The sequence below is a fragment of the Prionailurus bengalensis genome, chromosome A1 (assembly GCF_016509475.1).
Source record: "Prionailurus bengalensis isolate Pbe53 chromosome A1, Fcat_Pben_1.1_paternal_pri, whole genome shotgun sequence".
Lineage (NCBI taxonomy): Eukaryota > Metazoa > Chordata > Mammalia > Carnivora > Felidae > Prionailurus > Prionailurus bengalensis.
Window position 1 is genome coordinate 175,029,629 of NC_057343.1, and position 144,179 is coordinate 175,173,807.

Genomic DNA, 144,179 nt, shown 5'->3' on the forward strand with positions numbered 1-144,179 from the left:
ATAGTACCTGGTGCTATTGCTCCAGGACGTTTGATTTGTAGTTATTCGTAACCATTCATTTATTGTCTGTTTCCTCATGTTAGTTTGCTAGGGTTGCCATAAAAAGGACCATACACCGGGTGGTTTAAACAACAGAAATTTATTTTCTCACAGTTTTGGAGGCTAGAAGTCTAAGATCAAGATGGTGGCAGGCTTGGTGTCTTTTGAGTCCTCTCTCCTTGGCTTGCAGTTAATTGCCTTCTTACTGTATCGTCACATGGCCTTTCCTCTACGTGTGTGCAACCCTGGGGTTTCTTCTACTTACAAGGACACCAGCCTTATTTTAACTAAGTTATCCTTTAAAGACTTTACCTCCAAATACTGTTCTGAGTCACTGAGGTTTGGGACCTCAACATGTGACTTTTGGGAGGACACAATTCAGCCCATAACAGTCGGACTGTGTCCTCCTCCCCAGTGTATCCCAAGCACTGAGCATCATATCTGACATTAAGTAAGACACAAGAACACATTTTCTACTTAATTAACTGCCCCAGACTGTGTGACATTGGCCTGGTTCCTTCTGTTTCCTGTACCTTAGTTGCACCACCTGTAATATCAGGCTGGACAAACTGGTTTCTAATGGGAGTCTGACTGTTGACCCAACATCCTTTAATTAATCTCTTCAGTGAAATCTTTCCCCGCCACCACTAGAGGGAGATGCTACTTCTAGTTTTTTTTTCTCTGTAGTGCCTTTAACTCTCTTGCCCCAGGGATATTAAAAGTGGAGGAGCTGAGGCCAAGGACAACCTGCAGCCAAACTATCAGCGGGCATTCAAGCCTTGGGCTTGAATTTCAACTCTACCATTTCCTGGCCGGCTGAGGTATCTTTGGCAAGGTCCCCTTGAGAGCGTTCATTTTCTCTGCTGCTGAGTGAGCAATGGAAATGCCTCATCTATGATGATACGTGGGGCGGGCTTCCAGATAGAGCTCCCAGTCTAGAAACCCCAGAAATGCAAATGCTCCACCTGCTCCCATCTGAGTAAACAAGCTCCTGTCTGCTGATGGGTGGTTGAGAATGTCGGCAAGTCTAAGGAGGAAGGCAGGTAAGCAGAATTTGGTCCTGCGCCCTGCCTCCTCCCCCATGAAGTAGGAATGTAGGATGCTTTGGGGCATCCAGGGTAGATGCAAGAGAGGTCCTGGTCAATTGTAATTTTCGAAGGTCCAAATTTGTTAAAGTATGAAATGCCCAAGGAGGTGCAGAAAGGCAATTCAGAGACAAAAGCACTTATTTATTTATTTATTTATTTATTTATTTATTTATTTATAACATTTATTTTAGAGTGTGTATGTGTGCATGTGTGTGTATGTGCTCTTGCACAAGCAGGAGAGGGGCAGAGAGAGGATCCCAGGGCTCAATATCATGAGATCATGACCTGAGCTGAAATCAAGGGTCGGATGCTTAACCAACTGAGCCACTCAGGTGCCCCCAGAGACAAAAGCATTTAGGAAATTAGTTTCATAGTAAGTGTATGTTGTAAACATACATAAAAAGGCAACCAGTTTCCCTGGTCAGTCACATACAGGGACCCCTGACTGTTGTCTGCCCCCAGACAAGAACCATACAGTCAGACCTCAAAGACAAACTTCTCAATGATGCTGCCACTCTTGGGGAAATAAAGTGGCTGTGTATATAACTGGGAGCAAGCTTGGTTATGAACCAAAACCAGAGTCAGAAAAAAAGCACAAAGGAGGGGATGAAAGGGAACTTCTATTGCTACAAGAAATCCACGCCAGGAGCTGCAAAAGAAGGCCTGAGCTGAAACAGCTTAAAAGGCCCTTCTTGGGCCTGATGGATTCAGTTTTGACTGACTGACTCCTCCTTAGCAATGCAACCATACCCTTTAGAAAAGTAGTTTACTTGCAACTAAGGCTGCTAAGAGACACCAGGCTTTGAAATAATTATATTTTATTTCCCCATGAAGTAGGAATGTAGGATGTTTTGGGGCATCCAGTGTGGATGCAAGAGAGGTCCTGGTCAATTCTAATTTTCGAAGCTCCAAATTTGTTAAAGTATGAAATGCCCAAGGAGGTGCAAAAAGGCAATTCAGAGACAAAAGCACTTATTTATTTAATTTATTTATAACATTTATTTTAGAGAGAGTGTGTGTGTGTGTGTGCACATGTGTGCATGTGCTCTTGCACCAGGAGGAGAGGGGCAGAGAGAGAGGTATAAAAAAATACAACACCCATTTAAAGGGGAAAACTCCTTAAGATCGTAAAGGTGGAAAGTTTACAGTCTGGTTTTTTGTGGGAAACAGCAATTTTCTTACACGATATCAACATAATGCCATAGTTTCAGAAATTTGTACCATTAAAGGTCAGGGATAAAGTTGTATTAGAACATCAGGAAAGACTCTAGTTTTAATTTATTTGATGATAAGAACAAACCGATCATTATCACTTATAGAAGGGTGCAAAGTCCTGTTTCTCCCATTTTGACTGAAATGTTCTGTGCGGCCTATCCTCTTAACGGAGGAGGGCAACGTGTCAGCTTTGCTTCTGCAGAATGAAAAAGATTACAGCATATTTTAAAAGTTCCAAATTAACAAATTAACACTTTTAACACACAAACCACACTGCAAGGTAATTGTGCTATTCATAAGCTAATTATAGAATTTATAAAAGACCTGAATTCATTCACAGGTTTGGTAATGGCACTCAGGTTTAAAGTCGCGGGAGCAAAGCCTCTCAGGCCTACTAGTAGGCCCAGCAAACGTCAAATGCAGAAATCTAAATGTGAGACCCACCCCCAACCCTCAGAGCCCTCCTGAGAAGAGCCTTGTTGGCAAGCTTTGGACGTGGGGTAGAAACGGAGGTAGATTTTTTCCCCCATCTTCTTTTACTTCCTCAACTTTGTTGTTCTGTCAGATTTGTAAACACTATTAGGGGAAAAAAAAGGTCTTCCTTCAGGATGTGAAATTTGAGCTGGCACCTCTCCAAGTGTCACTTTCCTTAGTGTAAAAGGGACATGATATTAGGACCGTCTTATGGAGGGGAGAGCAGGTGCGGATAGCTCTTCTCGGTTGTGCTGTTAGTATGAACCCTGCATAACCTATCTATTCCTGGAAGAGGGTTCCGGCTCAGGCTCACTTCCTTAAGTGACTTCTCATCTCTCTGGGCCTCAAAATCACCTCCCTGAAACGGGTTTCAGGGTTTCACTTTGCAATGGCACCTCCATCTTTCTCAGCCTGTCATAGACCAAAGCACAGAATGGTGGTAAAGGGTGGCTTTTCCTCTGGGAACTGGCTAGTTTCACACCTGAAACTGCGGCCCCGCCCCTAACTCGCGGTGCGGCTGAAGTTGTGCGGCCTTCTGGACCGTGGACTACAGTTCCCAGCATGCCCCGAGGGCCTCTCGGGCCAAGTCTCGCGTGATGTGACGAGACCTCGGAAGGCTTTACAGGAAGGCTGCCGGTCGCTGCCGGCCAGTGCTCCTTGGTTGGTGCCTGAGGCCTTCGGTGTCTCTACAGGCACGACGCTGCTCGCACCATGGCTTGGGTCCCGAATGCACCACAGCGTCTCGTGAGACAGGGGTCCTCGGAGCCTCTTTAGTGCCGGAGCTCTGGCCGCAGGCAGCCCCGCGGCGGCGGAAGAACAGGTAACCAGACGGCCCAGGCCTGGCCCTCCTTGGGGCTGTGTCCTGCGGGCATACGGAGGGGCGTGCCTGTGGCCCCTCCACCGAGGCGCTGGCAGAGGGCCTCCTCCGTGGCTCGCCCTTGTCCCCTACCCAGGGTCAGAGCTTGGCCCCACAGCCCCTAGCTTCTCTTGCCCCGCCTTCTGGGAGGTTGTCTAGTGGGACGTCTGTCTGATGATCCCCCTGCATCCCCGCACCAGGCCTGGTCTCTGCTTCCTCAGACTGGGCTAGCCCGGGAACCCCACTCCTAGCCCTCACCCCATGCCTCTGCCTTGCCCTGCCCTCGGGGAACCTTCGGCTTGTGCCAGGCCGCGGCCTTAATCTCCTTTTTCTTAGACTCGCGGGGGGGGGGGGAGGGGGGTTGGGTCAGACCTGGCCTTTCAAATCCTTGTGGCTTTGTTCTGTATCCTGTGCAGGAGCAGCGTGAACTCTGCGGGGGAGTGCGAATGGGGAAAGGGAAGGGGAAGTGGAAGGGGCTGTATGTGGGTCGGAATGCTTCCTGGACCCGGAAGATGCTGAACTTTGGTTTCTGCGATGTTTTTTAATGAAGAACTAACTAGTTTGTCCTCTGAGCTTTCAGGATAGAGGGTCAGTGCAGCAAGTTGAAAAGCAAATAACTTGGCTTTTTGAGGGCTTTTTAAAAAATATATATTTTTTAATGTTTATTTTAGAGAGAGAGAGAGAGAGGGAGACACAGAGCCTGAAGCAAGCGTCAGGCTCTGAGCTGTCAGCACAGAACCCCAGGAGGGCCTGGAACTCAAGAGCTGTGAGATCATGAACTGAGCTGAAGTCATATGCTTAACCAACTGAGCCACTCAGGTGCCCCCAAGGGCTTTAATTCCCCTGTAAAATGGGGGTGAAACTATCAGCCTTGCAGATGGGCCACTTATCTGTGACAGTGGACAAATCACATATATACATCTCCTGAGTTTTAGTTTCCTTCTTTTAAAATTATAGGGGATAGAAAGTGCCCGCTTTGCAGAGTAGAAAATGCTTATGAATAGAATGTTAATGCTGGCAACGAAGAATGAGTTTAACCATTATGGTAAATAGCTCCTTGCTGTGGGTTGTTGTATGGACCCTGGGTCCTAACTTACTTAAAAATGAAATGTTTATAATCACTGTTGCGAGGTTGTGGGGAATACATGAATGTATAGGAAGGTGTTTGGCAGACTCTGAAGGGCTCTACCAATGCTGGTTGTTTGTTATTCGTAGAACCTCTGAAATGGATGGACTCTTCCCAAGCAGCTTTGCTAATTCACAGCAGCTGGACAATGTTCCTCATTAATACCTGTCTGTCAGCATAATCGTCACATCATTTCACTCTGGTAAGGTGACCTTTTCACCACGTGTTAGTGTCTTTGTCATATCACAGGTGTTAAGATCAGCCATGAGTGTGGTGAGACCTTTGACTTTATCCTTTTTTTTTTTTTTTAAGTCATCTGTGGCATGTTTGTATGTTTGTCACCCACCCATTGGCTCTTCAACCAAGGTTGAAGTGTGCTTCAACCTTGTGAACAAGCTGTAAAACTGTGTGCCTGTCAGAAGAACAGGATTGGAGCTATTCTTTCGTGTTCACTGTAAGAAAATGCCCTTTGTTATTTTTATTAGGTGGCAGGCACTCAGCTCCGAATTCTATATAGAAAAAGCACCTGGATCCCAGTCTTTCAATGGCTTCGAGACAACCAGAAGTGCCTGGTAAACTTAATTCTTTTTGATAAAGTTTTGTTTTGCCCTTAATGTTTTAAGCTAGATAGAAACCAATTTTTTTCTCAACCATATATTAATGGTTACTTTCTGCCTCCAGGCAGGTATGTAAACTTAATAGATTGGCATCATTTAAATATTATCTTGCTAACTACCCAGCCAGGGTACAAACCCAAACCCTCACTCATAAGCGTACAGTCATTTCACTTAAGCATATACCAAATTTGTCACTTTCCTACAGATATCAAATAAGAATTCAGAATAAGTTGTGTAGTTCTAATAGTATGTACCAAAAATGACTGTACCTATCCCCCTTTTTTGAGGGGATGGGGGTGGGCAGAATGGAGGTCTGGGCAAAAAGGCACCAGCCTGATTTAAAGGCAGATTAAATTTGGGCAGTCGTGAAAACCCTCACAGCAACATCTAATGAGTCCTGGGCCTGTGTAGGGCAGTACCTTCTGGGTTACTAAAGTCATTGATCCCTCCTAGGACTGTTTTAGTGGGAAGGACCAGTGGTTTTTAATCAGATCTGAATCCCTCAAATTTTGATTCTCAGTAAAGAGATACTGCCTGTCTTTCAAGGTTGCTGTGAAGATTAAATATAACATATGTGAAAATGTGAGTTAAAAAATTAGTGATGAATATACATGTACTGCTCAATTTTTTGGTCTCTATCTGTAGGAATATATTTCCTAATAAATTTTAGCTGACTTAGTATTATTTTTAGAAGGGCTGTTGGGATGGCTGCTAAGAGGGGTCTTTAAGATACTTTGAAATTGCTCCCAAATTAGGTGGATTATTAGGAGTCTCCCCCATGTCTCTCGATGTGGATCTGTCTCTGGTCTCTAACATCATCAGTTTGCATTATAGTTTGTCTTTCATCATTGTTGTGATCACATAAAGTCCCTGTAACCATCTGGGCTATAGGGTTGCACTCATTAGGTTAAAGTTTGAGTGTAGGGAGGATGGAGTGTTGCACATAGAGTGTGAGCACTGGCTTAGATCTATGATGCAGTCCCCACCTTGCTACCTGGGTGTCACTTAAGTGCAATGCCTCAGTTTCCTGAGCTGGAAAATGGGAAGAATATCTGCTTAATGAGCATTAGGTAAGATGAGGGATGTAACTGCTCAGCAAGGAACGGTATTTGGTAATTATTATTTGCTTGTGTGTTTGTTTTAATTGAGTTAATTCACATGCCGTAAAATTCCCATTCAAAGTGAACAGTTTAGTGGTGATTAGTATATTCCCATGGTTGTGCAACCATCCCCACCATTTAATTCCCGAGCGTTTCACCACCCCAAAAAGAAAACCTTGTACCCATTAGCAATCACTTCTCATCTGTTTCATCCCAGTCCCTGGCAACCATTGATTCTTTATTTCTGTGGATTTGTTAGTAATTATTATTAATGTTAATAATAATGGTAGCTGCTTGTTCCCCTTGCTGTTTAAATGAAGTGTCTTTGCTGGTTTGGGACTTCCTGCCATTGAAGTTGATGTCTTAGAGAGTTATGATATAATTTTAAGCAGGAAAATGTCATGCTGAAGGTAGGATCTGGACATCAGTTCTGCAGTGAAAGGATTAGCAAACAAACAAAATGAACTTTGCTCCCTGGTCTGGCAGAACTGAGAGTGCCCTTGAAGTAGGGTGCCTGTGTCACAGTGGGACATTCCTTCCGCCAGTGAGTTCAGTGGACAGGAATGGCAGGATCAGCCGGCAGTGCTTTATGAGAGTGGTTGTCAACAATTTCTGTGATGGAAATTGGCTCTGCTGTTTAAATCACACAGACTGCTCAAAACTAGAGGTGACTCTGGACAGGAAATGCTTTAATTATATCTTTTTAAAAAATATTATACTTTAAAAAAAAAAAAAATATTATACTTTAATGTTTTATTTATTTATTTATTTACTTTGCGGGGCAGGGGGCGGGAGACCGGAGCCAGAGAGCAAGGGGGACAGAGGATCCGAAGTGGTTCTGCTCTGACAGCAGTGAGCCCGACATGGGGCGCGAACTCATGAAACGTGAGATCGTGACCTGAGCTGAAGTCAGATGCTTAACCAACTGAGTCACCCAGGTGCCCCTAATTATTTCTTATCATGGCACTCTTGTTTTCTTTGGTAGAGTAGGTAAAGAAGGCAGAAGATTTGCAGTTGTGCCCCAGCTGGCTACTTTCTGTATGAGCTTTGCCAGATCACTTTACCTGTAGGCCTTAGTTTCGTTATCTATAAAATGGGAACAAGAACTGCATATCTTTAGTCCTACATGAGTTGAGAGCCTTAGCTTTGCCGTTGGGTGGCTTCTGTGGCATAAAGAACATAGCTTCGAAATCAGGCTTGGGTTTTGATTTGATTCCAAACTGTACTTTGAAGGTGTATGACCTTACTCAGGTAATTTTAAATTGAAGTTTGTTTTTCTGCTCCATAAAAATGGATTAGAGCTTCTGGATGGGTAAAGTGGAGAATTCAAAGCATCAGGCATAAAGGAAGGATTTAGTACTATTACCTTTCCTTGAATGGATTAGTTATTCCAGAACAAGCTATTGCTCTGTCCCAGAAGGAGAGTGTTTCAGAGCTTTCCTGCCTAAAGATTAATTTAAAGATACTAGTATGTTCAGCTGCTGAACTCATCCTGACAGGTATCTCTGTTCTTAGCTCTAGAGCCTAGTGGGCCTCTAGGCAAGATGTCCCTGCCCATCGGGATGTACCGCCGGGCATTCAGCTATGATGATGCCCTCGAGGACCCTACACCCATGACTCCTCCTCCATCGGACATGGGCAGCATCCCCTGGAAGCCAGTGATTCCAGAGCGCAAGTATCAGCACCTCGCCAAGGTATCTGACTCCGCTGACTGCTTCTGGCAAGCCCAACCTTTTCGTTTTCCTTCGTCTGCTCCAGAAGCCTTCAGTGGCTCTTGGCACCCTTTGAATTGGGTAGCCCCCTGTATGTTCTCAGTGCCTCAGCTGGAGTTGGTGGGCCTTCTTTTTTTTATGAATTCAAACTAGAATGGCTGTGTCTTCTCTTACCTGAGACTCTGCTGTGTCATCTCCCCGCCCCGTGATCCGACCATGCAAATTATTTAAGATTTCTTGCACTTGATGAGTATCTTATGCCTCTAAGTCTTTGCATCACACTGCTGGGATGTTTACAGTCCCTGTCCCGTTTACAGCCCCCGTCCTGTTCTCCCACCCCTCCTCCTACTTCAGCTGCACGATACATCTTAGCTCAGACATCTCTTCTGGGAGGGTTTTCCTCCATCCTGCTGCCCTTTGAGCTCTCTGCTGTGCCCCTGTCATAAACTTTACGTGATTTTTATCACCTTCCATGAGGTTCTTGAGGGCAGGGGCCATGTCCAGTTTTATACTCCCATCTGCAGTATTTAGCAGAGGACCTGGCGTGAAGTAGATTTCCAAAAAAAGTTTTCATTGAGTGCTTAGGAGAAAAAATGGCTCTTTCCTGAACACATGCTGTGCTTTTCCTCATGCGGTTCCTCCTGCCTCAGATGCCTCTTCCCATCGCTATCCTCCGTAAAGGCGCCTCCTTCCTAAGGCCCACCTGTCTCTCTCTCTCTCTCTCTCTCTCTCTCTCACACACACACACACACACACACACACACACACATGCACACATAACCCCACACACACCTCGTTGCACCTTGATCTGCTCTCCAGCCCTTTTGTGTAGTTTGGCTTCATAGGTTCTCACATGCTTGTTATAGACCTGTTTCCTGACTGCAGGGGCTGCGTCTCCCTCGCTTCTGACTCTCCAGCCATCAAGAACCCAAGAAAGGTGGTACTGTTGCCCGAATAAACTAGGCCTGCCAAGTTCACATGAGGCCATTTAACCTGCAGCTAGTTTCACTGAACTTTGAGCTGTGTGACAGCTCAGGGCCTGGCAGGAAGTGCACAGTATGCATCTGCTTAAGCAGACCTGGGTGTGAATCCCATAAAGGTCTATGTACTAGCAATGACCTTGGGAACACAGCTTCATCCACGAGTCACAGTGTCTTCATCTGAGAGATGAGAATACTTTATGTCATGGAGGTGTTGTGGGGGATCAAATCAAAGAAGATTAAGAGGCTTGACACGTTAGGTGTGTATCTGCCACTGTGACTCCTGGCTTAACTTTCACTGGGTAGAGCTGTATTTGATCGTTCCTTTCCGATGAGGCCCCCAGCCCACCCCCTCCCACAGGAAGCTCTCAAAATAGGGAGCTCCGGTCTACAAAAGCATCCCCTGCAGCTCTGAGGGGAACTCCCTGGATCAGTTATCTACTGAAATCTGACCCAGTCATTTGTGAAGGAGAAAACATTTAGTCTAGAAAGCACAAGAGCGCCAGGGGGAAAGGGCCTGGCAGCCTGGCCTCAAGGCCAGAGCAGCACACTCGGGGGACAAGGGCAGAAAATGGGTCTGGCTTCTGATGGTGCTTTGAAGGGCCACACCCTTTCCATCCTAAAGGCTGCTGCTTACTCCACTGGGCAAGGGATGGGCTCCCAGTTTTGTATCCTGCCCCAGCTGGAAAAGTTGACAGTTTGGAACAACTGTTCTCTCAAAAGAAAGCTTGATTTGACTCATTACATGCATTCTCTCATTTGTCCTGACTCCCCGTGTCCAAACAGTCAACCACGCTCCAAGTGAGGAAGTAGAGGTCCCTTTTAGTCAAATAGGGTTACAGCTAAAAGCTAGAAATCCCATTTTGTAACAGGGATGCAGCATTTCAGTACTTTCTTCTGCTCTCCTCCTTTTGGACCATCTTTCTCCTCCATTCTTTTGGAGGAGCAGAGAACAAAGAATAAACCCAGTTCTCTTCTTCCTGGTAGTCCTGAGCATGGTGTCTAGATTACAGAAGGTGGCATGCCTCAGCTTTCTCATGTTAAAGGTTAGGAGCTAGCTATTTATTTATTTATTTATTTACTTACTTACTTACTTACTTACTTACTTTATTGTCAAGTTAGCTAACATACAGCATATACAGTGTACTCTTGGCTTTGGGAGTAGATTCCCATGATTCATCGCTTACATACAGCACTCAGTGCTCATTCCAACAAGTGCCCTCCTCAGTGCCCATCACCCATTTTCCCCAGCTCCCCCATCCCCATTTTTGATTTATTTTAAAGACCGTTACTTGAACCTTTAGAGCAGTGGGCATCAAACTGTGGTCCTGGGCGCTAGCGGCATTAGCATCACCTGGGAATTTGTTAGAAACATGATTTTTTTTTTTAATGCTTATTTACTTTTTGAGAGAGAGACCCACACAGACAGAGACAGAGTGCAAGCAGGAGACAGGCAGAGAGAGAGAGAGGGAGACCCAGAATCCGAAGCAGGCTCTAGGCTCTGAGCTGTCAGCACTGGTGCAGGGCTCGAACTCATGAACCGTGAGATCATGACCTGAGCTGAAATCAAGACTTGGATGTTTAACCCGACTGAGCCACCCAGGCGCTCCAGAAACATGAATTCTTGAGAGCCCCCCCATGCCTCTCCCCGGACTCATTGAATCAGCTCTGGGGTGGGCCCAGCAATCTTTATTTAACAAGTCCTCCATGGGATTTTGATGCTCAGCAAAGTTTGAGAACCACCTAGCAAATGTAGTGATTAAACAAAAGCCAGCATAGTGACTGGGACATGGTCAGGGCTTAGTAATGTTTCTCCTGCATTCTTAGGGACACAATCGTATAGTATATTATACAGAGGCTGGGAAGGTAGAAGGCCTCAAATCTTCAAATTCTGGCTTTCTCACTTTTATTTATTTTTTTAAAAGTTTATTTATTGAGAGAAAGCATGAGCATGCACAAGCAGGGGAGGGGCAGAGAGGGAGGGAGAGAGAGAATCCCGGTGGGCTCTGCACGGTCAGTGCAAAGCCTGATGCATGGCTTGAACTCAGGAACCGTGAGATTGTGACCCGAGCCAAAGTCAAGAGATGCTTAACTGACTGAGCCACCCAGGCGCCCCCAGCTTTCCCACTTTTATAAATTCAGACTATTCATATAATGTCTTTGTGTGTTTTCACAGTGGATAATACATACGTAATTGGGTGGAGATAACCAACCCCCTTTCAGATATTTCCTTACCTGTCAGGTGAAAGGTATTTGGGTAACTTCTTCCCCAAAGGAGTAAGTTTAGGTGTGTGACTCCCCTGCCCTGCTCAAGCTCCTCCTTACCTTTCTTGAACAGGCGGAGGAAGGGGAGGCCAGTGTCTCCTCCCCTGCCATGACCATGTCATCGGCCACTGACAGTGTGGACAAGGCCCCTGTGGTGAAGGCTAAAGCTACTCATGTCATCATGAATTCTCTGATCACAAGTAAGCACTTTTCATCCTCGGAATAGAATGAAGTAGGGGCGGGGAGAGTTTGGGCGTCCTACAAGCTAGCTGTGGGGGATACTGCAAACTCCCATGCCTTAGCATGGCATGTCCTGACCGTGCCTGGCCCTCGTCAGCTTGGCTGCTGAGGCGTCGGTACTGATGATCATTTAAATGGAAGGTTTGCCAAATATTGAGCATCTCAGTTGATTTGGGTGCATCCCTGCTGATCTGCTGATGCAATCTGATTTTCCCATATCCATTAGTGTGGCGTCGGGCCAGTTAGTTAACTCTCGAGACTGTTTCCCTCTCCGTGAAATGAGGCAGCTGGTTGGTGGGCTGAGGGGAGGTGTAGCTGGCTCCAGTGCTCAGTGGCTGGGAGCTGCTGCTGCTGTGGCTGTCTCAGGCCGTCCTGGAGATGGTGACACGCTGAGGCATCTCCCACCTGCCCTGCGCTACTACTGCTTCTTGTTTTTAATTGAGAGGCTCAAAGTTGTTTCTCTTCCTGGACCTGAGGCAAGTTTGGTGCCTCAGACATCTTTATCGTCTTAGGAATGTGTGGTTTGTGGGTCTAATGAGACCAGAAATGAGAGCTAGCTTTTTTTTTTTTCTTTCCCTTTTAAAACCTTGTAACAAATTAACTAAACTTTTGGTTCTGAGGGCCCTTCTAGTTGCTGTGGGAAGTTAATTAACATCTCTTAGATCCACAGCTCTGCTGGTCAGCAGCGGCTCTGCCGACCACCCAGAGCTCCTTGGTTGGCTCCGCTTTGAAGTTGGGAGCTTTTGTTTACCTGCTCCAGGAGGGCATCCGCTTGTCTCGGGCAGTTCTTGGAGAATTCACCTAAGAACCCAAAGTCCAAACTCCTCCTTGGACTTTTTTTTTTTATTCCTACATAAAGGCACTGTTTGAATCAGCAACTACCACTTGTATTTTGCCAGCTTGAGAAGGTATCGTGGCAGGCGTTAGAAAAGCTTAGGCATTGTCTTAGCACAGTATTAACTTCTTTATTGATGATCCCACTTCTCACCAGTGCAGAATGTTGTTAACAGCCCAGTGTGCTCCTGTCACTCAGATACTTGTTTGGTTTAGTCACTTCCACTTTTGAGCAAGTTTTTATGTAATCACAGGTATAGACATACCATTCTGTTTTGCCCAACTAATAATGCCATGAACTTTGCTGTTGTTCTAGTCTTAAATTTAAAAAAAGCAACAAAAAACCCTCTGCATTTAAAATCCTGGTGTTAGTGAACTGTAATTCATTAAATCCTTTCCTGCTTTTAAAATTTTCAGGTGGCCACCTGGCAAAATTGGAAAACATTTTTATGCATTTGTTTTCCTTTTGCTTCTATTTCTGATAATAAAATAGTTCCTTAGAAGGGGAATGGCTAACTCATAAAGGACATCTGGTGTCTACGCTTTTGGTCCCCAGCTGCCACATTCCTGTATGAAGGGGTGTGTTTTGTAGTGTGTGTACAGATGAAGCAAAAATGCAGCTGTCAGTCATACCGCAGATTAACTGACTTACTGATGAGATAAACGGGTCAGACTGACCTAACACTGAGTCTGCCTGTGTCTTCTGCCGGGCACCGTGATGGCTGATCTCACACTTGAGACACGTGGGATCAGCAGACCTTGGCTAGGTCAAAGCATGTTCTCTGTGGTTTGGATCTACTTGGGACCTTGCTGCCACCCGGCCTAAATGCGGCCCGTTTCTCTTTGGTAGAGGTCTCTGGGAGTAACGAGGGTGGGGAGTCGGGGAAGCTCCACGCTTGGAGAACTTGCACCACTTCTGAATGTCACCTGCCTTCTCCATGTTGCATTTCTAAACACAAAAAAAACCCCGTCAGTGCACAAATAAAGGAAGGTAAGGAGTGTTTCCCTGCAGGTGATCCGGAGTAACCTATTTTAGTTTGGTGTGAGGGAAGGCTTCCTTCTGGTTAGAGAACTTTTGTATGAGGTTCAGCATTGCTGCCGTGATGCCCGTCTGGGGGACCCCTCCTCCTCAGATGGTCAGTGTGGTCTCTTGCTTCTGGGGAGAACAGCGGACATCTGTGTAGATCTCCCCCAGTTTGTGGTGGGAGAGGGGGATGGGCATGACCATCATCTCCTCTGTTCCCAGAACAGACCCAGGAGAGCATTCAGCGTTTTGAGCAACAGGCAGGGCTGAGAGATGCTGGCTACACACCCCACAAGGGCCTTACCACCGAGGAGACCAAGTACCTGCGAGTGGCAGAAGCACTCCACGTAAGCTCGTCTCTTAGGAACGTTAAGAAAGCCCTCCTCACTCATAGCTCGAGATGTGGCTGTGTGGCTTACAAGTTACCAGCGCAGCCAGCCGGGGGTTGTGGAGAGCAGTGGACAGAACTGGGTGAACGTGTCAGAACTGGTTTAGTCCCACCCGTGGTGGCACTTTCTGGTTGAGAGCTCCAGAACTCTCAGCCTCTGGTTTCTGCTTATCCATCTGTAAAGTGGGGGTATCTGCCTTGTTGCCTTCTGGTCAGGGGGATCAGATGAGACTCTGAGCTTACACACATGATGTGTGTGAGCACGTTATGAACAATGGAGCGGGTACTTTGTGTACCAGAGTGACACTTTGAGGGAGAGAAGAGAATCGGACAGTCTCAACAGGTTAGCGGGAAAGGAACGTTATGCTCTATGTTTAATTTATTTTTAAAATTTTATTTATTTTGAGAGAGACAGTGAGTATGAGCGAGAGGCAGAGAGAAAGAATCCCAATTAGGCTCTGCACTGTCAGCACGGAGCCCGATGTGGGGCTCAAACCCACAAACTGAAATCATGACCTGAGCTGAAATCAAGAGTCAGACACTTAACCGACTGAGTCATCCAGGCTCCCCTAGTTTTTAAAATAGTAAAATCACAGGTAGAATTGAAATGTTTTTGCCCTTTCATGTCTAAAATTGGGATGAATGAAGAATAATTTTTGATGAGGTTAATGACTAATTGTATGAATGACATAGTTTCAAGGGATTTTCTGCCGGGGACTACTAGGTGGCACTTAATAGTGCTTTGTGATCTATGAAGCACTTGGATTCACTTAGTCTTTGTATTAATCCTTGGAGGTAGATACTGTTCTCCATATTTTATAAATGAAGAGACTGAGGCCCAAGGTCATATATGTAACCAGTCACAGTACTAGAGCTCAAAATCTCCTGATTCCCTATTTCCCGGTGTTTTTCCCCCCATATTCCAAAGTTGTCTGGGAATCTGTTTCCTTAAGGGGTCATAAGAGGATCATGATGCACAGTATATGGTACTGGTGGCTTGTGGGTAAGGATATAGAACATTGTGGACTGTTTGCGTTTTGCAGTGAACATCCCAGATGATTCTTTGCACCCTGAGTTTAGAAACCACTGCTGTAGGGCATCAGGGTTGGGTTGGTGGCTCATTTAATCTCTCAGACAAGGCAGATAATTCTGGAGAGGGGCACTGTCCGTCTTTGAGAACTTTCCAGGATAGGTGTCAGTCAGAATTCCAGTTGAGCATTTTTTCCAGTTGGCTGGCCCATTTTCTGCATCTTGGCCACAGGAGTAGAACGTGAGGATGGCTGACATGCCAGCTTACATAAATTGACATGTTGAGTGTGGGAGAACATTTAGACATGCCATTTGTTTGGAATGTAGCTTGGGCTTCCTAGATAATGGCGCACAGAGACCGTGGTGGTGGAGCGGGCCTTGATCTAGAAGAACTGAAAAGTAGACTTGTCTCTCCCCTCCGAGACGGCTAGTTCTGCATGTTAGGAACCCAGAGTGACTTTCCCCAGTGAAGGGAAAGGGGCAGGCTCCACATAAAAGCATTTAGCTGGAGAGGAGTAGCATGCCTGAGTCTTGGCTTTGAGACACCGGGAATGGCAGGGCTTGTACCTGGTAGGAGAAGCAGCATGAGTGTTCAAGGGCCTCCTTAAAAGGCCGAAAAGGCCTATAGCTTGTGTTCTGGTTTTTCACTTGCTGGCAAGTGGGAAAATTATTTCTCTGAAAGCAAAAGCTCTATTGCGGTATTTAATACAGAACTATTTGAGATATGTTGTAGAATGAATACATTCTCCTAAAGATGGAATTCTGTCTAGTACGGCAAAATCAAATATCTGTTCTATAATCAAAATTATTCTACCTATTAATGTTTTTCCTTTTGCCTGAGGTTAAAGTGTGAACCAAGTTATTTATACCCAAACTATCTGTTTTGTATTTGCTGTCATTTAAAAAAAGTCCCTTCTCACCCATCTGAACAGAAATTAAAGCTACAGAGTGGAGAGATAACAAGAGAAGAGAAGCAGCCGGCCTCAGCCCAATCCACCCCCAGCAGCACCCCGCACTCCTCCCCTAAGCAGAAGTCCAGGTGAGCCCTTGCTGGGAGCCTTTCGTGCTGCATCGTGCTTCCAGGAAGCTAGTGCTGCATGTGAAATCGGAGCTTAAGCCTGTGGTTTCAGAGGGAGCCGGGGGAGCTGACAGTTCTAGTCTTTTGGCATGAGGCGCTTCTAGAGGTGTCAGAAGGGGATATAAGGATATGCTTTATTCTTTCTCTTCCAGAGGCTGGTTCACTTCTGGTTCTTCCACAGCCTTACCTGGCCCAAATCCTGGCCCCATGGATTCTGCAAGTGGGGACAAGGACAGAAACTTGGCAGATAAATGGAGCCTCTTTGGACCAAGATCCCTCCAGAAGTCTGAGTCAGGTAAGGCAGCTCCTTCAAAAAAAACCAAAAACCAAAAACAAACAAACAAAAAAACCATGTGGATGGCATTTTACCATGTATATTGGGAGCTGCTACTAATTTTGAAATAATTTACTTTTTGGTTTACTTCCATAGGAGGTTTTGCCACCCAGGCTTACAGAGGAGCCCAGAAACCTTCTCCGATGGAACTGATCCGTGCCCAGGCCACCCGCATGGCTGAAGATCCAGCAACCTTCAAGCCACCCAAGATGGACATCCCAGTGGTGGAAGGGAAGAAACAACCGCCACGGACCCACAATCTCAAACCCCGTGACTTAAATGTGCTCACACCCACTGGCTTCTAGAGCTCTTTGTATTCCAGGGACTCTGGATAGAGGATATCTTGTATCCAATTCTCTTTTTACCTTGGCTTTGACATACATAGGAAAGGTTTCTTTTTTTTTTTTTTTTTAACCTCTTAAACCAAGGCTAGAGCTGGAGATATAATTGGGTTTTGAGGAATGTTAGTGCAAAGCTTATCCTTGTGTGGAAGAAGCCATTTTGTATGGTTTAAAGTTAAATCCCAGCAGTGATGTATGGGGGACCTCATTACCCATTTTTGTATCATTTACCTTAGACAAGAACTTTGATCACTGCTTACTAGGTAAATAATGTTTGTGTTGGTCCAGAACTGAGGCTTCTTGATGTCCTTACCACTATCAACACGTGTGCATGGAGAAACCATGAAATAGATGTGTTCACGAGCTAGTTTAGACTTTGGCCCTCTTGACTAGTGTACTTCTGTGTGTTCCAGCCTTGTCCGTGGGGCACCTGAGATCTATTTGAGCCAGACTCGGCAGGGACCCCTCTCCCTATGCTGAAACCGGAGCGTCCTTGCCTTTCGGTAGGCCTTACGGATCATGTCATCTTGCAGCCACTCATCGCCGGAGCGCCTCTTTGGCCAGTGCTGTTGGAGGGATGCTTCTCTTATGTGTCACAGAGCAAACACTAGTCTTGCATATCCTTTTTTGCGCTTTGAAAATGAGAGTAACTCACAATTCGGTTGAAAACTTCCTAAGGGAGGAAATTTAGTGTACTGGTTTGGTATAGATAAATGGATGTTAAACTTTTTTAGTATGGAAGGTGGTACCTACATTTAGATTATAGTCATTGAGGTTCATGTGAAACCAGTGTCACCCTATTTTGAATTTTTTTTTTTTCCATTTTGATTTTCTTGTTCAGGCGAAGCATAAAACTTTTTTTTTTTTTTCTGGGAGGTAGAAGAATTTAAAAATTTTCTATATGAAATCATTGTCCCCCACAAAGAGCTGCATACTTTTATAAATATGTAAGTTACTGAGGAACATTTATTTTTCCTCTCACCATGTATATGTTCAGTCATTGTTCTAAACACAGTCTCAAATTCCCACTGTTTTGTTTTATTTTGGATAGTGTCCTGTCTACATAAGGACCTGGGCTGACCTTTCCATAGAGAAGCCCTGGAGTCTAAAATCAGAATAATTAATTTATTTGTGTCTTCTGTTCTGTATGCTTGTATTTCTTATTTGTTTTGACAATAAAAATCCTTAGTGCTTTCTCAAACGTGGATAGCTTTTTTTTGTTTGTTTTTTTTTTGGGTTTTTTTGGTCCTTTTGAGAGTTGTTATTACATTCTGCCTACTCGCAGTCATAGAACCTAAGCATGGTAAACTTGGTATTTTGAAAAACCAGTGCCTTTTTATTGTATCCTTTTAACATCAAATTATTTGTAACACATTCAATCCTTTTGTTTCTGCCTCCCCCCCCCCCCCCCCCAATACATTAGATCTTAACAGACTGGCCACAAAGTCAAATTCATAGGCAACATAACAGCTCTAAAATAGGATGTTTGTGTTCCATCAGGGAGAAATGAGTAGATCTTTCTCTTTCGAAACAGGTTATCAGTACCTTGAATGACATACGTTGATGTCCAGAATTTGTTCAGCAGAGGGATTCTTTTTTCACATATTGAGTGGAAATGGTAAACACATAGTGCATATAGTATTACCTGTTTCAAAAAAGGTATAAATAATTTATTAAAAAATATATACACCTTGTATATTTAAGCCATATTTGACAACAGGCTAGGATAGAATATCAAAAAAAGATATTTACTAAAGAGTTAGAAAGTCATTATAACCTACAGATAAATAGATAGGTTTGGTCCTCTAAGATTTTTAACTACTTCAGATACTTTTAGAACTTCCAAGTAGTTGGAGATAGAGTTCGGGAGGTATTCTTGGTGTTCAGTGCTTAGAAGGACCTCAGGGGCTGCTCCAGTTCTTTGGAGGAGGCTCTGCATCGGGGTTCAAGTCGGCGGCATAGAAGAGCAGGAGCTTCAACAAGTGCACCTTGTCTTGGAGCTGCGGCACGAGCGGCTCCCCCAGCATCTGGACCAGGCGGCTGCGGAAGGCCTCGATCTGCTTCTCCACGTCCACCACCGTGATGTCATCCCCCTGCTGGGGCTTGGGCTTAATCCTTTTGATGATTAAGTCTTTTCGATCAATCACTGAACTCCGTAAGTGCTCTGCAAGAGGGAAAAAGTCCACTGAACTGTTCTGAACTGCTTTTAACTCCCCTTTATGGTTTAAGATGAAGTGCAAATTTAGCAGGTAGGGTCTGGGCAGAGACTGGTTACTGGGGTATGACTCAAAGGCTATTTGAGGAACTGTGGTAACTCCATTTTTTTTAAAGTTGCTTATTTTTAATTATTTATTTTTGAAAGAGAGAGAGACAGAGTGTGAGTGATGGAGGGGCAGAGAGTGAGAGAGACACAGAATCCGAAGAAAACTTCAGGCTCTGAGCTGTCAGCACAGAGCCCGATGTGGGGCTTGAACCCGTGGGGCTGGAACCCATGGACCATGAGATCATGACCTGAGTTGAAGTCAGATGCTTAATCGACTGAGCCATTCAGGGACCCCTTTTTAAGTCTGAGAGAGAGCGAGCCAGCACGGGGAGGGGCGCAGAGAGAATCTTAAGCAGACTCCACATTCAGCACAGATCCTGATATGGGGTCTCGATCCCACAACCCTGTGGATCATGACCTGAGCCAAAACCAAGAGACGGATGCTCAACCGACTGCACCACCCAGGCGCCCCTACATGAAGAATTATGATGGTGCAATTTACTCTCAACTCAAGTATTTAGGTGGATCCACAGATAAACCAAATGTGGCAAAATGTTAATAGCTACTAAATCAACATAAAAGGTAAATGGGTGTTCACTGAACCTCTCTTTCAACCCTTCTGTAGGTCCAAAAATAAAAACAGGGAAAAGTAAAAGAGGTTATAAAGGTGGGTCATCCCAATGCACAGATCAGCCCCAACAGGATTCTGGAAGCCCGTGGAGCTCAGGCAAAGCAGCACAGGTCAGGGTAAGGCAAATGGATCAAAGAGAGCTCCGAGGACTTGTGGACTCCCAGATGCACCAGTGTGCACTAACTAGAGCATCATTTTCTCGATCTCATTTGTGAAAAGGGGATAATGGCACCTCTGCCAGCAGGGTTATTAGGACCGAACTACCTTACACCCAGAAGTTTGGGAAACACAGAATAAACTTATTTTTAAGCAACGTATTAGGTTACATTTTCAAATAATATGCTCAATATGTTTCTCCTCAACCTTCAGATAACTTTCCAGGTAAAGTCCCTCTAAACTTACGGCACTAGGCCTAACTGTAATATGAAAAGAAAGTACAACAAATGCACTACGGGAGTGTTCAAAATGGTAACACAGGAAGCAAAACTGCCTTGAGGTGTCATTTCAGGGCCCTTTCAGCATTCAATCAACAATTCCAGCAAGCACCTACTATGCATCTCGGACTGGGCTAGTTTCCAGGGATACAGTGGAATTAGACTTGGGCCCAGGCCCACGGGCTGGCATTCTACTTGCAGAGAGCCTGACAGTAAACCAGCCGTCAAGAACAACTATCGTTTTGGTGAGTACAATCAGAGAAATAAATCAGATGCTGTGACAGTGGCACTGGGGGAACGAGGGAAGCAGCCCACTCTAGTCAGGGAGGGCCTCTTAGCTGAGTCCTGAAGGGTGAGAAGGAGGCAACTGCAAAGGCCTAGGGGAAAAGCAATTCAGGTAATGAGAACAGGAGCTGTAAATGCCCCGAGGCAGGACAAAGCTTGTTCTGAGAACTAGAGGTAAAATCTGGGTAGCAAGGGAGAGCGGTAAAAGATGAGACTGGAAGGTAGTCTGGACCACAGAACAATGTGGAGTTTGGCCTTGAAGAGCAAATGAAGTATCTGGAGGGTTGTAAGCCAGGGAATGTCCTCCATTTTATTCTGCTACTGGTGGAGAATGGTTGTAGGGGGGCAAAAGCCTTTTAGTAAAATGCGGTTTTCTTAAGGCGTATGCTACTCTGAAAAATACGAAAGTGATTTGGAAAATATGGAAAGAACTGGCTGAACAGAGGGGGGGAGAGGGAAGACTTGGGGTGGGAAGAAGAGTTTGGAGTTCATTAAGGTAATACAGCACATTCAAAGAAGCAAAGGTTAGCTGTTTCCATCCAAACACTGTCCAAGGGGGAGGAGCTCTCAGCCAGTGGACTTCGGCCATTCTGGTCCAGTTGGCAAAGGCCTTGGATTTTATGCTTCAGTAAGCATGCTTTAGTAAGTCTTACATCAGAGGCTGCTGGGATTACTGTGTGAGGTGATTTATGTAATGGGTTCAGCACAATACCTTACTCAAGATTATTATTTGTTCCTGGATCAGGTTACTAGGGTTAACTATTATTATTTTATCATCCTCCTCCTCCTCACCCTCATTATCGCCATCACTACAGGAATCTCCAACCTAACAGTCACACTGAGCTTTTTATCTTCTTTACAGATCTTTCTCCATTTATCTCCATGTCAGTAATGGCAGAACCCTGGAGTCAGCCTTCAGACTCAGTCACCCAAGCCCTGTCAAACGGATCTTCAAAGTGCTTCTGTTCCATCCACTGCCTTCCCTGCTGTACCACCCACGTCCTCGCCACCATGACCCCTTCCGGGACCTGCCTGGTCCTCCACCAAACTACTTGCCACACATCAGGCGGAACAATCTTATGCAAAACCACTTTGATGGCTTCTCTTCACTCTTGGAATCAGCTGACATTCCTTAGCATGGCCCAGAAGGCCCTTTGTGCCCTCTCTACCACCCTAGTCTCATCTCGTGCTATTCTCCCCTGGCTCTCTACATTCCAGTCTTTTTTTTTTTTTTTTTTTAACGTTTATTTTTCAGACAGAGAGAGACAGAGCATGAACGGGGGAGGGTCAGAGAGAGAGAGGGAGACACAGAATCTGAAACAGGCTCCAGGCTCCGAGCTGGCAGCACAGAGCCCGATGCGGGGCTTGAACTCACCAACCGCGAGATCATGACCCGAGCCGAAGTCAGACGCTTAACCGACTGAGCCACCCAGGCGCCCCTCTACATTCCAGTCTTACTAGTGTGTTCTGTGTTCCTTGGACTCACTAAGCAACCTCTTGCCTCAGGGCCCTTAGATGTGCTATTTTTTTTTTTCTGGAAAACTTTGCCTTATTTGCCTGCTAACACCAGTACTTCTTATCTCAGCTGAAGTATCACTTCTTCAGGGAAGCCTTTGTGGGTCCCTCCAAAAATAGATTACGTCCTCCTATTTTATGTACTTCTCTTTTCCTTCAGAGCACTTATGTTAATTGTAATTATGTTACTTGTGTGAATATTTGCGTAGGATCAAATCTTTTCACTAGACAGTAAGCTCTGTGAGGGCAAAGGCCATGTCGGTCTTATTCACTGAAGTATTCCCAATGAGCCAGGCACACAGGAGGCATTTCGTAAATATCTGTTGCCTGCATGAATATATGAATTGAACTGATCTTGCCTGCATCTGCTTTTCTCCCCTCTTTGGACAGGGCTCCTTGTGGGAAGGCTGTATGTGTCTCTCTCCTCAGAATGAACTGGGATCTGACTTCTGCGGGCCATCCTGCTAACCTGTCCAGCCAAGTGGAATTCAGAAAAGCATGTGTTTTTCTTCCTTTAAATACTGTATGTTTAAATTCCTAGCATTCCTAGCTTCAAAATAAGAGGTATAAACTATTCACAAGTGTCAGGAAAACTCATGGCATAAAGCAAGTTGTAATTGTGCTGAGGCTCAAACTTGAGCTGCATGGCTATGGAAGTGGGGGTGTGGTGGGACTGGTTCTCTTAGCCAGACAATGTGAGCTCATCTGGCAGACCAGCATCTCAGTGGGGCTGCTCTGCCTTGAAATATTTACAAAGTGTGGGGCTTCAGGATATACTTCTCCCCAAGGTCAAGGGTTTGTACAAAAGTAATTTAACTATGTACAGACAGTTGAGAAAATGGGGGCTGGAAATTCCTTAGAATCTCACCTTCTAATCTCACCCAGTGATTTCATAGAATAATAATTCCTTCCAGTGTGTTTTCACTGCACACAGACTGGGCGACAGACCTTTGAATCCTGGCTCTGCACCTTAATTTTCTCTCAGCCTTTGTTTCCCCATCTATAAAAAGGGGATGATACTCTTCTTTACCAGGTTATTGGATTATATAAGCCAGTCTGTGTGAATTTACTAGTCTTCCTTCTTTTCTTCTCCCATGCTAAGATGTTCCCCTAAACAAGGGGCAAGCTCCCCAACCTCTTCCCTTCTTCTCCTATCCGTGGAGCTGGACAGCTCAGGCTGACCCAAAATGCCCTCAACATCGTCCTCCGACACTTGCAGAGGGCAGAGATGATTAAGGAGCCCTCACAGGAAAAAGCCTCCCGACAATGATACCGAACATTTCAGGGTACCATTTAGCTGTCTTCTTTGGAGAACATTGTTTCTAAACTATTGGTTCTAAATATTTTTTTCTCCTTAACTCTTGGTCTCCAAAGAAAGTGGAAAGAATGTTAAGGATAAAATAGCCCTGGAATACTCCATTTATTTTTGGCCAATATACACTGGTCTAAGGCTTTCCTCTCCTTTCTTAGAAGCAGAAGAATATTCTGTAATGAAAATAGATTCCTTGGATGGGAGATGGGCTAGAGGGGTGATGGGTACTAAGGAGGGCACTTGTGATGAGCACTGGGTGTTGTATGTAAGTGATGCAGCACTGAATTCTACTCCTGAAACCAAAATTGCACTGTATGTAAACTAACTAAAATTAAAACAAAAAAACAAAAAAACAAAAAAAAACAAACCTAACAAAATGGATCCCATGTCCATCTTAAGTCACTATTGCCCAAGGCCTAGCTGTGTTCCCTGAGAAGCAGAACAGAAGTGAACAAGCATGTTAAAGGTGAACTTGAAATCAACCCAAGCTGCTTTAATATTAAACTTTCTGCTTGATCTCCAAAAGAACAATTATGTAAACCTTGATGAGGCTAAGTACACATGGAATTTGCCTTTGGGGCTTTGTCCTGAGAAGGACATGCACCTTTCTTTGAGGTGCTCAATAATGCACAAACTACACAAGTACAAATGTCAAGGCCTTAACAATGCACTTTTAAGTTTCAGTTACAAGAGCCTGAAACACAAAAGACCTTGCAGCCTGCTCCTGGCTGGGCAAACAGGCTGAGAGTCAACGAACATTGACTGTGGGCTTAGTATTTTTTCTCACACCTATTAACAATCAGTGTTGAAAAGTTATATATTACCATCCCCATTCCATAGAAGGAAGAAAATGAGGTCTAGAGACATAAAGTTAGCAGAGTAAGTAGCGGAGTTGGGATTCAAATCCAGACCTTCTGTCTTAAATTCAGTGCCGTTTTTTTTATTTCTCTACAACAGTTTCCTCAGTTCCAGGCCCGAGAGGGTATAAGGACTAATTGTACCTTCCCAAGTGCCATTACTGAGCTAAGATCAATCTCAACATGATCATGGCAAGTAAATATAAAATTTGTATTACATGTAAATTTATATATTTGTGTATATTTACATATGAATATATACTTTCCCTCCTGTTTGAGAATAAGTTGAACATTATGCATTTCTACCCTTCAGTACTTCAGTCTGGATTTCCTAAGACCTAGGACATTTACTTTCATAAGCCAGGATCATTATCAAAAATAGGAAGTTTAATATTAATATAATGTTATTACATAATCTATTTACATTTCACCAATTGTCCCAATAATGTACTTTATAGCTTCTTTTTTCCTTGTTGAGGATCCAATCCAGGATCATGCTTTGCATTTAGTATTAATCTGGATTAGTTTCTAATCTGGAAGTTTCTTGGTCTTTGTTTTTAAGACATTGGCACTTTATTTATTTATTTAATTTTTTAATTTTAGAGAGAGAGAGAAAGTATGAGTCGGGGAGAGATGGAGAGGGGCAGACAGAGAGAGAGAGAGCAAGAGAATCTTAAGCAGGCTCCATGCTCAGCACAGAGGGGCTCAATCCTATGACCCTGGGATCATGACATTAGCTGAAATCAAGAGTTGGATGCTCAACCTGCTGAACTACCCAGGTGCCCCAAGACATTGGCATTTTTAAGGAGTATAAGCCAATTATTTTATAAAAGGTCCCTCAGTGTGAGTTTGTCTGGTGCTTCCATGTGATTAGACTCAGGTCATGGATTTTTGGCAAGAACACTTCATAAGTGATGAGGTGTTCTTCTCAGGGCATCATATTAAGAAATGTGTTTTCTTGGGGTGCCTGGGTGGCTCAGTCGGTTGAGCGTCCGACTTCGGCTCAGGTCACGATCTCGCCGTCTGTGAGTTTGAGCCCCGCGTCGGGCTCTGTGCTGACAGCTTGGAGCCTGGAGCCTGCTTCGGATTCTGTGTCTCCCTCTGTCTCTGTCCCTCCCCTGTTCATGCTCTGTCTCTCTGTCTCTCTCTCTCTCTGTCAAAAATAAATAAACATTAAAAAAAATTTTAAAAAAATGTGCTTTCTCCTCTAAAAAGTTACTATCTTTCCTTTTGGAATTAATGATATCAGTTTTCCCAAGGGCCTTATTAGTCTTTGGCCAATAAAATCATTCTCATTCGAAGGAGCTATTAATTATTTTCCTTGTTGATATTTGCCTCTTGAGCGTTAATTAGTCTGACTCTCCTGGATCCTCATTGATCACTGGCTTTGCCAGGGCCTTGAGCAAACCTATGTTCGCAGACTTTAGAGTGTCTTAACAATTTCTGCAAGATGTATGCTTTTAGCTTGCCACTGATTTGCTCTGGATTTGCATCATACTGACAGATGCTTTCAATGTCCGCAGTCAAGGAGCAAATGACTCAACAAAGACTTTGCAGTGACAGGCTAGGGTAAGATGCCAGGGCTAATCAGATCATTCCGAAACATTTCTCATGTTATAATGACATCTGCTTACCTATACAACCTAACAACTGCAATGGCCACTGGATTATCTGCCATTACAAAAATATGTGAATTCTTTTGACTCACAGCGGTGATTCCAACGATGTCATTCCTTCTTCCTTATAGTTACAACCAAGGCACAATGCTTTACTTAGGCTAACAAATTAGAGTCACCTATTAACTTCAATTCATAATAATGACCATTGTGAGGCTCCTACACCATCTTATTTGTGAACAAGTGCTCCTTACCTCTTAAAACATGTTGATAACTGGATAACAGAAACTGCAGATGCTCAACCAGTTCATCCCACGTCTGCCACTGGGTTTTATCCGACTGCAGAGAAGTAAAAGCAGGTGGTAGGAGATGCCTTCCTCAATTAGAAGCTCAAGGGTTGGGGGGAAGGTGTTCTAGGCCTGACCAAAGCAGGGAAGCACGTACCTGGCACTTGAGCAGTGATGTGGAATTGTTCAGAAAGTAGAGGGCCTGGGCCAGAGACAAGGGCAGGCGGGTGGGAGTCTCGCAGCTGTGAAGGAATATGATTTCTAACACTTTGCAGCGCAGAAGGTGGCTCTCCATCGTAGTGAAGAACATCTCTCTGTGTGGAGAACAGAAAGGTTAACCATCACAACTATCACTTCAAGGAACACATACCACAATTCCCCCTGAAAGTGCTAATGTTTGTCCTGAAGCAGAGACGGCTAAGAAGGAATACGACAGGGGCCTACAAAATCACAAAGCTTGTGGACAGGGCAGAGGGGGATTTGTTCATGAATTAACCACTGCCAGAAAGAGGGAAAAGTCTTTGACATTTGGAAAAGATAAGTTGAGGACAAATGAAAAAGGGTAACTTCATACTGTAAGAGAATTCATATGAGATAAATATTTCCGAGTGTCCACAGTGTGCCAGGTACTGTTTGGCCCAGCAAAGAACATCAAGGTAAATAAAAGAAGGTATTTCTCTCCAAAAGCTGACTGTTGAACAAGGGTGGACGGTACGCGACGGGAACTCAAATATAGCGCGGGGCAAGTGCATGTGTACGTGAGCTGCCTGCGGTGCTCCAGACACACAAACAGGAGAGAGTACGTTTGGTCAGGGGACTCCGAGTGGCCTTCTAATGGAGGAGGAGGCATGGGACAGTGGTCCAGGAAGAGCAAAGAAGACTCAAGGCAGGAGGACTTTCTCCAGAGAGGAGAAACCTGGACAAAACGAATAAAGTAAAAAATACACAGCTGTGGGCAGTGTAGCCTCTTAAATTTCAAGTCCAGGACTTGAGAGTCCCAGAGGGCTCTTGCCCTTGACTCTGTCACTCTACCCAGTGCAGGGCTCGACCAGCAAGGGTGGGCTCCAGAATATTCAAAGTCTCAGAGAGGGAGGGCTACAAAATGACAAAACTTCCTGTGCTTCAGGAAGGTGAATCAAGCTCATTGTTCTGAAAGCAATGTCAGCTTCTAGAAGAATGGTATAAATCTCAGATGCATCTGCTCCAAGGTGTTTTCCTAAAGGTTTGTCAGTCCTTGTCAGGTCTGCCGGTCACAGCAGTTCCGGGGAGCAGACAGCTCATGAGCACATAAGGAGGTGCAGCTGTAAGGAACACGGGTAGCCCTGATCCAAGAGCTCTTTCTCCTGTAACATCTTGCCCTTTGTAGTTTTGCAACATCTGGAAAAGTAGGGGGTTCTTCGTGCCACTGCCATTTATAAAAAGGATAAAGCACAAAGAGTTTATTATTTTAATCTTCTTTTTTCCCTTTCCCTTTGCTTTTGCGTCAGGCACATATATTACTTGTATGAAAGCAAAATGAATATTTTTAACCTTTGCTTCTTACTATTCAAAAGTTTAAAAAGTCAACAATAATTTGTGACTATCCATTTTATCTCTTTAATGATTTGAAAATCATTGTGTATTTTCTCTGACACATTTTCTTGATATAAGGAACTCCAAATGATTACATATGCAAGATAGTTCCCAAATTCTTTTTAAAGTCCAATCTGTACTGTGTATTTGCCCTATTTCTTTCACAAGACAGTTTTCCTATTCAATAACCTTTTACTTCAAACTGTATTTTCTCTTCTAACTTTGTTTCCAGGGCTCGCGGTTGTCCTGGTTTTATAATCCACAGGTGGCAAACTCAGAGATACACAAAGGACAAAAAGATCATTTTCATGCATTGGCCAGAGTAGGAAATGGAGGTACAATGATCTATAGCAATTCAAATTTGAATTTCAAAAACAAGATGTACCTAATGAGTGACTAGGTAGGTGGGGACTACTAGCAAAGAGAAATGGAAACCATAAAAATGAATCAAATGGAAACACCAGATCTGAAAAATATAATATCTGAAATGGAAAAAAAGACACCACTGCTTAGGCTTAACAGCAAATTGGGCACTGTGAAAGAAATGATTGGGAATCTTGGAGCCTATCCAAACTGAAATAGAAAAAAAGAGTCAAGACACAACAAGGCAAAACAACACCAACAGAAAACACCAGAATCTCAGTGATCTGTGAAACTGTGTCAAGCAATCCATATATGCACTTGAATCCCCAGAATAAGTTGAGGGTTTGGGGCAAAAAAATCCTGGCCAAAATGTTACAGAATTTGATGAAAAACATCAACTCACAGATTTAAGAAGCTCACTGAACCCCAAGCAGGATAAATGTAAAGGAAACCACACCTAGGTATCATAATCAAATCGCTGGAAAAAAAAAATAAAGCAGTCAGAGAAAAAGACACATGACATATAGGGGAACTGCAGTAAGATGTTCTAAGAACTTCTCATTAGCCAACCAAGAGAAAATGGAACAACTTTAAAATAAATGAAGAAAAATTACCTATCAACCTAGAATTTACATCAAGTAAAAACACCACTCATAAATGAAGGTGACATAAAAACATTTCCAGATAAAAGCTGAGAGAATTTATTATAAGTAGACCTGCACTACAAGAATACTTTAAAAAGTAAATTCTTTTGGTAGATAAGAAATGACACCAAATGGAACTTGGATCTTCAAGAAAGAATACCAGAAATGGTAACGATGTGGGTCTGATGTATATATTTTTTCTGACACTACAAGCAGTTAACTCAATTCTGGCGTGAAGATAGCATCAGATCCCACAGGTTATGGATCCTATGAGACTCCCTCCACCCTTACTTCAGATGCCACCCTCACATCCAGTTTGTCATCTGTGCTTCTGGATGACTGGCTGTGGATGAGAAGTTCCTAGGTCTCCTTCCTCAGGTTCAATCAATTTGCTAGAATGGCTCACAAAACTCAGAAAAAGATTTTACTTACTAGTTTACCAGTTTCTTATAAAGGGATGTAACTCAGGAACAGCCAGATGGAAGATATGCACAGGGCAAGGTATGGGGAGAGGTGAAAAGCTTCCAAGCTCTCTGAGGCTGTTATTCTCCTGGTATCTCCCTGTGTTCACTATCCTGTAAGCTTTCTGAGCCCTGTCCTTTTGGTTTTTTTATAGAGGCTTCATTAGATAGACAGGACGGATTAAATCATTGACTATTTGTGATTAAACTCCATCCCCAGCCCCTCTCCCCATCCCGTAGGAAGGTGGAGGTAGGGGGTTGGGGGTTGGGACACAGTTGGTTCTCCTAACAACCAGCTCCCATACCTCCCCTAGGGATATTCCAAAAGTGACTTCATTAACATAATAAAAGGCACCTTTAGCTCTCCTCACTTAGGAAATTCCAAGGGTTTTAGCTCTGTGCCAAAAATGGGATGAAGACCAATTATATATATTTCTTATTATAAATCACAATATCATGGAGGGTGAATATGAAAGACCCTTCCCACATCCTCTCTCTCTCTCAAAAATAAATAAACATTAAAAGAGAGAGAGAGAACGCGTGAGCAGGAGAGGAACAGAGAGAGAGAGAGGGAAGCACAGAATCCAAAGCAGATTCCAGGCTCTGAGCTGTCAGCACAGAGCCTGACGCGGGGCTCGAACTCATGAACTGTGAGATCATGACCTGCGCCGAAGTCAGACGTTTAACCGACCGAGCCACCCAGGTGCCCCACTCTCTCTCTCTTTTAAAATGTTTTATTTATTTCTGAGAGAGAGAGAGAGACAGAAAGGGAGAGGGAGGAAGGGGAAGGGGCAGAGAGAGGGTGGGGGACACAGAATCCGAAGCAGGCTCCAGGCTCTGATCTGTTAGCACTCTGAGCTGGAACTCACAGACCAGACCGTGAGATCATGACCTGAGCCGAAGCTGGACGCTCATCCAACTGAGCCACCCAGGCGCCCCATCCCACATCATCTCTTAAATTTGTTTTAAAAGCAACTAAGTGTTTAAAACAAAAATGTGACTTCATTCTGGAGTTTATACCTATGTAAAAGTAAAAGTGTATGACAGTAAAGCACAAAGGATGAGAGCAGGGTAAACGGAAATACAAGTTTTTAAGATTCTTACATCACGTGTTAAGTGACATAATATTAATTCAAGGCAGACTACAGTAAGTTAAGGATGCATATTCTAATTCTAAGGGCAATTATTAAAAATAATTTGCTGAAAAGTATTTGATAAAATTCAATAACCACTCACGATGAAAACTAGGAGTAAAAGGGAACTTCTTCAACTTGTTAATGAACATCTACAAAACCCCCCCACAGCTTGCATCATAATTCATGGTGAACTTATATTTTAATAAATAATTAACTAATGAACTGAATGTTTTCCCCTGGGTCATTAACAAAGGCAAAGATGTCTGCTTTTACCACGACTATTCAACATAGCTGTGGAAGTTCTAGCCAGTGCAGTAAGGCAAGAAAAGGAAATAAAAGGCATAAAGATTCTAGACAGGAAGAAATAAAACTGTCCCTATATACAAGATAACACACTGACACAGATCTATATGGACAACCCCAAGGAATCTTTGGCACAAAAGTATCCATAGAAGGAAAGTTGATAAAATGTATTTTATCAATATTTAAAACTTTTGGTCTGTGAAAGACCTTGTTTAGTGGCTGAAAAGAGAAACTACAGAATGGGAGAAAATGTTTGCAAACCACAGATTTGACGAAAAAGTAGTATCTATGATACAAAAAGATTCTCAAAACTCAACAGTAACAAAGCAAACAATCCATTTAGAAAATGAAAAGAGACATTTCAATAAAGAAGTTATACTAAGCACATGAGAAGATGTTCACACTCATTAGCTATTAGAGAAATGAAAACCACACTGAGACGCCACCACAGACTTATCAGAACGGCTAACATCAACAACAGTGGCAACACCAGATGCCGGCTGGGGTGCAGATAAACTGGATCACAAATGTATTGTTGGTGGGCATGTAAAATAGTATAGCTGCTCAGGGAAAGAGTTTGGCAGTTTCTTGAACTAAACATGTCACGGACATATGATACAAACATTATACTCCTTTGTATATACTCCTTTGTATACTACTTTGTATATACTCCTTTATTCTAGAGATATGAAGACTTCTGTTCCCATGAGAATTTGTATACGAGTATTTATAGCAGCTTTATTCATAATAGTCCCAAACTAAACAACAGATATCCTCAATGGGTAAATGGTTAAAGAAAATCCAAGATACACTCACACCATGGACTACGATTCAGTAATAAAAAGGGATGAACTACTGATACAATAACCTGAATGAATCTCTAGAGAATTATGCTGAGTGTAAAAAGCCAACCCCAAAAGGTTATATACTGTATGATTCCACTTATAAAATATTCTTGAAATGACAAAAGTGTAAAAATGGAGAGCAGATTAGTTGCCAGAGGTTAAGAAGGGAAGGGGTGGGAGGGAAGGGCATATGGCTATAAAAGGGCAAAATGAATAATCCCTGTGGTGATGAAAATGTTCTGTATGTTGGCTTGCACCAATCTAGATGTTCTGGTTGTGATACTGCACTATGGTTTTGTGATACGTTATCACTGGGGAAAACTGGTTAAAGAGTACATGGGATCTCTCTGTATTCTTCCTTGTAACTAATGCAAATAGATGTCAAAATAAAAATGTTTTTGATGTTTATTTATTTTTTGATAGAGGATCAGAGCGTGAGTGGGGGAGGGCAGAGAGAGAGAGGAGACACAGAATCCGAAGCAGGCTCCAAGGTCTGAGATGTCAGCACAGAGCCTGATGCGGGCGGGGCTTGAACTCACGAACTGGGGGATCATGACCTGAGCCGAGAAGTCAGATGCTTAACTGACTGCGCCACCGAGGTGCCCCAAAATAAATTTTAATTAAAAAAAGCTAAAAGCCAATAGGAAAGACTAAATGGAATAACCGAAAATAATCCGAAAGAAGGCAGAAAAGGAGGTAAAAGTGAACAAAGGAGAAAGAGACAAATAGGAAGCAAATAGCAAGATGACAGATATAAAACCAACAATTAAATGTAAATGGAACAAATAACTCCCATTAAAAGGTAGGGATTGTCAGCTGACTCAAAAAGCCAGACTCTATGCTATTTACAATAAACATACCCTTTTTTCCTTTAACCTTTTGTTGGACACACAGAAGAGTTGCAAGAATAGTACAAAGAATTCCCAAATACTGTTAATGCTTTTCACCAAATGCTTATCACATCTTCTTTATCCTTCTGTCTTTGATTTTCAATTTATTTCTCTTAACTATTTGAGGGTAAGCTGCAGACATGATGCCCATTTACCCCTAAATACTTCAGTGTATAATTCCTAAAAACAAGGACATTCTCTTAGATAATCAAATACAATGATCAAAATCAGGAAATTAACATAATATTATCCACAGACTTTAGTCAGATTTTTTTCATTGTCCTCCTAATGCTATTTATAACAAAAGAAAATCAGAGATTACACATTGTATTGTCTGTTTTTACAGTTAGTTCCTTTATTGTACTTTGTCTTTCATGACACTGACATTTTTTAAAAGTGCAGGTCCGTTTTTTTCATAGAATGTTTCTCATTTTGGATTTGTCTGATTATTTTCCCACAATTAGACTGAGGTTATGCGTTTTGGGGCAAGAGTACTACAAGAATTATGTTTTGTTTTTCTCAGTGCATCATATCAAAAGGCACATGATGCCAACTTACCTTATTGTTGGTATTAACTTTGATCACTTAGTGACTAAGGTAGGGCCTCCACTATTATTTTTTCCCTATTATAATTAATATCTTGTGGCAATACACTTCAAGATTATGCAAATATCTTGGTACTCCACAAACTTTCACCATTTTAATATCCATTTATACCTAAACTATTATCATGATGGTTGCAAATGGCATTTTTTTCCCAATTCGTCATTTCTTCTTATATTTATTAATTGGCTTTCAACTGTAAGGAAGAAAGTCCTTTCTCTTCTTTCCTGTCAGTATTAGAATTATAGATTCTTATTTTATTTAATAGTTTTTATAGTCTTTTACTGTCAATATTTATTCTGATGCCAAATTATCCCAGATTCGGTCAGTGAAGCCCTTTAAGCTGGCTCGTGTGTCTTTTGACAAGTCTGAACATTTCCTTACTTTCTGGCACAAGATGTTTCAGGTTCATCTTGTACTTTTCCCTACCTCGGCTGTGGAATTATCCTTTCCTTCAAGGAACTCTTGTTCCTTTTAGGGTAAATTGGTATTTAGAAACAAAGATCTGGGTCCTAGGTGAGCTTATTGCCACTAAAGTGTAATTATTTTTATGTTCTCTCAGTGGGCACAGGTAGGAAAAAGATGTATGAATGAATACACACACACACACACACACAGAGCACTGTCACACATCTACATCTATTTCTTTATCTTTCCATATTTATTAGAAACCACAAGTTCATATTGATGCCTCCAATTCCAATCCAGCACCACAGGGTTCCTTCTATCCTTTCCCCTTTTCATATGTGTCACTCTCTTCTCTGACAGTGAGAAACTTGGCTCTCATTATCCACAATACATTTATTTGTTTAATCCTAGAATACACATAAGATAATTTTTGAATTGTTAACTTAATACCTCTGTGAAAAAGAGTTCCAATATTTATTTACATTTCATTTTCTCTTTAGCCTGAGAATATTTAGTCCAAATACTGTGGTTTTTTTTTTTTTTTAATTTTTTTTTTTTCAACGTTTATTTATTTTTGGGACAGAGAGAGACAGAGCATGAACGGGGGAGGGGCAGAGAGAGAGGGAGACACAGAATCGGAAACAGGCTCCAGGCTCTGAGCCATCAGCCCAGAGCCTGACGCGGGGCTCGAACTCACGGACCGCGAGATCGTGACCTGGCTGAAGTCGGACGCTTAACCGACTGCGCCCCCCAGGCGCCCCCCAAATACTGTGTTTTAAATTACTTGGACAGATCAGTGGTTGCCAGGGATTGGGGAAGATGGATGGTGTGGCTGTAAAAGGAAAGGGATCCTTGTGGAGATGGAATAGTTCTGCATATCTGGATTGTGCCGGTAGTTCCGTGAATCTATGAATCTATACATGTGATCACACTGCACACAAAGGAGTGCATGCAAATTGGGTGAAATCTGTATATGATCTGTGGATTACACCAGTGTCGATTTCCTGTTAGTGATATTGTACTATAGTTATGTAAGATGTAATCACTGGGGAAAAAACAGGGTGAAGCGTACGTAGGACTTCTCTGTATTAATTTTTGCAACCTCCTGTGAATCCATAATTATTTAAAAATAGAAAGTGAAAAAAAAAGTTACTTGGGCTTGTTTTTCCCTCACACCTCTCCCCTCATACACCTCCCCTCACCCCGGTTATGTTATTTATTTAAAGCACAATTAGATTAATTTGTCTGTATTCCATGTTAGGCTCTCCTTTGTTGATTTATCTTTCAACTCTCTTGTTGATTTATTTTCCTTTTTGGAGTATATAAAACATTAGAATAGCCCCCAAAGCCTAAAAGTCATAATATACGAAGAAGTTTGTACTTAGAAGTATTATAGCATCACCATCACCACCAGTATCACCATTATCACTCTGGCCTAGTACCTTTTCTCTTCCAGCCCATTGCCATCCATCCCCTCAATGTAAGCAATTTGATTAGTCTGCCAGTTGCCATTTTTTGTCTGCCATTTTTCTTAACTTTGTTCCTTTTTTGACAAAGGATCATAATCATGTACATTTAAAAATTTCTCCTTTCTTACAAAAAGATACATATATTTACTATGCATACTCTTTATATTTTGCCTTTTTTATTCAATAATATATTTTGGAAATCAGTTCATAAAATTTGCTCCTACTTTATTTATTTGTTTGTTTGTTTGTTTATTTATTTTTTACCACTGCATAATACTCCATTGTGTGGATGTACTATGGATATTCAACCACTGCACTATGAATGGGCATTTAGGTTGTTTTTAATGTTTTACAATTATAAACAATGCTGTAGTGAAAATCCTACATATGGTATTTTCATATTGTTAGAAGTGTATCTTCAGGGCAAATTCCTAGAAGTGAGCTTGCTGGGTCAAGAGACAAATGTTCATTTAGTTTTGTTAGATAATTCAGAATTCCCAACAGGTCTGCCCCATTTTGCATTCCCACCAGCAACATATGAGTACCTGTTTTCTCAAACCTCTCTCTCTCTTTTTTTTATTTTTATTTTTTAAAGATTTTATGTTTAAGTTATCTCTACATCCAACATGGGGCTTGAATTCACAACCCTGAAATCAAGAGTCACATGCTCTACTAAGAGCCAGCCAGGTGCCCTCAAAACCTCTCTACTGGAATGTATTTATTGTACTTCAAAATTCTTACTATTTGGGTAGGTGAGAAACGGCACCTCAGCGTAGTTTTAGTTTATATTTCTTTAAATATGAGTGAGGGTGAACATTATTAGAAAACAAAATTACAGCTCAATATCCCTTGTAAACACAGATGCAAAAGCCCTTAATAAAATATTAGTAAATGGAATCTGTCAATACACAAAAAGAGTAACATATCACAACCAAGTACGATTTTTTATTCCAGGAATGGAAGGTTGGTTTAACATTAGGAAATTAATCAGTATAATTCATCACAATGTGATAAAGGAGAAAAATTACGATTATCTCAATAGATGCAGAAAACATATTTCACAAATTTCAATACCTAGTTTTCATAAAAACACTCCACTATAGAAACTAAAATAGAAAGAAGCTTCCTCAATCCAACAGACAACCTCTAGGAAACATCTATAGCTAACATTATACTTGGTCAAAGACTGAATGTTTTCCCACTAAGATTAGGAATAAGGCAAGGATATCTGCTCTGATCACTTCTCCAACATTCTACTGGGGGTGCTAGCCCATGTAATAAGGTAGGAAAAAGAAGCAAAAGGCATACAGATTGGAGAGGAAGATGTTAAACTGCTTTTATTTGCAGAAAATATGGTTGTGTATGTAGAAAATCCTAAGAAAACCACAAAAATATTCTTATTAGATATAATAAGTGAATTTAGCAAGGTTGCAGCAAGATTTCTACATACTATCAGTGAGTCACTGGAAAATGATAGGTGACATGGGTTATGCATTTGTCAAAATCCATGGAATACTTATGCAAATCAGTTTATATAATTTAATTGTGTGTAAATTATGCCTAAACTTTAAAGAATTTAAATAAACCAAGGTAAAGGCTATATAAAGTATCTTCTAGTATAATTTGAGTAGTTGCCAATTTGCCCCTTCTGAGTTTTAGAACAGGGTCAGGCTTTATTTAAATTGTTTTTGTCAGCGTTAGGTCTAAATGTGTTTACAGTTACCCATTCCTTAGATTTCCCATCTCTCATAAGAATCTAGGCTTATATGAATGAATGGCATGCGAGTTGGACGCAAATGAAATACTTCCGACAAAGCGATAGACCGAGCATGGCATTTATGTACGCTTCCTTCGGTCTGACCACTATAACATATTGCTTCCTTTGAACACTGAACTTGGGATCAAAAAGTCCTGGGTTTGAATTTGTATTATGAATCCAATTAGCTGTGTAACCGTGGACTAATGATTTCGCTACTTTAAGTATTTTTCTCATTTGTTAAATAGGAATACCGTATGAAAACGTGAAAATATGAGATAGCTAATGTGACAATGACACATGTCATTGTAGGGACTCAATAAATGGTTTCCTTAATCTCACTGGGGTATTTTAATTAAATCTCTATTACAGTACAATTTGATATGACGTTTTCTTCTAATAGAGGAACCAGAACTGTAGAAGAACAGTCTCGCCTGCCAATTGGGAGTTATGCGATGGGGATCAGAAGTCACACATGGAGCTCTGATAGAGATAATTTACCCAAGAGACACTACTGTTCAATGGCTCTCTCATAGTTATTTCCTGCACTAGCCACTATTCATGAATTCATATTCATTCATTTATTTATTTTTCCTCTGGATTCTAAAATTACTGGTTTAAAGAAGGAATCACTGGTCCCTGCCAAGAACTCTATTTCTTTATCTCCTTCTAAGGGAACACTTTACTAATGCATGCTTAGAGAAATTGAGTTCCTTATTCTTACTGTTTGGGCTTATTCTCCAGGTCCAACTGTTTTCATTCTTGGCTCACCTCTTCTTCCGCTAATATTGGACATGCCTATTTCATTCATCCACCAAGCCTTTAGTGAATATTTATATCAGGCTCTATGGTTGAGGATCAGAGAACAGCTGAACCTTGAGGGATGAGTAAAGTTCTCAGCCAAATGAATCAAGTAAGAAACTGCAGGCTCCACTTAAGGCATCCTGCCTGTTCTCAAGAGGTTTTGCCTTAGTTTCAAATAATCAGTTGAGAACCTCTTTATTTCAAAAGACTAACGAGACAGAAACTATCCCTCCTTCTCGTCTTTCCCAATTTAACTACTGTTTGGAATTTTCTTTTGAAATTCTGTTCCCAGAACATAAAACAGAAACAAAAGTAAGACTCACCTCTGACTCCTCTCAGGAATGTCCAGCACAAATCCAAACATCATCTCAGCAATTTTATTGGAGCTGCAGGTGGGGGTCCTGTCTACCTCTACGGCTATAGACAGCATCCTTTGCAGCTGACACACAATCCTGAGTCCAGAACACAGAACACAAGTGAGTGGGACCGTCTGGCAAGGAGCCACCCTGCTGGCTGGGAGAAGGCCCCCACCAGTGTACTAAAGGATCTTGTAAAGCACCTACTAGGTCAGGGAGAACTACCTGAGCCATCAGCATGCTTTTATTTAGAAATTTCACCTACCTGAATCCCTTCTGCCAGCTATCTGAACCACTGAACCTGTGGTTGAGCTGTAAAAGCAAGCTACTTTTAAATTCAAGAATAGAAAATAGGATCTAGAGAACTTTAAGGATCATCTAACCTGTAACTTCTCTATTTTCCAGATGAAGAAACAGGTCCAGAATGACTATCAATTATTTGAATTTCTTTGATATTGGAGAAAATACATATTTATCATATAGTTCTCCTGTTACTGGTTCTCTTATAATTATCCTTTACCAAGTTCAGTCTCAGAACTTCAACTGGTGGACCGTGACCCTCTCTCCCATCGGACCTAAATGTGGGAGATAGCCAGGCTGATGTGACCAAAAGAATGTAGGCCACCCCGCAGAAAGATGGGCCTGGCGTGAAGTCAGTCTTTTCTAACATGCATTATTATTTGTGATGGAAGAAAGGGCTGTTTTCAGAAAATCTGCAGCTAGTCACACAATAGGTGGCCCAGGGGCTTTGGCATCAGTTTCTGGCTCTGCAATGACAAGCTGTTCAACTTTTGACAAATTACTAAACTGCTCTGAGCCCAAGTCTTCTCATCTCTAAAAAGAGGAAATAATACTACCTATTTCATAAAGTTGTGAGGGCTGTGTAAGATATTTGGCAGATACACACTCATTCATGGTAGATGGTAGTGCTTACTGTTATTAAGATCATGATAAACTGACTTTTAGAGGGCCTTATTTTTATTTCTACTCCTATTTACTTATAATAAATCATAGTAATTTAGATTATAATATAGACTATCTTCCACTGAAGGCACAGTGTCTGCCTCTCTGTTAGGTCTCTATAACTGGGGTTCTAGGATAACCCTACTTTAGTGCCTCCCCCAATCTGTCAAGCAAATGCTTTATCGTTCTAAACATTCTCCTTTTAGATACAAGATTGTCTCTTAGTTAAAACCCATAGGCCTTGGGGCGCCTGGGTGGCTCAGTCGGTTGAGTGTCCGACTTCAGCTCAGGTCACGGTCTCACGGTTCGTGAGTTCGAGCCCCGCGTCGGGCTCTGGGCTGACGGCTCAGAGCCTGGAGCCTGCTTCCGATTCTGTGTCTCCCCCTCTCTCTGCTCCTCCCCCGTTCATGCTCTGTCTCTCTCTGTCTCAAAAATAAATAAACTTTAAAAAAAATTAAAAATAAATAAATAAATAAATAAAACCCATAGGCCTTATATGTAAATCAGATCGATGCAACCAGATTATAAAATAGCATTGTGAATTTAGGCACAAATGCCGTATTTGAAATGTCAAGCGTGACTGGCTTTTAACAATATGACTGACTTGGAATAGTAGGTTACTTGTGCAATGACGGCTCTGGATCTAAAATCCTGGCCTCTCTCAAAAAATGCCAAGACCACTCTCAATCCCATAAAAGAAATGCCAGGAAATCTCTTTTCAGTGTGGTCTGAGGTGATGGGGTCTTTTCCGTGTGGTCTGGGGTGATGGGGACGGCTCTGTTCTGTTCTAACAGGCTGTTATAACCTGTTGGAACCTGCAGGTTAAACTGCTACTCTTCTCCCCGGCCTGAAGGAGAGACATGAAGGTCCCTGAAGGCTACAGGCTGCCGGAACACCCAGTATCCATGATTCTTGCTCTTCTTTTGTTGGTGGACAGCTGAAGTAATGAGTAGCTGTAACCCTGTACTGTCTCTGGGAATCCAGGGGATGGAAGTCAGTATCCCCTAGCTGTCGTTTCACTTCAGCTTTGTGAATTTATGTTCACTTAGTGAAGTCCTATTTATCTAAGAGGGAAATCATCTGCTTTTGTTGAGCTTCGGCATTAGAATTTAGCCTTCAGTCAAACTAAGATAGTCTTTAGTAAGAATCAGTCTATGTTGTAAGAGCTAACTAATTTTGTGGAAACTTCTTCTAGGAAAGGTGCTGTTCTCTAAAGCAATAAATCCCAGTAGCCCTGGGAAAGACAACTTCTGTCTGCCCCTTACAGCTGATTGGTGTTCTTTGTCAGGTTAGGCTGGGGAGAAGGATAGCTACTGGTGGCCTTCAAGATTCCTGTTCCTGAAGAGGTTTGATTTCCATTTGTGGGTTGAGTTAATCCGTCTTCAGTCACTACTTTGACCAACCACTTGATAACATCCCTGTAGAGGAAAATAAGAAAAAAAAAAGCTTAAACTTCTGTCTTATGGTATGATAATCAAAACTGCAGCCTTAACCTAGGTTCCAAGGCCCAAGATTTCCCCAAAGGCAACCAAGAGGGCTCTTTGGAGATTTTCAATATTTAAATAAGTCTAATGGAAAGCCCACATTTAACTGTAGTAAGGTTATAAGAGCTAACTAAAATACTGACATTTTTGTGAGTTCTAATTATTGAAAGGCACCTCTGAGGTCAGAGAGTACTATCTATGGCCTCTTGAGCAGGTGGAAAGTTAGACCTGATGACCAAAGAGGTCCTTGCTGGCTTTCTATGATTAGGTGTCATCCATTAATGCTAGTAAACAAGGTTTAGAGTATATGCAATGGAGTCATACTTTCTATAGGGTGTAGGCTCTTAAAGTTAGTAAGGTAAAAACATCTCATATTCTCATACAGTCAAAATTGCTTTTGATGATCACTTAGGTAACCCAGGTAAAAATGGTGGACTTAATACACACTTCTAATATTCTTCCTTCCTAAAATCCCACTAATATTAGACTAAATAATTCTTTTAAAGAGCCACAAGGGAGAAGAGAAAAGGGAGACAACAGTGAAATTTTAGAAGATGGAAGGAAAATGAAGTATAGTCACAAAATAGAATATTACATAGTAGTGAAAATAAACTACAGTGATAAGTAACACTATGGACAAATCTTACACTCTATAATATAAAGTGGAAAATAAAAGTCCCAACAGATAATGTATAGCATGATATCCTTTAATATATAGCAGGAAGGAACTAAAATAAAAACATATACTTTACAGGAACACATAAACTAAAACTACATAAAAAAGTAAAGGAATTGATAAACATTCAAGATGCTGATACTTTGGGTGCAGGAAGGTGCAGAAGTAGGTGATGGAGGATGGATATATGGTTAGATGCAAGTAACCGTCAAGGTCTCAGCCTTTGATTTGGGGAGTGAGTTACGAGATGCTGATTATAAAATCAAAGGTAACCGATTAACTAATGAAATAAGGCAAGTGTATCATGCTTTCAGGATGATTTTTAATCTAAATCTATGACTTTAGCAAAGGGATGGATTTTAAGTGACTTAGCAGGATTGAGAAAGCTGAATCCTAAACTAGCAGTAGAGAAGAGCAATCCTATGTAAGCATATTTACCAAAAAAGAAAAAGAATCCTCAATAAGCTCTGCAAAAGACAGTGCAAGTTTTCTCTGAAGCGAGGATGAAAGGACGTAAGGGAAAACGAATATGATGGTTTGTAAGCTCTTTAAGAGAAATTTAGACCCTACACTGCAGGTTAACATCGTGGAGAGATAAAACAGAGGGTCTCTGGACGAGGACACCAGGCACAGCTGGGAGGCAAGGGCATCAAAGCATAACAGCAGCACTAAGTGAACATATGCTGAGAGCAGAGACCCTGGCTATTTTCCCACACTTGTCTTCTAAAAACCTGGCATCCCGGTCTTTACCCTTCATGTGGGAAACTGGAAGTCTTCTCTGGAAAACCCATCCAGCCCAAGAGGAAAGACTTAAAGACATGACGAGGTATTTTCTAAGAACAGGGAAGTGTAGAAATGATGAGTCCTCCCGTGGACTCAGCTTCCATCAGCTGTTGAGTCTGTCACAACACAGACTACCAAGGTTTATTACACACTTATGGAGATATTCTAATAAGAGAGATAAGCACCAAAATAGCCAAAACCAACTCTCCCCTCCCCCTAAAAAAGCAACTTGGGAGAAAATAAGACTATACAGAGAATAAACAAACACGAAGGCTATCTAAATGTCCATCAACTAATGAATGGATAAAGAAGATGTGGTTTATATACACAATGGAATACTATTTGGCAATGGGAAAGAATGAAATATGGCCATTTGCAGCAACATGGATGGAACTGGAGGGTATTATGCTAAGCGAAATAAGTCAGTCAGAGAAAGACAGATATCATGTTTTCACTCATATGTGGAACTTGAGAAACTTAACAGAAGACCATGGGGGAGGGGAAGGGGAAAAAATAGTTACAGAGAGGGAAGGAGGCAAACCATAAGAGACTCTTAAATACAGAGAACTGAGGGTTGATGGGGGAGGGCAGGGGAGAGGAGAAATGGGGTGATGGGCATTGAGGAGGGCATTTGTTAGGATGAGCACTGGGTGTTGTATGTAAGCGATGAATCATGGGAATCTACCCCCAAAACCAAGAGCACACTGTATATACTGTATATTAGGCAACCTGACAATAAATTATATTAAAAAAACAAAAACAAAGGCTATCATTAGTGTCACCAAAGATATGAGAAAATACAGACCCATGAAAGAAGAAAACAAGAACAGAATACTATTTATTAATTTAATTTTTTTAAGTTTATTTATTTTTGAGAGAGACAGAGATAGTGTGAGCAGGGGAGGGTGGGTGGAGAGGGAGAGGGAGAGACAGAGACAGAGAGAGACAGAGAGAGAGAGAGAGAGAGAGAGAGAGAGAGAGAGAGAGAGAGAATCCCAAGTAGGTTCTGTGCTGTCAGCACAGAGCCTGATGCAGGGTTCAAATTCATGAAATTATGAGATCATGACCTGAGCCAAAACCAAGAGTTGGACACCTAACCCACTGAGCCACCCAGGTGTCCCATATTTATTATTTTAAAAAAGAAACATTTCGAGACAAAGTAAAAGAGCCCTTGGAAATTAATAACATGATAGCAGAGATAAAAACTCTTTTCCAGGAATGAAGGATGTTCCTAGACTGAAATGGCACACTGAAGGCCCAGAACAATCGATGAATACAGACCTACAACAAGCATACTGGGCAAAAAAATAGGATTCTAAAAACTTTCAGAGGAAAAAATTAGGGCATATACAAAGAATCAGTAATCAAGGTAGTTATGACTTTTTAACAGCAAATGTGGAAGACAATGGAAGATTTCCTGCAGTACTCTGTAGAAAAGTTATTGCTAACCTAAATATCTATACTCAGTTATCAGTCAACATACAGGAAGATAAAATATTTTCAGATATATAACATCTCAAAATTTTACTTTCCACATCCCTTTCTAAGAAGCTACTGGAGACCGAGCCATCAAATGAGGGAGTAAACCAATAAAGAGAAGACACAGGACAAATAAAGGAAAGATCCAACTTTTGGAAACAAAGGAAATTCTCACATTTAGGATAAAAGCTGGCAAAAAGGACAACTAATCCAGATTGAAGGAGGTCAAACAGTTCCACCACAGATCTTCAAGAATATGACGACCCAGTGCAAATAAACATCGAGGGGAGATTTAGACCAAATAGAGAATTTGGGGTTGACTTCCAATATGCAAAAAGAATACAGGGGAACTAAAAATAAGGCAATTATTAACTGTAAGGAAACACAAAGGTATGAATTAAAGGAAAAATAATCATAGTTTATTTAGGACTTGGCTCAACTCTGACTAGCATACATCGTCGTAACAATAGAAACATTGAATACTGATCTGAACAAAATTATGATATAAATAAATTAATAGCATGGGGGCAGGGAAACATGTGTGTGCCCAGGAGGAGGTAGGGAGGAAAAAGAGTTAACTACTCTTATTTCATGTGGAAGGTCAATAGATAATAGCTAATAATGAAAAATCAAGAATTAGCAACATAAACATGTTATTTAGCCATACAGAGGTAAATATTAAAAAAATCACTTAAAAGAGTGCAAAGTAGCTACCTCTGTGGAAAAGAAAAATGCAGGTGAGGGAACCTGGGAACTAGTGTATTTCTTAAACCTTATAGAACTAGTTTACTCTTTGTATGCACAGTTAAAAAAGAAAAGAAAACCCCGTAAGACCAGGGTAATATAGAGACTGACTTTTAAAACCTCATATCTTTGAGACAAGAAATAACAAATGCTGGGGCGCCTGGGTGGCGCAGTCGGTTAAGCGTCCGACTTCAGCCAGGTCACGATCTCGCGGTCCGTGAGTTCGAGCCCCGCGTCAGGCTCTGGGCTGATGGCTCGGAGCCTGGAGCCTGTTTCCGATTCTGTGTCTCCCTCTCTCTCTGCCCCTCCCCCGTTCATGCTCTGTCTCTCTCTGTCCCAAAAATAAATAAACGTTGAAAAAAAAAAATTAAAAAAAAAAAAAAAAAGAAATAACAAATGCTGGCAAGGATGTGGACAAAAGGGACTCCTCCTGCACTATTGGGAATGTAAGTTGGTGCAACCACTGGGGAAACAGTATGGAAGTTCATCAAAAATTTAATAACAGAAAAAAACATATGATCCACTAATCCCACTAGTGTGTATTTAAAGGAAATGAAAACACTAATTTGAAAAGACAGATGCACTACTATGTTTACTGCAGTATTATTTACAATAGCTAAGACATGGAAGCAACCTAAGTGTCCATCAATAGATGGATGGATGAAAAAGATGTGATATATATATGTATGTACATACATACATACATACAAAGGAATATTACTCAGCCATGAGAAAGAGTGAGATCTTGCCATTTATAAGAACATGGATGGACCAAGAAGATATTACACTAGATGAAGTAAGTCAGAAAAAGACAAATTCTATATGATTTCACTTATTTGTGGAATGTAAAAATACAAAACAAACAAAAGAAACAGACTTATAAATACAGAAAACAAACTGGTGGTTGCCAGAGGGCAGGGGTTTGGAGGATGAGTAAAATAGGTGAAGGGGACTGGGGGGTTATAGGCTACCAGTTATAGAATGAATAAGTCACAGGTATGAAAGGTACAGCATGGGGAACATTGTCAATGATATTATAAAAGTGTAGTATGGTGACAGATGATGGCCACACTTCGTAATATATAGAGATGTTGAATCACTATGTTGCATATGTGAAACTGATAAACATTGTGTGTCAACTGTACTTCAATAAAAAAAAAAGCCCTAGGGGCACCTGGGTGGCGCAGTCGGTTAAGCGTCCGACTTCAGCCAGGTCACGATCTCGCGGTCCGTGAGTTCGAGCCCCGCGTCGGGCTCTGGGCTGATGGCTCAGAGCCTGGAGCCTGTTTCCGATTCTGTGTCTCCCTCTCTCTCTGCCCCTCCCCCGTTCATGCTTTGTCTCTCTCTGTCCCAAAAATAAACGTTGAAAAAAAAAAAATAAAAAAAAAAAAAAAGCCCTCATCTTTGAGGTACAGTTTATATACAATAAATTGCACACAGATTTTTATTTGATGAGTTTTGGTAAATAGATATATACATCTGTGTAACCATAACCTCAATCTAAGATCCATCTTTAGTGTCCCTAAATTGTTATTTTTCTATTTAAAACCCAACTATGCTGGGGTACCTGGGTGGCTCAGTCAGTTGAGCATCCAACTTTGGGTCAGGTCATGATCTTGGTTTGTGAGTTCAAGCCCTGCATTGGGCTCACTGCTGTCAGCACAGAGCCTGCTTTGGATCCTCTGTCCCCCTCTCCCGCCCATGCTCTCGCTCTAATAAAAAATAAAACATTAAAAAAACAGAAAACTACCTAACTTCACTATCCTGTGCTCTTTGTAGATCTACTTACTGATTTTCTATTCTATAATCATTAACATTTAAACTTTACAGAAAATGCCACATCTATGAAAATGGGAATGGGCATGCAAACTAAGGGGGGAAGCTGACTGATGCTTAAAACAGTAAGAAGCTTCCTCTTTTTTGTTTTTTTTTATTAAAGTAGTTATAACAGTCAATATTCCATATTGGCCTGTAGAAAACTATTTTTTTTTAAATTTTTTTTTCAACGTTTATTTATTTTTTTTGGGACAGAGAGAGACAGAGCATGAACGGGGGAGGGGCAGAGAGAGAGGGAGACACAGAATCAGAAACAGGCTCCAGGCTCTGAGCCATCAGCCCAGAGCCTGACGCGGGGCTCGAACTCACGGACCGTGAGATTGTGACCTGGCTGAAGTCGGACGCTTAACGACTGCGCCACCCAGGCGCCCCTAGAAAACTATTTTTAACAAACATACAAGAACATATGAGAATGTAAATATGAGTGGAAGAGTTTCAATGATGCTGTTAAAAAAAAAAAAAAAAAAGGATGCTGGTACACTAGCTTGGTGAAAACCATTTCCAAAAAAAAGTAAGGATTGGAGTGCCCGGGTAGCTCAGTTGGTTAAGCATCCGACTCTTGATTGCTGCTCAAGTTGTGATCCTGTAGTTCACGAGTTCGAGCCTCATGTTGGGCTCTGCACACAGCATGGAGCTTGCTTATGATTCTCTGTCTCTCCCTCTCTCTGTACCTCCCCCACTCGTGCTGTCTCTCTCAAAATAAATAAACTTAAAAAAAAAATGGGGGGCGCCGGGTGCTTCAGTTGGTTGGGTATCCGACTTCAGCTCAGGTCATGATCTCACTGTGTGTGAGTTCAAGCCATGCATCAGGCTCTGTGCCGACAGCTCAGAGCCTGGAGCCTGCTTTGGATTCTGTGTCTCCTCTCTCTGCCCCTCCCCAAACTCACTCTGTCTCACACACACAAAAATTTTTTTAATTAAAAAAAAACAAAAGAACCCACGAGTTGTAGTTCCAGGAAGAAAATTCCAGCCTGAGATTGCCACCCTAGAAATCACATTTTCTCCCATTCATATAAGGATACAGTAGTTCCCTGCCTTGAAGCTTCCAGAAGCTCCCACTTGCCCTGATTCTACAAAAAAAGAATACATGCTTGCTACCATCTTGTACCTTCTTGTTAGCCTCAGGACCTATTATATTACTTTTTAGAAACTAATAGTGACAAATGAGAGTTCTCCTGAGGTACTCAGGGAGATGGAAATAAATCTAGGTTTATAAAAGCTGTGAAAAGTTTTATGCAAGTTAAGGTTTTCCCCTAGATCTCCTGAGGCTGTCTGGACAATTCTGAAATACACCAAAGGACGTCTGACGGTCTTGAGAAAAACCAAAAACCATGAAGGCTGTGGTGCTCAACACACGGTTGGTACAGAGAGATTTTCTTTTAGAATTGTCTGTAGTTCTTTTTTTTTTTTTTTTTAAGTTTATTTATTTATTTTTGAGAGAGACACAGTACAAGCAGGGGGAGGGCAGAGAAAGAGTGGGAGAGACAGAGAATCCCAAGCAGGCTCTGCATTGTCAGCACAGAGCCCAATGCGTGGCTCGAACTCACGAACCACGAGATCATGACCTGAGCTGAAGTTAGATGCTTAACTGAGCCACACAGATGCCTCTAGGATCATCTATAATATTTTTTTGGTTTTATTTATTTATATTGAGATCGAGTGAGAAAGCGTGTGCACGTGAAGAGGCAGAGAGGGAATCTCAAGCAGGCTCCATACTGTCAGCATGGAGCCTGATGCTGGGCTGGAACTCACGAACTGTGAGATCATGACCTGAGCCGAGATCAAGAGTTAGACGCTTAACCGACTGAGCCACTCGGGCACTCCTTGTCTATAGTTTTAATAGCTATCCCTGTTATATTATTGTGTGACTATGAAACCTCATCCATTTGATGTTCTCCAGCCTTGAGTAGCTGCCCACCTATGGCTCCTACTTCTTAACATCCCTGAGCTCAGGTGCTAGTTAGTTACCTGACATTGTGGGGCTGCTTGTCACAGGACAGCACAGTGCTTGCAATGGACTGCTGCAGGTGCTGTCGTTGCCTCCTCAGGATCTGCTGGAAGTCATCTTCCAGGGTCTGTACCACATAACGCAGAAAAAGGACTCTCCCAGGCAGATTTTGCCCCTGTAGAAGAAAAAATGAGAAGTATTTCCTCTCAATTTCCTGATGAGTGAGCATTTGGCTCTCCTAAATATGAAGCCCAAGCGAAGGCCATGCATCACGAAGTATGTCTGTACCTAAAAGAGAAGCCCCTGAGAGAGAGCAGGCAATCGAGGTTGTTTTAAAAGAGGGAAAACAGGGCAATCCCAGAGCCTGGAGGCTCAGGACTGTAGACTTTCTAATTTTAAGAGATAGATAGCCATGACAAGTTGTCTCTCACTAAACTTACTATCAGTCTCAGGATAAACCTCAAACTGTGGGTATCAGAATAGAGAGACAAAAACTGGTTCCTATATGATCCTGTTGAGCTGCTGGATCAAGCAGTCATGATGTCCATACCACTGCTGAACTTCTAGTAACGTGAGCTGATTCACATCCTTATTGTTTAAGCAAGTCTGAGTTGAGTTTTCTGTTACAGGTGAAATGATTCTAACTGAGAAAGCTGAACTGTTGTAGGTAAAGAGCATGGGCTTTGATGGCACACAGATCTTATGTATTTATTTTTGTTTGATTGTTTTAAACCCAGATCTATACTCATTCAACTTGCCCTTCTGAGTTTCACTGTCTCTTGATTTAAGTGGTGATAATCTTAAGTATACAAAAGCCAGTATAAGTACCTGTGACATACCAAGCCGACATGCACCATTTGTTGATTTCCCTTTACTGGGAGACAAGTACTGGGACGTAGCACCAGAAGCTCGGGCTTTCAAACTTCAAAGAATAAGGCCCCAAACTGTTTCTGGATTCTTTAGGAACTTTTCAAACAGCAGGGGGTTGGTATATACTCTGAGAATATAAACTCATGGACTAGGGTACAGTTTAGTAAGCAGGAAAACGAATAACCATTGTAAGCACGTATGATTTCTTTTTTTTAAGAGGTGAGAGGGGCATCTGGGTGGCACAGTCAGTTGAGTGTTGACTTTGGCTCAGGTCATGATCTCACAGTTCATGGGTTTGAGCCCCACATTGGGCTCTGTGCTGGCAGCTCAGAGCCTGGAGACTGCTTTGGATTCTGTGTCTCCCTCTCTCTCTGGTCCTCCCCTACTCATGCTCTGTCTCTCAAAAATAAATAAACGTTAAAAAATTCTAAAATAAATAAATAAATAAATAGGTAAGGATGTGATAACTTTGTCTTCCAATGTGCATATTTTTTTTCTAATCCTCATTAATTAGTGCAAATGATTTTTTAAAAGTTTATTTATTTTTGAGAGAGAGTGTGCACAAGCTGGTGAGGGGCAGAGAGACAGGATCCCAGGCAGGCTTTGCACTGTCAACGTGTAAGTGGGGCTTGAGCTCACAAACCACGAGATCGTGACCTGAGCCGAAATCAAGAGTTTGATGCTTAACCAACTGAGCCACCCAGGCACTCTGGTGCAAATTTTTTAAAAATCCAGTAATTGGGGCGCCTGGGTGGCGCAGTCGGTTAAACGTCCGACTTCAGCCAGGTCACGATCTCGCGGTCTGGGAGTTCGAGCCCCGCGTCGGGCTCTGGGCTGATGGCTCAGAGCCTGGAGCCTGTTTCCGATTCTGTGTCTCCCTCTCTCTCTGCCCCTCCCCCGTTCAAGCTCTGTCTCTCTCTGTCCCCAAAATAAATAAACGTTGAAAAAAAAATTTTTTTAAAAAATCAAGTAATTATGCTAGATTTATGATGAAAGTCTTTCACTAACACCACTCTCCACTACTGCTTGCCCCCTGCAGTACCCTAGAGTGAAATTTTACTCTTCTGAAAGTTACTCTAAACATCTCTAAAAAATGCTCATATCATTACTTCTTGATTTATCAACTTTAGACATTATCTATTGGCTTCTGCTGTGTTTGATAAAGATTTAATTCACTTATGCCACTTCCCCATTTCTCTTCCTAAAATAACTATCTCAATTTATGTTCCATCATCTACAGATACTATCTCTTGACACCCAATTTTATAAGATAAAGATGCTATAAAAGCCCTACTACTCAGAGATCCTATCCCTTTTCACTTCCTAACCTTTATCATCTAGGGCTTTCCATTGTCAAGGCTAAAATTGTTTTGTTTTATATATAAATTGATTCTAAATATTATAACTAAATAGTGTTTACAGCATGAGGACTATGTTAAAATTATTTACTACACTGGAAGTACACTACATATGGATATAGTACACTAAGAAAATAACTTCTTTCTTGTTAAGCTTTTTGATTTTCTTAAAGTTTCTTTTTTATCCTCCCTATATTGCCTACAATTATCACTTTACCTCTTTTAACTCCTCAAGAATGGTGTTGAGTCTTGAGAATATCCTTCTTTCCCATTTTTTTTTTCATTTTTAAAAACAACTTTTTTGGGGCGCCTGGATGGCTTAGTTGGTTAAGCGCCCAACTTTGGCTCAGGTCATGATCTTGCAGTTTATGGGTTTGACGCCCACATCGGGCTCTGTGCTGACAGCTCAGAGCCTGGAGCCTGCTTCAGATTCCGTGTTTCCCTCTCTCTCTGTCTCTCTCCCACTCAGGCTCTGTCTCAAAAATAAATAAACACTAGAAAAGAAAAACCAACTTTACTGACAACCCTTATAAATCCACCCACTTTAAATGTGCAATTCAATGATTTATTGTAAATTTACTGAGCTTGGTAACCATGACCATAACCAATTTTTAGAATATCTTTATAACATCCCTCATGCCTATTTATAGTTAGTTCCCGTTCCCATCTCTAGCCCCAGGCAACCACTCCTCTACTTTCTGGCTCTACTGATTTGCCCTTCTGGACATTTCATATACGGAGAACTATACACTACATGACCTTGTGTATGTTGCTTCCTTTTATGTAGCTTAATATTTTTTGAGGTTTGTCCATGTCACGGCATATATCAAGAGCTCTTTTTTCTTTAAATTACTGAATAGCATTCTCATGTATGAAGATAGCACATTTTGTTTATCCAATTGTTTATTTTAAATATTTTTTTACTTTTATTTATTTTTGAGAAACAGAGTGAGACAAAGCGTGAGCGGGGGAGGGGCAGAGAGAGAAGGAGACACAGAATCTGAAGCAGGCTCCAGGCTCTGTGCAAGCGGTCAGCACAGAACCTGATGTGGGGCTCGAACCCACAAACTGTGAGATCATGACCTGAGCTGAAGTCGGAGGCTCAACTGACTGAGCCACTCAGGTGCCCCTATCCATTCAATTGTTGATGGACATTTGGGTTGTTTCCACTTTTTGGCTATTATGAATAAGGCTGCTATGAACATTCACATGTAAGCCTTTGTTAGACATATTTTAAAATTGTGGTAAAAAAACATATAACATAAACTTAACTATCTTAACCATTTAGTTTTTATTTTTGACAGAGAGCACAAATAAGGGAGGGGCAGAGAAAAAGAGGGAAACACAGAATCCTAATCAGGCTCCAGTCTCTGAGCTGTCAGCCAGAGCCTGATGCATGGCTCAAACCCACAAACTGTGAGATCATGACCTGAGCTGAAGTCGGATGCTTAACCGACTGAGCCATCCAGGGGCCCTGTATTTTTTTTTTTTTTTTTAAGCAGGCCTCATGCCTAGCATGGAGCCCAACACGGGGCCTGACATCAAGACCTGGGCTGAGACCAAGAGTCGGATACTAACCAACGGAGCCACCCCTGTCTTAATCATTTTTCAGTATATTCACGTAGTTGTGCAACAGATCTCCTGAACTTTTCCATCTTGCAAAATGAAACTTTACACACAATGAACAATCATGTCCCATTTCCCCCTCCCCCCTAGCCTCTGGTAACCAACATTCTATTTGCTTTTTATATTAATGACAGCTATAGATACTTTGTGTGTGTCAAATTATAGAGGGTCTTTTTATGACTGGCTTATTTCACTTAGTATAATACCCTCATTATGGTACCGTCCATGTTGTAGCATATGGGATTTCCTTCCTATTTAAAGCAGAATATTTCACTGTACCTGTATATGCCACATTTTGTTTACCTCGTCATCTACGGATGGACGTTTGGGCTGCTTCCACTTCTTGGCTTTTGTGAATAATGCTGCTATGAACATGGGTGTGCAAATATCTCTTCAAGACACTTCTTTCAATTCTTTTACACGTATACGCATGTGGGAGTATATGAAGTGGGATTGATGGATCATATAATAATTTTTTTAATTTTTTGAAGAAACACCATATAGTTTTCCACAGTGGTTGTACAATTGTACAATCCTACCCACAGTGGGCGAGTGTTCTCATTTCTCTACAAATTTGCCACAACTCAGAACTTATTTTCTGTTAAAAATTTTTGTTTTAATAATGGTCATCGTGAATGGGTGTGAGATGATACCTCATTGTGGTTTTGATGTGTCATTCTTTGTGATTTAGTGATGTTGAGCATCCTTTCATATGCTTGTTGGCCACTTGTATATCATCTTTGGAGAAATGGCCATTCAAGTCCTTTGCCCTTTTAAAAATCAGGGCGCCTGGGTGGTGCAGTCGGTTAAGCGTCCGACTTCAGCCAGGTCACGATCTCACGGTCCGTGAGTTCGAGCCCTGCGTCGGGCTCTGGGCTGATGGCTCAGAGCCTGGAGCCTGTTTCCGATTCTGTGTCTCCCTCTCTCTCTGCCCCTCCCCCGTTCATGCTCTGTCTCTCTCTGTCCCAAAAATAAATAAACGTTGAAAAAAAAAAATAAAAATCAGATTATTTTGTTCAGTTTTCCCTTTAATTCTGTCAGTTTTGTAATAAAATGTTTAAATGTTGTTGAGTTAAGGAGCTCTTTATATATTCAGGATATTAACCCTTTATCAGATATGCAATTTTAAAATGTCTTCTCCTGGGCGCCTGATTGGCTCAGTTGGTTGAGTGCCCGACTCGATTTTGGCTTAGGTTGTGATCTCACAGTTGTGGGATGGAGCCTGCGTGGGATTGTTTCTCTGTCTCTCTGCCCTCCTCTGCTCATGCTTGTGCATGTGTGAAATCTCTCTTTAAAAAAAAAAGTGAAAAAAATACTTTATAAAAAAATAACAAAATGTTTTCTATTCCATAGACTGTCTTTTAATTCCAGATTGTGTTTTTTGGTGCACACGTTTTAAACTTTGATGTAGTCCCATTTGCCTATTTTTGCCTTTTTTTTTTTTTTTTTTTGCCGGTGTCTTTGGTATCATATCAGAGAAAAATGTAAAATCCAATTGTCATGAAGCTTTCCCCTATATTTTCTAAGAGTTTTATAGTTTTTGGCATGATGTAAGAGATCTTTGATCCATTTTGAGCTAATTTTTGTATATGGTATTGGATAAGAGTCCAACTTCATTCTTTTGCATATGGCTATCCAGTTTTCCCAAAACCATTTGTTGAAAAGGCTATCTTTTTCCATTGAATGGTCTTGGCACCCTTGATGAACATCGTTTGATCATATTCACAATTTTTTTTTTTCTGGGTTCTCCATTTTACTCCACATGTCTGTAGGGCTGTCTATATGAGATTACCACACTGTTTTGATTACTGTAGCTTTGTAATATGTTTAAAAATCAAGAAGTATGAATACTCCAACTTTGTTCTTTTTCAAGATTGTTTTGGCTATTCAGGGTCCTCTAAGATTCCATAGGAATTTTAGGATGATTTTTCTATTTCTGAAAAAAATGCTGCTGGGATTTTGATAGGAATAGTGCTGAATATGTGGATTACTTTGGGTACTATTGACATCTTAACAATATTAAATCTTTCAACCTATGAACATGAGATGTCTTACCATTTATTTATGTCTTCATTTTCTTTCAGCAATGTTTTATAATTTTCAGTGTGCAAATTGTTCATCTCCTTGGTTACCTCTAAGTATTTTATTGTTTTTGATGCTATTGTTAACCAAACTGTTTTCCTAATTTCGTTTTGAGATTGTTAGGACACAGAAATGCAATTGATTTTTGTATCCTGCAACCTTGCTGAATTGTGTTTTGTATCCTGCAACCTTGCTGAATTTGCCTATTAGCTGTAACAATCTTTCTGTGTGGAATCTTTAGGGTTTTCTTCATATAAGATCATGTTATCTATGAACAGAGATAATTCTTGCTTTTAAATTCAGATGTCTTTTTTTTCCTTCCTTGCCTAACTGCTTTGGTTAGAACTTCCAATACTATGTTGAATAGAAGGGACAAAAGCAGGTATTCTTGCTTTATTCCTGAACTTAGAGAAAAAGCTTGTAGTATTTCACCATTGAATATGGTTTGCTGGGGTTTTTCCATATAGGGTTTTTATGAGATAGTTTCTGTCTATTCCTAGTTTTTAGGATGAAAATGTGTTGAATCTTGTCAAATGCATTTTTTGCATCAATTGAGATGATCAGGTGGTTTCTGTCCTTCATTCTGTTAATATAGTGTATTTGATTGACTGATTTTTTATATTGAATCATCCTTGTATTCCCAGATAAATCCCACTTGATCATGATGTATAATCCATATGATATGCTGCTGAATTTGGTTTGCTAGTATTTTGCTGAGGATTTTTGCATCGGTGTTCATAAGGGATATTGGTCTACAGTTTTCTTGTAGTGTTTATATCTGGTTTTAATATCAGGTTGATGCTGGTTTCACAGAATGAAGATACTTGCTATGAGATCTTTTAAAATCTATTGGGACTTGGGGCCCTGGGTGGCTCAGTTGGTTAAATGTCTGACTCTTGGTTTCAGCTCAGGTCATGATCTCATGGTTTGTGAGTTTGAGCCCTGCATCAGGTTCTGCCCTGACAGCATGGAGCTGCTTCAGATCCTCCCCATCCCCCTCTCTCTGTCCCTTCCTTGCTTGCCCTCTCTCTCTCAAAATAAATAAACTTAAAAATTTAAGATCTATTGGAACTTAATTTATGGCCTCAAATAAGGTCTTTCCTGGAATATGCCCCTTGTGCACCAAGAAGAAGGTGGGTACTGTTGTTGGTAGACTATTCTGCATATAATTATTAGATCTGGTTAGTTTATTGTGTTGCTTAATTTCTCTCTTTCCTTACTTATCTTCCATTCTGGTTATTCTATCCATTATTGAGAGTTGGGTATTGAAGTCTCCAACTATTAATATAGAACAATTTTTCCCTTTGGGGTGCCTGGGTGGCTCAGTCAGTTGCGCGTCTGACTTTGGCTCAGGTCATGATCTTGCGGTGTGGGAGTTCAAGCCCCCATGTTGGGCTCTGGGCTGACAGCTTGGAGCCTGGAGCCTGTTTCAGATTCTGTGTCTCCCTCTCTCTCTCTGCCCCTCCCCTGCTCATGCTCTGTCTCTGTCTCAAAAATAAACATTAGAAAAAAAATTAAAAAGAACTATTTTTCCTTTTGATTCTATCAGTTTTTGCCTTGTATCTTGATGGTCTGTCATTAGGTACGTAAATATTTATGATTGTTGTATCTCAGAGTTGTATTGAACCTTTCAATTAATACATAACGTCCTCCTTTGTCTCTTGTAACATTTTCTGACTTATCTATTTTGTCTCATATTAGTACAGCCACCTGTGCTCTTTTGGTTACATACTCTTTTGGTTCATGGAATATCTTCTCCCATTCTTTCACTTTGAATCTACTTGTGTCTTTGGATCTAAAGTGTTTTTTGTAGATAGCATGTAGTTGGATCATGCCAATCTGTGTCTTTTGATTGGAGAGTTTAACCCATTTATATTTACATTTTAAAGTAATTGCTTATAAGGAAAGAGGGTCAGTCAGTAGAGAGTGTGACTTTTTTTTTTTAATGTTTATTTATTTTTGAAGGAGAGACACAGCATGAGTGGGGTGGGAGCAGAGAGAGACGGAGACACTGAATCAGAAGCAGGCTCCAGGCTCTGAGCTGTCAGCACAGAGCCCAACATAGGGCTCGAACTCATGAGCTGTGAGATCATGACCTGAGCCGAAGTTGGATGCTAAACTGACTATGCCACCCAGGCTCACCCCAGAGAGTGTGACTCTTGATCTCAGGGTTGTAAGTTTGAGCCCCCTGTTGGGTGTAGAGATTACTTAAAAAAAATAATAAAAAGCAATTACTCATAAGGAAGGATGCACTTGTGTCATTGTACTGTTTTCTACATGCCTTATAGCTTTTTTGTCCCTCATTTCCTGCATTATTGTCTTTTGTTGTTAGTTGATTTTTTGTAGTGAAATGTTTAAATTCCTTTGTTGCTTCCTTTTGTGTCTCTAGCTATTGTCTTTGTGGTTACCATCATAATTACATTTAATATTCAGAAGTTAAAATACTCTAATTTGAATTTGTACAAGCTTAACTTCAATAACATATAAAAACTGTTCCTTTACAGCTCTGTCCCTTACTATTTTGGTTGTTGATGTCACATAACTACATCTTCATACAAAACAAATTAATAATTCTTTTAAATGCATTAGTGTCTTTCATTACATAGAAAGCAAAATGTGGCGTTTCAAAGTTATAGTAATACTGGCTTTTAGACTAATAATTATGAAACTTGTATTAGTCACTTAACCATATAGAAAACCAAACATTATAAATTGTCGTTACAATCATAGTTTTTGTAATTGTCCATGTATTTACCTTTACTGACATCTTTGTTTCTTTATATGGCTCAAGTTACTGTTCAGTGTTTCATTTTACTCTGCAGGACTCCCTTTAGGCTTTTTTTGCTGGGCAGGGCTAGTGGAAATGAAGTCCCTCAGCTTTTGTTTATCTAGGGAGGTCTTTATTTCTGCCTCATTTTTTTTTTTTTCAACGTTTTTTTTTTTTTTTTTTTTTTTTTTATTTATTTTTGGGACAGAGAGAGACAGAGCATGAACGGGGGAGGGGCAGAGAGAGAGGGAGACACAGAATCAGAAACAGGCTCCAGGCTCCGAGCCATCAGCCCAGAGCCTGACACGGGGCTCGAACTCACGGACCGCGAGATCGTGACCTGGCTGAAGTCGGACGCTTAACCGACTGCGCCACCCAGGCGCCCCAATTTCTGCCTCATTTTTGAAAAGCAGCTTTGTTGAACATGGAACTCTTGGCTGAGTTTTATTCTTTAGCACTTTGAATATATTAGCCCACTGCCTTCTGGCCTCCAAAATTTCTGATGAGAAATCTGCTGATAATCTTATTGAGACCTTGTATGTGATGTGTTGCTTCTCTCCTGCTGCTCTCCCTCATTTTTGAGGGATGGTTTGGCCAGATATAGTTTGGCCAGATAAGAGCTTTTTTTCCTTCAGCATTTTGAATATATCATCCAACTGCCTTGTGACTTGCAAGATTCTGCTAAAAACCTTGCATGCGGTGAGCCACTTTTTTCTTGCGGTTTTCAAGATTCTGGCTTTAACTTTTGTTAACTTTTGACACTTGATTTAATGTGTCTTGGTGTGGGTCTCTGGTTTAACTTCATTGGAGTTGAACTTTACAAATCTGTATATCCATTTCTTTCCTCAGGTTTGGGGAGTTTGGGGTCATTATTTTCTCAAGTAAGTTCTCTGCCCCTTTCTCTCTTCTTCTGGGGCTCTCATAATACATATATGGCCCACTTAATAATGTCCCATGGTCCCTTAGGCTCTCTTCAATTTTCTTCATTGTATTTTCTTTTTGCTTTTCTGTCTCAATGATTTCAAATGACCTGTCTTCAAGTTCATCGCCAGTTTTCTTTTGCCTGGTCAAGTACGCTGTTGAATCCTTCTAGTGAATTTTTCAATTCAGTTACACTTTTCAGGTCCAGAATATGTTTGATTCTAATAGTTTCTTGTTTAATACTCTCATTTTGTTCACACATAATTTTCATGCTGCAGTTAGTTGTCTATCTCTGCTCTCTGTTAGTTCCTTGTACATTTTTAAGATAGTTCAAAAACACTCTTTTGTCAGGGGGGCACCATTTAAGCATCCAGCTCTTGATTTCAGCTCAGGTCATGATCTCATGGTTGTGAGATCTAGCCCCACGTCAGGCTCTGCACTGAGTGTGTGCTTTTATCTGTCTTAATTTCCCAAATGGCTTGCCCTTGTCTCAGGAGCCACAATCTCTTGCTTCCCTGGTACCTGCCTGTGGAACTGCATACTCCTTGCAGCTCTAACATGTGGCAGTGCTCACCTGTCTTTTCGGCAGCTTCCAAACTATACCACTATTCCCATCAGTGATCTGAGTCGGGTGAGAAAACAACTGTCCCTTGCGCAGCTCCCTAACAAGCCAGGACACTGGCTCAAAGTCCACTTTTTTGTTTCCATCTTGAGGGAGGAGCCGGGGCATGTGAAGTTTCCTTCCAGTTGCACCATGATAAGCAGGGTCGGGGGAGGGGCATGGGCACACCAAATAACACAAATCTTCCTACTCCTTTCATTGAGCCCCTTCTCGATTATGCATTCTCCTGGGTACTGAGGCTTCTCAACTGATCTCCAGAGTTTTCACAAAAGCATTCTGGTCCGTATGTTTTTCTTAATTTGGCGTCTCCATGGAGAACAATAGCCTGGAGCTTGTTTATCATCTAGGTGATGTTTCCCAGATCATTCTTAAAGCCCTCAATTATTCTGCTCCAATCTGGACTGACTGCTTTGTAGGTCTACTATTCACCATAATTTTAGGAATTCTCTGTATTATTCTCTTGGATTAGATCTAGTGTTCCCTAGATCCTGTTCCACCCTCTTTCTTAATCCCTTCTTCTTCTTTTTTTTTTTTTAACGTTTATTTATTTTTGGGACAGAGAGAGACAGAGCATGAACGGGGGAGGGGCAGAGAGAGAGGGAGACACAGAATCGGAAACAGGCTCCAGGCTCTGAGCCATCAGCCCAGAGCCCGACGCGGGGCTCGAACTCACGGACCGCGAGATCGTGACCTGGCTGAAGTCGGACGCTTAACCAACTGCGCCACCCAGGCGCCCCAATCCCTTCTTCTTTAGATGCATACCTTTAGGTAACTGAAGAAATGGGTGTGAGGATATTTTTTTAAGTTCCCACATGTCTGGAAATGTCTTTATGTTACACTCATACTTGAATAATAGTTTTGTTGAGTATGGAATTCTAAGCTGAAAATAATTTGTTCCGTCCAAGTGCTCTGGGTGAGCAGACAGAATGCTGGCCATTTAGGGATCCCTAAAAGTCAGAATGCAGAAGACTTCTTTTCTGCAGCACCAACTCTACACTAGGTGCCTTTGTTTATGACGGATGTTTCATTTAATGTCTTTAGAAAATAAGTCCTCTGACTTTTTGCCTGAAGGGTAGGTAACCTGATGACTGAACTTTCTGTACTCAAGAATGGAAAGACTGTCAGTTCTATCTGCAAACTTTCAACAGATTTACAGCCCACATCTGACTCTAACCCTCTTGTATATATTGTGTTTCTGAGTTGAAAAGCTCTTTACTCTAAAGGGAGATTTCCTTTCTCCTTGACTGCAGCCACCTCTAGATGTATTACAGCCTATGGCTTTCTCCGCCTAGCTTCACCAGTCAACACTTACATTTCCTTTAGTTCTTCTAGTTTTCATTCAAATCTATTGCCCTTCCCCTTATTTTCATTGCCATGGCTTTGTATCTTTCACTATTCATCTACTATTATTTTCAATGGGATCTCAAGAAGGAGAGGGATAAGTGAAGGTACTCAATTTTGAATTATAAGACAGCACATACCATTTCAAAAGGAGTTTTTTGGTGAGGGTGGGAATATAAGGATGGAATAATGGCAAAGACTTTACTACCAGATTTGTCATCACTTTCGTTTCTAGTTAAAACTTCCTATGCAAAAGATACACCCTCATAATTGTTATGTTACCTCTTCCTCCATGACATAAGTGAGCAGCTTCCAGTCCCACTCCACTGTCTTGGCATTAGCTGGATGTAGCCTGAAATTCAAGGGACATCAATTAGAATTCTAGAGGGTATAGTGGAAGGAGGGATGGGATCTGGAAGATGACAGAAACAAAAAAACCTCCTCTTATCCTCACTGCTTTTGTCTATCCTTTGACATGATACCATGTCATCTGACGGTAGTAGAACTTCAGTTTTTTTGCTACCCAGTATTCACTTCTCTTTTGGAAGACATTAGCACCCCAATTTTGCCTTGAAGAAATCAACTCTTTATTGCTATTAGCCCATTAGCTTTACCCTACCAGGATCCCAGCCCATGAAGTATATTGAGCCAATCATGATATTCTATCCCTCAGTTCAGTGATTGGTTCAAAAATGGGCTCATGTCCTATGTTATTGCAATTAAAGCCTACAAGACTAAATTTCAGAACTTTTGTGTGATTATAAAGGAAGTGGGCTTTCTCTCATAAAAGCTGGAGGCTGAGAAGACTACTATGTGGAGCCTCAAGAGAGAAGCAAAGCAGGAAAATGGATCCTGGTAACCATTCTGAACTGAATTAAGTCTTATTCCTAGGCTTCTAGTAAAATGAATAATTAAATTCTCTTTTATCAGCTGTTACAGCTAGTTTGGATTGGGTTTCCCATTAGTTGCAATCCAAATAACACTAATACACTAAGTCACCCTCTCTAATTGGTTAGCTCAATCAAGCTCAGGCAAGAGAAAGATGTGCCCTGAGTCCAGATTCTCTAGGAGATTCACCAACATCAAAGGTTCATACTGTTGAATTTTCATGAGAAGCATATAGGCCTCCTTCAGTACATCCACGGTCTCAGAGCCACTGAGCAGGATTTTCTGGATGATGTGAGCCACAATTTCTCTGGGTGGGTAATGCTGGGGTGACACAAAGTCCATCAAAAACTGCACAGTCCCCAGGGGAAAATTTTCTTCAATGGTGTTTGTTACCATTCTTAGTCTTCGATGAGGAATGGGTTCTAATTTTTGACTTTTACTCTGTAGAGATAAAAATAAACCAATTAGAACAGGTTTCTATAGACATACATACACAGGATCTGAAACAGATTCAAGACAGCAAAATTTTCCATGCATTTGAAAAATTAATAAAAAACGAAAAGACTGAAAAGCCTTATCTAAAAAACTTTCAACGACATGGAAAAAATCCTTATATTAAGTTAAAAAATAAGAATTCAAAGTTCTACGTATAATATGATTTCATCTGTGGTAAAAGCACAGAAAAGAAGTACGAGAGTCAAGAGCTAGCCTAAGTAGATTTTGGAGTGAAGGTGGGAAGATAGGGTAGTTGTGATACTATTATCAGATACTTAGATAAAGAGAGGGAGACACAGAATCCCAAGCAGGCTCCAGGTTCTGAGCTGTCAGCACAGAGCCTGATGTGGGGCTCAAACTCACGAACCGTGAGATCATGACCTGAGCTGAAGTCGGACGCTTAACCGATTGAGCCACCCAGGAGGCCCGAAAGATGCTTTAAATATGTTTTATTGTTAAAATAAGATCCCGTTTTATTGATTTACTGTCAACAGTAAATGTTAAGTTGCTTCCCTCCCACCTCCCAAAAGTATGTATATAAAGACTGGGAGAGAATATGTGAAAAGTGGTTTTCTATTATCTGGGGTGCTGGAATTACAGATGTTTTGCCTCTATACGCTCTTCTGTATGTTTCCATAATAGATACATATTACTTTCAGAATCAAAAGGAAAAACATGAAAAAGTTTTCTGACATCAGAATATAATAACAATAATGACGATAATTTTTGAACATTTGACTTATCCTCATCTTAATTCTCACAACCCTACTACTACTATTATTATTCCTATTATATAGATAAGGAAGCTGAGATTTAGAGAGTAAGGACTTGTTATGTAACAAATGTCAGAAGCTGGTTTCACACATGGGTGGTGTAACCCCAGATCTACCCTCTAAATTCATACTACCTCTCAACAACAAAACCAATAATAATAAATATATTTTTGTTAAAAATCCCCATTAAAAGATTTTAAATGCCTATGTATAAAAAGGCAACTGAGCAGCAAGTATTATTTTTAAAATCTGAGAATAAGTATTAAACTTATTATTTTACTTATTATTTTTTTAATTTTACAGAGGGAGGGAGGGAGAGAGAGAGAGCGCGCGCGCATGAGTGGGGAAGAGGGGCAGAGAAAGAGAAAATCTGTTTAAAAAAAATTTTTTTTCTTAAACATTTATTTATTTTTGAGACAGAGAGAGACAGAGCATGAACGGGGTAGGGTCAGAGAGAAAGGGAGACACAGAATCTGAAACAAGCTCCAGGCTCTGAGGTGTCAGCACAGAGTCCGACGAGGGGCTCGAACTCATAGACCGCGAGATCATGACCTGAGCTGAAGTCGGACCCTTAACCAACTGAGCCACCCAGGCACCGTGAGAAAATCTTAAGCAGGCTCCATGTCCAGTGCGGATCCGATGTGGGGTTTGATCTCATGACCCTGGGATCATGACCTGGGCTAAAATCAAGAGCTGGATGCTCAACTGACTGAGCCACTCAGGCACCCCAAGTATTAAATTTAAAACATCAACCAAAGGTCTGACAGCTTATATATGACAGTAAAACAGTGATGACTAGAATTGTCCTTCCAGAAAATTTTCCAGAGAAGTCTAGTTAGCTTTCCTTATGCCTCAAATCACCTAAGGGTAACCCTTTATCTCACTGATCAGAGACCAATACTGTACATGTCATGTAATGAAAATTAAGAGCCAGAGAAGAGAAGAACAAACAATATTGCTTTTGTGACTATTTCACATGTGAGGCACCTTACCTATATTTGAACCTATATTATGCATTTCTTGCCTACAAATGGGGACATCTACAGCAGATAAAGTTTACAAATTCTTTTGATGCCCATATACTTAAGGGGAACTAAGACTTATAAGGTATTTCTTTAGGCCTTGAAAGGTGGCTTTGTGCTTTATGTATTTACTTTTAGGTCAAACAACTTTATGATATGAGCATTATGACTTATTTTAGAGTAAACAAAGAAAGACTCAGAGGAGTTAAGGCCAAAGGCTGGTAGGCAGCAGGCAGCGTGGGGACTGGCTAAGAAGTTCTGGGGGGAAAACGACCTGGTTGAAGAAGTACTTATTAAAAGCCCAAAAGAAATAATAGGAGAGACCAAAAAGATTTACAGATGGATTCTAGATGGCCGAAGTTCTTTAAGGTAAGAAATAAAGATGAGGAAGAAAAATCCCCTTTGTTTGGCCTAACTGCCATCTTATAATCCAAGCTGTATTTACACAGAAAGGGGATGTGGTGTCCCATTTGCATCTACTGGTGGCCTCGCTACTTTGTGCAGCACTTACAAAGCACTACGGCCTTGATTAAGGAAACACAAACTCTCTCAAGTCCTCCAAATGCTCTTGATAATGGACTGATATATCACCATCCTGAGGCAAACCCACAGGAATAAAAAGAATGAGCTAGGGTAGTTAGGGAGAGTCATTCTGAAAGAGAAGACATAAAACGTATTAGAAGATACAACAACAATTAAAATGAGAGAAAAAAATTCAATCTTCAACGCCAAATCGATGTGAATGCCTGATACAGGCTACATGGGATTCCTGATTGCTCCAAGAATGCACCTTCTGAATTCATGGACTACCTCAAGCCAGTATTTTTTTTTTTTAAGGTTTATATATTTATTTATTGTGAGGGAGAGTGAGCCTGAGCCAGGGAGGGGCAAAAAGAGAGAGAGAGAGAGAGAATTCCAAGCAGGCTCCACATTGTTGGTGAAGAACCTGACTTGGGGTTTGACCTCATGAACCATGAGATCATGACCTGAGCTGAAATCAAGAGTCAGAGGCGTAACCAACTGAGCCACACAGGTGCCCCTCAAGCCAGTCTTCTTAACATTGAGAATATGGTTATGGATGATGAAAAAATAGCTTCATATTGTAAAACCTAGCCACAAACTTTTTCTTACATCTGCTAAGAAAAGCATCTGGTTTAGTTCTCACAGCTTAATAAAGACGAATGGGAAGTAGCATTTCCATTAAAATCTTTTTTTTTAATGTTTATTTATTTTTGAGAGAGAGAGAGAGAGAGAGAGAGAGAGAGAGAGAGAGAGAGGAAGTGTGCATGCACTCATGAAGAGGGGAGGGGCAGAGAGAGAAGGAGACAGAGACTCCCAAGCAGGTTCCGCACTGTCAGTGCAGAACCCGATGGGATGGGAGGGGGGTCAGACTCGAATTCATGAACTGTGAGATCATAACCTGAGCTGAAATCAAGACTTGGTTGCTTAACTGACTGAGCCAGCCAGGCGCCCCTCCCATTAAAATCTTAAAACTGAATTTCCTCCCCAAAAGTCAGAAAGTAATAATTTTGGAAGCACTGAAGTGTCAAGGGTCTCACTATTTCTGTGATATGGGAGCTGTAATAAGGGCATCAGGAAGGGAAAGGCATAGGAATTGAAGAGAAGCATTTGATGAAGACCTATAATGAGCCAGACACTCTAACAGACACTTTTACATATGTTATGTCATTTAATGATCCTGTGAGGTATGTTTTTATCTCCATTTTACATATAGGAAAGAAGCTAAGGCTCAGAAAGGTAAAGTGACTTCTACAGTGCCAGTTTTTCACTGTGGGGGCGAAATTTGAACCCAGGTCTGACTACACTAGATGGTTCCACAAGTGGAGGAAAGATAAAAATATCAAATTTATACTGGGCCTGTTCTTTCATGCATATTTATGCTAGGCCTATACAAAGGACACCTAATCCCTAGGGGAAGACATATTAGCTCACCTCTCTTGTGTCTTTATCTGGTATTAGTGTCTGGAAGAAGAGGTGATGCACTGGAGGTCGTAAGAAGTACTTCAGTCTATGCAGGCATGGTCTGCTGTATAACCCACCTTGTGGTGTTCGTGCTTGTACCTGGGCAGACTCGGGGTTAGCAGGCTCTGACAGTGATCTCTCTTTTCTAGCTGGTGTTTCTGTAGCAGAGAGCCAAGGAACTTTCACTAAGGAAGTTTCAAACTGTGGAGACTGTGGACTGGGAGAGGACCTTGGAGAAGATGGAGCTGAGACATCCATAGGGATGTCATGGTTCTGTATATCATTTTGGGGAGGGTCAGGCCAGTCTTGTCGTAAGTGAGGCAAATCTCCAAGTGAGTGTAGCATGTCTCCTGGCAAGCAAGGCATGTCTCCAGCTGAACGGAACATATCTCCTGGGAAGTGTGGGACTTCTCCAGGTGAACGTGGCACGCTTTCTGGTGACTGTGGCGCATCTGCTGGTGACTGTGGCATGTCTGATGGTGACTGTGACATGCTTACTGGTGACTGTGGCACATGTCTTGGTGACCGTGGCACGTCTTCTGGCGACTGTGGTGTGTCTCTTGATGAGTGTGGCACATCTCCCAGTGACTGTGGCATATCCCGTAAGTGTGCCACATCTTGTGGATATGATATGTTTTGAGGTGGGCCTGGTACATCTTGAGGTAGGCCCAGAGAGTCTTGAGGTGGGCACAGTGAGTCTTGAGGTGGGCTGGGTGAGTACTGAGGTCGCCACGATGAGTCTTTAGGCGGGCTTGGCACCTTCTGCTGAGGGCATGGCGTCTCTTGAGGAGGGCATGGAACTTCTTGAGGCGGGTGAGGCAAAGCTTGTAGTTGGCACTGCATGGTTTGTGGTGGGCATGACAAGGCTCGTGGTGGGCACGAGGAGGCTCGTGGTGGACAGGGCGAGGCTCGCAGCGGGCATGGCAAGGCTCGCAGTGGGCATGGCAAGGCTTGTGGTGGGCAAGGCACATCTTGCTGTGGGGTTGGCAAGTGTGCCCTCTGATTGCTGCTGCTACCATTATTGCTTGTTGGGGAATGGGAGTGAACATCTGAAGATAGCTGTAGGCTTGCCAAGAAGCCAAGGTCACCTTTGAATGCAGTTGAGCTGCAATTTGGCTCTGCTGCATAAATAGAGTCCCCACTGACGGATGTAGGAGGTTGTGGACCTTCAAATGCGGTTTCTTCCAAAAGGTCCAAATCCACAGGATCGCTGTTAATGATTCTCCGTGCTGCAGGCCGAGAGCTTCTGTCTAACCGCCCTTCCATCACCTCTTTGCTGGAGAGGCTGGCACATGTCTGAAGACTGGCTGGCTCCTTCTGGGAAGGAGCAACAGGTTCTAGCGTCAAGTCAAGAGTGGCAATAGGTCTATTTTCTTCTTCAGTTCTTGTCAGGTCAATCACACAGAGTCCATTGCGATCCTTTGCCCTTGGTCTGGTTTCTCTGGTTAAGTCAATGAAGTCCTGTTAAAATATGAGAATATAAGTGGTCAAGTAGGGAGCCCTTGCTTTATCTAAGAAGATCTGCATCTGAGCTTTTAAGGATAATCATATTTTACCTTTTCACTTCACTGAAAACTTATACATTTTATATACCATAAGCATTAGTATTTCCTTTGGTCAAAATTTTGCTACTGTCAATCTGTCAATTTCTATACCATCTTAAATTATCCAAATGTCACATGCATATAACTGAGGGCATAGTGGGAAATTTTTTCCGATCCAAGGTAAAGAGGGGAGTAGTAGGGAAGATTGCAACCTTAAGTCACAAGGGAAAAAGCAACCTTTGTTTGGAAAAGCAACTTACTTACTTACAACAGAAACTAAAGAAGGTAAGCTAATATAAGAGAATCTACTATGTGCTAAGAACATGTTGAGTGCTTGCACGTATCTTTAACTTTCACAATATCCCTGTCACATAGGCCTTATAATCTCCATTACACAGATGGGGAAAATGGAGTTCAGAGGAGTTAGGTCATTACCTAAGGATTATACACATTCAAACCCAGGTCTGTTTCCTTTTTTCTCCGTACAACTTCATTCAATATATAATTACCTTATAGTCAGATATGTAGAGTAATGCAATAACAGTTATAAAACCAACAGTGTAAGTCTGAGCCCTAACTAGGTTCATTATTGGAAAACCTCCTATCTTTACCTCCATTCCTTGCCAAAATGACTAGGTACTTCATAAACCCTAATGACACCTGCCCATGGTACTAAAATCAATCTCTGTGCCACACACATGTTAAAATATTGTACTCCCTTTCAACTCTCAAAACTGTCTCAGTGTGGATGAAAATTAATAGCCTCATTATCCATCAATCTCATTGATGAATATGAATGCAAATATTCTCTATGAAGTATTAGTAAATCCAGTATTTAAAAAAAAAAGTTCCATTTCTGATCAGAAGGGCTAGCTAGATACTCTGATCAACCAACCTAATAAAAGCGAGAAATTATATACAAATGTAAAAACACGGGAGAGGTTATAACAAGAAAAACTGACCAAAAAGAAAGCCAGTGTACCTATACTAATGTCAGACAAACTAGATTTCAAGGAAAATAGTGTTACTAGAGATAAAGAGGCTACTGTACAATAAAAGACTTATTTCATCAAGATATAATAATTTTAAAACTATATGCCTAATAACAGTCTCCATAAAGCAAAAACAGATACAAGGAGAAAAAGGAATATCCAGTCATTGTAAGAAACTTTTACATGTCTTTCTTGATTGATAGATTACTCAAACAAAAAAATTATTATGGATACAAAAGATTTGAACACTTTTTTTAAAGTTTTTATTTTGAGAGACAGAGAGAAAAAGAGAGGGGGTGGGGTGGGGCAGGGAGAGAGAATCCCAAGCAGGCTTTACACTGTCAGTGCAGAGCGTGACGCAGGGCTTGAACTCATGAACTGCGAGATCATGACCTGACCTGAAATCAAGAGTTGGACACTTAACCGACTGAGCCACCCAGGTACACCCCAAGATTTGAACACATTTAGTAAGCTTCATCTGAAGGATTCAGAATAGATAGTCACAATTACACGAAATATTTACAAAAATTGACCACAAACCAGGAGTCAGAGTACATCTTAGTCAATGTCAAAAAGATTATCACTCAGGCCAAAATACTATTAGGCTAGGAAGCAGCACAAAAGAATAACTAGGAAAAACTCCATATAACTGCAAATAGGTCAAAGGAGGAATCACAAATTAGAGAAATTTTAGAACTGAACAATAACAAAAATACCAGTTATTAAAATGTGGCTTGCAGAATCACTATGTAGAAAAAAATGCACACTTACACACTTAATTAGAAAAGTGGAATGGAAGAAAATTAACGTGCTAAGCACAAACCTTTTGATAGCAGAAAAAGGAAAAAATACCCCAAAGAAAGCAGAACAGAGGAAATAATAACAAGAGCAGAAATGAACGAAACAGAGAACACAGCAGAGAAGTGCAACAATGTTACAGGTTGTTCTTCTAAAAGATTATTAAAATTGGCAAACATCTGAGAAGAAATTTGAGAACAAAGGCACAAATAACCAATATTAAGAATGAAAATAGGACAAAATTACAGATGTTTTTAAGATAAAAAAGATTAGAAGATGTTATGAATAATTTTATGTCGAAAAAACTTGGGAACTTGGATGAAACAGATAAATCCCTGGAAAAATAAAGCTTAGCAAAACTGACTCAAGAAACTGGGTGATGGGTACATGGGGGATCATTATACAATTTGCTATATTTTTCATGTTTGAGATTTTCCTTAATGAAAAGACATTTTTAAGTTGACTCAAGAAGAAAGAAAAAAATCAAAATAGTCCTTTAACCAATAAAGAAATAAATCAGTAGTTGAAATTTTTTCCATCAAAAAACTCCAGGTCAAGGTGATTTTAGAAATCACCTGTTTAGTTTTGCTAAAAATTCAAGGAAAAAATTATTCTACTTTCATACAAGTTATGTGAGAGTATCAAAAAATGAAGGGCTACCTCTGACTCCTATTATGACTTAGCATACACTTGATAACAAAATCTGAAAGAAGGAAATGTTATAAGTCAATATCACTTGTGTACACAGACATAAAAATTCTAAACAAAACACTATTAAACTAAATCCAGCACAACCGAGATGAGTTTACCTAGGAATCACAGCTAGCTTACATTAAAAAAAAAAAATCAATTAATATAACTCATCACATAAAGGAGAAAATCATATGATCATGTGAAGAGGCCAAAAAGCATTTGATAACACATTCAACATCCATTCTTAAAAAGAGGGGAAAAAAAACCCCTCAAAGTAGAAATAGAAGAAAACATACTTATCTATTAAAAGTTATTTCCAAAGCACATATAGTAAATGTTACACTGAAACACTGAAAACATTCCCTGTAAAATCAGAAGCACATCAAAGATGCTTACTGTTGCTAATTCTATTCAGCAGTGTACCAATGTTGTATATGAAATGCAGGAAAATATGATATAAAAATTGTAAAAATTAGAAAATAAAACTGTCCTTCATGAATAATATGATTATTTACATGAAAAACTCAAAAGAATCTATAGATAAATATCAGAATAAGAGCATTTATCATGGTTGTTGGATATAAAAATTACATTTTTTAATACTTCAACAACAGTAGCCTCATGTTGTATAACTCCCACATCTCACAACTTCAGGGGAAATCACTCATATTATATTCTATATGAATTATGCCATCTAGGGCAAAATTCTAGGCAATCCATACAATATCAACACAAAAAACATATACATGTATATGAATGTGTTTGTATATATTTGTATACACATGCATGTGCACATATGCACACACACACTACAGGTGGTAGTTATTTTTTAAAACATTTGTTTACTTATTTTGGGAGAGAGCGTGCATGCAAGCAGGAGAGGGGAAGAGAGGGAGAGAGAAAATCCCAAGCAGGCTCCATACTCAGTACAGAGCCCAATGCAGGGCTTGATTCCACAACCATGAAATCAGAACCTAAGCTGAAATCAAGAGTCTGGCACTTAACTGACTGAGCCACCCAGATGACCCCCCCCCCCTTTAAAAAAAAAAAGTTTGTTTACTTATTATGTGGTAGTTATTTTTGTGGGTTGCCGAACATTTCCATGATACATGGTAGACTGTAGTTCCTGAATCCCATGACTAGGTGGAGTCATGTGATTAATTCTGCCCAATAAATTATGAGGGGAAGTAACATGTATTACTCCTGGGCTGGGCCTTTTTGGATGCAGACGCTCCAAAGGTTTCTTTTCCTTCTGATGTGTCTGTCTCATGGCCATGTTCAAGATAATGGCAACTCTGTCAGCCTGTGTCTCCACAGGACTATGATATGCAGACATCCCTCCTCCTCTACCCCACCTGCAATGGGCATGTAGTAGTGTGAATGGAAATAAACCTTGTTTTAAGCCACAGTATAACATAGCTTATCCTGACAAACACAGTACCTGGGAACAAATTTAACTAGAGATGTGCAAGACCTGTGCAAAAAAATATTATGGAAGCATACTGAAGAACATGAACATGAGCCTAAATAAATGAAAGTATATACCATTGCCCATGAATTAGAAGACGCAATGTAATAAATATGCCATTCTCCCCAAACTGACATACAAATTCAGTACCATCTCAATGTCTAAGCAGGTTTTACTGAGGAACTTAGAAGTTAACTCTAAAATTTGAAAGGAAAGGGGTGCCTGGGTGGCTCAGTTGGTTGAGCATCCGACTTTGGCTCAGGTCATGATCTCACAGTTCGTGAGTTTGAGCCCTGCATAGGGCTCTGTGCTGACAGCTCAGAGCCTAGAGCCTGCTTCAGATTCTGTGTCTCCCTCTCTCTCTGCCCCACCCCTGCTTGTGCTCTCTGTCTTTCAAAAATGAATAAACATTAAAAAATTTAAAAATAATAAAATAAAATAAAATTTGAAAGGAAAAACAAAAGACCAAGAATAGCCAAGACAATTCTGAAGAAGACAGTGTGCTATTGGCACTAGTCAAACAGATAAATGGACAGAAGAGCAAGTTTACAAACAGACCCATACATTTAGAAAAATTTGATTTATGTCAGAGGTGGTATTAAAGATTATGAAGAATGGGGTGCCTGGGTGGCTCAGTCGGTTAAGCGTCCGACTTCAACTCAGGTCACGATCTCACGGTCTGTGAGTTCGAGCCCTGCGTCGGGCTCTGGGCTGATGGCTCAGAGCCTGGAGCCTGCTTCGGATTCTGTGTCTCCCTCTCTCTCTGACCCTCCCCCGTTCATGCTCTGTCTCTCTCTGTCTCAAAATAAATAAACGTTAAAAAAAAATTAAAATAAAAAGTGTTTAAAAAAAAAGATTATGAAGAAAAGGATGGAACTTTAAATGGTACCACTACCCATTCAGGGAGAAAAATGAAATCAGATCTTAACTTCATGCCAAAATCATAAATCAATTTCAGATTTATTAAAGAAATGAAAAACCCAGTTAAAATTTTTTAAGGAAAAAAAACAAGAGAACATCTTTATAATATTTGTGTAAGGAAGGATTTCTTAAGATACAAAGGGTAAACCATAAAAGAATATTTGACTACATCAAAATTAGGACTTACTGTTTATCAAAAGTACCTTAAAGTTGTAAGACAAGCCACAAACTAGAAGGAACTTGGCAGTGACTGACTTGGGAATACTACGTAGAGAAGAAAATGACTAATTAAAGGCACATGCAATAACATTAACTGCTTTAGAAGATTTTATTTTTTTTAAGTAATCTCTACACCCAACTTGGGGCTTGAACTTAACAACACGGAGATCAAGAGTTGCACACTCTACTGACCGAGACAGCCAGGCACCCCAACAGTGATTAATTTTATAAACATAATATTGAAGCTAAAAGAAAAACAAAAGAGAATAACATACAATATGATTCTGTGACATTGTGATATACAGTAGTCCCCCCCTTGTCCACAGGGGATACTTTCCAAGACCCTCACTGAAGGTGTAAACTCGCAGATGATACTGAACCCTACATGTTTTCTCCTATGCATACATTCCTATCATAAAATTTAATTTTTAAATTAGGCAAAGTAAAAGATTAATGACCATAACTCATAAGAGGAAACAATTGCAACAATATACTGTAATAAAAGTTATGTGATTGTGGTTTCTGTCTCAAAATAACTTCTTGTACTATACTCATCCTTTTTGTGACGATGTGAGATGATAAAATGCCTGTGTGATGAGATGAGTGAGGTGAATGGTGGATGTAGGCGTTGTGATGAAGTGTTAGGCTACTATGGACCTTCTAATGATATGTCAGAAGGGGGTCATTGTCTTAGAAACTGCACCTGACCCTGGGTCACTGAAACCTCAGAAAGTGAAACTGAAGAAAGGAGGGGACTACTGTCTTGGCCCTTATCCCTGGTTCCCGGCAGAACTCCAATAAACCCCTGTAATTTGCTGAGTGATAGGGTAAGAGGACTGTCTTTTGTTATTCATAAGTCCCTTTCAACCATACCTGAGTTTGCTAATGACTGAAAACCCCTACACAGCTTCAGGATTGGGGTTAGTTGTCAGAGGAACCAACCAGGCGTTTAGAGGGTTAGAATTTTCAGCCCTACTTCTTTAGTCTCTGGGGAGGGGAGAGGAGCTGGAGATTGAGTTAATCACCAATGGCTAACGATTTTAATCAACAAGACTCATGTCCTGGAGCCTCCATAAAAATCCTAAGCAACAGTTTGGAGAGCTTCCAGGTTGGTGAATACATCCACATACCAGTAGGGAGGCGTACCTCAAACTCCAGGGGGTCAGAAGCTCCTGCACTCGGGACCCTTCTGGACCTTGCTGTATGTAGCTCTTCATCTGGATGTTCACTTGCATCCTTTATAATAAACTGGTAATAGTTAAGTAAAGTGTTTCCCTGAGTTCTGTGAGCTGTTATTATCAAAACTTAGGAAGGGGGTCATGGGAACCCCCAATTTATAGCCAAGTTGGACAGAATGGTGGGTAACTAGGGCCCAACTACTTGTGACTGGCATCTGTATGGGGGGCAGTCATGTGGGACTGAGCCCTTAACCTGTGGGTTCTGCACTAATTCCAGGTAGTATCAGAATTGAGTGAAACTGTAGGGACGCTCAGTGATGTCCAGAGTTGGAGAATTAGTTATTATAAGGAAAAACTCCCCACACGTTTGGTATCAGAAATGATGTGAACAGAGAAATAGCGTTTTCATTTAGATTCCGTTCATATAAAGTCCAAAAATAGGCAGAAGCAAACTATATTATTTAGGTACACACATATAGTAAAACTATAGCGAAAAGCAAGTGAGCATCATGAAAATTAGGAAGTAGTTGAGAGGAGGAGGGTGGCAAGGCATGGAGGTAGAATGTACATTGAACAAAGAAACATATCTACAACTTTTATAATACAGGCAATATGGCGGCATGGGCTTTAACTTAATTTGTTCTACTATATGTTTGCTTTATACATTCCCTCCCCTGCCGCCGTGTGTGTGTGCGTGCAATGTATATCTATACACACATATTTTTTTTTAAGTTTACTTATCTATTTTGAGAGAAAGAGTGGGGGGAAGGAGGGAGGGAAGGAGAGAGACAGAGAGAGAGGCAGAGAGAGTGAATCCCAAACAGGCTCTGCACTGTCAGGGCAGAGTCTGACGTGGGGCCTAAATTCACAAACTGTGGGATCATGATCTGAGCTGAAACCAAGAGTCAGACACTTACCGAATGAGTCATTCATGCACACCTATACACATATTTAAAAAAAAAGAAAGTTAAAAAGTCTGTGGAGTAAACTTCTTAGGAAATTTCAAGACCCACATGAAGAAAACTTTAAAAAAGCCCATTTAAGTAAGGATCCTAAATGTCTAAATTCATGAAAACACTATTCTACCACTATCGTGCAGAAAGATGCAGCACTGTAGGATAGCAAATCTTTCTATGTTAATCTGTTCATTTAAAATGCTGAGGATTTTTATTTATTTATTTTAAAAATTTTTTTTTTCAACGTTTATTTATTTTTGGGACAGAGAGAGACAGAGCATGAACGGGGGAGGGGCAGAGAGAGAGGGAGACACAGAATCGGAAACAGGCTCCAGGCTCCGAGCCATCAGCCCAGAGCCTGACGGCGGGGCTCGAACTCACGGACCGCGAGATCGTGACCTGGCTGAAGTCGGACGCTTAACCGACTGCGCCACCCAGGCGCCCCAAGGATTTTTAGAAAATGTGACAGAATGACATTAAAGTTTAATTATAATGTGTGAAATTTTGATTAAGAAAATAAGTGTTGCTAATTAACAAATGGAGGGAAGCCTTTCACAATATATATGTATATCAAATCACCGCAATGTATACTTTAAATATCTTATAATGTTATTTACACTTCAATTGAATTACACCTCAGTAAGGCTGAAATTAAAAACGTGACAAAAGCCAGAAAAACTGGCAAATAATGAGCCAGGACTAACACTACCTTAGAGTATTTGAATTTCTTGGATTGGTACGTATAACTTTTAAAAAAATGTTTATTTTTTGAGAGAGTGCAAGCGTGGGAGGAGCAGAGAGAATGGGGGACAGTGCAGAGCTTAGTGGACTCTGCACTGACAGCAGCAAGCCCATTGTGTGGCTCGAACTCAGGAACTGCAAGATCATGGCCTGAGCTGAAGTCAGATGCTCAACCAACTGAGCTACCCAGGCACCTCAGTACATGTAACTTTTATGTAAATTAATAAAACTTTAGTTTTTAAAGCAGCTTTAGGTTCACAGCAAAATTGAAAAACTTCAGAGCATTCCCATGTACTCCTCTCCCCACATACAATCTCCCTCACTATCGGCATCCAATACCACCACGGCACATTGGTTACAACTGATGAATCAACATTGACCCATTATCATTACCCAAAGTCCATGGTTTACATTAGGGTTCACTCTTGGTGTTGTACATTCTATGGGGTTTGACAAATGTATAATGACATGCCTGGAAAACCCTTAATATTAGTTCCTCCTATTTCTCTCCCTTCCCACTAACCTCCAGCAACCACTGATCTAACTTTTCACTATCTCCATAGTTTTGACTTCTCTAGAATGTCATATTGTTGGAATCACAGAGTAGGTAACCTTTTCAGATTGGCTTCTTTCCCTTAGTAATATGCATTGAAGTTTCCTCCATGTCTTTTCAAGACTTGATAGCTCATTTCTTTTTAGCAACGAATAATATTCCAGTGTCTGGATGTACCACAGTTTACTTATCCATTCACTTACTGATGAACATCTTAGTTGCTTCCCAGTTTTGGTAATTATAAATAAAGCTGCTATAAATATCTGTGTGCAGGTTTTTGTGTGGACATAAATTTTCAGTTCATCTGGGTAAATACTAAGGACCACGATTGCTGGATCTTATGGTAAGAATATGTTTAGTTTTGTAAGAAACTGAAATGTTTTCCAAAGTGACTGTACCATTTTGCATTCCCAGCAGTAGTTAATGAGAGTTCCCTTTACTATATATCTTCACCAGTATTTGGTGTAATCAGTATTTTGGATTTTGGCTATTCTAAAATCCAAATGTAGTAATATCTCATCCTTGTTTTAATTTGCAATTTCCTAATGACATATGTTGTTGAACATCTTTTCATATGCTTACTTGCCATCTGTATACTTTCTTGGGTGAGGTGTCTGTTTAGGTGTTTTGCCATTTTATTTGAAGTTTATTTTTATTTATTTTGAAAGAGGGAGATAGAGAGCAAGCAAGGGAGGGGCAGAGAAAGAAGGAGACAGACTCCCAAGCAGGCTCCATGCTGTCAGAATTCACAAACTGTGAGATCATGACCCGAGCTGAAATCAAGAGTCAGATGCTTCTTAACCCACTGAGCCACCCAGGTGCCCCAGATATTTTGCCATTTTTAAATTGGATTGTTCATTTTCTTATTGAGTTTTAAGAGTTCTTTGTATATTTTTGATAACAGTCTTTTCTCATATGTGTCTTTTGCATACGTCTTCTCCCAGTCTGTGGCCTGTCTTCTCATTCTCTTGATGTGGTCTTTCGCAGAGCCAGTTTTTAATTTTGATGAAATTCAGCTTAGCAATTATTTCTTTCATGGATTGTGTCTTCGGTGTTGTATCTAAAAAGTCATTGCCCAAAGTCATGTAGGTTTTTTCTACTTTATCTTTTAGGAGTTTTATAGTCTCACATTTTACTTTTAGGTCTATGATCTATTTTGAGTTAATTTTTGCTAAGGGTGTAAGATGTGTGTCTAGATTCATTTCTTTGCATCTGAATGTCCGGTTGTTCCAGCACCATTTGTTGAAAAGACTATCTTTGGTCCATTGAATTACTTTTGCTTCTTTGTCAAAAATCAGCTTACTATATTAATATGGGTACATTTCTGGGCTTTCAATTTTGTTCCACTGACCTATTTGTCTATTCTTTTTACACTGTCTTGGCTACTGTAATTTGTAGTAAGTCTTGAAGTCAGGTAGTGGCAGTCCTCTGTTCTTCTCCTTCAATATTGGATTGGCTATTTGCAGTCTTTTGCCTCTCCCTATAAACTTCAATCACCTTATTAATATCTACAAAATAACTTGCTAGGATTTTGACTGGGATTGTGTTGAATCTATTGACCAAATTTATAAGAACTGACATCTTGACAATATTGAGTCTTTCTAACCACAAACATGCAATATTCCTCCATTTATTTAGTTGATATTTCACCAAAACAATATGGCACTGGCACAACAGAGACATAGATCAACAGAACATAACAGAAAACCCAGAAATAAACACACACCTATATGGTCAACTAATATTTGACAAAGCAGCAAAGAATATGCAATGGGAAAAAGTCTCTTCAGCAAATCGTGCTGGGAAAACTGGACAGCAACATGCAAAAGAAACTGGACCACTTTCTTACACTATACACAAAAATAAACACAAGATGGATTAAGGACATAAACGTGAGACCTGAACACTTCAGCTTTGTAATATAACTTGAAGTCTGAAATTGTGATGCCCCAGCTTTGCTTTTCTTTCTCAAGATTGCTTTGGCTATTCAGGGTCTTTTGTGGTTCCATACAAATTTTAGAATTGTTTGTCCCAGTCCTGTCAAAAAATGCTGTTGGTATTTTGATACGGATTGCATTGAATGTGTAGATTGCTTTGGGTAGTACAGATATTTTAACAATATTTGTTCTTCCAATCTCTGAGCATGGAATGTCTTTCCATTTCTTTGTGCTATCTTCAATTTTGTCACCAGTGTTTAATAGTTTTTAGAGTACAGGTCTTTCACCTCTTTGGTTACGTTTATTCCTAGATATCTTATTATTCTTGGTGCAATTGTAAACGGGATATATATTTTTTAAAGTATGCTGTATACCCAAAATGGGACTTGAATCCATGACCCCAAGATCAAGAGTCACACGCTTTCCCGACCGAGCCAGCCAGGCACCCCATAAATGGGGGTTTTCTTAATTTCTCTTTCTTCATTTTTGGTCTATAGAATTGCAACATATTTCTGTACATTAATTTTGTGTCCTGTGACTTTACTGAATTTATCAGTTCTAATAGTTTTTGGGTAGAGTCTTATGGGTTTTCTATATATAGTATTGTGTCATCTGCAAATAGTAAAGATTTTACTGATTTGGATGCATTTATTTTCTTTCTTTCCTTTCTTTTATTTTTCTCTCTTCTGTCCTCTCCTCTCTCTCTCTCTCTCCCCCTTTCTTTTCTTTCATTTTTTCTCTTCTCTTTTCCTCTCTCTCTGATTGCTGAGGCTAGGACTTCCAGTACTATGAAGAACATAAGTGGGGAGAGTGGACATCCTTATTCTATTCCTTACCTTAGGGGAAAAGCTCTAAGTTTTTCCCCAGTCAAGATGATGTTAGCTGTGGGTTTTCATATATGGCATTATGTTGAGGCATGTTCCCTTTAAACTTACTTGTTGAGGGTTTTTGTCAGGAATGGATGTTGTACATTGTCAAATGCTTTTTCTCTGTCTACTGAAATGATAATATGGTTCTTATCCTTCTCTTACTGATGTGATGTATCATGTTGATTGATTTGCAAATATTGAACCACCCTTGCAACCCAGGAATTAAACCCATTTGATGGTGGTGAATGGTATTTTTAATGTATTGTTGAATCCAGTTTCCTAGTATTTTGTTGAGGATTTTTGCATCTACGTTCATCAGGGATATTCAACTGTAGCTCTTTTAGTGGTGTCTTTATCCGGTTTTGGTATCAGGGTAATGCTGGCCTCATAGAATGAATTTGGGTTTTCCTCTTTTCTATATTTTGGAATAGTTTGAGAAGAGCAGGTATTCACTCTTCTTTAAATGTTTGGTAGAATTAGCCTGCAAAGCCATCTGGTCCTGGACTTTTGTTTGTTGGGAGATTTTTGATTACTGATTCAACTTCTTTGCTGGTTAAACAAGTCTGTTCAAAATTTCTATTTCTTCCTGCTTCAATTTTGGTAGGTTATATGTTTCTAGGAATTTATTTCTTCTAGGTTGTCTAATTTGTTGGCATCTAGTTTTTCATAATGTTCTCTTGTGATTGTATTCTGTGGTGTTGGTTGTTATCTCTCCTCTCTCATTTTTGTGATTCTAATTTGAGTCATTTCTCTTTATAAGTCTGGCTAGAGGTTTATCAATTTTCTTCATTTTTTCCAAAGAACCAGCTGTTTCACTGATCTGTTCTGTTTGTTTGTTTGGTTTTGGTTTCTATACCACTTATTTCTGCTCTAATCTTTATTATTTCCTTCCTTCTGTTGGTTTGGCTTTTGTTTGTTCTTCTTTTTCTAGCTCCTGTAGGTGTTAAGGTTGGGTTGTTTATTTCAGATTTTTCTTGCTTCTTGATGTAGGTCTGTATTGCTATAAATTTCCTTCTTAGAGCCACTTCTGCTGCATCCCAAAGGTATTGGACCATTGTGTTTTCACTTTTATTTGTTTCCATGTACTTGTTTATTTCTTCCTTTATTTCCTGGTTGACCCATTCATTGTTTAGTAGCAGGTTATTTAATCTTCATGTATTTGTGGTCTTTCCCGATTTTTCTTGTGGTTGACTTCTAGATTCATAGTGTTGTGGTAAGAAAAGATGCATGGTATGACTTCGATCTTGAATTTGAGGCTTGTTTTGTGGGCTAATATATGATCTATTCTGGAGCATGTTCCATGTGCACTTGAAAAGAATGTGTATTCTGCTGTTTTAGGATGGGATGCTCTGAATATATCTGTTAAATCCATCTGTTCCAGTGTGTCATTCAAAGCCATTGTTTCCCTGTTGATTTTCTGTTTAGATGATCTGCCATTGATGTAAGTGTTGTGTTAAAGTCCGCTACTATTATTGTAATATTATTGACTAGTTCCTTTATGTTTGTTATTAACTGTCGTATGTGTTTGGGTGGTCCTATGTTGGGTGCACAGATATTTACAACTGTTATATCTTCTTGTTGGATTGTCCTATTATTATATAGTGTCCTTTTTGGTCCCTTGTTACAGTCTTTGTTTTACAGTCTATATTGTCAGATCTAAGTATTACTAACCCAGTTTTCTTTTGACATCCATTTGCATGATAGGTGTTTTTCCATCACCTAACTTTCAATGTGCAGGTGTCTTTAGGTCTAAAAGGAGCCTCTTGTAGGCAGTATATAGGTGGGTCTTATTTTTTTTTTATCCAATCTGTCACCCCATGTCTTTTTTTCCCCCCTGTTACCTTATGTCTTTTGATTGGAGCATTTAGCCCATTTCCATTCAAAGTAATTATTGATAGATATGTAATTACTGGCATTTTAGTATTTGTTTTGTGGTTGTTTCTAAAGATTTTCTCTGATCCTTTCTTGTCTTTCTTTCATGGCTTATTTTCTTTAGTGATATACTTGGATTTCTTTCTGTTTATTCTTTGTGTATTCATTAGCTTTTGATATATGGTTACCAGTAGGTTTCTACATAACCTCTTCTGCATATAGCAGTCTATATTAATTCGATGGCTGCTTAAGTTTGAGCCTATCCTTTACTCCTCTCCTTCCCCCACATTTTAGGTATATGGTCTCCTATTTTATATCCTTTTATTTTGTGAGTTCCTTGATTGAGTTTTTACAGAAGTGTTCATATTTACTGCTTTTTTATTATCTTTATAGTGTCACTCCTTTCTACTAAAAGAATCCCCTTTAATATTTTGCAGTGTAGGGGAGTAGCCAACATGGCCGAACAGCATGGAAGTTTTTTTGTGTCTTGCGTTCATGAAATACAGCCAGATCAATACTAAACCATCCTGCATACCTAGAAAACTGACTTGAGGATTAACACAACAATCTGCACAACTTGAACCACAGAACTCCGTAGGTATGCGGTGTGGAGAGGTGAACTAGGTGAGAGAAAGGCCGTAGAGGGCAGGGAGGTGTTTTTACTTACAGAGAGAGGGTGGGGACAGGGGGAGAGTTCAGGAAAAGCACCCCCCCCACCAAAGCAGCTGGAGGGAAAGTGGAAAAGTGGAAACAGCCACAGGGACTGAACTAAAAAGGGAGAAAGGAGAAAGGAGAGGGTTTAAATTCCATTAAGACTCTATAAACAGGGGGAGCACAGAGTCTGAAACTCTGCAGCTCAATACCTGGTGGTGCTCTGGTGGGAAGGGTAAATCCCTAGAAACAGAGTGGGGTCTGGGAAGTTCTCAGGCCACACAGGGAGAAGTGGTTCCACTGCTGGAAAGATATTTGGTAGAGGCTGTGCAGCCACCTGGTTCCAGCAGACCCTAGAGAACAACCACATCTGCTGGTGCTGGAACAAGGTTATTAAGGGTGAAGCCTGGTGCCAGATGTGTGTTGTGATTTTCCAAAACCCCTGAAACACTGTTGTTACATGACTGCATGAACTTTTTCTGGGGTGGGCTGGCATCCAGCCACAGTCTCTGGGCATCGGCAGCAGCATGGTCCCACGAACATTCCTGGATGTGGCCGGCATCCAGGCATTGCTCGGTGAGACACTGCTGCAGACAGTCAGAAAGGGTCAAAGCCGCAGTCCCTCAGAAGTGAGGGGTGGGGAAACACAGCTGCTTCTGAGAGAAAACTCAGGAGGGAGGTGCCTCCTGGCAACCTGACAGCATGGTCACAGACAGTGTAAAAGCGGGGAGTGGATGGAAACTGGAGAGAAAGGATGGGTGCATGATTGCTGGTCGGGGAGAGCAGAGTTCCAATACTAGAGACTGGATAGCTGGGTGATGCCATTTTCACCCCTCCGTGCATGTGCATACCCACCCAGAAGTGCCACAACAATCCACCCCAATAAGCTACACAGTGCCATTTAGTAGAGAATGGGACCATTACACTAAGCCCTGGCCAACTGTGCCAAACTCACTCTTCATGTACACCACAAATCTCTCCACCTGCCTAGTTTATGACTATAAAGGGCTTCACAGTTTGACTTCTAGAGGAAACTGATGTAATTTCAATCGTATTTCAGTCTGTTTGCTGGTCTATCTATTCAATTTTCTTTTTTCTTCTTCTTTTTCGTTTCTTCTTTTTCTTGAATACAGAAAAAAATCTATTTTTATTTTCAATTCTTATTAAAAATATTTTTATTTTTTCTACTATATATCTTACTTTTTTGATAAGTTTTCAAATTCTATTTTACTTCCATCATTTCATTTTATTCTATTTCATTGTATTCAGTTTCACAAATTTTCAAACATTTTCCTTTTTCCCACTTTTTTTTCTCTAATCTATCAATCTCCTTTCAATAACCAGACCAAAACACACCTAGAATCTAGCATCATTTATTTGATTTTTGTGTGTGTGTTATTTTTAATTTTTTAATTTTAATTTATTACCTTATCAATTCCTTTTCTCCCTTCAAAATGACAAAACAATGGAATTCACCCAAAGAGAAAGAGCAGGAAGAAACGAAAGCCAGGGACTTAATCGACACAGATACAAGAACCAGAATTTAGAATCATGATAATAAGAATACTAGCTGGGGTCAAAAATAGATTAGATCCCTTTCTGCAGAGATAAAAGAAGTAAAAACTAGTCAGGATGAAATAAAAAATGCTATAACTGAGCTGCAATCTCAAATGGATGCCACGGTGGCAAGGATGGGTGAGGCAAAACAGCAAATTAGCAATGTAGAGGACAAACTTATGGAGAATAATGAAGCAGAAAAAAAGAGGGAGACTAAGGGAAAAGAACACGATTTAAGAACTAGAGCAACCAGTGACTCATTAAAAAAGAACAACATCAGAATCATAGGGGTCCCAGAAGATGAAGAGATAGAAAAAGGGGTAAGAGTTATGTGAGCAAATCATAGCAGAAAACTTTCCTAACCTGGGGAAAGACACAGACATCAAAATCCAGGAACTCCCATAAGATTCAACAAAAACCGACCAACAGCAAGGCATGTCATGGTCAAATTCACAAAACACTCAGGCAAGAAAAGAATCATGAAAGCAGCAAGGGGAAAAAAAAATCCTTAACCTACAAGGGAAGACAGATCAGGTTTGCAATAGATGTATCCACAGAAACTTGGCAGACCAGAAAGGAGTAGCAAGATATATTCAATGTGCTGAATTGGAAAAATATGTAGCCAAGAATTCTTTATCCAGCAAGGCTGTCACTCAAAGTAGAAGGAGATTAAAAGTTTCCCAAACAAAAATTAAAGGAGTTCATGACCACTAAAACAGCCCTGCAAGAAATTTTAAGGGGGACTCTCTGAGAAAAGATGGGGAAAAAAATACCAAAAGCAACAAAAACTAGAAAGGACCAGAGAACACCACCAGAAACTCCAACTCTATAAGAAACATAATGGCAATAAATGTATCTTTCAGTATCACTCTAAACGTCAATGGACTAAATGTTCCAATCAAAAGACAGTGGGTAACAGAATGGACAAGAAAACAAGATCCGTCAATATGCTGTTTACAAGAGACCCACTTCAGACCTAAAGATACCTTCAGATTGAAAATAAGAGGATGGAGAACCATCTATCATGCTCATGGTTGACAAAATAAAGCCAGAGTAGCCATACTTATATCAGACAATCTAGACTTCAAACTAAAGACTGTAACAAGAGATGAAGAAGGGCATTATATCATAATTAAGGGGTCTGTACACCAAGAAGACCTAACAATTGTAAACATTTATGCTCCATATGTGACAGCACCCAAATTCGTAAATCAGTTAATTACAAACATAAAGAATCTCATTGATAATAATACCATAATAGTAGGGGACTTCGACACCCCAATTACAACAATGGACAGATCATCTAAACAGAAAATCAACAAGGAAACAATGCCTTTAAATGACACCGGACCAGATGGACTTAACAGAAATATTCAGAACATTTCATCCTAAAGCAGTGGAATATACATTCTTCTCCAGTGCACATGGAACGTTCTCCAGAATAGACCATGTACTGGGACACAAATCAGCCTTCAACAAGTACAAAAAGATTGAGATCATACCATGCATATTTTCAGACCACAACACTATGAAACTTGAAATCAACCACAAGAAAAAATTTGGAAAGACAGCAAACACTTGGAGACTAAAGAACATCCTCCTGGGAAAGAATGAATGGACTGACCAAGAAGTTAAAAAGGAAATTATAACGTACATGGAAGCCAACAAAAATGATAACACCAAGACCAAAACCTCTGGGATGCAGCAAAGATGGTTGTAAGAGGGAAGATTATAGCAATCCAGGCCTTCCTAAAGAAGGAAGAAAGGTCTCAGATACACAACCTAACCTTACACCTTAAAGAGCTGGAGAAAGAACAGCAAATAAAACCCAAAACCAGCAGAAGACAGGAAATAATAAAGATTAGAGCAGAAAACAATGCTACTAAAAGCAAAAAACAAACAAACAAAAAAACCCAGTAGAACAGAACAATGAAACCAGAAACTGGTTCTTTAAAAGAATTAACAAAATTAATAAACCACTAGCCAGTTTGATCAAAAAGAAAAAGGAAAGGACTCAAACAAAATCAAGAATGAAAGAGGAGAGACCACAACCAATACAGCAGAAATAAAAACAATAATAAGAGAATATTATGAGCAATTATACACCAATAAAATGGGCAATCTGGAAGAAATGGACAAATTCCTAGAAACATATACACTACCAAAACTGAAACAGGAAGAAATAGAAAATTGGAACAGACCCATAACCAGTAAGGAAATAGAATTAGTAACCAAAAGTCTACCAAAAAACAAGAGTCCAGGGCCAGATGGCTTTCCAGGGGAATTCTACCAAACATTTAAGGAAGAGTTAACACCTATTCTCTTGAAGCTGTTCCAAAAAATAGAAATGGAAGGAAAACTTCCAAACTCTCTCTATGAAGCCAGCATAACCTTGATTCCAAAACCAGACAAAGACCCCACTAAAAAGGAGAACTATAGACCAATTTTCCTGGTGAACATGGATGCAAAAATCCTCAACAAATATTAGCCAACCAGATCCAAGAATACATTAAAAAAATTATTCACCACGACCAAGTGGGATTTATGCCTGGGATGCAGGGCTGGTTCAATATCTACAAAACAATTAATGTGATTCCTCACATCAATAAAAGAAAGGACAAGAACCACATGATCCTCTCAAGAGATGCAGAGAAAGCATTTGACAAATTACAGCATCCTTTCTTGATAAAAACCCTCAAGAAAGTAGGGGTAGAAGGAGCATACCTTGAGATCATAAAAGCCATATATGAAAGACCCAACGCTAATATTGTCAATGGAGAAAAACTGAGAGCGTTTCCCCTAAGGTCAGGAACAAGACAGGGATGTCCTCTCTTGCCACTGTTATTTAACATAGTAATGGAAGTCTTAGCCTCAGCAATCAGACAACACAAAGAAATAAAAGGCATCCAAATCGTTGAGGAGGAGGTCAGACTCTCACTCTTTGCAGATGACATGATACTCTATATGGAAAACCCAAAAGATTCCACCAAAAAACTGCTAGAACTGATTCATGAATTCAGGAAAGGGGCAGGATACAAAATGAATGTACAGAAATCGGTTTCATTCCTATACACCAACAATGAAGCGGCAGAAAGAGAAACCAAGGAATTGATCCCATGTACAATTGCACAAAAAAACCATAAAATACCTAGGAATAAACCTAACTGAAGAGGTGAAAAATCTAGACACTGAAAACTGTAGAAAGCTTATGAAAGAAATTGAAGAAGACACAAAAAAAAGGGAAAAAGATTCCGTGCTCCTGGATAGGAAGAACAAATATTGTTAAAACGTCAATACTACCCAAAGTAATCTACATATTCAATGCAATCCCTATCAAAGTAACACCAACATTCTTCACAGAGCTAGAACAAATAATCCTAAAATTTGTATGGAACCAAAAAGACCCTGAATTGCCAAAGCAATCTTGAAAAAGAAAACTAAAGCAGGAGGCATCACATTCCCGGACTTCAAGCTACACTACAAAGCTGTAATCATCAAGACAGTATGGTACTGGCATAAGAACAGACACTCAGATCAATGGAACAGAATAGAGAATCCAGAAATGGACCCACAAATGTATGGCCAACTAATCTTTGACAAAGCAGGAAAGAATATCCAGTGGAATAAGGACAGTCTCTTCAGCAAGTGGTGCTGGGAAAACTGGACAGCGACATACAGAGAGATGAACCTGGACCACTTTCTTACACCATACACAAAAATATGAACTCAAAATGGATGAAAGACCTAAACGTAAGACAGGGAGCCATCAAAATCCTCAAGGAGAAAGCAGGCAAAAACTGCTCTGACTTTGGCCGCAGCAACTTCTTACTCAACACATCTCCAGAGGCAAGGGAAACAAAAGCAAAAATGAACTATTGGGACCTCATCAAAATAAAAAGCTTCTGCACAGCAAAGGAAACAATCAGCAAAGCTAAAAGGCAACCGACAGAATGGGAGAAGATATTTGCCAGTATCCAAAATCTATAAAGAACTTCTCAACCTCAACACCCCCCCAAAAAAAAATAATCCAGTGAAGAAATGGGCAAAAGACACGAAGACACTTCTCCAAAGAAGACATCAGATGGCCAAATGACAAATGAAAAAAAATGCTCAACATCACTCATTAGGGAAATACAAATCAAAACCACCATGAGATACCACCTCACACCTGTCAGAATGTCTAACATTAACAACTCAGGCAACAGATATTGGTGAGGATGTGGCCACTGCTGGTGGCACTGCTGGTGGGAATGCAAACTGGTGCAGCCACTCTGGAAAACAGTATAGAGGTTCCTCAAAAAACTAAAAATAGAACTACCCATGACCCAGCAAATGCACTACTGGTTATTAATCCACTGGGATACAGGTATGCTGTTTCGAAGGGGCACATGCACCCTGAAGTTTATAGCAGCACTATCAACAGCAGCCAAAGTATGGAAAGAGCCCAAATGTCCATCGACGGATGAATGGATAAAGAAGACGTGTGTGTGAGTGTGGTGTGTGTGTATACACACACACATACGTACAATGGAGTATTACTCAGCAATCAAAAAGAATGAAATCTTACTACTTGCAACTACGTGCATGGAACTAGAGGGTATTATGCTAAGTGAAATTAGTCAGAGAAAGCCAAATATAACATGACTTCACTCAGATGAGGACTTTAAGAGACAAACAGATGAACATAAGGGAAGGGAAGCAAAAATAAGGGAGGTAAACAAAAAAATGAGACTCTTAAGCATGAAGAACAAACAGTAGTTTGTCAAAGGGGTTGTGGGAGGGGGGATGGGCTAAATGGGTAAGGGGCATTAAGGAATCTACTCCTGAAATCATTGTTGTACTATAAAATAACTAACTTGAATGTAAACTTAAAAAAATAAATTAAATACAAATTAAAAAAAATAATATTTTGCAGGGTTAGTTTATTGATAATAAACTCTTAGTTTTTGTTTGTCTGGGAAACTATCTCTCCTATCCTGAATGATAGCCTTTCTGGATAGAGAATTCTTGGCTGCACATTTCTCCCATTCAGCACTTTGAATATTATCATGCCACATGTTTCTGACTTTGAAAGTTTCTGCTGCAAAATCCCCTGCTAGCCTTGTGGGTTTTCCCTTCTTAGTTACTGTCATCTTTGGTCTTGCTTTAAGATTTGTTTCTTTATCACTATATTTTGCCAATTTAATTGCAATATGTCTTCGTGTGGATTTGTTTTGGCTGATTCTGATGGAAGTTCTCTGTGCCTCCCGGATGTGGTTATCTATTTCCTTTCTCAGATTAGGGAAGTTTTCAGCTATTTCTTCAAATAAATTTTTTGTTTCTCTCTCTTCTTCTGGGACTGCTATGATACGAATATTATTATGCTTGATGAAGTCATTGAGTTCCCTAAGTCTGTTCTCATTTTGCATAATTCTTTTTTCTCTCTTTTGTTCAGATCGATTATTTTTCATTACTCTGCCTTTTAGGTCAATAATTCATCCTCTGTTTATTCCAGCCTGTTGGAAGAATCCTTTCTTCAAATGTGTTTCTCATTTCATTTATTGAGTCCTTTATCTCTGCTATGCTATTCCTTATCTGTTTCAAGAGCCTCACATCTCCCTCTCTTTTCTCAAGTCCACTGAGTATCCTTATGGTCACTACTTTAAATTCTCTACCAGGCATGTTACTTATATCTGTTTCGCTTAGATCTCTGCCCATGGCCTTGTCCTGTTCTTTTATTTGGGATAAATTTTTGTTGTCTCATTTTGTCTAAGTCTCTGTGCCTGTTTCTGTGTGTTAGGTAAGTCAGCTATGTCTCTTGCTCTTGAAAGTAACCGCCTTACGTAGAAGATGTCCTCTAGTGCTCTGCTGTTTAGTGTCTTGTTCCCCAGGGTCTGCTGTTTCTGAGAGGGTCTCCAATGTGTACTGCATGTGCTCTGTCTTGTCCTGGCCACTTTATCCTTCAGGCTAGTCATTTGCAAAGACTCTCTTTGCCTATTGTGGGTAGCGTTTGGTCCCTGGCCTGAATGTGGTGCGTTTTAACTAGGTGTGTTCTGGTCTGTTTGTGAAATGAGACCGTTGCCACCGTCACCAGAACTGAGGCTCTGCAAAACTCCCAAGTCAGGAGACATGGTATGAGCAGGGTTTGGGACAGTTTTCTGTGGAAAGGGGCCCCCCCATGCAGGGTATGAGGCAAGTGTGACTAGGAGGGGCAATTCTAAAGAGTATGGGGAGTGGGGCTTGGTGTAAGCAAGTTAGGTTGCATATTTGATGATGTTCTGGATCCCACATGTAGCTCTGTGTTTATGTGAGGGGCAGGGGAGGGAAATGGCACCAGCCAGTTCCTTTGTTTCTGGAGGGGTATCTCCACTGACACTCTCTGGGATATGCTCTGAGATGAGCGAATAACCTCCACACTGTGTACCCAGACACTCTTGGGATCACTGTTTCCATGCTGTATATCTGTGTGTTGTTTGCCTGCCTTCTCTCCAACAGCAGAGCAATGCCTTCTGGGTTCTATTCCAGCCAAGCCCACTGACCTTTGAAACACCAGGCTTTAAGCCCCACTGGTTGCAGGAACTTATGAAATTGGCCTCTTTTACTTTCCAAGCTAATTGCTGGCTACGGGGATTTGTTTTCCTTGTGTGCTCCCCTGTGTGCTAGTCTGTCTCTCACCCTTCTCCGTGACCATGGCTCCCTCCTCAAGATAGAAGCCACTATCTGTTTCTGTCCCAAACCACATCTTTGCACTTCCTACTTTCTTCATTGTGGCCTTTTTCCTACCTTTAGTTGTGAGTTTGTTATGCCAGTCTTCAGGTCAATTTCTGAGGTATTTAGGATGATTTGATAGTTATCTAGTTGTATTCATGGGAGGAAGTGAGCCTAAAGTCCTCCTACTCTGCTGCCATGTTTCCCACCCCACATTAATTGATTTTTGAATGAACAGCCTTGCATACTTAGGATATATTCCTTTTGATCATGGTATATAATTCTTTTTAGACACTGTTGGCTTCAGCTTGCTAATACTTTGTTGAGTTTTTCTGCATATGTTCAGTGAGAGATATTAATCTGTTTTTCTTTTCTTATAATGTCTTTGTCTGGTTTTAGGGTGTTAGGGTAATGCTGGCCTTATAGAGTTAGGCTGTGTCTTCTCTGCTTCCATATCTTCTATAGAGAATTGGTATAATTTTTTTCCTTAAACGTTTAGTAGAATATGCCAGTGAACCCAACTGGGCTTGGTACTTTCTGGTTTAGAAGGTTATTAATCATTGATTCAATTTCCTTATTAGATATAGGTCTATTCAGACTGTTCATATAACTTCTGTAACAAAAAATTTAAAATTTAAAAAATGTTTGTTCTCCCCCAAATTAACCTATAAATTCAATAAATACCAAGCAAAATTCCAATGGTATTTTTAAAAGAAATGGAGATGATTCGAAAGTTCATCTGAATCAGAAAAGGCTCAAGAGTAACATAAAAAAACGAAAACAAAAATGAAAAACTATAAGGGAAAGCAAAAGATAAGTGAAGAGGTGAAAAGGGTTCCTGGATCCAATTCCAGTGTGTTCTGTGGAGACTTCCCCACACCAACAAGCAATTCTCTCATGTCTGAGAATTCAACTCAACTCTGACATGATCTACCTGGAGATAGAATCATATATCCGTAGGTAACAGGCTCAGTTAGACAAACTTCCAAACCCTCTCCAGGTGTGCCACTCTCCTAGCACTTTTTTTAAAGTTTATTTATTTTGAGAGAGAGACAGAGACAGAGAGAGAGAGAGAGCGAGCCAGCACAGAGCCTGCTGTGGGGCTTAAACTCACAACTGTGAGATCATGAGCGAGCTGAAATCAAGAGTCAGATGCCAACTGACTGAGCCACCCAGGCGCCGTTCTCCTAGCACCTCTATGTGTTCACCAACCCAGAAGCTCTCCAGACGTCCTTTGGGTTCTTATAAAGGCTTCATTATATAGTCAGAATCGATTGAATCATTGGTCACTGGTGATTGAAGTCAATCTCTAGGCCCTCTCCACTCTCTGGAGGTCTGGGGATGGGACTGAAAATTCCAATCCTCTAATCATCTGGCTTCACTGGTAACCAGCTCCCTTATTTAGGTGTTTTCCAAAAGTCACCTCACTACCATAACAAAGAACACCTTTAACTTCTCATCACTTAAGGAGTTCCAAGGGTTTTGAGAGCTGTGAGCAAAGAACCATGGATAAAGACTACATATATGTGAGAAATATATATTTTGTCATCTGAATGATCAAAAAATATGTATATATATTTAAAAATTTTTTTAACTTAAATTTTTAAGAATTTAAATCCAAGTTAGTTAACATATAGTGTAGGGTACCTGGGTGGCTCAGTCTGGTAAGCATCTGACTTCAGCTTAGGTCACGATCTCAGTTTGTGTGTTTGAGACCCATGTTGGGCTCTGTGCCGACAGCTCAGAGCCTGGAGCCTCCTTCAGATTCTGTGTCTCCCTCTCTCTCTGCCCCTCCCAGTTCATGCTCTGTCTCTCTCTTTCAAAAATAAACATTTAAAAATTTATTTAAAAAACCATATAGTGTAGTAATGGTTTCAGAAGTAGAATATATATGTAATTCTTATAAATCACAATATCACAGGAGGCTTTGCCTTCCTAAATAGCAAGGTAAACTGCAGAGGTGCAGTAATTAAAATATGCAGAAAATAGGTCCAAATTATCTAGAAAATTTATGACACGGGTAGTTTTTCATATATGTGGGTAGATCATTTGATAGTATTAAATAAGCTAACTAACATTTGAGAAGAGTTTTCCCTTTCAGCAAAATTCTAGACAATTGAAACATTAGACTATTAGATTCGGCACAAATCTAAGAAGCTTATAATAACCAGGTTGGCCAGAGTATAAGAAAACAGGTATTCTCATACAGAGTCTGTATTAAGAATATATGTTATAACCTTTTGGAAGTATAATTTGGTGGCTATGTGTCAATGACCTTAGCTGCAAGCAAAAAACAAACAACCCAAAATCTTCCTCTAATTTAACCACAAAAGGAGCTTATAGAGGATAATGGGTAGTTTCTAGAATGTAGACAAGAGCCTGAAAACCAAGCTTGGAATCTACACAACCAAAATCTGGTGCTCCAAACCATGTGGTACAACTGAGTACCCCATTATCACGGGCACTGGACACAAACACCCCAGCTTGTATGGCCAGCAGCACCATGCTATATACCCTGCCACCTGCACCTTTATAATTGCTACATGTCATTGCTGATGCCATCTCAATGGAGTACAAGGACCCTGCTGCTTCTCAGCATTTCCAATTCAAAGTCTGGAGTAAGTACATCTGACTGGTGTATCTAGGTTCTATGTCCAAGCCCTATGTGCAAAGTCGTCTGGGAATGTGATGTGAGTATCTGGCGTTTCGGCTTCTTTAGTTAGAAACAGATTATATCTCCAAAGGTGGGAGTTCTGTAAACACAGTTCTGGGATTCAGATACTAGGATCCCACAAAGAATGACATATTGTTCTCGACCATGGTATATATTAAAATTATAAATACATACTACTCTTTAACTCCAAAATCCCACTGTAAGGAATTTGTCCTACAAATGGATTCTCATGACCATGAAAGAGAGTTCATCACATCTTCTGTGATAGCAAAATTAAAATCAGTAAGGCTGGTCCAATAAATTATGGTCTTTTTCAAAATATTAGAGTAACATGCAGCTGATAAATACTTACTAAATGAATACTATGTACCAGGAATCACCATGTTATGCACTAGGAATACCACTGTAAGCAAAATGGGCAACGGTTTTGATGAGGTACTAATATTTTTTTAAATGCCTAAAATATATTTAGTGGTTTAAAAGATTAGTATGACTCCATTGGGAAAAAAGACACTTATGCATTTTTGTGTACACACAGAGAAAACTTCTGGAACAATACACAAAAACTTACTTATCTCAGAGTGGCAATGGACAGGGGTGGGTTTTTTCCTGAGGCCCTGAATTTTTTACCTCTATTTAAAATTTTAAAATACTTTTTATAATTTAAAATGGGGAAATTTTATTTTTCAGGTGGTATGATTACCTTAAAAAAACAGAAAACAAAGAGAACCCACTGGAGAGTCTAGGGTTTCCTTCTGGAGTAAGGAAAATGTTCTAAAATTAGATAGTGGTGAAGGTCAAACAACTCAGGGAATTTTATGGGTGGGAATCTTCACGTAAGGTATGGAATTATATCTTAATAAAGCTGTTAATGGGGGGTGGGGTAAGTGATCTGCAGGCTTACATGAGAGCTGACCTTGATTTAAGATTCAAATTAGTGTGACATCTGATGTTTAAATTCAAAATGTAGGTGAATTCTGCCTTTTATTCTAAGACATAGCCACATTTTTTAGTTTTAAAAGTCTTAGTAGCCTGGAAAAAAAAATTAGCCTGGGATAGCTGCCATATATATCCCTTGGCTCTCCCATCACATAAAATTATTTTGACGTAACTGCAACAAAACTTAGCAGGAGAAAAGGATTCCTTAGAAAATCAGTAAAAGGAATTGTTTCTCCTAGAATAAATAGTTACTGAGAATCTACTACACTCAAGGCACTAAGCTAGTTGCTGGGGATATGGCTGTGTCCAACAGTGTACTTTTATTTGGAGGAAGGGATTAAGAAAGAGAAGACGATTTTTTAAAATATTTTTAAAGTACATGATAGGGGTTTAAAAAATAATTTTGGGGGTTGCCTGCATGGCTCACTTGCTTAAGTGTCTGAGTCATGGTTTTAGCTGGGGTCATGATCTCGCAGTTCATGGGTTTGAGCCCCACATCGGGCTCTGTGATGACAGTGAGGGGCCTGCTTGGGATTCTCTCTCCCTCTCTCTCTCTGCCCCTTTCCTGCTCACTCTCTCTCTCACTCAAAATAAATAAACTTAAAAAAATAATTTTTGGATTAAAAAACTGCAATGGGTCTATTCTTCTAAAACCATACATTAAAAAAATTTTTTTTAACGTTTATTTTTGAGAGACAGAGACAGAGAACGAGCAAGGGAGGAACAGAAAGAGAAGGAGACACAGAATCTGAAGCAGGCTCCAGGCTCTGAGCTGTCAGTACAGAGTCCAATGTGGGGCTCAAACCCATGAACTGTGAGATCGTGACCTGAGCTGAAGTCAGACACTTATCCGACTGAACCACCCAGGTGCCCCTAAAACTACACATTTAAAAAACAGAATATTTTGCAACTTGCTTTTTTCAACTTATCCATTTATTTCTAGTGCCTCCAGAGGATGTGCCTTCAGAAACCTGGTGAGAGGTTTGCAAGTTCACCCCAGGATTTTCTTTTTTAAAATTTTATTTATTTAATTTTATTTTTTATTATTAAAAATTATTTTAATGTTTATTTACTTTTGAGAGAGAGCATGAGCACACAAGTGGAGGAGGGGCAGAGAGCGAAGGAGTGGGAGACACAGAATCTGAAGTAGGCTCTAGGCTCTGAGCGGTCAGTGCAGAGCCCAAGGAGGTGCTTGAACTCATGAACTGTGAGATCACGACCTGGGCCGAAGTGGGATGCTTAACTAAGACACCCAGATGCCCTCACCCCAGGATTTTCAAGATTGAGACTAATGGTGGTAAACCTGTTCTACTAGTTAGCACCTGGCTGACCCTACCTCAGATTCTTCATCTATCTAATAGGGATAATAACAGTACCAAACTTACAGGGCTGCAGTGAAGATTACATGAGCTAATCCATGCAACGTACTTAATTAACAGGGTGCCTAGCATAAAGGCAAGCTATTCTTACTATGTGAGGCTCACCATGATTGGCATGCTCAACCCTGTGGGGCAACCAGTTACTCAGAATCAAAACACTAGCTCCAGGACAAGAAACGCACAGGATTCAAAGCAAGTTTCATTGATTGCCAAAAAGGAAACCCCATAAAATGAAAGGTAAGCCATGTTTCTAATTAGGAAGACAGTATTATAAAGATGTTATTTCTCTTTCAATTAACTTATAAATCCAACACAGTAGTTTTGAACCAGTGGCAATTTTGCCCTCCAGGAGACACTCGGGAGTGTCTAGAGAAACTTTTGGTTGTAACAAGTTGGGGGAAAGGTGAGGTGCTGCTACTGGCTGGCAACTAGTGGGCAGAGACCAAAGATGCTGCTAAACATTCCACAGTGCACAGAACAGCCTCCCACAACAAAGAATTATCTGACCCAAAGGAACCCTAATCAAATGCAATCCTGGACAAAATGATTCTAAAATTCTTTTGGAGGCCTACATGGGCACAATAACCAAGAAATTTCGGGAGAAAAATAAGGAAAGATAATTGCTCTATTAGATACCAAAAAATATGATCAAACCACAAAAACAGTAAAGTTCTGTCATTGAAAATAGACCAATCAGTGAAACACAAAAGAAAACCTAGAAACAGACACAAGTGTATAAAATAATTCGGTGTTAAGAATATGTCTCAAATATGTGGAAAAAAGATAATTATTTGAGAAATGATTCCCAGACAATTAACACCATATATTATAAACTCTCATATCTAGAGTGTTCCCCTCCTATATCTGCAATCAGGGTGCATCTAATAGTTGGTCTCACATTTCATGTGGTAGTTTCTTTTTTCCTGAAAAGCTGTTCTTCAGTTGACAGCAAGTCTTACATAGGGCAATACGGTATATGGAAAATGGCAGGTACATTTCATGCCATATAAAACATTTTAGGTGAATTAAAGATCTAAATGTAAGAATGAGATGGTAAAAGAATAATAATAAGGAAATAAAAGGAAAGTAATCTCAGGACAGGAAAGATCTCTCTAAACATAAAACAAAGAAGAAAACCATAAAGATAAAAGATGCACAGATACATACATAAAAGTGTAAAACTTCATTAAGTAAAACACCACAAAGTACAGATTTCTAAATTTAGTATCATCCCCATTTTAAAAGTAGAAATTATTTGGAGGTTGACAAAATGATTTTAAAGTGATCTGACAGAATAAACATGCAAAACTAGTCAAAAAAATTCTAAAAAGAGCAATGAAGAGTTTCCTCTGCTTACTGTTAAAATTTTTAATGCTTATTTATTTTAGAGAGACAGAGACAGAGTGTGCACAGGGAAGGGACACAGAATCTGAAGCAGGCTCCAGGCCCTGAGCTGTCAGTACAAAGCCTGATGTGGGGCCTGGGGCACCTGGGTGGCTCGGTCAGTTAAGCGTCGGACTTCGGCTCAGGTCATGATCTCACGGTCCGTGAGTTCGAGCCCCGCATCAGGCTCTGTGCTGACCGCTCAGAGCCTGGAGCCTGTTTCGGATTCTGTGTCTCCCTCTCTCTCTGCCCCTCCCCTGTTCATGCTCTGCCTCTCTCTGTCTCAAAAATAAATAAATGTTAAAAAAAAATAAAAAAAAAAAAAAAACAAAGCCTGATGTGGGGCTCGAACACAGGGGCTCAAATTCAGGAGCCGTGAGACCACGACCTGCGCTGAAGTCCAACGCTTAACCGACTGAGCCACCCAGGTGCCCCTCCTCTGCTTATTATTAAAATAGCATGTACCAAGGCGAGAAAAGAAAGTCCACAAATAGACACAAAAATATATAAAAGTTTACCATTTGATAAAGGTAATATTTCAAACCACAGGGTAGAAAGGATAGATAATTCAATAAATGTTAGGACAACTAGCTAACCATCCTGAAAGAAAAAGATGACTATTTTATCCCTTTTTTGAAATTAATTCCAGGTGGATTAATAAATTGAATGTAAAAAATATTTTTATAATCTTAAGAGGAAAGGCTTCCTAAGGAAAAGAGTGATAGAACTGGCTACACAAGAATTTAAAACTTTTGTAAAGAACCAAAAGAAATAAAAAATTGGGGGGGGGAAGTAATGTGTGTAACACAGGGGGCTGTATTAGTTTCCTAGCACAAATTACTGCAAAATAGCTTAAAACAACAGGCATCTATCATCTCACAGTTCTGGAGGCTTAAAAGTCAAAACCAATCTGCAGTGCCACGCTCTCTCGAAGCCTGTAGAAGAGAATCTGTTCCATGCCTTCCTCTTAGTTTCTGGTGTCACCAGCAATCCTTGATATTCCTTGATTTGCAGCTTCAACTCCCTCTTTGTTTCTATCGTCACATGGTGTTCTTCCTCTATCCTCATGTCTTCTTATAAGGACACCAGACATTTTAGATTAGTAAGGGCCCACCCTACTCTGTATGACCTCATCTTCAATTACTACATCTGCAGTGGCCCTATTTCCCAATAAGGTCACATTTTGTAGTGGTGGTTAGGCCTTTGACATATCTTTTTGAAGGACCCAATTCAACCCATAACAAGTCTTTAATATGTAAGGAAAATTTACAAATAACACCCCAATAGGAGAAGAACAGGTAATCTTCATGCACACAATCTCTCTCTATATATACCCAATATACCACCAATAAACATGTTCAAGATGTCCAGCTCTACTACGTGCTGAGCACACTCTCTGATCTCCAACCTCACTAGCTGCTCCTCTTCCCCTTACCTTCATCTGAGGTAGACTCTGTGTGTGCCCTAGGGCTACGTCCAGGATGCTCTTCTTGTTGAGTCTTAGCCTAGATGATCTCATCCAGGTCAAGGACTTTACTACGACCTATGTGTCAATGACATCAAATTTGTGTCCCTAGTCAGACCTTCTCCCCTGGCCTCCAAACTCAGTACAAACAACATACCTTGTATCTCCAGCTGGCTATTCTATAAGCATCTTTTAACACCTTCAAAACAGAACGCTTGAATCTTTCCTCCAATCCTGTTCTTCAAGTCTCCATTTCAATGAATGACACCAACATACATCTAGTTGCTCAGGCCAAAACCAGAGCTTCATTCTTGATTCCTCCTTTTCTTTTCATTGTCCACATCCAAGTTATCAAGACTCGTTGATTCTACTTCCTATCCTCCAATGTTCCAAATCCTTCCAGTATCCCAGGCTATTCCAAGCTACAATTATTTTTGGTTTAGGCTACTGCAGCAACCTCTTAAACTGGTCTCCCTGATTCCGCTATGGTCTCCTTTCAGGAAGGTGACTATACTCCTGGTTTGTTTGGGACAGTTCTAGTTTTCACCTGTTGCTTGACATCCCCTCCAGTTAGCACCCCCTTTCATTTGCAAAAGGATTCCCACTTGGATGATAAATTACACGGTCACCTTACTGTACAGTATTATCTTCTCACAGTAGCTAAAACTACTTTTTAAATCTTTTCTTTTTTTTTTTTAATGTTTATTTATTTTTGAGAGAAAGAGTAGACAGAGCGTGAGCGGAGGAGAAGCAGAGAGAGGGTGAAACACAGAATCTGAAGCACGCTCCAGGCTCTGAGCTGTCAGCACAGAGCCTGACACGGGGCTCGAACCCACGAACCGTGAGATCGTGACCTGAGCCAAAGTTGGACACTTAACTGACTGAGCCACCAAGGCACCCCTAAAACCATCTTTTAAACATGCAAATGAGATCATGTCATTCCCCTAAAACCCTTCAAAGATTTCTTATTACATAAGGATAAAATTGGAACTCCTTATTGTGGTCTACAAGACCCTATATGACCTAGCCCACTACTTCTCATCTCTTCAGACTGCGTCTTCCATTCATTACCTTCCAGCCCCACTGGCCTTTCAATTCCTCCAATTAGTCATACCATTTCCACTTCCAAGTCTTTGTTTTTGCCACACCCATTGCTGCTACCTTAGATCTTCTCATAACAAATCTATTCTGTCCTTTTTTTCTCAGATCAAATATTAACTCTTCAGAGAGAGACCTTCTTTGAAAATACAATTTAATGTTCCCAACACCACCTGTTACTATTACATTGTTCACTTATTTTCTGGTTGTTTATTGCTTATATTTCCCCAACAGAATATCAGCTCATTGTTAACTTGTTTACTTCTGGTCCCCAGGGTCAGAGCATGTGCTCAATAAGTATTCATTGAAAGAATGAATCACAACCAAAGAAAAAAAATTAAAACCATGACAGCTCATAGAATTTGGCTACCAAATCAACAAATATTTCAATGAACAAAAATGCCTATTTTTATTTCTAACACTCTGTATCGTCTGACATTACATTTATGTGACTGTTTATTGTTTGTTTCCCCTTGACTAAAATAGAACCTCCACAAGGGCAGGGACTTGTTCACAGCTGTATTCTTAGCACCTACAAGTGCCTTGCATATAGTAAGTGTTCAGTAAATGTTTACCAAATAAATTGACAATATCTAGGGGTGACTGGGTAGTGGAGAAAAGGGTATGGTGAGAATATAATTGGTGCACAATTTCTGTAGGAAATTTGGCAATATATATCAAAAGCTCTCAAAGGGGGCATACCTTTTGACTTCATACTCTCACTTCTAAGAGGAACTCATCCTAAAGAAGCAAATAAACAAGGGTACAAAGATTATTTGTGAGGGACTTTACACTGGGTTGTTTATGACAGAGAAAATTTGTAAATGTCAGCATGATATCCATTAATAGGAGATCATAAATAGAATTACAAATCTATACAATGAAACACATTAAAAATATTGGAGAGACATGTATTTATTGGTGCAAGAGACAAAAAGTGTATTAAGAGAAAAGGTGGGGCACCTGGGTGGCTCAGGCAATTAAGCATCTGACTCTTGATTTTGGCTCAGGTTTTATCTCATGGTTGGTGAACTCAAGCCTTGTGTTGCTTGGGATTCTCTCTCTTAAATAATAAATAAACATTAAAAAAGAGAGAGAAAAAGGCAAGCTAAAAAAAACCCCACATGTATAGTGGAATTTCATTTTCGCAAAAACATACATGGGGAAGACACGAGGGTCTGTATGAATGCACACTGGCATTTACAGATAAAGTTTAGATGGACATACTTCAAAATGTCAACACTGGTTATCTCTGGATGGTGAGATTAAGGACAGTTTTAATTTTCTTCTACATACATTTCTAAAGTTTTTGTAATTAGGTCAACATTCTGCTTTTGTAAGTGGCAAACAAAAAGTAGTATTATGGAAAACACAGACCTGCTTCATAAACTTAGTGAAGACTAAAGCCCAGGTTAAGAACCAGGAGTTCAGAAATGTCAACTTCAGTATTGGAAATAGTTTTCTGATTTCCCGAATTCAAGCAAGTTGTTTCCCCTCAGTCAATATTTGTAAAAAAAAAAAAAAAAAAAAGAAAAAAAGAAAAAATAAATAAAACTTGTTTATTTCATCGCCTGCCATGCTTGAGAAGGTCAGGCCTGGTTGAGAAAAAATACAAAGTGTAGCAAAAGCGATCATCTATGCTAGGCATTTTCCTTGTGTTGCCTTATTAAAACCCCCCTTATGATCCTGTCAGGTAGGTATCAATGTTCTCAAGCGCAAAAGCTGAGAGAGGTGACAGAATTTGCCAAAACTCTCAGTGCTGCTATACGGGGTGGGGGTTCCTGATTTGAAGAGAGGTCTTTCTGACCTCAGGGCCTTCAGGCGAAAGCTAGACAAAAGCGTTTTAGGCTTTAACCTTGCAAGTCTCTTAACGCATCTGATCTCTGACATGGTTATCCTACTGCCCTATTTAATTTGCAACAACCATAAAAAGAGACCAAGCCTGGAGTTTTAAAGGAAAACTGGAGTAAATATATGGAGAGGCAAGATTTACATTGGGTACTATTCTCTGGAATGTGCCCTTCATTTCTCTTCAACTCAGAAGGCTCAGAATGAAAAGGCTTGGTTGGGCGGTCACGGGGGAGGGGAGCAGTTTGAGAGAGCACCCACGTTTGTGTGTGAAGGGCCACAAGAGACACCACAGACGAAGGATGACATCTGAGCACTTAAAGAGAGGAGCTGGACGAAGATGAGGGAAGATGGACGACACCTGGAAGGAAAGGGGGCTTGAGACCAGGGGCAACGGGAACGAGGAAGAACTGGAAGGAAAGGCAGCTGTGAGTTATCCTGAGGCCACTTCTTCCTTCCACCTTTTTTCTCCCTCTCGTCTTTTCCTTGCTTTTCTCGGTCACGATTAGGCCTTCAGCACTCTTTTCTATTTGGGTGATTACCAAATCTCTCCAGTCCTGACTTTTCTCCAGAGTTCACCTCCTCCTGAGGTCCCAACTGAAGGCGGCATCCCTTCCACCGCAAGCCTGCTCCTACTCATGTACTCGTTCTCACTTATCAAACATCCGTTAGAACTGCTCTTTCTCCTCTCTTCCTTCAGCCATTCTTTCACTCAACAAACATTTATTGTGGGTCCACGTCCTTCACACCGCCACGGCACTGGGGCTACCCCATGCACTTACCACGTTGGGTCACTTCTCCTCTGAAATCTTGTCTGTCCATCTCCTCTAAGTTCTTTACTGAGATTTACTGAGAATCCTGCATGCTTGAACCAGGGCGACACGGGACTAGATGTTAACTGGTCTGGCATGCCATTCATTTTGTAGCGACCACTTCGCAGTTAGCACTATACCTGGGGCACAGAAGGGGCTGGCAGTGGAGGCGTCGGGACTACAAACTGGCTGGGACCGGAGGAGCAGAAGCTAGGAGATTTGCCTCGAAGGAGTATTTGCATATGAAGAAAGGTGTCTTCCTTAACCTGTAGGTTACAGACCTATACCAGCCAGAGAATTCTTTTATTTCTGGGGTGTGTCCGTGGGAAGCTGGGAAGAGGGCTGGAAGTCTGATGTTGAGAGTCTTCTGATAGAAAGCCTGTCCACCTCCCACTCCTGGAGTACTCAACAGTCACTTGTTGAATACATCACCTTCTATGAGAAAGACCACGGACATTGTGTTCTCCACTGTATCCCCAGCGCCTAGCACATCTAGCCCACATTAGGGGTTCCGTAAATATCTGTGGAGGATTCTAGAAAGGCAGGGACCATAGATATTTCATTCACCACCTTAGGACGAAGGACAAAGACTAAAGACTAAGGAGCCTGAAGGAAAAAGGGAGCAAGACGTTTCCCTCCCTATTCCTTTAGAGCTGGGTAAATGTTTGCTAAGCGAAATAAATCGCCCTCCTGCACTACTCCAAAATCGGGCCCCTCGCTCGGCTGCCAGGCCCTGGAGCGCAGCCACCATCTGGCTCAAGCTCAGGCCCGCGCTTCCCTCCCTCCCAGCCCGGGCTCCTGTTACCTCCCTGCACACATCTGTACCCACCACAGGCCAAACAATTACACGCTCCCGCGTCCCTGCCTCGAGATCCCCCAGGACCACGTCCCCCCAGCTCCCCGCCCCCACCCGAGCTCCGGGGAAGCCGGCGGCCGGGCCTCACACCGCCGCTTGCAGCCGGCTCCCGCACCCCCCCGCCACAGGCGCGCCAGGCCGCCGTCCATGTGCTCGGCCGCCGTTGCCAGCCCCGGCCCGCTGAGGCTGCAGCGCGGAGCCCGGGAGGCCCGGCGGCCGCGGCCCGGGCCCGCCGCGCTCCTCAGGGCGGGAAAGGTCGGCAAGCGGCGAGGCGGGAAGCGGCTGAAGCTGTGAGGCGCCAGGGGGCGGGAGGCGGTGGCGCGGGGGGACCAGCGGGCCGAGCCGGGGGTGCGAAGATGCGCAGCCCGAGCGGGGGCAGCGCTCTGGCCTCGGCGGGGCTGGGCGAGCGGCGGCTCGCTCACTCACCACGGTCCGGCGGGGCAGAGCGCCGGGGGTTCGGGACAGGGCCCGGCGAAGCCTCCGCGCCCTGCCCGAGCGGGCCCCCCCGGAGCTCTCGGAGCCGCTGTCGTCCGAGATCACGATGAAATCCTCCATGGCTGCGGGCCCCGGCCGAGGCGGCGCGCGGGCGGCCGGCGACCCGGACGACGGCGGCGGCGACTTCGGTTCCTGCTGCTGAGGCGGTGGCGGCGGCGACAACCGGAGCCATCACCCCGCCGGCCCCGCCCCTTCCCGCCCCGAGCCCCGCCCCCGCCGGCCGGCTCCGCCCCGCCCCTCCGGAGCCAACCCCCCCCCCCCCCCCCCCCCCTCGCCGGCGGTGGCGAGCGGCGGGCAGCGGGCGGGTCTGGCTCTGGCCCCGCGGGCGCTGTGCTTGGCGGGGAAACTTATCTTCCCTTCCTGGGGAGGAAAAAAAAGAGAGAGAGAGAGAAAATCAAGTCGCAGCCGGCTTGGGCCGGTGTTGCGGGCGGGCGTGGGAGACGCTGAGGCTGCGAGGGCTTCCCCAGCTGTTTCCAACTGACCCCAGTGTGAAGTGAGGTGTGAACAGGCAGGCCTCTGACTGAGCCCGAGCCCACTGACTGCCCAGGAGAGAGGCCCTTGAGGACCTGGCCTGCAACAGACTGGCTGGAGGGTCCCCCACTGACTGAGGGTAGGTGGCCTGGCCTGTGGCTGAGGGGGCAGAGACCACCCCCGCTCCCTTGTGCACAGGTGCCAGTACGACTGTGGGATAAATGCCTAGAAGTGGAATTACTGGGTCAGAGGGGATGTTTCTGCTGTTTCGATAAATGATGCCAAATTACTCCTAAATCGTACCAACTGGCAGTTTCACCAACAATCTGGGTCACGCAGGCATTTAAACTGTGAGATTCAGAAACTTGGGCAGTTGGTAGCAGGATCAGAAACTTGAAAAAATGTACAAAGAGAAGCCCTGAGATGGCTCCCGCCAGGAAAAATGAGATGTTATGAATGAGCAAAGTTATAAAGATAAAAAGATATACCCGGTAGAGGGAGAAGTGGTAGGTAGGTGGCCGGTTGTAGGGCAGGAACAAGTCAAGATGGGGAGGATCTGTGTTACGATAAATGTTGGGTATTGACAAAATCCTGTTGCTCATGCTCCCGCAACTTGTTAATATGAGTTGACAGAGCCAATGGGAAAACGTATTTCTCAGAAGAGGGATTGATTTCCAAAGGAATGGTTATCAGATGCTACCTGATAAGCACTGTCTAGAGCAGTGATTCTCAAACTTCAGTGAACATCACAATCACCAAGAAGACGTGTTCAAACACAGATTGTTGGGCCCCACCCCGGAGTTTGTAATTCTGGGGTACGAGGCATGAGGCTCTGAATTTATATTTCTGAAAAGTTCCTGGATATCGTTGATGCTGCAGGTCTGGGCACCATGTGTTGAAAACCACTGGTCTGGTGGGCAGGGAGTCTACTGCCAACGCATTTCAGAAGTTCTGGTTGAATGGTGAAAATTATCCCGCTTGTGAGGGCATTCATTAAGTTGTCTTCACCAAATGCCATTAAACATTCGGTTTATTTGACTCCCTGCTTCTTGAAACACTGTCTTCTCTAAGCTTCTGTGACGCTGCCCCTCTCTGACCACTTCTTTTCAGTCTTCCTAGATGACTCCTGCTCCTCTACTCACTCCTTGAATCTTATTTTTAATTTTTTTTAACATTTACTTCTTATTGACAGAGACAGAACATGAGCATGTGAAGGGCAGAGAGAGGAGGAGACACAGAATCTGAAGCAGGCTCCAGGCTCTGATCTGTTAGCACAGAGCCCAATGTGGGGCTCCAACCCACAAACCGTGAGATCATGACCTGAGCAAAGTCGGACGCTGCACTGACTGAGCCACCCAGGCGCCCCATCCTTGAATCTTGATGTTCTTCAGAGTTCTAACAGAGGCCACCTTCACACACTCTCCCTACGCAGTGTCCACATGACTGTAAGGGTAACTTTGATGTGGATGGCTCCCACAGGCTTATCTCCAGCCTTGCATGTATATTGAATGAATTAAAACCGAACCCCTGTCCCCTCAAAAAAAGCCTGCTTCTTCTTCTCTGTTCCCTGTCTTAGTGAGCGGTGGTACTACCAGCCAGCAATTGCTCAAGTGAGAAATCTGAGCATTATGCTTGATTTCTACCTCTTTCTCACCAACAAGTCCTGGCTCTTTTATCTCCTAAATATTTTTCGTGCCCGTTTGCTTCTTTTGGCCTCTTCTGGGATCCTTCTAGGCAAGCTAAGGTCACCTCTGGCCCAGTCTGCTTTAGTAGTCACCTATTTAGTCTTCCTGAATCTATTCTTGCCCTCTTTCATTTCTTTTTCCACATCCAAAGTGATCTTTAAGAGAGTATGTAATCAAGCCCCCTTTAGTGGCTTCCTAATAACACTGTGTCTTAGTTGCCACCATATTAACAAAATACCATGGCCTGGGTTACTTAAACAATAGAAATTTCTTTTCTTACAGTTCTAGAGGCTGGGAAGTCAAAGATCAAGGTTTCTGGTGAAACCTCTCTGTTTAGGTTGCAGATTTCTTTGTACAGCCTCACATGGTCTTTCCGCAGTGGGTGTATGCTGAGAGAGAGGGAGAGAGGGAGGGAAGGAGGGAGGAAGAAAAGAAGGAGCCTTTAAAGGAAAGAGGGAAGGAGGGAGACAAGGAGAGGGAGAGGGGAGAGAGAGGAAGGGAGGCAGAGAAGGGAAAGGAGAGAGAGAGAGAGAAGAGAGAGATTTCTTCCTCCTATAAAGCCACTAATCCCAGCATGAGGGCCCAATCTACATGTCTAATCTAACCTTAATTACCTTTCAAAGGTCCCATATCCAAATACCATCACATTGGGGGTTAGAGTTTTTTGGGGGGAACACAAATATAGCACTACAAACTTTTAAATGTAAAAAATATATTTTTGTAAATTATATAAATATTATATATAGTAAACATATGATTTCGCCGTAAGTAATTTTTACCCTCCCCCCCCAAAAAAGGAAGGGAAAAAATTTTGAACTCTATGGTATGCATGTTACAGTGTTAAGGGACGAAGTGTACTGATGTCTACAAGTTATTTTGAAATGCATCAAAAATAGATGAATGTGTAGATGGATAAATATGGATAAAGCAAATATAACAAAATGTTAACATTGTCAAATCTACATGATACTTTAACTTTTATGTAAATTTGAATGTTTTCATATTACATTGAGAAAAAATTTAAAATTAAGAAAGTGAATTATGATTTCATAACGTTTTAAAAAAAGGAGAGTGAAGATTATGATGAACCCTGTGTGCCCATCATCCAGCTTCAAGAATGATCAATCTTGTTCCACTTATATTCTTACCCACTCTGTCACAACACAGTGACACTTTTGAAACAATAGTGAACAAGGTAGACATGGTCTCTGGTTTATGGTGATTATACTTTGTGGAGAAAGCAGACAATAAGCTAGTAAATAATTATAAATTATGACAAATATATAACCAGTTTGTGATATACTTGTGAGATGTAACTTGTGAGATATAAATATAAAATAATTTTATTGTTTCTCCAGTAACCATCACCACTGTCTGTAGAAATCCTTTTGTTCTCTAGATAGTTAATTCCCTTAAAAAATAGTTTATTCTGTGGGGCGCCTGGGTGGCGCAGTCGGTTAAGCGTCCGACTTCAGCCAGGTCACGATCTCGCGGTCCGTGAGTTCGAGCCCCGCGTTGGGCTCTGGGCTGATGGCTCAGAGCCTGGAGCCTGTTTCTGATTCTGTGTCTCCCTCTCTCTCTGCCCCTCCCCCGTTCATGCTCTGTCTCTCTCTGTCCCAAAAATAAATAAAACGTTGAAAAAAAAATTAAAAAAAAAAATAGTTTATTCTGGGGGTGCCTGTGTGGCTCAGTCGGTTAAGTGACTCTTGATTTCAATTCAGGTAATGATCTCATGGTTCGTGACATTGAGCCCCGCATCGGGCTCTGCCTGGTTGGGATTCTCTCTTTCCCTCTCTCTCTGCCTCTCCTCTGCACACGCTCTCTCTCTCTGTCTCAGAATAAGTAAACATTAAAAGATTTTTTTAAAAAAATATCCTGTTCTGGTCCCATTCCAAGCATTATGACTTAGGCTTGTCCATTTAAAGTCTTTAATCTCATATTTAATTTATAGCTCTTACCATTCTCCGGGTGCAGGTAGACTTGTGGTTACAACAGCTCCTCGTGGAGAGGGTGGTAATGTCCCCTTCTGTACCCTTGACTCTTGTTCCTCCCAAGTAGGAATGAGGAAGAGGGAGAGAGAATATTCTCTGCAAGACTGTCCAGAAAGAATTGTTTGCTCTTTTTCTGCTGGTTGTTGCTGTTTCAATAATAGTTCTCCCAATGTGTGGGGAGTACAGAGGCTAGCTCTCTTACTTGGACGGGGCACATGGTTGCTCTCTGGGGCCTGCTCTGTGTACATCCTAACCTAGGAGAAGTCGGTCTCAACCTCTTTCTCCCAGACATCCCCACCAGTCCCTACCAGGGGCAATCTAACCTGTAAGCCTGTTGGGGATCCTTGTTGTTCAGCGATCCTTGTCTGGAGGGGCTTCTTGGGGAGTGCCAGCAAGAGCCTTGAGGCTCAGCCATCTTCTGTGCTCTCCAGGAGACTCACACATGGAGATTTTGCATGCTTAAATCAGGAAGGAAAGAAATGCAGGCAGCTCTCATCCTGATGGCCTTTATCTAAGCCCACGTTAGCTCTCTTCTCCCTTCCTTCGCACCCAAGGACATCAGGGGTTTGTTCAAGTCATGGTTCAGTAACTTTCAGACAAGTTCTCAGCGTGGGGAATGGGAAGAAGAATAGTTTGCTGCACTTTCAACTTGTGGTAAGGGAATGGGGGGAACAAGTTGAATGACCCCATCTTCTTTAGCTAGGGAGAATTAATGGATGGTTGCTAACTACAATATTCATCTGGATATATGAACTAATTGGAGAAAAATTTAAATTCTACTTTTGTTGCAGAATTTATGATAAAGTGGTTAATATTAGTAACTAACTTTTAAGCATAGTGATATGACTTTAAGGGTACAACGGTGTTCTGATTGTATATATCTTTCTCATCAGCCGTCCTGCCTGAAAGTCAGGAAACACAGGGGCCCTGGTTGTGTAATAAGAGTACACTTGAAAAATGCCTTGTCCTTATCTGAAAACCCAGATGGAAGAATACCAGCCCTGAAGTTGCTTTTCTTAAAACTGTAAGTAGTGTCACTTATGTTTTCTTGGTCATCCTGGGTCTGTCTTGAAATACTCTGTTTACCCAAGACTTCTAAAATCATAGTTTTTCACAAGCTAGTATCTTTGTGTGCTTTTCTTTTCTTTTTTTTTCTGGGAGATTTGTCTTATTTTTTTCCAGATTTATTGAGATATAGGTGACACATAACACTGTGTAAGTTTAAGAAGTACAATGTGATATTTTGATACATACATATGTTGTGAAATATTTACCACAATAAGGTTGGTTAACACATCCTTTACCTCACATAACTACTGTTTTGTTGTTGGTATGGTGAGAACATTAAAGCTTTGGTCTCATAGCAACTTTCAAGTATACAATACAGTATTATTAACTATGGTCATCATGCTGTACATTAGATGCCCAGAACTTATTCATCTTAAAACTGAAAGTTTGGACTGTTTGATTAATAGCTCCCCTTTACCCCCTCCCAACCCTGGCAACCACCACCCTCCTCTTTGTTTCTATAAGTTTAATGTTTTAGATTCCACATATAAGTGAGATCATAGAGTATTTGTCTTTTCCTGAATTATTTTCCTTAACATAATGCCCTCAAGGTCCATCCACGTTGTTGCAAACAAGAAGGATTTAAGGCTGAATAATATGTGTGTGTGTGTGTGTGTGTGTGTGTGTGTGTGTGTGTATTTTTCAAGGTGATACTTCTCAATAGACTTATTCCCCTTAAATAATACATTAATCCCTTGTAAACTGAGAGGCTAACGCAGTCATTTATTCATCCAATGATTACTGTATAGGTATCTCCCACTTTCCTGAAAGTTCCACATTATACCACTTTGCTTTTACGAAAGACTTAACATTAGTATTTGTTTTTGCTAACCAAAAGAAATCTGAAGAGGATTTTCACCCTTATGAAAAAAGGCAAAAAGCAAAAACAGTGTCCAGCATTTATTTTGCAGCCAGCCCTAAGAGTGGCAGCTTGCACCCCAAGCAGTGAGAACGGCCCTGCCCAGCTCCTTTACCAGGATCTCCACTCAGCATCTCAGCAGCGAGCCACTGTAGCTTTGAACTGTGTCTGTGAGCATCTGTGCTGTATCTCAGTTTATTTTGTGCAACTGTTAGCAAGATGTGTCCTAAGGTAAGGGAAGAGCCTAAGAGAGGTTATTTTGGGGGTCTGGAAACACAAAAAATTCCATATAAATGAATGGAAATTGCTTCTTTGCTTTATGCCATTTCAGCTTATGAAGGGTTTCACAGGAGGACGCTTAGTTTTGGATGGAAGGATGTATTGAGTGCCTACTGGGTGTCAGGCACCTTGTTAGGGGCTGGGGATGAAACAGTAAGCAAGAGAGTCATGGGCTCTGTTCTCACAGAGCTGAGCAGTCCTACTTTGTGAATGAAGAAAACAAATCTCAATCTCTTACTTTCTTTTGAAAAATATTTATTTTTTTAAAAAAATGTTTGTTTATTTGTTTATTTATTTATTTAGTTGGGGGGTTGCCTAGAAGAGTTTGCTGCAGTCGCTCTCATACATCTCGCGTAGATTATTTTTGCCAAATCTGATCACTTATGTATTTAAAACTTCCGAATAACATATGTATATGACCAATCTACAATAATCCTGATTCAAAAAAGAAAGTTCTTCGTTCAGTCAGTCTAATCTGCACTGAAACTTTTTTATTTTATTTTAGTTTTTATTTTTTAAAATTTACATCCAAATTAGCATATAGTGAAACAATGATTTCAGGAGTAGATTCCTTAATGCCCCTTACCCATTTAGCCCATCCCACCTCCCACAGTAACCCTCAGTTTGTTCTCCATATTTATGAGTCTCTTCTGTTTTGTCCCCCTCCCTGTTTTTATATTGTTTTGTTTCCCTTCCCTTATATTCATCTGTTTTATCTCTTAAAGTCCTTATATGAGTGAATTCATATGATTTTTGTCTTTCTCTGACTAATTTCACTTAGCATAATGCCCTCCAGTTCCATCCACGTAGTTGCAAATGGCAAGATTTCATTCTTTTTGATTGCCGAGTAATACTCCATTGTACATATATACACCACATGTTCTTTATCCATTCATCCATCGATGGACATTTGGGCTCTTTCCATACTTTGGCTATTATTGATAGTGCTGCTATAAACATGGGGGTGCATGTGTCCCTTTGAAACAGCACACCTGTATCCTGTGGATAAATGCCTAGTAGTGCAATTGCTGGGTCGTAGGGTAGTTCTATTTTTAGTTTTTTGAGGAACCTCCAAACTGTTTTCCAGAGTGGCTGCACCAGCTTGCATTCCCACCAACAATGCAAAAGAGTTCCTCTTTCTCCACATCCTCGCCAACATCTGTTGTTGCCTGAGTTGTTAATGTGAGCCATTCTGACAGGTGTGAGGTTGTATCTCATGTGGTTTTGATTTGTATTTCCCTGATAATGAGTGATGTTGAGTATTTTTTCATGTGTTGGTTGGCCATCTGGATGTCTTCCTTGGAGAAGTGTCTATTCATGTCTTTTGCCCATTTCTTCACTGGATTATTTGTTTTTTTGGGTGTTGAGTTTGAGAAGTTCTTTATAGATTTTGGATACTAGCCCTTTATCTGATATATCATTTACAAATATATTCTCCCATTCTATTGGTTGCCTTTTAGTTTTGCTGATTGTTTCCTTCGCTGTGCAGAAACTTTTTATTTTGATGAGGTCCCAGTAGTTCATTTTTGCTTTCCCTCGCCTCCGGAGACGTGTTGAGTAAGAAGTTGCTCTGGCCAGATCAAAGAGGTTTTTGCCTGCTTTCTCCTTGAGGATTTTGATGGCTTCCTGTCTTACATTTAGGTCTCTCATCCATTTTGAGTTTATTTTTGTGTATGGTGTAAGAAAGTGGTCCAGGTTCATCTTTCTGCAGGTTTCTGTCCAGTTTTCCCAGCACCACTTGCTGAAGAGACTGTCTTTATTCCATTGGATATTCTTTCCTGCTTTGTCAAAGATTAGTTGGCCATATGTTTGTGGGTCCATTTCTGTGTTCTGTATTGTGTTCCATTGATCTGAGTGTCTGTTCTTGTGCCAGTACCATACTGTCTTGATGATTACAGCTTTGTAGTATAGATTGAAGTCTGGGATTGTGATGCCGCCTGCCTTGGTTTTCTTTTTCAAGATCACTTTGGCTATTCGGGGTCTTTTCTGGTTCCATACAAATTTTAGGATTATTTGTTCTAGCTCTGTGAAGAATGTTGGTGTTACTTTGATAAGGATTGCATTGAATATGTAGATTGCTTTGGGTAATATCGACATTTTAACAATATTTGTTCTTCCTGTCCAGGAGCATGGAATCTAGATTTTTCACCTCTTCAGTTAGATTTATTCCTAGGTATTTTATGGTTTTTTGTGCAACTGTAAATGGGATCGATTCCTTGATTTCTCTTTCTGTTGCTTCATTGTTGGTGTATAGGAATGCAATTGATTTCTGTGCATTGATACTATATCCTGCAACATTGCTGAATTTATGAATCAATTCTAGCATTTTTAGGTGGAATCTTTTGGGTTTTCCATATAGAGTATCATGTCATCTGTGAAGAGTGAAAATTTGACCTCCTCCTGGCCGATTTGGATGCCTTTTATTTCTTTGTGTTGTCTGATTGCTGAGGCTGACTTCCAATACTATGTTGAATAACAGTGGTGAGAGTGGACATCCCTGTCTTGTTCCTGACCTTAGGGGAAAAGCTGTCAGTTTTTCACCATTGAGGATGATATTAGCATTGGGTCATTCATATATGGCTTTTATGATCTCGAGGTATGCTCCTTCTATCCCTACTTTCTTGAGGGTTTTTATCAAGAAAGGATGCTGTATTTTGTCAAATGCTTTCTCTGCATCTATTGAGAGGATCATATGGTTCTTGTCCTTTCTTTTATTGATGTGATGAATCACGTTAATTGTTTTGCAGATATTGAACTAGCCCTGCATCCCAGGCATAAATCCCGCTTGGTCGTGGTGAATAATTTTTTTTAATGAATTCTTGGATCTGGTTGGCTAATATCTTGTTGAGGATTTTTACATCCATGTCCATCAGGGAAATTGGTTTATAGTCCTCCTTTTTAGTGGGGTCTTTGTCTGGTTTTGGAATCAAGGTAATGCTGGCTTCATAGAAAGAGTTTGGAAATTTTCCTTCCATTTCTATTTTTTGGAACAGCTTCAAGAGAATAGGTGTTAACTCTTCCTTAAATGTTAGGTAGAATTCCCCTGGAAAGCCATCTGGCCCTGGACTCTTGTTTTTTCGTAGAATTTTATTATTAATTCGATTTCCTTACTGGTTATGGGTCTGTTCCAATTTTCTATTTCTTCCTGTTTCAGTTTTGGTAGTGTATATGTTTCTTTTTTTTTTTTTTTTTTTTTCAACTTTTTTTTTTTTTTTTTTAAATTTATTTTTGGGACAGAGAGAGACAGAGCATGAACGGGGGAGGGGCAGAGAGAGAGGGAGACACAGAATCGGAAACAGGCTCCAGGCTCCGAGCCATCAGCCCAGAGCCTGACGCGGGGCTCGAACTCCCGGACCGTGAGATCGTGACCTGGCTGAAGTCGGACCCTCCACCGACTGCGCCACCCAGGCACCCCGGTAGTGTATATGTTTCTAGGAATTTGTCCATTTCTTCCAGATTACCCATTTTATTGGCGTATAATTGCTCATAATATTCTCATATCATTGTTTTTATTTCTGCTGTGTTGGTTGTGGCCTCTCCTCTTTCATTCTTGATTTTATTTATTTGGGTCCTTTCCTTTTTCTTTTTGATCAAACTGGCTAGTGGTTTATCAATTTTGTTAATTCTTTTAAAGAACCAGCTTCTCATTTCATTGATCAAGAGTGATTTTTAATTAAAAACGTACATATGAAAAAATATGTGAACATGTAAGTCAAAACCATTTCACACCCATTATGATGACTGTTATTAAAATAAAATGGAAAACAAGTTTTGGCGAGGATGTGGAGAAATTGGAACCCTTGCTCATTGGTGATGGGAATGTAAAATGGTGCACTTGCTGTGGACAACATTTTGGCAGTTCCTCAAAAAGTTAGACATAGAATTACCATATGATCCAGCAATTCTATTCCTTTACCCAAAAGCATTGAAAGCAGGGACACAAATAGATACTTATCCACGTATCTTCATAGCAACAGTATTCATGATAGAGACACAGGTAGAAATAACCTCTGTCCATTGACAGTTGAAGGGATAATCAGAATTCTATTCAGACTTAAAAAGGATGGAAATTATGACAAAAGATATAACATGGAGGAAACTTGAGGACACCATGCTAAATGAAACAAGCCAGTCGCAAAAGGACAAATATTGTATGAGTCTACTTATATAAGTTACTTAGACAGGCAAATTCATAGAAATAGAAAATAGAATGGAGTTATCAGGGGCTGGGGGAAAGGGGGAATGGGTGTTATTCAATAGGTACAGAGTTTCTGTTGGGAAGACGAAAAAGTTCTAGAGATGGATAGTTGGTGATGGCTGTACAATATTGTGACTATATATTAATTCCATTGTATTCTACACTTATAAATGGTTAGAATAGTAAATTTTATGTATATTTTACCACAATAAATATATGTGAATATTTTCCTTTTATTAAAAAATCAAAATATTATGGACAACATCAGAGGCCCCTTTGACCACGTCCACTATCCTGATCCCAATTCCCCTCTTCATTGTTTTGTGTTTTCTCCTCTAGAGTTTTTCTGTATATTTGCCTGGATTTATATTTACTTAGCAAAATGACATATATTTTTAGCTTTAGCCGAAGAACATGTCTGCCTTGGCATGGAGATTTGAAACCATCACTTGCAGTAAAAATGTTCTAAGCAGTAGGACTTTCTGCCTTATTAATGGGGATTTTTTTTGTGTGTGGATATACATTTTTAAATGTTTTGACTTATTTTTGAGACAGAGAGAGACAGAGCATGAGCGGGGAAGGGGCAGAGAGAGAGGGAGACACAGAATCCGAAACAGGCTCCAGGCTCTGAGCTGTCAGCACAGAGCCCGACACGGGGCTTGAACTCACAGACCATGAGATCATGACCTGAGCCGAAGTCGGATGCTTAACCCACTGAGCCACCCAGGCGCCCCTGGATATACATTTTTTTAAAAGTTGTGTTTTTCTCTCATTTTTCTTTTTTTCATTATATGGTGTTTCAGGGAATATGGCCAGAGTCGCAAAAGAGGAGTCCGCAAACAAAATGCAGTTAAGTGAAAGTCCTCATACTTGAGTAGGAATGAGGCCCCAACTCTAGAATGGAGCTTCTTTTTGTTAGGATAATTGCTAACAACTACGTGCATAAAGTGTGTTAATCAATTTAATGGTTTAGGTTTTCAAGGTTGAATTTTGAGTTAATTGGTGTCTACAACACTAGGAAGGGTTAGGTGTGAAGGGGGATCAGGCCCTGGACAATGTTAATGGCTGCGTAAACATGTCCTAAGGCCTTGCACCTTCTCCAGCCCTTCCCTTTTGAAGTCTTTTCCTTTGATGCTTCTCTCCTGCATCTCCCACAATTTTGGCAGGGTCAGTGCCTACAGAGCTGCTTTTGTTATCCCACAGCTAGCCAGCTCAGATTTCTCCCATGCCTTAGAGAACACTTCGTCCTTCCTGATGGACTCCAGGTATAAACTCCCAGTTTCAGGTCACTCCTAGCTTTTCCACTGGACTGCTTTAGTAGGCAGCCCCTCAGTGCTGCCTACTAAATACATAACTTTATTTAAATAATTTTCTTATCTTTTCCCCTTTTCCATCCCTGTTTCTAATTTGCTGAGATATCAAGTAGGGCCAAATCTTTATAAAAATTTTGTTTTATCCTCTATGTTTAAGGATGATACATCCTCATTTTGAGAAAATTAAAGCAATTTAGAATGGTTCTAAAACAATGCGCAACCACATCACACTTTGATAACTTTTCTAGACATCTCTGAATGGTGAATACCCACAGGTGCAAACCACACAATTTTAGACAAATAGGATCATACTATGCACATTGTATTGCAATTGGCTTTCTTAAAAAAATATGTCCTTAAAGTTTTCTGTGGCAGTGGATATAGATTCACATTATCCATTTTACTGGCTCATAATATTTTAAAAATAGTATGACATTGTTTTCTTATTTAATAGAAAAGCACAAAGAAACAAAAAAGTGTATCACATTCTCTCAACCCTGATAGCCTACACTGAACAGTTTGTAAAATTAAAAAACACATCTGTGAGATTAGGAAATTCATGCTACAAAAAGTTACAAAATGAAAAGTGAAAGTTGAGAGCCACCCACACTTTCCTAGTTTATTCTTCCCAAGGCTAAATGCCTTTAATTTCTAGTGAATCCTTCAAAACATGCAAAATCACTTACATATATGTATTTCTATCTTTCTAATTTTTGGGTTTTTTTTTAAAATACAAAACAGATCACTATATAGAGTTATTTATGTTGCTTTTTTGTTTTGTTTGTTGTATTTGGGGGATCATTCCTTAACTGCAAGGTAAATGTATCTTTTTTTTTTTTTTTAATTTTTTTTTTTTCAACGTTTATTTATTTTTGGGACAGAGAGAGACAGAGCATGAACGGGGGAGGGGCAGAGAGAGAGGGAGACACAGAATCAGAAACAGGCTCCAGGCTCTGAGCCATCAGCCCAGAGCCCGACGCGGGGCTCGAACTCACGGACCGCGAGATCGTGACCTGGCTGAAGTCGGACGCTTAACCGACTGCGCCACCCAGGCGCCCCTGTAAATGTATCTTTTGAACAGCTGCGTAAAAAGTCATTTGTTAGGATGTGCATAATCTACTTAGTTCCCTGTGATGGATATTCTGATTGTTTCCAGGGTTTTGCTTGTTTATTATGCAGTTTTGATTCTAGTATTATCAATAATGTTGCAAAAACATCTTTGTACTTATCTTAACAAGTCCTGCCAACATATCCATAGAGAAAATCTTAAGCATTGGGGATTGGATTACAGGGTGTATGTGTTTTACATGTTGGTAGAAATCGCCAAATCATCATCCAGAACGGTTACACCAAATACCATTACAACAAAAGTGTTTGAGAGTGCTTGTTTCCTAAAATTCCACAAGTGTTAGTTATCAGGCTTTTTAGGTGTTGCCAATCAAATAAATTAAAATTGTTATCTTGTTCTGATTTGCATTTACTTTATTACGAATGAAGTTGAGATAGTTTTGAAATGTTCGTTGGCCGTTTGTAGTTTTTTCCTTGAAACTGTTCATACATTCACTGTATTTTTTTCCTCCTAGGCTGTTCATCTTTTTTAATAACTGTCATTAGAATTTGTGTGAATAGAATACATTTATTGAGCAAGGTATTGCATTGCTTGGATAATTTATTCAACGAATTACCTAATAATGAACAGTTAGAATGTTTAGAATATCACACTGCAGTTTCAAGCTTCATGTACTTGCAACTTTATGCTCTGAATAAAATATGTCTTTAAGTTAGATTTCCAGAAGTAGAATTGCTGGTTTAAAGCCCAATTCCTTGTCAAAACGTTCAAAATAGCATTGTTTGATGGGGGAATAGTCCAAGTTAGGGAGTGGGAGCAAAGAAAGAGGCACTAAATAGGAGATCCTGATTGCAAGGCTAATCTGCTCTAAATTAGAATTGAACTAAAAGGCTAATTGGTGATGTTATCATCCTAGCTGCTTTCATCAATAAGATTCTTAAAATCCTGAATCTCCTTTGCTATTTGGTGCCTCCTGGGCGTCTGCAAATTCTCTGGAAGGAAAAAAAGAAAAAAATGTCATTTTCAAGTGAAATAATAGTATTCAAACATAATCGTAAGCACGTTTTGAATCATTGTATGGCCATGCAATTTTAATGTTGGCTTTGCATTTCTGTTTACAATTATCTGGGTGGTGCACATGGTTTAAAGGAACATTTGGCATTAAGGTAATTTATGAATTTAAATCGATTGGAGGAAAGTAGTGGGAGACTTGAATAAGGTTACCTATAGGACTGGTTCAGTTTAAGAACCCAAGTTCAAGCTGAGTTCAAGAGAAGCTGTGCACAAGGCAATCCATTAAATTAGGATAATTTAGGAAGCGATTTGGGGGAGCATGAATTGCATAAATCTTGTCTTTGTGCCTAATAACTTTTTCATTAGCAGGTAGTGTAGTAGAAAATACAGAGCAAAGAAATTTACATTTCTGATTGGAGTTATAATTGGACTAGGATACCAGTTCAGGCCAAATTGCATTAATGACCACAATGCCAACCTTAGTTTTACAGGGGTTATTAGGTAACACTATGTTAAACCAGGCATTCCAGGATTACTTGGGCAGTATGAGGTCTGCCTTGGTATCTGCAAAGTTAAGAAGTGAAGTTATTCTCACCACTTTGTGCAATATTATTACCTGAACAGACATTTTGTGCATTCATATTTTTGACAGACAAAATCAAATAGGCAAAAATTGGTTTGCTCTCATTTTTTGTTCTAATATGCATTTATTATGAATATATATATACACACATATAATGTTAATAATGTTAATCTATTTCTTTTTTTTTTTTTACCAGTGTTACTTTTTTTTTAGTGTTTATTTTTGAGAGAGAGAGATTGAAAGAGAGAACATAATTAGGCAAGGGGCAGACAGAGAGGGAGATACAGAATCCGAAGCAGGCTCCAGGTTTTGAGCTGTCAGCGCAGAGCCTGATGTGGGGCTCCAGCTCACAAATGAGAGATCACGACCTGAGTCGAAGTCAGACGCTTAACTGAATCACTCAGGCACCCCTCCAGTGTTACTTTCTTTTGAAAACAATCCAAGATAAAATCTGCCATTTAAATTTTCTATTGTCTTTGTTACCTCCACAAGTATAGTTTTACATATTTACAAAATGTTATAGCTAGAGTTTTGAATTTTACATTTCATTTAACATATACCATAATTATTTTCCCATTTTGTTCATCTGTTTTTATTCTTAATGTTTATTTATTTTTGAGAGAGAGACGACAGAGTGCAAGCAGGGGAGGGTCAGAGAGAGCGGGAGACACAGAATCCGAAGCAGGCTCCAGGCTCTGAGCTGTCAGCACAGAGCCTGACGCAGGGCTCAAACATGAATGGGGAGTTTGTGACCTGAGCCACATGTGACCTCATGTGACCACATGTGGGGAGTTTGTGACCTGAGTCAGATGCTTAACTGACTGAGCCACCCAGGCACTCCGATCTGTTTTTATTCTGATTTTCTGTTGCTTCATGCATTTTCCCTTGACCACCATCATGTAACCAATGTTTGCGTAGGTGTGTGAGTCCACACATTTTTCTCCATAACTGTGTAAGCATTTACAAAGATAGAGAGATACATGCATACACATATAAATAAATATATAAAATATATATTAAAAGATTGTTAATTGTCATTTACTTTTACAGAAGTATGGTCATAAATTATATCTATTTCTCAGTTACATCCTTTCTTGTTTAATTCATTAGGGCAGCCGGACAGATCAACTTGATTTTTTTTTAATATGAAATATATTGTCAAATTGGTTTCCATACAACACCCAGTGCTCATCCCAACAGGTGCCCTCCTCCATGCCCATCACCCACTTTCCCCTCCCGCCTACCCACCATCAACCCTCAGTTTATTCTCAGTTTTTAAGAGTCTCTGATGGTTTGCCTCCCTCCCTCTCTCTTTTTTTTTCTTCCCTTCCCCTCTCCCATGGTCTTTTGTTAAGTTTCTCAGGATCCACGTAAGAGTGAAAACATATGGTATCTGTCTTTCTCTGTATGACTTATTTCACTTAGCATAACACTCTCTAGTTCCATCCACGTTGCTACAAAAGGCCATATTTTATTCTTTCTCATTGCCAAGTAGTATTCCATTGTATACATAAACCACAATTTCTTTATCCATTCATCAGCTGATGGACATTTAGGCTCTTTCCATAATTTGGCTATTGTTGAAAGTGCTGCTATAAACATTGGGGTACAAGTGCCCCTATGCATCAGCACTCCTGTATCCCTTGGGTAAATTCCTAGCAATGCTATTGCTGGGTCATAGGGTAGGTCTCTTTTTAATTTTTTGAGGAACCTCCACACTGTTTTCCAGAGTGGCTGCACCAGTTTGCATTCCCACCAACAGTGCAAGAGGGTTCCTGTTTCTCCATATCCTCTCCAGCATCTATAGTCTCCTGATTTTAGCCACTCTGACTGGCGTGAGGTGGTATCTCAGTGTGGTTTTGATTTGTATTTCCCTGATGAGGAGTGATGTTGAACATCTTTTCATGTGCCTGTTAGCCATTTAGATGTCTTCTTTGGAGAAGTGTCGATTCATGTTTTCTGCCCATTTCTTCACTGGATTATTTGTTTTTCGGGTGTGGAGTTTGGTGAGTTCTTTATGGATTTGGATACTAGCCCTTTGTCCGATATGTCATTTGCAAATATCTTTTCCCATTCCGTTGGTTGCCTTTTAGTTTTGCTGATTGTTTCCTTTGCAGTGCAGAAGCTTTTTTCTTCATAAGGTCCCAGTAGTTCATTTTTGCTTTTAATTCCCTTGCCTTTGGAGATGTGTCAAGTACGAAATTGTTGCGGCTGAGGTCAGAGAGGTTTTTTTCCTGCTTTCTCCTGTAGGGTTTTGATGGTTTCCTGTCTCACATTCAGGTCTTTATCCATTTTGAGTTTATTTTTGTGAATGGTGTGAGAAAGTGGTCTAGTTTCAACCTTCTGCATGTTGCTGTCCAGTTCTCCCAGCACCATTTGTTAAAGAGACTGTCTTTTTTCCATCGTATATTCTTTCCTGCTTTGTCAAAGATTAGCTGGCCATACATTTGTGGGTCCAATTCTGGAGTCTCTATTCTATTCCATTGGTCTATGTGTCTGTTTTTGTGCCAATACCATGCTGTCTTGATGATTACAGCTTTGTAGTAGAGGCTAAAGTCTGGGATTGTGATGCCTCCTGCTTTGGTCTTCTTCAATATTACTTTGGCTATTCGGGGTCTTTTGTGGTTCCATACAAATTTTAGGATTGCTTGTTCTAGCTTTGAGAAGAATGCTGGTGTAATTTTGGTTGGGATTGCACTGAATGTGTAGAATGCTTTGGGTAGTATCAACATTTTAACAATATTTATTCTTCCAATCCGTGAGCATGGAGTGTTTTTCCATTTCTTTGTGTCTTCTTCAATTTCCTTCATAAGCTTTCTATAGTTTTCAGCATACAGATCTTTTGCATCTTTGGTTAGGTTTATTCCTAGGTATTTTATGATTCTTGGTGCAATTGTGAATGGGATCAGTTTCTTTATTTGTCTTTCTGTTGCTTCATTATTAGTGTATAAAAATGCATCTGATTCTGTACATTAATTTTGTAACCTGCGACTTTGCTGAATTCATGTATCAGTTCTAGCAAACTTTTGGTGGAGTCTATCGGGTTTTCCATGTATAATATCATGTCATCTGGAAAAATCAACTTGATTTTTTTAATAGCAACATAGTTAGCTATACTATAGATGTACACATTATTCATCAATAGAGGGTTCCTCCATTGATGGACTTTTAAGTTTTCAAGTTTGTTTGTTTTTAAGTTTACTTATTTTTTGGGGGGGGGAGGGGCAGAGAGAAGGGAGAGGGAGAATCCCAAGCAGCTCTGCACTATCAGGGCAGAGCCCGACGTGGGGCTGTATCTCATGAACCATGAGATCATGATCTGAGCCAAAATCCAGAGTCGGAGACTCAACCGACTGAGCCACCCAGGTGCCCCAGTTCTCAAGTTTTTTGTTATTACAAACAATGCCACAATAAATATTCTTGGGGCACCTAGGTGGCTCAGTCGGCTAAGTGTCTGACTCTTGATTTTGGCTCAGGACATGATCTCACGGTTTGTGAATTCTAGCCCTGCACTGGGCTCTGCACTGACCGTGTGGAGCCTGCTCCAGATTCTCTGTCTCCCTCTTTCTCTGCCCCTCCCCTGCTCTCTCTCTCTCTCAAAAATAAAGAAACATTAAAAAATATTCTCACAGATTCATTCTTAGATTGTTAGGACTAGGATCCCTAGATCAGAGGGTATATATATTTTTTGTTTTTAATGTATAATGCCATATTACTTTAAAAAGCTGTGTGTAGACCTTATTTGGATCTTGATTCAAATAAAGTATAAAATTGAGTATATTTATAAGACAACTGGAAATTTGAACACCGACTAGATAATTCATTAAATTAAGGAATGGGGGGCATTTTTTAGGTGTGATAATGGTAGAGATACATACTGAAATATTTATGGATGAAATAATTTGTTTCTACTAGAGGGAGAGAAGTGGACTGAAGCTGATATAATGGGAATTCATTATACCGTTGTCTTCTTTTATATATGGTTGAAATTCATAATAATAATAATAAAAGCTACAAAACTTCATATTATATAACGTATGAGAAAACCTAGTTCCTTACATTTCCCTTAGCACCAGATATTATCACTTTTTTTATTTTTGTCAATCTCATGCATGAAAAAAGATATTTGTTGCTATAATTTGTATTTACCTTACTACTAGTGATGAGGAAAACAAAGGCAAGAGAAATGCAGCTTAAATTAAATCTCCTTACAGCTTGCAGCTCACTGATAGACACTTGAAACATACAGAACGTGACCTTCCTCAAGCAAGTCATGGCTGCCTTAGTGCCTTAATGTTTTTGTTTTTATTAAAGACTAAAAGTAACCTTATCTTAACAGCCAGCCCCTCAAGGTCCTGAAAGCCTTGCTTCCCAATTCCTTAGAAACTTACTTTGTCTCTATCTCCCTCCCTCCACAAACCTAAAAATATATAATCATTCACTCCTCACAGCCCCAGTTGTGCAGCTCTTTCTGCCCACGGGTCCTGTCCCCGTGATTTAATAAAATCACTTTTTCACACCAAAGATGTCTCAAGAATCCTTTCTTCGCCATTTGCTCACGAACCTCATCACTAGATTATCTTGAGAAAGTGTAAAGCTTCCTTACTGGCAGCTAGCAGCCAGGCCATGATGTTCTCAAAAGAACATAAACAAACTCACTAGAATATAAGTAAGATGTACACAAGGCCACTCTGTGACCATTTCTAGAACAAGACATAAAAACAATAAAATATCCTCTACTTCTGACTTAACTGACAGCTGCTCCTTTACCAATGACAACAGGGCCTTGCTTTTTTTTTTTTTTTTTTTTTTAATTTTTTTTTTTCAACGTTTATTTATTTTTGGGACAGAGAGAGACAGAGCATGAACGGGGGAGGGGCAGAGAGAGAGGGAGACACAGAATCGGAAACAGGCTCCAGGCTCCGAGCCATCAGCCCAGAGCCTGACGCGGGGCTCGAACTCCCGGACCGCGAGATCGTGACCTGGCTGAAGTCGGACACTTAACCGACTGCGCCACCCAGGCGCCCCAACAGGGCCTTGCTTTAATCCTCCTACTTCCAGATAAAAATTGTTCAGCTATCCAGCCACTAAATTTCCCCAACTTTTTGACAACCTTCAATCCATAACTGGTCCGTCCTTCTTAGACTTTTCAGGGAATAATCTAGTACAAGTCCAAATAGTATGAGAAACTCCTTCCAAGGTTCTCTTGCTGAGGCCTCTACAGGTTCCTCTGGAGTACTTTCTCCCTTGCTGTGGGAAGGTAAATCTAACTTTTTTATTACGGATATGTTCCTGGAGGCCTTTGATCAGCCGGCTTTATTTAAAGCAATCTTGTCAAAGTTTATCGTCCATTTGGATTTCCTCTTTTTTGGGGCATTCTCCCAGTTCAGTGGGTAGTTCTGAAATTTTCCCTTTTGTTTGAAAGTCAGTCCCATTATTTACCTTCCCCATTCTTCTCTAGGAGCCATAGGTGCTACTTCTTAGAAGAGGTAAGAGATATGGATTATTATTCGAGTTGGATCACTGCGGGTTTGATGGCATTAGCAAGAGTCTTCAGGATCTTATTAATTCACCAGGAATGCTACTGGGAGCTAAGCTAAGTTGGATCTCTCCATTTGCTTCAGACTCTTCAGGTTATTTTCTTGGCCACCAGTCTAGTTTGGCTAATGTTGATGACGTGTGTGTATACCATTTATGCTCATTTCATTAGGTATTAAGGGAGAAAATTCATCTTAACTCGGAAGTCTGACATTTATATTAGATTTTGCTTTACATATTCATAAACTCTGATGTGAGATACATAAAAATTCAATACTTTTTGTTAATTGTTCTTTTATTGATATGAAACACCACTACTTGTCTCTTTTAGTGCTTTCCTCTTGAATTCTACCCTTTGTTACATTAACATTGTAACATACATAACATAATCTTTTGTTTGGTGTGCTGGGAAAATATTTTGATACTTAAACCCATGTGTTTTCATCCAGTATGTAACTCTCTATTCAGATGACTAGACTCTGAGTCATCCTCTGCCTTAAGGGAGGTTGTCCCAATAGAACCAGAATACAAAAGAGGCAAATTCTTGGCTTGCGAATTTCAAAGCTGGGGCCTAGGTGTAAGACACCCGGAGCCAGTTTCCTCCCCCTCACTCAGAGGAGAGAAGAACCAAGTCATCTTCTGTCTGGTCTATGCTATTTTCTTAGGTGTTACTTCTCTCTTTTGTGGGATGTGTGTGTGTGTGTGTGTGTGTGTGTGTGTGTGTGTGTGTGTGTGTGTGATTTTTGATGTTAGTTTTCCTCAAGTGTTTTGTCATTCTAGGTTGAGTGTTCATCTTAATTTTTGACGTACCCTTTTAGCCTATTGTGAGTGCTGAATCTGTTTATCACATCTTTTTTTTTTAATACTTATTTTTGAGAGAGAGAGAGACAGACAGACAGAGTGTAAGCAGGGGAGGGGCAGAGAGAGAGGGAGACATAGAGTCCCAAGCAGGATCTAGGCTCTGAGCTATCAGCACAGAGCCTGATGCAGGGCTCGAACTCACAAGCTGTGAGATCATGACCTGAGCCAAAGTTGGACACTTAACCTCCTGAGCCACCCAGATGCCCCTGTATATCACATCTTGTTGCCAGGAAAGAATTTGGACTTGTTGCTGGATGGGGTATATTCTTCAGTATCTAGAATGAGAACTGGGGACAACCATATTATTACCATGGGCACTGCAATGCTTTGCCTCTTTTAGGTGCTTCTATTGACATTTCTTTTACTGCAGTTGCTTGACAAAAGCTGGGGAAGGTTACCTTACCAGTTGCCCATGTCTTGTTCTGATTTCCCCATATCCACTGTCTCTCAGGCTGGAGAAACTTAAAGTTGCTCTCACCTTTTGCTTCAGTTTTTTTCTCTGCAGACTACTCAGCCTAATCTGGAGCCAATGCAGAGTTAGTTAGGGGGTATAGTCCCCCCCACCTCCCTTAACCCTGCTTTTTGTCAGGGTTGGAAATGCACAGTCTGGGATGCTTCCGACCAGAGGAAGGACTAAGATGCTGAAAGAGTCAGTTTTTATAACTGAACAGCATCTCCTCTGGCCCAGTTCCATGCTTGAGCAGTTCCAGGATCTGGATCCCCTGGGTATTCTGGAGGGTTCTTGGATTTTGTTCCAAATCCCTTCTCCAGCTCCCTGGGGGCTGGGGGACTCTACCCAGTGCTTCAAGTGTGCAGAATGTGCCTTATTTTGATAAGATATGTTTTCCTGGGGGAAGATCAGGACTGGACACTTCCTGCTTTGTCCCTGACTGTTTCAGGTGGATTTCTGAAACTGGTAGGCAGATATGACTTCCAACTAAGTTGGTGCCCACCTGTGTCCATTGCTCTTCTCTTTAGGGGACCCTTGCTTTTTGGTTAATGGGAGCTGCTGCTGACACTTGGGCAGCTTTTTGTTTGGGAAGTTAGCAATTGTAAATAGGCAAGATGGGTAACTGTGTAGGCCTTTCCCCAGGGCCAGGTATTAGCATTGCAAATATGGCTCTTCAGTTCTAGTTAGTAAGGTGATGCCCAGGGAGAGAAGGAATTGTGCCAACTAAAGAAAGATTCTTTCTTATTTATGATTTTCCCCACCAGCAGGAGGTTTTCAAAGCACTGCATCTGTTTTAGAAGGCTCTGTGCTTATTATCATTATAATAATTATTATAATCATAATGTGAATTTAAATTTCATTCATAATCTCAGGTGTGCATAAAATGTAATTTTATTTATTTTTAGTACCTCTTCAATTTCTGACTCTGCATCCTCATTCTGCATAATGGAAGACAACTCCTTGCCAACTGAGGTTGGACCCCAGTCATCTTGGTCAGCCTCTGCTGACAAACTTGGACATTGTCCAACTCCCCCAGATTCAGTGATGGCCTTTACTGGAGCCTGCTTCAAACTTTGTTCATTGCCCTATAAAAGAATTTTGAACATCTATGTAACTCCTTGCTCAATTTTTAGTTGACATTTAAACTTTTCATCATAAATTCAAATCGTTATAAAAGATTTATTAGCATACTGCATATATTGATATTTAAAAATCGAACTATTATCCCATACTTTTAAATATATATACATACTATAACAATTTAATTTAATTTAATTAAAAATACCTTAGGGGCACCTGGGTGGCTCAGTCCATTAAGTGTCCAACTCTTGGTTTTGGCTCAGGTCATAATCTCATGGTCATGAGATGGAACACCAAGTCAGGCTCCGCTCTGGTCATGGAACCTGCTTAAGATTTTCTCTCTCTTTCCCTCTGACCCTCTCCCCTGCTCATGTGTATGCTCATGCTCCCTCTCTCTCTCAAAAAAAAAAAAAGTTTAAAAAAAAAAACCTTAATATTTTGGGGTGCTTGGATGGCTCAGCCAGTTGAACATCTAGCTTCGGTTCAGGACATGCTCTCTCGGTTCATGGGTTTGAGCCTCGCCATCCGGCTCTGTGCTGACAGCTCAGAGCCTGGAGCCTGCTTCACATTCTTTGTCTTCACCTCTCTCTGCCCCTCCCCTGCTTACATTCTCTCTCTCTCTCTCTCTCTCTCTCTCTCTCTCTCTCTCAAAAATAAATAAAACATTAAAAAAAATTTTTTAATACCTTAATATTTTAAGAGGAGGAACCAGGTAAAGATGCCTGCTTTCACCACTTTTGTTAAGCATTATACTTGAGGTCCTATCCAGAGTAATAAAGCAAGGCAAAGAAAAATAAAAAGGTTGCAGATTGGAAATAAAGAAGTAAAACTGCCTTGAGACGGGCTTTCAGGTGGCCCTGGTCGGGGAAGAGGAGTTGCATATATCGCTTCAGCTGGCATTTTGTGAGATGGCTGCTGATATTTCTGAATCCAGTGGGCATGATTGCAAAGGAGAGCCGAGGGGCAATACCAAGTTACATGCAGACTACCCACTTTGAGTCCTCTACTGTGGAGTCTGTTCATTACTAACAGAGTACTGTGAATATATGCCTGATGTCGCTAAATGTCGACAGTGGTTAGAGAAGAATTTTCCAAGTGAGTTTGCAAAACTTACTGTAGAAAATTCGCCCAAACAAGAAGCTGGAGGCAGTGAGGGTCAAGGCGCAGCAGGGGAAGAAGAAAAGAAGAAAAGCAGAAGAGAGGTGGAAGGGGTCAAATAAAGCAAAAAAAGAAGACTGTACCACAAAAGGTTATGATAGCCAAAATTCCCAGAGCAAAGAAGAAATGTGTAACCAGAGTATGTGGCCTTGCAACTGTGAAATTGATCTAAAAGAAGCACAAAGATTTTTTGCTCAAAAATTCTCCTGTGGTGCCTCAGTAACAGGAGAGGATGAAATCATCATTCAGGGAGACTTTACAGATGACATAATTGATGTCATTCAGGAAAAATGGCAGGTAGATGATGAAGAAATTTTTGAAAATTTCTTTCTAGGGGCGCCTGGGTGGCTCAGTCGGTTAAGCGTCTGACTTCGGCTCAGGTCATGATCTCACGGTCTGTGAGTTCGAGCCCCGCGTCGGGCTCTGTGCTGACAGCTCAGAGCCTGGAGCCTGCTTCGGATTCTGTGTCTCCCTCTCTCTCTGACCCTCCCCTGTTCATGCTCTGTCTCTCTCTGTCTCAAAAATAAATACACATTTAAAAAAAAACTAAAAAAAAACCCAAAATTTCTCTAGATTTAATGATTTGAACTGAGAGTTGATATGGCCAAAGGGAGAGAGGCCTTTTAAAAAATGTATATTTATCCTACAGTGAAACTGTAGACTACCCTCACCCTTGGCATTTTCACCATTCTGTTCTGTATAAGGCTGCTTGTTGTTTTTTTTTTTAATTGCCAAAGTCTAATAAACAGGGGAGACTGTCATGCTTATGCATGAAATAGAATTTAGTCAAATAAAAATTTTTGGTCATTTGGTATTGACTTTTCTCTTTCTCTTTTTAACTTTTTATTTTTGAAAAACACTAGATTTTTTTGTGCAAAGCCTTTCTGTTTACTATCTTAAAATAATCATGATTTAATGAGTTAATTTTCTTAAAAATAGTCATGATTTAATGAAATCATGATTTAAAGCTGAGTAATGGTTTAAAGAATTTGAATTTTGGCTTCATCACCATTAATGATTATCTCCTTGCTTCTTTGGTGTGATAGTTTTGAGATGCTTGGGCATCTAATAGATTTGTGGTTGAATTTGCTTCATTGTTACCAAACAAGTCCACTTTGTGGTCACATTAACTTAACGTTGGTAGGAGTTGTTCAGTTCTGGAGATTATTTGGTAACGTATACTAAAGCCTTAAAACCATCTGTAGTCTAACCCAGTAAGCCACTTAGTTGACATTATCCTAAAGAGAGATGTCACCCACACTTGCTTAGAACTGTGTGTGAGGGTGTTCATCACAATGTTACTTATAAAGAAATAGCAACTGATATAAATGAACAATTGGGAAATGGTTAGAGAATGATGGTGTACCATATGGTAGAATTTTCATATATTTTTAAATATTTTCCAAGGATGCTTTGGAAACATGTTTGATGATGTTAAGTAGGGGGTCGGATCCCAAATCTGTTTTATGCATTATTATCACCATTGTTTTGAGTGAAAGACCATTCAAAGATGCTGCAAGTTCTTGTTCTAGCTATAAATTCTGAGAGTAAAATTCTGCCCAATTGAAAAGAATATACACCCATGCTGTCTCTCTATATATAGGTAGTCTGGGAAATAACAATTAAAATGAGTCTTTCTCAAGAGAAACAGTGACAATGAATTTTAATGAATGCACTAAATGAATTTAAACTTTGTTTTTAATAAGGGTCTTAACTCAGGTGCTACAAATAGAAAAGAAGACTCCTGGTATTTTAAATTGTTATAGACACCTTTAAGAAATTTAGAACCCATTGTTTATTGCCCTGCAAATTACAACCTTGAATGAATGAGTAGTTTTTTTTCAATAATTAAAATCTTAGAAAAAATGTGTAATAAAGATGCAAATTAAGAAAATGAAATTCTGCATTAACTGTGAATTTTACTAAATATGAGTATCTGATGAAGCACATTTATCCATCAAGACCATTTGGTACGTGTTGTATATGTATTCTGTTAGTGTTGGAAGATGTCTATGTGCCTGTATCAACCATGTGACTTCATGTAAAGATTCTAAATGTTCACAGTTCTTGGCAAATGCAGTTTTAATCCATATAAAGCCAGTAGTGGATGTTACTGCAGGATAGGGTAATGGAGGGTTAAAATTGTCCTAGTGTAAACAAACAAGCAAAAAAAAAAGAAGTAAAACTGTCTTAATTCACAAATGAAGACCACTCGAGTGAAAATAGGCTATTTATTCAGAATTTGTTATAGCAGATAGCCACAAACACTTGACTTTGGGAGAGACTAAGAGTCAGGCAGGGGCCAGGAAAGTTTTCTAATGAAAAAAAGGGAAAGCTTTCAGCATGCACTGATTGAAGGCTCTTGGCATGGGGAAGCTAGAGATGGGTTAACCAGAAGTCGGCATCTTATGTGATGGTTTGGGGAGCATATTTATCTTTTTCTCGTTGGTCTTGAGTTAGACGCAAGATAAAAGAAATAGGGAAGTTGGCTGTCACCGATCGAGTTCTGACCATTCTGGGTTGATTGCTTCAGAGGTTGTAATTTGGCTTCCTAGAGTGGTTGCTGCAGGGGTTGTGGGTCAGAGTTCTGTTGTTATATATGGTCTGGCTTTTGTCTGTTTGTATATCCAGTCACTCAGACAACATGAACATATATGTAGAAAATCCAGAGGAATCTACAAAAACACTTTAGAAATAATAAGTGAGTTTAGCAAGGTCTCATGATATAAGGTCATTACATAAAAATTAATTCTATGGATAAATTCATAGAAATAGAAGCAGATTAGTGGTTGCCAGGGGCTGGGAGGGTGGAAATGGGGAGCGACTGATAATAAGTATGGAGTTTCTTTTTTTTATGTAGGCTCCATGACCAGTGCAAAACTCAACATGGGCTTGAACTCAAAACCCCAATATCAAGACCTGAGCTGAGATCAAGAGTCAGATGCTTAACTGACTGAGCTACCCAGGCACCCTGAGTATAGAGTTTCTTTTTGGAGTGATGTAGATGTTATGGAATTAGATAGTGATAATGACTGCACCACCTTGTGAATATACTAAAACCACTGAACTATATTCTTTAAAAGGGTGAATATTATGGTATATTATGGTATGTGAATATTATGGTATGTGAATTATATTTCAATAAAAAGCTTTAATTGTATTTATATATAGTAGCAATAAGCAATTGAAATTGAAAATGTAAATAAATCACCTATAGTAGCATCAATAGATATGAAATACTAAGGGATAAATTCAACTAAATATGTGCAAGACCTGTACACTGAAAACTTTAAACAGTGTAAAATTTCAGAGAAATTAAAGAAGATGTAAATAAATGGAGAAATAAACTATATTCATGAATTCAAAGGTTCAGTATTATTATGGTGTCAGTTCTCTGCAAATTGATTTATATAGAGTCAATGCAGCCCTAATCCTGGCAGGCTTTGTTTTGTAGACTAACTAGCTGATTCTAATAGGATTCAGAGGAGAAAGAACAGTTTTGAAGAAGAAAAGTTGGAGGATAGAGGGATCTGCATACACCCTGCCAGGTTCTACTACTTATTAGTTGTATGTCCTTGATCAAGCCTTTTCACCACCCTGGCCTTGGTTTCTTGATCAGTGAAAAGGGAATAATAGTAGTATCTAAGACTTACATAGGATTTCTGAGAGGATTAACTGAGATGATACATATAAAGCACTTAGGAAAGTACTTGGAACATAGTAAGCCTTCAAATGTATTGTTACTGTTGTTATCTCTTCCTTGAGCAGGCTGGGCATTCAGGGGATGTACAGGGGAGCTTCTGGAAACCCAAGCGTTCTCCCTGCCTCCTTGCCCAGATGTAGCATGCTGCCCTTTTTACTGCATGCCCCTGTCCACTGGTACAGGGGACATCTATGGGGTACTACTCTCAAATGCCAGACTAGAGGTGGTACACTTGTCTTATTCTTGAGTCCCTCAAATTTCGGTCGGCATTTTGTTGCCTTCCCCCTCTGCCATAAACCTACATATGGGGAAGCTGGTGTGGAGCTTGAAGCTACTATGTTGCTTCTCATTTTCTTTGTCTTCTACCCATCTCACATCTGTGGAACTTTGTAGTCTTAGGCTAGGAAGAAAACCCAGTTTCCCCTATTTGCATGGCCTCAAAAATGATTTCTGTCTCTCACCTGTTAAACATTAGGAAGTGGTGCCTTTGTTCAACAGGGCAGTCATTAGCTCAACATGCTAATTTTTAAAAAACTGAATTGAAAGTTTACATGTAGTGAAATGTGTAAATCTTAACAGTATAATTCAATGAAATTTGACAACCAACACACCAATAAAGATACAGATTTCCACTGCCCCAGAAAGTTCCTTCTTGCCACATTATAGTCAATCCTCAACCACCTTTTCCTAATAGAATACCACTGTTCTGATTTTTATTGACATTGACGGTTCTAGCTCCTAGATAAGGCAACTATATCAGGTCGGAGGGAGCAATAAGCCATCTAACGTTTTGAAATAACCACAACAGGGGCACCTGGTTGGCTCAGTCGGTTGAGCGTCCGACTTCAGCTCAGGTCATGATCTCACAGTCTGTGAGTTCGAGCCCACTTCGGGCTCTGTGTGGACAGCTCAGAGTCTAGAGACTGCTTCAGATTCTGCGTCTCCCTCTGTCTCTGCCCCTCCCCTGCGCATGCTCTGCCTCTCTCTGTCTCAAAAATAAATAAAAACATTAAAAAAAATAGAATGAAATAACCACAACAAAACTACCACTACTATTACCGTGAGCCTTTCTTGATATTCTGTACCAGTCACTTCAAAAAGCACTTTATGTGAATTAGCTAATTTAATCCTCAGGAGAACTCCTGTGAACCAAATCCTATTATCATCCCCATTTCTCAATGAGAAAACTGAGGCTGTGAGAGTTAAGCCGCTTGCCAGGCATCTCTCACAACTATTAAGACCTAGAACAGAGATGAAAATTTTGAAGGAATTTCAAGGCCAATTCTCTTTATGATGGGGACACATGTTTAGAACTTTTATACAATTCAAAACTTATCCATTCTTGAGTTAACTGATGTCACTGTACATTTGTTTTAATGCTTATTTCTAAAAATCTCTTAGCATGATTTATACTCTACAGCAGAGTGTACTCTTCTAAATTGTCAGCTTGCTATATCATGATGATTGGCCTTCCTCATGAGGTTTTTATCATCTTGCAACATTTAGGGGGCATCTTTCATAGCTATGTAATCAGAATTATTACCTAACAAAATATTACCTAACAAAGTATTTAAAGGACAGTGTTATGATATTACACTAGAGATGATATTACATTAAAATAACAAGTGAATGTAAAGTGGACACGTGAAAAATCTAACTTGGAGAAATTTCCCGAAGCATATAAAAGCTATAGTTTTTCTTTTTGCCAGCTGAAGGATGCCCAATTTGGCAACTACATAAGTACAGTATACAATTCACCTGGGCTGCTGGTTTTGAAATTACGAAATTCTTGGCAGATTTTTCAAATTGGGGGTGGTGTGGGGATTGCATTGCTTCTATTTTCTGCATATAGCGAGACTTCATTAATATTTTAACTATGGCACTATTTCAAATGTGTGTCATTTTTTAAAAAGTTTGTTCATTTTGAGAGAGAGCGCATGTGAGCGGAGGAGGGGCAGAGAGAGAAAGGGAGAGAGAGAATCCCAAGCAGGCTCTGTGCTGAGTGCAATTGATGCTGGGCTCAATCCCATGACCCTGGGATCATGACCTGAACTGAAATCAAGAGTCGGTTGCTTAATGGACTGAGCCACCCAGGCTCCCCAAAACTCACTGTTTAAAATTTTTTTCTTTTTGGGGCGCCTGGGTGGCGCAGTCGGTTAAGCATCCGACTTCAGCCAGGTCACGATCTCGCGGTCCGTGAGTTCGAGCCCCGTGTCGGGCTCTGGGCCGATGGCTCAGAGCCTGGAGCCTGTTTCCGATTCTGTGTCTCCCTCTCTCTCTGCCCCTCCCCCGTTCATGCTCTGTCTCTCTCTGTCCCAAAAATAAATAAACGTTGAAAAAAAAATAAAAAAAATAAATTTTTTTTCTTTTTAAACTGAGAATAAACTGAGGGTTGATGGGGGGTGGGAGGGAGGGGAAAGTGGGTGATGGGCATTGAGGAGGGCACCTGTTGGGATGAGCCCTGGGTGTTGTACGGAAACCAATTTGGCAATAAATTTCATATTAAAAAATTTTTTTTCTTTTTAAATGTTTATTTATTTTTCAGAGAGAGAGAGAGAGAGAGAGAGAGAGAGATTGATTGAGAGAATGCGAGTGGGGGAAGGGCAGAGCAAGGGAGACACAGAATCTGAAGCAGGCTCCAGGCTCCGAGTTGTCAGCACAGAGCCCAATGCGGGGCTTGAACTCAGGAACTGTGAGATCGTGACCTGAGCCGAAGTCAGATGCTTTACTGACTGAGCCACCCAGGTGCCCCAGAAAGTCACTCTTTTAAAGTGTACAATTTAGCATTCTTATATTCTTTTTTTTTTTTAATTTTTTAACGTTTATTTATTTTTGAGACAGAGAGAGACAGAGCATGAACGGGCGAGGGGCAGAGAGAGAGGGAGACACAGAATCGGAAGCAGGCTCCAGGCTCTGAGCCATCGGCCCAGAGCCCGACGCGGGGCTCGAACTCACGGACCGTGAGATCGTGACCTGAGCCGAAGTCGGATGCTTAACCGACTGAGCCACCCAGGTGCCCCACATTCTTGTATTCTTTATAGAGCAGTGCTCCATCACTACTATCTCCCAGAATTTTTTTCATCACCCCAAAAGAAATTCTGTACCTGTTAGTAATCATGCCCCCTTTCCTTTTTTTCAGTCCTTACTGACTGCTAATTTATTTTGTGTCTCTGTGGATTGGTCTATTGTGGACATTTCATGTAAGTAGAACTACACAATATGTGACCTTTTGTGTCTGGCTTTTGTCAGTTAGCATTATGTTTTCAGGGTTCGTCCACATTGTAACATGTATCAGTACTTTGCTCCTTTTTTATGACTAAATAATATTCCATTATATTGATATAGCACATTTTGTTTTTCTGTTCCTCAATGATAGACATTTGGGTTGCTTCTATTCTATTTCTTCTTGAGTCAATTTTGGTAGTTTTTGTCTACTTCTGTTTCTTCTTGAGTCGATTTTGGTAGTTTTTCCATTTTGTTTCATCTAGGTTGACATGACTTGTTGACATACATAGTATTTCCTTATAATTCATTTTATTTCTGCGAGGTCAGTAATGATGTCCCCTCTTTAGTAATTTGAGTTTTCTTTCTCTCTTTTTCTTGGTCAGCTAGCTTTACTTGTCAATTTTATTGGTCTTTGCAAAGAACCAACTTTTAGTCTCATTGATTTGCTCTATTGTTTTCTATTCTCTATTTCATTTATTTTTTGCTCTAATTATTATTTATTTCCTTCTGCTTGCCTTAGGTTTAGTTTGCTCTTCTTTTTCTAGTATTTTAAGGTAGAAAGTTAGTTGAGGTTTTTCTTATTTTTAAATATATATATTTATAGCTATATAAATTTCCCTGTAAGCAATGTCTTAGAGGGAATGTATGGCATAGATTTTGGCATGTTGTGTTTTAATTTTCATTTATAGCTAAGTATTTTCTAATTTCCCTTGTGACTTCTTCTTTGACCCATTGAGGTTTTTTTAAAGGAGTGTGTTGTTTAATTTTCACTTGTGAATCCCAATTTTTTCCCTGTATTTCTAATTTTATTCCATTGTAGTCAGAGAACATACTTTTAAATTTGTTCAGACTTGTTTTATGGCCCAACATATTTTTTTTTTATCCTGGGTAATATACCATGTGCACTTGAGAAGATTATGTAATCTACTGTTATTGGATGAATGTTCTCTATGGATACCTGTTAGATATATTAGCTTATACTGTTGTTCAAGTCTTCTATTTCTCTGTTGATCTTCTATCTAGATGTTCTATTATTCAAAGTGGAGTATCAAAGTCTCCAACTATGCATTCAATTGTCTGTTTATCTCTTCAGTTCTTTCAGTTTTTACATTATGTATTTGGCCAATAATCCTCTTTTGTTTTTAATGAACTTACCTGTACTGTAAATTTGTGGTAATGAACAGACTGATGTTATTTTGAGGTTATGTTGTTCTTACTTTTTGATACTCATCAATCCTTTCTTCAACAAAATGATGAGAATAGTAAGTGGTGACAGTATATTTATATTAAGTGTCCTCAACTTGGCAAAATGAAAGTTGACATCCCTATGCCTGTGCTCTTCCTTTTTTTACTTTGTTTTAAAATATACAGTAGAGTAGCTTTTTAAAAATGTGTAGTACTATCGGTTTTAATAGATGAACAGATCCCTGAAACCACCATTGTAATCAGAATCAGAACAGTCCTATCACTTTTTTTTATGGGTTGAATTATATCCTTCCCTCTGCAATCCCCACAAAGATATGTTGAAGTCCTAACTTCCAGTACTTGTGATTGTGACCTTATTTGGAGTCTTTGGAGATGTAATCAAGTTAAGATGAGGCCATTAGGATGGGCTCAAATCCAATATAAGTGGTGTCTTTTAAAAAAGAGGAAAACACCAGGATGAAGGTCATGTGAAGAAAGAAGCAGATATTGGAGTTATGCTGTCACAAGCCAAGGAATGCAAGGATGGGACTACTAGGAACTGGAAGAGATAAGTAAGGTCCTCTCCTACTGGTTTCAGAAAGGAGCATCACCATGGTAATACCTTGTTTTCAGATTTCTAACCTTCAGAACTGTGAGAGAATAAATTTTGGTTGCTTTAAGACAACCAATTTTGTGGTACTGTGTTGTCAGCCCTAGGAAACTAACACATGCCCCCAAACACTCCATTATGGACTTCTTTATGGAGATAACCTCCCCTGATGCCAACCTGGCCACCACTGAAGTGATATCACCAGTAGTTTGTCTTATCACATATGTCATATAAATAGAATCATGTTGTTTATAACCTTTTGAGATGGGCTTTCAAATAGCATACCTTTGCGATTTATCTAGGCACTGTTGATACATACCGAGTTATATTCCATCGTGTGAATGTACCAGTTTATTCATTCACCTAATTGAAGGGCATTTGGATTGTTTTCAATTTGGGCAATTATGAATACAGCTGCCTAAACTTTTTTTGGGAAACATTAGTTTTCATTTCTCTAGGGTAAATGCCCAAGAGTGGGATTGCTGGTTCATATGGTAAGAATATTTTTAGATTTATAAGAAACTGCCAAACTGTTTTCTAGATTGACTGTGTCATTTTGTATTCCCACCTGCAATGTATGATGGTTTGACTTGCTCTCCTTTGCATCATTGTCAGCACCTGGAATTATAAGTACTTTTTATTTTAGCCATTCAAATAAATGTGCAATGGTATGTATCATGTTTTTTTCCTAAGTTTATTCATTTTCTTTTGAGACAGAGGGAGAGAGAGTGCATGTGTAAGTGGGGGAGGGGCAGAGAGAGACAGAGAGAGAGAGAGGGAGAGAGAGAATCCCAAGCAGGCTCTGTGCTGTCAGTGTGGAACCCAGTGTGGGGCTTGATCTCATGAGCCCAAGATCCTGGTCTCAGTTGAAAATAAGAGTAGGATGCTTAACCGACTAAGCCACCCAGGTTTCCCAACATCATCGTTTTAAATTGCTTTCCCCTTAATGGCATATGATGTTGAGTGTCTTTTCATATGCTTATTTTCTATTTGTATATCCTATTTAGTTAAGTATGTGTTCAAGTGTTTTGCCCATTTTTAAGTTGAGTTGTTTTTGTTTTGTATTGGGACTTCTTTATATATTCTGGGCATAAGTCCATTCTTTTTGAGTATGTTATTTGCAAATACTTTCTCCCACTCTGTAGCTTCTCTTTTAATTTTAAACAGTATTTTTATAAAACAAATACTTTTAATTTTAATGAAGTCTGATTTGTCAACTTAGTCTTTTGTGAATTGTATTTTTGGAGTTAAAACCAAGAATTATTTGTCTAATCCTACCTCATGAAGATTTTCTCCTATGTTTCATTCTGGAAGTTTTATAGTTTTAGGTCTATGATCCCTTTTGATTTACTTTAGTATCAGGGGTAAGGTTTAGGTTGATGTTCTTTTTTTTTTTTTTTTTATAATATAAATGTCCAATTGTTCTAATGCCATTTGTTGAAAGAAGTATCCTTTCATCTTTAATCGCCTTTGTGTCTTTTCAAAAATCAGCTTGCCATATTTGTGTGGGCCTATGTCTGAAAATATGCTACCAGAAAGGCCATATATTGTATGATTCTATCTGTGTGTACTCCCTTGGCAGTACCATTCTGTCTTGATTACTGTAACTGTATCATAAGTCTTAATATTGGATAATGTGGTTCTTCCAACTGTATACTTGTTTATCAAAATTATTTTGTTTTTTCCTACTTCCTATGCCCTTCCAAATAAATTTTAGAATCACTTGTTTATATCTACAGAAAAAATCCTGATGGGATTTTGATGGGAATTCTGTTAAATGTATAGGTCAGCTTGGGAGAATTGATATCTTTATTATGTTCAGTTTTACAATCCATGAATATAGTATGCCTCTCCATTTATGTAGGTTTTTAATTTATTTCATCAGCATTTTGTAGTTTTATCTTGAACATATTTTGTTAGTTTATACCTAATTATTTCATGTCAGGGAGGTTTTATAATGATATTTAAAGGAATTTTATTTTGTAATTACTCAATGCCAATATATATAATGTAACTGATTTTATTTATTTATTTAATTTATTTTTTTTAAGTAATCTTTACACCCAACATGGGGTTCGAACTCACAACCCGGAGATCAAGAGTCACATGGTCACCAACTGAGCCAGCCGTGCACCCCAAGATATAACTGATTTTATTGTGTTTACTAGATATTTCCATGCAAAATAATGGATTTGGACCCCTATCTCATATCACACACAAAAATTAACTCAAAATGGATCAAAGACCTAAATAGGATAGCTAGAACTATGTAAGTCTTAGAAGAAAGTATCTTCGTGACCTTGGGTTAGTTTTTTTTAGGCATGACACTAAATTCACAAGCAACTAAAGAAAACAAGATATGTTGGACTTTATATATGATAAGGGCATAATATCTAGAAAAACCAATTGCAGCATCTTTTGTGCTTCAGTAGACACAAATAAGAAGGTGAAATGAAAACCCATAGAATGGGAGAAAATATTTACAAATATGCAATCGAACATATGTCTCCAGAAAAATGAATGCTCATAGTAGCGTTATTTATAATCGTCAAAAAGTGAATGGGGAGCCTATTTGGCTCAGTGGTTAAGTGTCTGACTCTTGATTTTGACTCAGGTCATGATCTTGTGGTTTGTGAGTTCCAGCCCCACATTAGGCTCCATGCTGGTATTGTGGGCCCTTCTTGAAATTCTCTCTCTCTGCCCCTCCTCTGCTGTCTCTCTCTTTCTCAAAATAAATAAATAAACTTAAAAAAAAGGTGAAAATAACTCAAATGTCCATCAACTGATGATTACATAAATAAAATGTGGAATATCCAGGGGATACAGTGGAATATTATTTAGCCATAAAAGGAAATAAGTACTGATACCTGCTACAACATTGATGAACCTTGAAAACATTGTCAGGAGAAAGAAGGCTGCATATTGTGTGATTCCATTTACATGAAATGTCCAGTTAAGGCAAATCCAGAGAGACATAAAGTAAATTAGTGGTTGTTGGGAGGAGGGAATGAGGAGTGACTCTGTGTAGGTAAATGGTTACTTGTTGGGGTGATTTCTGAAAGTATTCTGAAATTAGATAGTGGTGATGGTTGTACAACTTTTTGAACATATTAAAAGCACTAAATTACATACTTTAGAAGGTGAATTTTATGTTATATGAGTTATATTTAAATAAAATATTATGCCACTTCAAAAACATGTTTTAAAGTAAAATATATTTGACAAGACAAAGGTGAGTGTGTGCTGCATGCTGGGATTTTCAGTGTGTTGGGGGCACAGTGTGGCTTTGCAGTCCTCTGCCTCACTTTTGGGCACATGTATTCACATGGAGGCAGCAGGAGAACAGGCTGTGAACCACAGTGATTTTTTTTTCATTCTTTTCTTTTTTTTTAATTTTCTTTTTTATTTTTTAAAATTTACATCCAAATTAGTTAGCATATAGTGCAACAATGATTTCAGGAGTAGATTCCTTAATGCCCCTTACCCATTTAGCCCATCCCCCTTCCCACAGCAACCCTCAGTTTGTTCTCCATATTTATGAGTCTCTTCTGTTTTGTCCCCCTCCCTGTTTTTATATTATTTTTGTTTCCCTTCCCTTATGTTCATCTGTTTTGTCTCTTAAAGTCCTCATATGAGTGGTCTATGATTTTTGTCTTTCTCTGACTGACTAATTTCACTTAGCATAATGCCCTCCAGTTCCATCCACGTAGTTGCAAATGGCAAGATTTCATTCTTTTTGATTGCCAAGTAATATTCCATTGTACATATATACCACATCTTCTTTATCCATTCATCCATCGATGGACATTTGGGCTCTTTCCATACTTTGGCTATTGTTGACAATGGTGCTATAAACATGGGGGTGCATGTGTCCCTTCGAAGCAGCACACCTGTATCCCATGGATAAATGCCTAGTAGTGCAATTGCTGGGTCGTAGGGTAGTTCTATTTTTAGTTTTTTGAGGAACCTCCAAACTGTTTTCCAGAGTGGCTGCACCAGCTTGAATTCCCACACAGTGATTTAAAAAAAATGTTTCGGGGCGCCTGGGTGGCGCAGTCGGTTAAGCGTCCGACTTCAGCCAGGTCACGATCTCGCGGTCCGTGAGTTTGAGCCCCGCGTCGGGCTCTGGGCTGATGGCCTGGAGCCTGGAGCCTGTTTCCGATTCTGTGTCTCCCTCTCTCTCTGCCCCTCCCCCGTTCATGCTCTGTCTCTCTCTGTCCCAAAAATAAATAAAAAAAAAAAACGTTGAAAAAAAAAAATTAAAAAAAATGTTTCAATAAATAAAATATTTATTTATTTTGAGAGAGAGTGAGTGTGTATGAGTGGAGGAGGGACAGAGAGAGAAAGGGAGAGAGAGAATCCCAAGCAGACTCCATGCTGTCAGCACAGAGCCCAGTGCAGGGCTCTATCCCACAACTGTGAGATCATGACCTGAGCCAAAACCAAGAGTTGCATACTTAACTGACTGAGCCACCCAGGCGTCCCCCACAGTGATTTTGTTGACCACGTGCTCCTTGTGGTGGTACTGGTGGCAATGGAATTCTGTCTCTGGGCCAGAGCAGTCCAGGTTCAATGGCCTCCTGGAATTCAGTGACTTCCAGCCTGTTCTGCTAAATGCTTAGGATTCTGGAGCTGTTCTGGGTGCATAGCAAGGCATGAGCGTCCCTGGCATACGGTATATGTGCTGCCATGAACCCGTCTGGCCTTGGGGTCCTTGGACAAAATGGCCTGTGTCTTCTTGCTGGACAAGGACTTGTTGGTGAGCTGTCAGGGCTCAACCCAAGCCAGAGAGAAGGGAGATGGAGGAGTGTAGTGTGCTGGTAAGGAGAGAATGGTGATACAGAAGAGGATGGGATGAAGAAGGGAGCAGGAATGAGGAAAGGGGAGGAGAAGGGGTGAGGAGAGAGGGGGTGTAGGGATGAGGAGAGGGGAGGGGATAGAGAGTGGTGGTGAGGAGAAGGATGGGGGCGAATAAGAGGGCGGGACTGAGAAGAAGTAGAGGAGTGTGTGACAAATGCAGTTAGAGTAGGGGTATATTTTCACACTTACTGGGAAACGTATAGCCAGGTCATTGCATTTATTAGTGAAGATTAGCTAAAATTTTTAAGTAAAAAATTTAAAAAGTATTGAATGAAGAGGGGTGCCTGGCTGGCTCAGTTATAGAGCATGCAACTCTTCATCTCAGAGTTGTTAAGTTCAAGGCCCACGTTGTGTGTGGAGCCTACTTTAAAAAAATTACTGAATAAAGAAAAGTATAGCTGATGGTGGTTAGGGCAAAAATTCTGAAGATGATGTGTGAATGATTAATGCCTGTGTAAAAGATAGAATAAGTGGTTTTGGGGTCAGACCTCATTACATATTTTTGCTCTTCTACTTAACAGCTTTGACACTTTGGCTGGTCTCTCATATCTTCCATTTTCCTATTTATAAAATGGGGTTAAATATATGTCTGGGATTTATTGTAAGGACTAAAGGGAAAATTTGTAGGTGAATGTGCTGGACTCTTGTGATCCATAAATGGTAGTTCCCTTCTACTGACTAGGACCATCTTGAATGAATCTTTGAAGAAGATAGCTCTAGTCCTTTCCCTAGGATAGCAAAGTCAACTTCATTTAATCTACACATTTCTCCTCTGTTGCTTTATTTTCCTTATAATGTACCTTTTGAAAAATCCAGACCATTTGACCTATAGAGCTCTCACTTCCTGCTGGCTTGCATTTGATTCTATCTTATGCAAAGTGAAGGATCCTCTTGGCTGGTCCTGGGGGACCCCCTCTGGGTCTTTGGACCTGACCTGCCTATGTCAGAAACATTGAACATTTTAATATACTTTTCTATGCATGTATTTAAAAAAAAATTTTTTTTAACCTTTATTTATTTTTGAGACAGAGGGAGACAGAGCATGAATGGGGGAGAGTCAGAGAGGAGACACAGAATCTGAAACAGGCTCCAGGCTCTGAGCTGTCAGCACAGAGCCCAATGTGGGGCTCGAACCCACGGACTGCGAGATCACGACCTGAGCCGAAGTCGGACGCTTAACCGACTGAGCCACCCAGGCGCCCCAATGCATGTATTTTTTTAATGTTTGTTTATTTTGAGAGAGAGAGCATGTGAGCAGGGGAGGGACAGAGAGAAAGATGGAGAGAGAGAATCCCAAGCAGGTTCCACACTCGGTGCAGAGACTAACGCAGAGCTTGAACCTATGAACAGTGTGAGATCTGAGCTGAAACCAAGAGTTGGACGCTTAACCAACTGAGCCACCCAGGTGCCCCTATATATGTATTTTTGATGTAGTTAGGATCATATAGTAGATATAATTTTATGTACTGCATTTTTTTAAGTTAACAACACACTATAAATATTTTCTACTTTAATCTTAATCATAATCCTGATGTTGATAAATAGACAGCTGAAGAAATAATAGCTTGCAGAAAAATCATATATTATTTCGATGAATGAGAGAAATAAAATATCGGTTAAAAAAATGAACCAATCTATTTGCAAGGCAGTGTGATTTAGTGGAAAGAATTAAATCATTGGGGGCAGATGGAACTTATTTCAGAGTGCTGACTCCACTAGAAAGCATGACTTTAGTTAAGTCGCCTATTTATAGTGAGGTTGAAATTAATGTTTTACCAAACACTAATTAAAGAAGGGCTGAATAAATATGGAAACATATTGCGTTCATGCTGGAAGACTCAATATTGTTAATTCTCCCTAACTTGACCTAAAGAATTAAAGCAATCTCAACGCCCCAGAAAGCTTCTATAGAGTGAATATGCTCCCCACTCCCCCACAATTCATATGTTGAAACCTAATCCTCAGTGTGATAGTATTTGGCAGTGAGGCCTTTGGGAAGTGATTAGGTCATTAGTGTGGAGCTCTCATGAATGGGATTAGTGCCCTTACAAAAGAGACTCCAGAGGGCTCCCTTGCCTCTTCTGCCATGTGAGGATACAGCAAGGATACGGCCATCTGTGAAACTGGAAGCAGCTCTCACCAGACATTGAATCTGTAGGTGTCTTGATTGGACTTCCCAGCCTCCAGAAATGAGAGACATAAATTTCCGTTGTTTATAAGTCACCCAGTCTGTGATGATCTGCTAAAGCAGCCTGGAAGGACTAAGATAGCTTCTTTGTAGATATAGCTGATTCTAAAATTTATATGGAAAGGAACTTGAAAGCCAAAACAGCTTTGAAAAAAGAACAGAATTGAAGGATTTCACTACCTGTTTTTAAGATACACCGTAAGGCAACCAGTGTGATATTGGTGAAAGGAAAGTCACATAGACAAATGAAATATATATGCAATATGAAATCATAAATAGGGTCAACTGATTTTTGACAAAAATAGACCCTCATAAAGAGGATCAATTGATTTTTGATAAAAGTACAATAGCAGTCCAATGGACAAAGGATAGACAGTCTTTAGCAAATGGTGCTGGACCATTCACATGCAGAAAAGTAAGCCTTGACCTACACCTTATGTTGCATACAAAAATTAACTTGAATTGAATGATAGACCTAAGTGTAAGACCTAAAACTATAAAATTCTTAGAAAGCAACAGGAAAATCTTTTTCCTGTTGAGTTAGGTAACTATCTCTTAGATATGACAACACAAGCTTGATCCATAAAGAAAAGCTGATAGAGGGGTGCCTGGGTGACTCAGTCGGTTAGGCGGCCGACTTTGGCTCAGGTCATGATCTCGTGGTCCGTGAGTTCGAGCCCCGCATCGGGCTCTGTGCTGACCGCTCAGAGCCTGGAGCCTGTTTCAGATTCTGTGTCTCCCTCTCTCTGACCCTCCCCCATTCATGCTCTGTCTCTCTCTGTCTCAAAAATAAATAAACGTTAAAAAAAATTAAAAAAAAAAAGAAAAGCTGATAGATTGGACCCCGTGAAAATGGAAAACATTTGCTTTGCAAATAACACTGTTAAGAGAATAGAAACCCAGTCCCATACTGGGAGAAAATATTTGCAAACACACATAAGAAAAATCATTTATATCTAAAATACTTAAAGAACTCTCAAAACTCAATAAAACTTAACCATATCAATTTAAAAAGCAGACAAAAGATTTGAACAGACTTTTCACCATAGAGGATATAAAGATGGCAAATAAGCAACTGAAAGATGCTCAACATCATTAGTAATAATTAAGACTATGACGAAATTGCCAGTAGCCGATCCATCCAGCCCTCCTGATGGCACAGCCTGGATGGTTGGCAGAAGGACAACGCACAGCGACCCTCCAAATGGGAAGCTACTGGTATCCCTCCTGTTACTCATCATGGCCATCCCCATGGTCCAACTGGCACTGATGATTCAAAATGAACCCATGGAAGCAAACTTGGGGATATTTTCTGGGGATGACCCCCAGGACAAAAAAGAAACCTTATATCCAGCCGGTGCCACCCCTGCCTGCCGGTTCTCTACCTAAAGGAAGGATAGCCCCATATATTTCCCAGCCAAGGAGGGGGGCAAATGGGTTCAAAATCCCCACTCTGGCAACAAAGGAATGTATCCATGGATACAAGTTACTCCAACCCCTAGGCCCACTTGGCTCCCAGGAGGCATTCCAGAGCATAACTGGACCTGGTGGGTTAAGGCACAGAATGGTTCATTAGTTCCTAGGTATACATTTGTCTCTCTGGGAGCGCATAAGGTGTGGGTTCCCAGGGCCCTCTTGGCTCCCTCCTGGCACCCCAGACCAAAGCAAATACTTTTGTTCCTTGTACTGCAAATGGTTCAAAGGAACAATTAAGAAGTCATGTCCCTGTAAATGTTCCACTTGAGGTGTTGCGAGTTAGATGACCTTTCATGAAAATAGCAAAGAAACTGCTTTATACACCATAAATAAATGTAGATACATAATGAAAGTAGTATGAAGAAATCAATAAGCAAAAAGGCAGGAGGAAACATTACAAAGAAACAACCATGAGGTTCCTTAATGGGTGATTACACAAAGGAACATTTTTAGAATTAGGTAAAGCCGAGAAACATAGATGACGCACGCTACAAGGAAATTGCTGACACATATAATGCCACGCTTGCCACAATACAGTGGCCAGTCTAACACACTGCTGTTGTCTGTGTTCATTTGTTATTTTCGCTGATGCCATTCATCCTTCAGGAACCCCTGGACCTGCTGGGGCTGGACCTCGGCACATCAGATGTTGGCAAGGAGGATGGGGAGAAAGGGGATTGCACTGTTGGTGGGAATGCAAACTGGTGCAGCCACTCTGAAGAATAGTACAGAGGTTCCTCAAAAAGTTAAAAATAGAACTACCCTGGGACCCAGCAATTGCACTAATAGGTATTTATCCAAAGGAAACAAAAATGCTGACTTGAAGGGACACACACACCCAATATTTATAGCAGCGCTATCATCAATAGCCAGATTATGGAAAGAGCCCAGATGTCCATCGACTGATCAATGGATAAAGAAGACGTGGTATATATATCCAATCGAATATGGCAATCAAAAAGAATGAAATCTTGCCATCTGCAACAACGTGGATGGAGCTATTTTGTGTTAATGCTAAATGAAATAAGTCAGAGAAAGACAAATATTATATGATTTCACTCATATATGGAATTTGAGAAACAAAACAGATGAACATAGGGGAAGGGAAGGAAAAATAAAATAAGATAAAAACAGAAAGGGAGGCAAACTATAAGAGACTCTTAAATATAAAGAACAAACTGAGGGTTGCTGGGGGGCACAGGCTAAATGGTGATGGGCATTAAGGAGGGCACGTGTTGGTATGAGCATTGGTTGTACGTAAGTGATGCATCACTAAATTCTACTCCAGAAGCCGATATTACACTATATGTTAACTAACTTGAATTTAAATTAAAAAAAAAAAGAGAAAAGTGCATGTATGTTTAAAATCTCTTAGAACTATACATGGGAAAAAGCAAATTTCACAATTTTTTAATTTAAAAACTTTGTTATTTTTTAACGATTGATTTTAATTTTGCCGTTAAAATTTTAAAAAGAAAACTGCCTTGCTGAGTTGTGATTGGCATTCAGTAAAATATAATTCATCTGATTCGTAAGAGATGCTCAACAAACATCAGCTGCTAGTCCTGTTTTCCTGGGGAGTAGAGAGTAGGGGTTCAGAGCATAGGGTCTTAAGTTAACTGGCCTACATTCAGATCTTGCTGTGTCATCTACTGGCTTGTGCCCTGTCTGTGCCTAGTGTTCTCTGTAAAATGGAGTCATGATTGTATCTATCCTATAGGGTTGTTAAACAGGTTAAATCACTTACTGTAGGCAAATACTTAATGAATGTACACTCTTATTATTAACATGGTTTCTCTCTATTGATTTCGTAGGAGACCAGCTGGGAAGTAGTATGGGTCTCTGAACTTGGCATGCACTGGCACCACAAAAGGTCTCTGCTGGTGTTTGCCTGTGATGACAAAGATGGCAAGTATGACAGCAGTCGGGAAGCTGTAACTGTGAAGCTGTTTGGGCTTCCTAATGACTCCTGATAGGAGGACCTGGTGTAGGGAGAGGAGGCACTGGCAGAGGCCTTCCTTTGTGTATTAGTTTGGCCTTGGATTCCTGGAGTTGGCATGCGTCTTAAATATTTGTAAATTGGCTGCCTGAATATCTTTTGCAGGAGAAGGAAATTGTCAACTTCCTATTTCCCCAGCCTGAGGGAGGCCCCTCATTTGAGAATGGTGGCATAAAATTACCACAGGTCGGTGGGCTGGCTACAGCATTAGGTTCTGATAGAGGATCTCTTGAAATTCTATGCCGGGGTTTTGAGAGAGTGGTTTTATTAGTGCCTCTGACCTCTTTCCTTAGGAGTGACTTTGTTGGGCTTGCTGCTGCTTGCATATATCAAAATTCAGTGGAGTAGGTAGGGAAGGGGAGGAATAAGTATAGAGTTCTTTAAAATTTGGGGCGCCTGGGTGGCTCAGTCGGTTGGCCGTCCGACTTCAGCTCAGGTCACGATCTCGCGGTCCGCGAGTTCGAGCCCCGCGTCGGGCTCTGGGCTGATGGCTCGGAGCCTGGTGCCTCCTTCTGATTC

General features: G+C 40.5%; 2 protein-coding genes and 1 pseudogene across 3 annotated transcripts; 2 read left to right on the top strand and 1 right to left on the bottom strand.

The window, feature by feature from the left end:
- The first annotated feature begins 2,929 nt into the window (after nt 1–2,929).
- KIAA1191 (KIAA1191 ortholog) lies at nt 2,930–17,945 on the top strand. Of its 2 annotated transcripts, XM_043598274.1 has the most exons (9): nt 2,930–3,636; nt 4,888–5,000; nt 5,284–5,370; nt 8,031–8,209; nt 11,546–11,672; nt 13,793–13,917; nt 15,920–16,026; nt 16,218–16,360; nt 16,496–17,945. In XM_043598274.1, exons 3-9 carry the CDS (start codon nt 5,343–5,345, stop codon nt 16,702–16,704), a joined length of 918 nt encoding a protein of 305 aa, XP_043454209.1. In that variant the 5' UTR covers nt 2,930–3,636; nt 4,888–5,000; nt 5,284–5,342; the 3' UTR covers nt 16,705–17,945. The 2 variants fall into 2 exon arrangements, with proteins under 2 accessions (XP_043454209.1, XP_043454290.1); XM_043598355.1 differs by lacking the exon at nt 5,284–5,370 and having other exon boundaries at nt 3,434–3,636.
- Nucleotides 17,946–18,053: 108 nt separating this feature from the next.
- Nucleotides 18,054–100,998, bottom strand: SIMC1 (SUMO interacting motifs containing 1). Its single transcript, XM_043598188.1, has 10 exons — nt 100,728–100,998; nt 64,182–65,672; nt 60,147–60,379; nt 59,333–59,402; nt 47,484–47,638; nt 39,779–39,931; nt 37,518–37,646; nt 26,098–26,254; nt 25,908–25,992; nt 18,054–18,904 (listed from the first exon to the last, which is right to left on the bottom strand). Exons 1-10 carry the CDS (start codon nt 100,854–100,856, stop codon nt 18,642–18,644), a joined length of 2,865 nt encoding a protein of 954 aa, XP_043454123.1. The 5' UTR covers nt 100,857–100,998; the 3' UTR covers nt 18,054–18,641.
- A 23,101-nt stretch (nt 100,999–124,099) lies between these two features.
- Nucleotides 124,100–124,735, top strand: LOC122479907 (annotated as a pseudogene).
- The last annotated feature ends 19,444 nt before the right edge of the window (nt 124,736–144,179 follow it).

Coding starts and splice junctions, on each gene's coding strand:
- KIAA1191 (XM_043598274.1), top strand. CDS start 5,343: ATGGCTTCGAGACAACCAGAAGTGCCTG. Junction 5,371..8,030: donor GAGACAACCAGAAGTGCCTG/GTAAACTTAATT, acceptor CTCTGTTCTTAG/CTCTAGAGCCTAGTGGGCCT. Junction 16,361..16,495: donor CCTCCAGAAGTCTGAGTCAG/GTAAGGCAGCTC, acceptor TTACTTCCATAG/GAGGTTTTGCCACCCAGGCT.
- SIMC1 (XM_043598188.1), bottom strand. CDS start 100,856: ATGGAGGATTTCATCGTGATCTCGGACGACAGCGGCTCCGAGAGCTCC. Junction 60,380..64,181: donor CAGATAAAGACACAAGAGAG/GTGAGCTAATAT, acceptor TTATCTCTACAG/AGTAAAAGTCAAAAATTAGA. Junction 59,403..60,146: donor CTTCTCATGAAAATTCAACA/GTATGAACCTTT, acceptor CTTGAATTTCAG/GCTACATCCAGCTAATGCCA.